General features: G+C 41.6%; 9 protein-coding genes across 18 annotated transcripts in view; 5 read left to right on the forward strand and 4 right to left on the reverse strand.

The window, feature by feature from the left end:
* The window catches only part of LOC310995068 (putative global transcription activator SNF2L2), a gene marked incomplete at both ends in the record, with an annotated part of 8,714 nt that extends 8,335 nt beyond the window's left edge, over positions 1-379 (reverse strand). The window contains one exon of the mRNA XM_083983997.1: positions 284-379. Coding sequence (XP_083840123.1) covers positions 284-379 — 96 coding nt within the window. The remainder of the gene's footprint in view (positions 1-283) is intronic.
* Positions 380-3,985: 3,606 nt separating this feature from the next.
* On the reverse strand, positions 3,986-16,821 carry LOC310994419 (KN motif and ankyrin repeat domain-containing protein 1-like). Its single transcript, XM_083983116.1, has 12 exons — positions 16,674-16,821; positions 14,486-14,592; positions 11,202-13,688; positions 10,740-10,898; positions 10,111-10,207; positions 9,835-10,014; positions 9,619-9,706; positions 8,740-8,959; positions 6,321-6,463; positions 5,536-5,736; positions 5,241-5,339; positions 3,986-4,530 (listed from the first exon to the last, which is right to left on the reverse strand). The coding sequence occupies exons 2-12, from the start codon at positions 14,520-14,522 to the stop codon at positions 4,468-4,470; spliced, it is 3,774 nt and encodes a 1,257-aa protein (XP_083839242.1). The 5' UTR covers positions 14,523-14,592; positions 16,674-16,821; the 3' UTR covers positions 3,986-4,467.
* A 1,698-nt stretch (positions 16,822-18,519) lies between these two features.
* On the forward strand, positions 18,520-21,336 carry LOC310995212 (fructose-1,6-bisphosphatase 1-like). Its single transcript, XM_083984192.1, has 8 exons — positions 18,520-18,783; positions 19,295-19,457; positions 19,892-19,984; positions 20,116-20,256; positions 20,349-20,486; positions 20,600-20,719; positions 20,808-20,997; positions 21,098-21,336. Exons 1-7 carry the CDS (start codon positions 18,614-18,616, stop codon positions 20,994-20,996), a joined length of 1,014 nt encoding a protein of 337 aa, XP_083840318.1. The 5' UTR covers positions 18,520-18,613; the 3' UTR covers position 20,997; positions 21,098-21,336.
* A 12,723-nt stretch (positions 21,337-34,059) lies between these two features.
* Positions 34,060-36,184, forward strand: gas1b (growth arrest-specific 1b). The gene has a single exon (XM_083983319.1). It carries the CDS (start codon positions 34,521-34,523, stop codon positions 35,301-35,303), a length of 783 nt encoding a protein of 260 aa, XP_083839445.1. The 5' UTR covers positions 34,060-34,520; the 3' UTR covers positions 35,304-36,184.
* Positions 36,185-41,149: 4,965 nt separating this feature from the next.
* On the reverse strand, positions 41,150-47,590 carry c9 (complement component 9). Its single transcript, XM_083984288.1, has 13 exons — positions 47,578-47,590; positions 47,290-47,330; positions 47,020-47,136; positions 46,821-46,911; positions 45,854-46,007; positions 45,618-45,759; positions 45,308-45,446; positions 44,385-44,624; positions 44,040-44,280; positions 43,815-43,931; positions 43,326-43,501; positions 42,256-42,490; positions 41,150-41,623 (listed from the first exon to the last, which is right to left on the reverse strand). The coding sequence occupies exons 2-13, from the start codon at positions 47,298-47,300 to the stop codon at positions 41,457-41,459; spliced, it is 1,830 nt and encodes a 609-aa protein (XP_083840414.1). The 5' UTR covers positions 47,301-47,330; positions 47,578-47,590; the 3' UTR covers positions 41,150-41,456.
* A 5,341-nt stretch (positions 47,591-52,931) lies between these two features.
* dab2 (DAB adaptor protein 2) lies at positions 52,932-64,299 on the forward strand. Of its 5 annotated transcripts, none has more exons than XM_083983586.1 (15): positions 52,932-53,259; positions 55,886-56,154; positions 57,070-57,209; positions 57,516-57,614; positions 57,701-57,832; positions 57,924-58,007; positions 59,441-59,467; positions 59,553-59,603; positions 59,715-59,777; positions 60,544-61,185; positions 61,776-61,899; positions 62,781-63,422; positions 63,520-63,704; positions 63,799-63,888; positions 63,972-64,299. In XM_083983586.1, the coding sequence occupies exons 2-14, from the start codon at positions 56,025-56,027 to the stop codon at positions 63,868-63,870; spliced, it is 2,391 nt and encodes a 796-aa protein (XP_083839712.1). In that variant the 5' UTR covers positions 52,932-53,259; positions 55,886-56,024; the 3' UTR covers positions 63,871-63,888; positions 63,972-64,299. The 5 variants fall into 5 exon arrangements, with proteins under 5 accessions (XP_083839712.1, XP_083839713.1, XP_083839714.1 ...); XM_083983587.1 differs by having other exon boundaries at positions 63,520-63,695; positions 63,796-63,888; XM_083983588.1 differs by having other exon boundaries at positions 63,520-63,695.
* Positions 64,300-67,463: 3,164 nt separating this feature from the next.
* On the forward strand, positions 67,464-83,668 carry LOC310994629 (uncharacterized protein). 6 transcript variants are annotated; one of them, XM_083983374.1, is made up of 31 exons: positions 67,464-67,558; positions 69,493-69,704; positions 69,796-70,432; positions 70,574-70,677; positions 70,800-70,865; positions 70,997-71,170; positions 71,362-71,495; positions 71,594-71,688; positions 71,786-71,840; positions 71,937-72,071; positions 72,164-72,379; positions 72,692-72,755; positions 72,855-73,056; positions 73,142-73,254; positions 73,413-73,788; positions 73,952-74,086; positions 74,243-74,279; positions 74,371-74,484; positions 74,584-78,403; positions 78,515-78,669; positions 78,767-79,020; positions 79,332-79,386; positions 79,488-79,641; positions 79,746-79,830; positions 79,934-79,967; positions 80,065-80,169; positions 80,274-80,378; positions 80,481-80,585; positions 80,672-80,957; positions 81,897-82,185; positions 82,426-83,668. In XM_083983374.1, the coding sequence occupies exons 2-31, from the start codon at positions 69,499-69,501 to the stop codon at positions 82,528-82,530; spliced, it is 8,415 nt and encodes a 2,804-aa protein (XP_083839500.1). In that variant the 5' UTR covers positions 67,464-67,558; positions 69,493-69,498; the 3' UTR covers positions 82,531-83,668. The 6 variants fall into 6 exon arrangements, with proteins under 6 accessions (XP_083839500.1, XP_083839502.1, XP_083839501.1 ...); XM_083983376.1 differs by having other exon boundaries at positions 79,749-79,830; XM_083983375.1 differs by having other exon boundaries at positions 74,374-74,484.
* A 2,673-nt stretch (positions 83,669-86,341) lies between these two features.
* On the forward strand, positions 86,342-96,977 carry LOC310995069 (rhotekin-like; the record flags this gene model as incomplete). Its single annotated transcript, XM_083983998.1, has 10 exons — positions 86,342-86,538; positions 86,722-86,768; positions 86,855-86,908; positions 87,054-87,171; positions 87,726-87,983; positions 88,528-88,622; positions 89,347-89,453; positions 89,548-89,676; positions 91,530-91,695; positions 96,856-96,977. Exons 1-10 carry the CDS (start codon positions 86,378-86,380, stop codon positions 96,975-96,977), a joined length of 1,257 nt encoding a protein of 418 aa, XP_083840124.1. The 5' UTR covers positions 86,342-86,377.
* A 32,707-nt stretch (positions 96,978-129,684) lies between these two features.
* On the reverse strand, positions 129,685-139,183 carry LOC310995070 (aquaporin-3-like; the record flags this gene model as incomplete). The annotated part of the gene is made up of 6 exons (XM_083983999.1): positions 129,685-129,874; positions 131,148-131,365; positions 133,810-133,928; positions 135,532-135,669; positions 137,440-137,566; positions 139,076-139,183. 6 exons carry the CDS (start codon positions 139,181-139,183, stop codon positions 129,685-129,687), a joined length of 900 nt encoding a protein of 299 aa, XP_083840125.1.
* Between the last annotated feature and the right edge of the window lie 4,405 nt (positions 139,184-143,588).

Genomic DNA, 143,588 nt, shown 5'->3' on the forward strand with positions numbered 1-143,588 from the left:
GACACACACACACACTCCCTTCTCTGCCCCCCCTTCTTGCTCTCACTCACACACACACGCACACATAGACACGGATAAACTCGCAGCAGACACTCGCTCTCTTTCCCTGGCGTGCGCGCAAACACACACACACAGTCTCTCTCTCTCCCTCTCTCCCGCACACACACACACACATCTCTCTCACGCGCACATTTTATCCATCTCTTCCTCTCTTCCCATGCGATGTAGCCTGGCTGAATCCTGAGCCCCGAGAAGAAAGACATGGAGAGAGAAGGGTATTTACCTGACTGCAATCTGCAGGCTGGCTATCAGGATCGGCTGCAGCTGTGGGGGAGAGAATTAGCAAGCCAGCATAGCGGCGAGCTGCTAGTCTCTTCATCAGCTGATCACTCAGAAGCAGAGCCCAGAAGGGGGGAGAATAAAAGCGCTATGTTTTCATATACAAATCAATGGGCTGGGGGAAAATATAAATGCCATACCCATCTCCTGTCTGCAGCTCTCCGACGTCTTTTTCCTAACTCTGGAAGGCCCCGAGCTTGTCTCCCTCTGCATGTTTTTAATATCGACTGTTGCCAGACGATCTTTTTTTTTCTCTCTCCTCCACTCTCTCTTCCTACCCTGCTGTTAAAGTTATCGGCTCCATTTTTATTTTATATTTATATATATATTTCCCGTTTTTTTCCCCTTTTCTTTTCTTAGAAAAATCTGCAATGCATTGCAGATGGAGTGTGTCATTTTAGTGTCAACAACTACAAACACATGCAGTGATCTTCAGACACAAACATGCACCGCAGCCTGCAGCAGCAACAACAACACGGATATTCATGGTTCATGGTGAGGAGGAGCATGTTTCCATGTGCATAAAAAAAAAAAAAAAAAATCCCAACTTGGTGATTAATGCATATACTGATCAGGTTACAATTCCTCTCTGCTGCTGCACCAACAACTGCAGTAAAAACAGTGGAGTTTTTGCAGAATGAAGTGATATTCACACACACATCTGGTTTCTGTCAGTCAATTAGAGAGTTGTTTTTTCTTCAACCAGCATGTTGTGCAAAAATACTGCTGGAGAACAGCTCACACAAGTTTGCAGCTCACTCACACCACAGGAAATTACAGATACAACAGAAAATAGGATTGAGGTGAAAGATCCAGTTGCATGTTCTGCAAATAAGGTCAAACTCATAATGTGAGTGAGGCTGAGAGAGACTGGGAGTGAGAGTGAGAGCGCAGTCCTTTTGTTACATGGAGAAAACTTGGCCTGGGCTGCTTCAGTGGAAACACAGAGAAAACCCAGACACATGTTTTTAAGCAGGAAATCCACAGCAGTGGAGTGGATTTCTCACACTATTGGGCAAGCCAACATACTGGCTTTTCAAAATAAAAGCCACTGAAAGTCTCTCTGTTACATTAAACATTATTATGCGTTTAAACTTGTGGTAAAATCCTCCTTCATAAAAAGTAAAAGAAAAAAAGAGAGAAAACCGTCAGAGTGCCTTCTATTGTGTGGGTGTGGTTTGATTTTTGTGCCACTTGAGGGCAGCGGAAACAAGTTGTGAACACAACACTTAACATTATCAGCTTTTATCATCACCTTGGTGAACTTGTTACCAAACAGCAGCCTGTTTACACATCTAGCCGACACAGAGCGACCTCAGCCTTCATGCGGTGATGCATTCATGGCCACCTGATGCATGTAAAGTTCACTGTTTACCCTCTCCCCCTCAGAGCTGGAAGAAGCTGTAAAAGCTCTGCAGGTCCACGTGGAGCTGCAAAAAATATTGTTTACAGCCACTTTAAGTGAAATTTTCCCTGTTATTTTAACACAACTAAAGGTTTTAAATGTTTTTTAGAAATGGGAGGACCTCTCATGTTACTGGAGTTGAATGAGTTCATTCTGAAGCCTCGTCCACACCGAGCCAAAACTTACACTCACAAAAACGTCTTTCCAGGAGGTCAAAACCTCATTAAGCAGCCAACAAACCATAAATCATCCATAGCGCTCATTTTTCTAATCATTTTTTCATTAGTGTCTGTAATACTGTAATGAATTCTTCTATTAATACGTAATGTTTTGCAGCAGTGTTACAGTATCCTGGACTTTTTTACTCTGACGCCTTTTTTAAAAATACATTTAGAAAATGTCAGTGCGTGTGCAATCAGGTGGAGGGGAGTGCAACTTTTTAAACTGCAGGACTCCTCATATTTAAATATAATAGTATATGAAGAAAAAGCTGCATCAGTCTTGACATCATAAATCATTATGGCAGCAAATTAATCATTGGCCAGTAGATGTCATGAACATGCAACACACTGGAGTGCAGCCAGACAACACATTATTTGTTGATGGTGTGTGTTGGCTGGCTGATTAATCCACTGCATGATGTTATTGCTGCTCTTTTTTTCCCTTGCATGTGAGCTACATGTGATATTCATTACAGTTTTTAAGAGATGAGAAACAAATGGGAGCGCTGCCTTCTCCTCTCGCTCCGTAGGTGCATCGGTCTCCACTGAAATAATAATAATAATAACACTAGAAATAATAATAGCAGACTAAAGCGAGGCGACTGTATTAGCAGTGAAACGGAGATCATTTTCGGCATTTATGTTTTCGAGAACCACTTCCTTAAAAAAAAAAAGAAAAGAAAAAAAAAACGCCGTTACCATGGCAACAGCAAATTTTGATGGTGGACCTTGTATATCATTGTGTTTTATTGCTGTTGCTGGGAAATGACTCAGAAAGCTCTCAGCCACGCATGCACAAGCTCGCAGTAATGGGACACAGGGATACGTCGGGAAGGGAGGGAGGGAAGGAGGGAGGGAGGCGACGGGATGGGTGAGGAGGGGGGGGGGGGGTATGTGGGAGTGGGGGGGCACCGTAAAGGATGACAACATAATTTTATAAACCTACTCTGTCTTTTTATGGAAGCTTTCCATCTTTCTCTCTCTACACCCAAGTGTCATTTTAAAAAAGAAAGCTTTGTGAGCAGACAACAGTGTAAATCATTGTAGGTGCAGAAAATAAACTGTAAAAAAAATATATATATTTATTATATAATTTACATCTTATTAGATATTCCTTCATCATCAGTGTCTGTATGTAATATTAAACAGTGACAGTGCCTCAGTTGCAGGGACTGATGCAGAGCTGAGTGATTACACCACGAAGTCTGAGCCGCAGCTGCAGCAGCAGTCGGGTTATTCTGGTATTTCGAGTTGATAAGACGATTTGTAGCTTATTTAGTTTTAATGTGTGATGGCGCAAACAAGAAACAGAGCCAAGACTCTGTCGACAAGTTAAGGCATCTTGCATCTCGCTATCCTCATGAAGGAGTCAGTGATAGTTCACGTGGAGGTGGGAGGGGGTGAGTCATTTCTGTCTGGGGGTGCCTGGTAAAAATGGAGGAAAGTTTTTTTTTTTCGCAACTGGTGAGTTACTTAATAATAAGAGAAATGTCAGAAAACATTCATCCATGAAATACGGTGGAACAAAAAACATGCAGACCCTGGAAAAGAGTTACACATTTATCAAAAATACTTTTTTGAAGGTTTTTTTTCCACTTCATTTGATTTGTGGCCAAAAGCAGAGAGGCACATTATGCACAAAAACAAAAAAAGACCTTCAGTCAGTTATAAAAAGACAAGCTGGTTCTTTTCACACATTTAATTAATTTACCCACAATGAACAGCTTTATCAAATGTGTGTAAATTGTGCATCACTCTATCAAATAGATACTGGAAATGTACAAGACATTTACTGCTGTGTTGGATAAACAATTATATATTGTTTCATATTCAGCATTAAGAAATGTTGAAGTTTAAAAGCACTAAAGCCAGTGGCTGGTTACAGTAGTTTAGCTTAGCTTAGCATAGAGCTGTACCCAAAGTGCTGAGATATTATTTCACATATAATCAACAACATAGTATCTAATAAAGTTTGTTTAGTTTTCTATTTGGAAAAATAACAAAATTACAAACAAAAGGCATCGACTTATAAATAAAAATACATTTTCTTGTTTACATTATAATAAAAATATGGAAATCTTGAACTTATTTTTCTTCCACTTGTAGCTATTTATTATCTTTTTTTAAAATGTAATGTAACTTATATCTTTAATATTTTTATGTTGCTGTACTGTTTCTTTGTTTGCAATTATAAATATTATTTACAAAAAGAGGAATAAAAACCATTGAAGAGGCTTTGAAGTAATACAATTGATTACATCAACTGTCAACTTTTATGAATACAAACTAGAAATATATTCCGCCATGCATATGTTTTACGTGCTGAGATATAATGTTTTATGCACAATACAGGTCATTAACTAGTATCCTGTCAACTGCTGAGTTATGATATTGAAGGATCTGTCTCTCTCTGTAACTGTAACTGTGACTCCGCCTCTTTTCTCACGGGGGCTTTGATACCGAATCACCTCATAAATAAGATCCATGAAGAATCCGTTGTCATCATTCAAAAATGTTTCTAGCATCCGAGGAGGAGAGAGACCTGCCAGCGTGACGAGCAGCGGCCTGTTGAGACACAGCGACAGTAAGTTGGTTAGAAACAGCTACCTGACTCCACACACCTGGATTAAAGGGATAGTTCAACATTTTGGCAAATTGGCCCATTGCCATAGTTTTAGCAGTAGGTTTGTTACCTTTAAGTGTCGGTGCAAGCTATTTTTAGAACGGCGGAGCAGAGCCGCGAGCTGCTCCGAGTGACGTTACGGAGGCTAATGGGATTTCCCTCATCAAACTCACCAAATACACAATCCAACAACTCCAAAACGCTCCGGTGGACAAGTTGTGACCTGCACATTCACCACGCTATGAGATAATAACGGAACGATATGAGATGATGTTTTTGAGGTAAATTAATGCAAAATCACTGATGCATGTTCCCGTCGTGGGCAGTTTTTGTCAGTCTCTGCATTTGCCTCTAAAACGTCTCCGTCTCGCAACGTTCTGCTATCATCTCATAGCGTGGTGAATGTGCAGGTCACAACTTGTCCACCAGATCGTTTTGGAGTTTGATGAGGGAAACCAAGAAATCCCATTAGCCTCCGTAGCGTAGATCTGAGCAGCTTGCGGCTCTGCTCTGCCGTTCTAAAAATAGCTTGCACCGACAATTAAAGGTAACAAACCTACTGCTATGACTATAGGGCAATTATGGCAATGGGCCAATTTGCCAAAATGTTGAACTATCCCTTTAACATCTGTAACCATGCAAATTCACACACCGCTGTCTGTCCTCTGGAGAAGTTGGCATGAGCATAAAGCAGCACGGCGATGTCATTGTGTCCCGCCTCCAGTGCGATGGACAGGGCCGTGCTTTCATCCTGTTAACACACATTATGACAGTAGATATTTAATTACACAGAACTTGTAGCCCCTTTGTTTCCCTGACATTTTAATGGAGTGTCTTTTTTTTAAAAATGCTTTCTTCTGTCATGATTCAATATGTGCAACAGCTCCTCAAGCTCGAAGCCCAGGCAGAACAAAAGCTGCACAGAACGGCAGCAAGGAGTCACATACACTGTCAGCGAGGGTGGCATCGCAGTCCGTCTGCGCCAGCAGCACTTTGACGATGTCAGCGTGGCCGTGCTCGCTTGCACACATCAGCGCTGTGGAGCCCTCATCATCCTGGAGATTGACCTCCGCCCCCTGGGCCAGCAGAGCCTGCACCATGTCCATCCGGCCGTGGCTCACAGCCAGCATCAGAGCGGTCTGACCGGCCTGCACGGCAGACGGCAAGGGGTCAAACACAGGAAATGGGGTTAATGATGCTGAGTTTTAAATATCTCCAGTTACTTTTAATGCATGACCTGAGTGGTGAGTGCAACATGTAAAAATGTGAAATTCCTTGATATAAAACATACAACTCAACATAATATGGGGAACATTTCAAATAATTAATAATTACTGAATGAATGAGCATTTAAATTGGTTTCTCTGTGTAAATCTGTTCTCCATTTAGTAACAAATTACAAGGAATTCTGAGGAAAGTATTAGGTAATTATGGATACATGAAATAAAATCTCACCAATAATCCAAACAGGACAGATACCATATCTATTAATTCCATAACAACTGCATGTTTTTTGTTCAAGGTTTATATCTGAGTCCTTCTGTAACATCCACACCCGGACTGAGTCTGAGAGTTACAGCAAAGCAGATTTGAATCTTTGCACAAGTGTGAGGATGATGATTACTAACTGCGGCTCCTGATCCGATGATATGAACTACACATACAGTGATTTAAATGATAACAACATAGAGAGACATTGATAGGCTATTACCTGAAAAACAGCCTGACTCACCTGACTGGCCGTTGCATTGACGTCTCCTTTTGTGAAGAGCTTCTCCACAACCCTCATGTCCTCTGGAGTTTCCACAGCTGCCAGCGCGGCCAACATGATGGGGGTGTAACCTGCTTTGTTCTGCTGATTCACGTTACACACCTCTGTGTGTGGTGGTCAGTCGGGTCCGGGGAGAACAAAAGATGCAAAGAAGAAGAAGAAAAAGTGTGTGTTATTATTATTTACTGGTTGTACTTGTAAAGTGTGCTACAAGTTTAATGCTGAAATATTAATTGACCTTACATTTAAGGTCTGCCAGAAAACGCGGTGCAGACTCAGACACAGTAAACACATCAATAGTTTCGAAATCTGTCCTTCAATTTGCTCGGCAGCGATGATGCAAACACATTTTAGATTTGCTCAGTGTTTTCAAATACCTGTGGTTTCCTTGGTGCTGTGCAATTAACAGTCCTCAAAGCCTGTGTATTTTGAGAGCTGCTAAAACACTCACTCACTCACTCACTTCATTACATGAAGCAGCAAACTACCCTGACACACTTTCCAACGGAGCCCATTTTCCTCTCATTCTTCGAATCAGAATAAATTGAAGTTGCAGATGAGAAAGGGCGAAAAAAATTTGCACTGTCGCTGATTATATGTTTCTGTTCACTTGACCTTAGACAAACCAGAGAGAGGCAGAAGAAGGCCCTGACTATCTACTGAAAACTTTTGCAAGGCTTTTACATAAAAGTAAAAGCACAAGCCTCTATCACTATGCTGCTTATTCAGTGTTTGCCTGCTCTGTTTACATCGATTCAACCCTCTGAATTAACTGGGGCTGAATTATATCTGTGAACTTTCTGTTCCTTTTTTAAACGGGACGAGGTTGGAGCGGTTTCGAGTCGATTTCTAAACTAAATGTTCATTTAACTCATTGAGTGCCGCGCTCCTTTCCAAAGTTTTAGTCAAGTGTACCGGCAATTTAGACCATTTTTGACTTTTTATGTAGAGCCACAGTGTATTCTATATTATTGCCACCAACACATACTGTGGCTCAATTGAAAGGTTTACCTTAATGCTTCAAGTGGCCACAAACCGTTTGTTTCTACGTGCCTCTGTTCCTGAGAAAAGTCAAGCTAAACATGGCTGGGTTTCACCAAAATCCCTCCTTTTTTTCTAGAAAAGGAGATAGAGCGTCTTTTATGAAAGGTGCTCTGTTTGTGTCTGTCGCTCTTCTGACACTCGCATTTCTGGATCAAAGGGCTCGTATAAGATAAATATATACAACAGTTGTTGTTCTATTCACAAAACCACCATCGGGGGCGGGGGGGGCGCCACTAAACAACAATAACACAGACGCACCGTGCCGTGTCTCAGCTTCTCCCCGCGGAGCGTGAGGGTCTGTCGGCCACCGCGGCTCGGGAAGACCGGTCCCGCCGGTGGTCGCGGTCCTTCTGTGGTTCGGGTCGGTGATGCCGGTCTGCTTTGGCCCAGAGACCATCAGATTTTACCGCGGGAGGACTTTGGGGAGGACACGGTGTTGCTCCAGATGAAGACCGGGCGGACTGTCGGCTGAGAGCTTCCTGGTTCAGCTCCGAGCAGCTCGAGCAGCTGGAGCAGCAGCGCGGGTGAGAGCAGAGCAGCTGCTGCATCTGCATGCAGAACTCGTTTGCAGAAGCCGAGTTATGATAAAAACTTCCAGATCATGAGCTGTCATGTGACTTTGATCGTCATCTATTTCAGTTCTCCTCGTCGTAGAGTCCCCAAATTTACATATAATGTGTATTAAAGTGTCTATTTTCATAATTTAAAAAAAAAGCAAAAAACGTAAAATTACGTTTTCGGCACTCAACGCATGGGAACGAAAAACGAGAAATTACGTGGTTGGCACTCAATGAGTTAAAAAATGTAAATAGTGGAGAAACAAGACGAGGACGATCCAGACAGTAATGTGGTCCAATTTCATTTTAGCAATATCTTTTAATTTTCTACTTTACTGTATATCATGAGTTTAAACTGTGCAGTGACGTCGGATAATGATTTCTATTCAATTACTGCTCATCTCATGTCCTTAAAAAGCGGTTGACAATCAAAGCTCTTGTCAGGCCACAGCATTATTATAATAATGATAATTTAAAAGTGGAAAATGTACTGTTCATTTTGGATATAATAGATCCACAGCAAACCACACTCTTTGTTTGCCAATTTGCCCCCTAGTGGTTATGACAGTGACAGTGAACAACACAGTTTTCCTTATTGTTTTCCAGAGAAAAGCACATCATCACTATTGTTTCTTTCTAATAGTTTCCTTGTTGTGCTCTAAGTGCAAAAAGAAATAAACTCTCACAGCGAGGCAGGGACAGGAAAGACAAAACTAAAGTAAGTGGGACACGTTTGTTGTGAGAATAAACCTCCAGTTGCCTTGCGGGTGTAAGTGTACCTGCATCCAGCAATTTCTTGACGATGCCAAAGTTGGAGTGAGACACGCTGTAGTGCAGAGCTGTGTTTCCGTTGCCGTCGGCCATATTAACGGCGTGCTGCAACACCGAGGGTGAGACGAGCCGGAACGATGACAGGTAGTCGCCCACCGTGTCGGCAGCAGCCGACTTGTGGCTGGACACGGAGAACCACTCGTGCTGCAGCGTCTGTAGACAGTCATGCTGCAGGAGATTAAAGAATGTATCAGTAAGGTATGTATGTGTGTGTCATAAATATAAACTGTTTATGCATCCTCATGAATGCTTTTTAAAAAAGTTTCCATAATTCACAGTGAACAGAACAATAGAAAGACTCTGAATGGATAGGAACGTCCTGTAATTACAGAGTAACTGAGGGAACACAGACAAAGAGCATAATAAAGCAACAACTCACTAGAAAAAATGTCCAAAACAACATCATAAAAGAAGAGACTCTGTCTTCATGCCATCACAAACAGCTTTGTAAGTATTTCAAGTGCCATTACAGGATCTACATGCTTTTCCTTTTAAAATAAATTATACTTCTTCTATTCATCTCCCTCTCTCTCTCTGATTAACAAATTGTTTTGAATGTGAGGAGTCTCTCTCTCACTAAGAAATGTCATTATTTTTAAAGTCAAGAAAAATACTACAGCCGAAAATTACAGAGTCGACACACACGCACACACCCCTTCACTTTTTGTTTCAAATGCCAAAGTGATTTCTCTCTAAAACACACCCTGCTCTGGCATCTCACCATGTTCATTCACTAACTAACATACATGCACACACACACACACACACACACACACACACACACACACACACACACACACACAAGACACACAAACACACACACGTACCAATTCCCTGCTGGAAATAGTTGTGTCACCACTCAGATGCATCTTCAAGACTTGACAAGCAGAGATAATCTTTGCACTCAACTTAGACCTGGAAGAAAACAGGAAATAAATGACAGATTAAGGATCAGACTGCTGTAAAATTATTATTATTAAAAAAAAAAAAAAAAGCATAAATCCTCTTCAAATTGATATTATCTGGCTTCGACTCCATCATACCTCTGGTGTGTGTGTGATTTCGCCGACCCTTTCGCAGTCTTGCCGGAGCCACCTTTGCCCTTCCTCGCTTGGTTTCCATCTTGAGCGGTTTCCCTTGACTTTTTGTTTCCTCTCTTCTCTGCTTCCTCAGAATGAACCTTGTCGCTGACAGAGGGCTCATACGACGGCATAGGGTCCAGTCTGAGGAGAAAAAAAAATAAAATCAACAAACGAACTACTCTGATGTATCATATCCCAGTGTTTAAGCTGTAAATGACTGAGACATCAGATGCTCACCCTGTGGTTACCCTCATAAACTTCATGCTCTTCCTGTTGCTGCTGCAGCTTTGGTCACCGTTCTGTTTCTTCATCACCGACCGCAGCGCTGATCTGTCTAGAAACAATAATGGGGCAACACCTCTGAGTCTTTACATAGACAACACTTGGCTTCTACATCTTATTTCTTTTATCAAATGCAACACGTATAAAATAACACGACGTAAACCCACTAGATTGATCTTGGCAGGACATAGCTGGGGGATAAAGTCATGATTTTTATATATACATATACTGTATATTCATACAAATCTGAAGAGCTCATTTTTAAAAAAAGGAGAAAGTATTCTGACACCAGCTCCTCCTACGGAGCGATTCAATTTTAGACTCTCAGCCACAAACTGCTATGTGGTGCGAGATGCTTTCCAAAACCAGATATCATTCCAAACATTGCAAGTGTATCCCTCAGAAAGTCAAGCTTTGCCAAGCGAGAGGCAGCCACTTCCTCTAAGCCTAAAACAAGTTTAAACTGGGCCTCCGGAGTCGTCTGGAAAAGGAATATTTTTAACCTGAATTACTTTTGCATAGACAGTATCTCCTCCCTTTATTGTTTTAAAGGGTCATAAACACATCAACACACACACGGTTACCTTGCAGAGCTGAGGAAGACGCCTGTTGTTCTAACATTTGTATCATTCTCTTCACCTCAGATTCATTATTACCCCCCTGTTGGCACATTCCTGGGTTTGCTTGGTCACATTTAGAGGAGTTGACTGAAAGTTGAGATGGAGACTGAATCTCTCTGACAGCTGTGGCAAAAACAAAGGACATGAGTGAACTAATTTTTTTAATAGAACCAGCAGGATGTTACAGATATTACATAATAACACTGAATCATTTAAAAAGAAAAGGGTTCATAGTTTGGCTGTTGGTCACTAGAAAAGTTGAAGATAAGTGTGTTTTCATTTTGTTTGCAAGCATACAGATGATCTGATGATACGTATCTCTGCTTGCAAACAAAGGGAAAAACCCAACAGTCAATGGGTTTCCAAGTGTGATTCAAAAGAATCCATAAAGCACCTTTGTATCCAACTAAATCTGTGCAGTTTTACCGTGTTGCTGAGAATCTAAGCGATGGACATCAGCTCCTCCTTGTGCTGCAGCTTTGTTACTGTGGGGCATCTTGGAGCTGTCATGTCCCTGACCGCTGCGGTGTTCGGCGCAGTCAGCTGTAAGCAGGTCCCCGTGCTCCCCGAGGAGCTTCTGCATCTTCTCTATGTAATGGTTGAGCTCGGGGTCCCACTGGGACTGTGTAGAGTGGTGCGACAACCTCTGGCCAGATGTGCTGCTGGAGGAAGCAGAGAAGTCCCGTATCCTCCCCTCGCCTACGCCGACGCTTCTCGTCTTGATGGGGTCCGGTAGGTGGGACGGTCCGGACGCCATGTTGCGAGTTTTCAGTCCCACCAGGAAATTCTCGTTAATGTTTGTGAAGCCAACACCGGTGTCTCTGGTTACTTTGGCGACTGTCCATTGTGTTGGATTTACGGCATTTCCAACCAGGTTTGTCGTTCCTACGCCGACTGTCCGGGTCTCTGGGGCGCCTCTGACCCTGTTCCCCACAGACACAGTCCTAGTGACGGTCTGAGCGGTGTTGGTGTGCTTGTCTTGGGTACTGAGCAGCGTATTAGTGCTGGAGTCTGTGTTGAAGGCATGCCTGGTGTTGGTAAAGCGAGACACTGAGCTGGACACGGTGTTGGTACGCTGTGAAGCCGTTTGGGGCGACGCCATGATTCCCAGATCGACCCCTCGGACCGGATCTGTGGTCGTACCTTGAGAGACCAGTTCCCTTGGGTCACAGATGATCACGTCGATGGAACAGTCCCCACAGGCCACCGAGCGATACCTGGGTCCTTTCTTAGGCCACAGGTTCTCCACCGGTACCTCTGTGTTGGTTTCTGCATCACACGACTTTATCTCTGTCCCGACTCCTTGTGTTTTTGTAAAAACCTGGATCCCCACGCCTTTTTCCCTGGTCTCAACTCGTGCTCTGACCTCCCACTGGTTCATGGGTACATCAAGTCCTGCGTAAACATCCTTCACCTCAGGCCCATGACAAGATACTCCCACAGACTTCACCTCTGTAGACTCCCCTGTGCTGGCATCCCGGACCTCTGTGTGATTGCCCACGCCCTGGCTTGTGGTGTGAGGCCTCGCTTCAACGCCTGCGCTCACGGAGGACGGTCGGGCCATAGATGCTTTGTCCGCTCGGTTCCTCGCTCCAGCGGCCTGAAGCTCCAGTTTGAGACGACTCATCTCTGTCTGGAGGGCCGATTCCTTCAACTCTGCTTCCAAGTGTGAGATTCTCTCCTTCAGGGCACCGATGATCAGTTGTTGTGCGTCGAGCTCTGCTTCCCGTTCCGTGTAAATGCCAAGATTAACTTCCGACACCTCTGTTGCAATGGACCTCGTCTCTACCTGATCGGTGTGCACGTACTTGTTTTTTCTTGAAGGTTTAGACAAGGTGATATCCAGCAGAGGATTATGGCCTTTCCCATGCCATGCTTGCAGTTTCCCACCCTTGATGGTTCTTTCCAAAGCCTGCATCTCCTCGGTTAGTTTCCTGAATTCCTTGAGGTCGGCGGGGTCACTCTGCACGATGCTCATATCAGACCTTTCCATGCTATCAGCCCTCCAACGGATCACGTCACTCATCACGTCCTCGCTGTCGCTGTGGGTCTTGAACTGAGTGACGAGTTGCCTCTTTTCCTCCTGAAGGACTGAGATCTTCACCTGGAGGATGGGAATGATCTTCACCTGCTCCTCCAGCTCCTTCAGCCTCTGCAAGGCGACTACCATCTGATCACGGACGTGCAGCAGGTGCACGGGACCTTGAACTGGAGTGCTTCGACCAGAGCTCATTGGGCTCGACCTTAGACACCCTGTGCTGCCTCTAGTGCCCAGGGACGAGCTAAGGTGAGCATGCATATCAACCCCGGTGCCAGCAGGCTTGTTCCCATTGTTATTCTGATTGTATGCACCCAGACCAGTGAAAGGGGACAGAGACCCGGGGGAGCTTACTCCTCCAAAACTGGCCAGCCGTCGACGAGGTTGGGGCTGAGGTGGAGGCTGACTGGCCACCTCCTGCTCCGGGTGTTTGTGGGTCTCCACGATGTTCTTTTCCACCAAAGGGCTTTGTCTCGGTAAAACAAGAGTTCTTGCAGCAGGCTGAGGCTTTGACTCTGTAATTATTTGAGCCACCGCTGCTGGCCCCTCATTCCTTGACAGTTTGTTATCCGAGGACGATCCATGCGGCGGAGGAAGTGGCGGTCGACCCCTGGTTGTAGACGACATGCCCAGCAGCCTCGTATCATCGGTGCTGGATGATGACAGCGACTCTTCGGAGTACCACTGGCTGGATGAAACACCTCTCTGTGTTTTTTCCGCATTGTTGACGGCCACCCTGGGCCTCCTCTTGAAGCTTAACCGCTTAATGGTGCTGCTGTTTTGGAAATTGTCCACAGACTCGAGGTAGTCCAAGTCTGACTGATAGCTGCAGTCGATCCCGAGGTAGTTGGGGACAAACACTTTAGCGCTTTGACCTAGTGGAGCAGCAGTGGAATAAAAATGACAATAACAATTACTCAAAGACAACCATGTGGTGAAAAGTGGAAAATCTATAATACATACAAAGTACAAATCTCTCTAAATCACCCTCAGACTGCACGTGATAAACAAACATAAGGTGATTAAGATAATACTACAAGAAAAATGCTTAATCTGCTTTAAGATATAGACCATAGAGCTTTTAAGGCTATTATATAGAGCCTTACATTATTCTCTTTCTACCTTTAGTCTCTTACCTCAGTGTTATTCGCACATCGGCGACCACTTCTATTCAAATCTTCTTTTCGTCTGTCACCTCAAAATGTTTTTGACTATAATCTCAGTCTGTCTGAGCCTGTCCCACAAGAAGAGGAGGGACAGAGGAGGATTTACCAATCCTGTAGAGTGTTTTCAGCAGTCACTTCTCTCCAAATGGTATGTCTCTCTACATAGACTGAACCCACTCTATAATTACTCTGCAACTCTCCCTCTGAATGTCCAACCATACTCTTGGCAGGTTTTCCCAACCTCAGACCATCCTCCAAGTATTTTAGCCAGTGAGTAAACAAAAGAAACAGAAATATTTGACATTTATCAAATACTTCACACAATAGAAACTGTAATTCATTTAACATTTACATTGTCAAACAGTGCAAGTTGGTGGAGACTTTTTTTTTTTAAACATTCATTATAACAAAGATACAGAATACTTTTAGTGAATTACATGAATAAATGTAAAAACTACACAAACATTTAAGACTTAAGTTATAAACATAATGATAGTAATGGTTACCTGACATATTTCCAGAGATGAAGCTGCCTTGAGCCATGAATATGTTTAAAAAGCAATCAATAATGGAGTAATCTCTTTACTTCCAGTGCGCATAAATATGAATAAAGCTGGAAATAAAAGAAAAATTGTTCAAGGTTAAAGATGCTTCACATCCTTTTATTATTAGCTCTTACATGTAAGGTCCTCCTGCTGCATTAACCACACTCTCGTACCTGCCCTCTGGTCCAGCAAGTCTACAATAACTAACCCCTACAATGCTTACATAAAGGAAATGCTATACCGATCCATGACATATTATAGTTAATTCTGCAAAGTGCACAACAGTGACTCACCGCATTGCACTGCCGTATCACTTTCTCATCAGTAAGCATCTTCTGCTCTCAGCATGTGGACGTTTTGTGGAGACTGTTGTTGCCAATATTGCACACAGGCCCATCGGGCCCATTCAACTGAGTGTCTTATTTAGCAATTACAAAGAATCTCCTTGCATAGAATTAGTCACATGGTGTTGAAAAAATAAATGCATGAGCTGAACTTGAAATCAAACAAAACATACAAATAAAATGATCTCCAAAAGGCATAAAGTAAACATGAAACACTCTTTTTTTTCAGTGTTAAGTTTTCTACAATTTTAGAGAGAAGAAGGGAAACAAAGCAACACCCTGCAAAAGAATAGTTTCCTATTCTTTTACTAGGTACTAAATATGCAGGGTGCCCATACCTTTACTGTGGGCCCATTTCCTTTCTGTCATTTTGAAAATGTTAAAGATGAAAAAAAAGAAAGACAGAAAGATACTGTTTAAAATGTAAAGGGAATGTGTCATCTGTAACGTTATGCCTTTAGGAATTCATTTAATGTTCCACAGAAATTTTGACCAGGGGTGCCCAAAACTTTTGCATGCCGCGGTATATCAATAAAAGAGAGAGCAAGAGAGTGCAAACCAGCATCATCTATGGACTTTGTAACATTTAGTTCAGGTTTTACAAGTGTATCTGCAAAGAAGTAAACGCATCACCCCACCTAAAGGCACACACTGACATACAAGTGACACTGAGCCTCTGGCAATAAATCTAATAAGTTTAGCAAGTTGTCGTCAGAGTCACCCACAGTGACCCAAAGTACTATGTCTGCTGCTCTTAAGATAAATGTTACGATGACATATCATGGGAGAGAAGGGTGAAGCTTGCAATTAAGAGACAGAAGGAATGCATGAGTTGCATAATATGGAAATAGCGGTGGAAGCCTGAATGAGTTAAGACAACAAAGACAAGGATTTTAAAGAAATAAACACCAGATTTAAAATCATGCATGGTCTCTAGATCCAAATAGTACAGGAAAACATGAACCTGCTTCAAAACACAGCATTATTTAAATGTATTTTAGAGTATCTTATGATCACAAAGCACAACATCGACTCATTCGACACCTCTCTTTGTGTAACTTGCACAGGTGTGACAGTAGAGCGACCCTGCATGTGTTCTACCTAATGAATGCCCATGTTAGTTTGGCACAAATACCCAGCTGACACTTTCTGTTCCTTGATAATGAGCCCGATACCACTGCTGACTTCGGTGATAGAAACAGGCAGCGGTAGGCTACTGAATCCATGGGGTTCCTATTTCCCTCAAAAAAGAAATGGACTTCATTATGCATCTGTGCTATTCATTTCAAAAGGTGTACTTTTTTTTTTTTTACAGCACAGATTGCAGGGTCATTGCCTGTTCAAACAGCCTGGCAAACACAAGTTTTAACATCCTATTTAATGGGAGTTACACAAGCCTGGTTGTTATATCATTACCCATAGTGGAGAAATGAGAAATGAGAAAACTTGAAACTTCAGCTTTCACCGCAGGGGCTAATAAACTTTGCTGGAGGGCTGAATGTGACCCCCCAGGCTGCTTTTACCGAGGCCTCTGAGACGCAATTATTCAAAGAGTTAGCTCATCATCAGCATTAGCTACTAGGTGACATGAGTGCATCATAAACATGAGCCTGCAGCAGCTCAGGCTGGATGCTGCCTCAGCCTGACGCCCAGTGGCCAAACACTGAGACACATCTCAACTAAAACTATTACATGACACTGTCTATATATAACATATAATACTGTTTCATACAACAAACTTGACTATTTAAGGTTTTTCTCCTTAAAAGCTGAGCTGACGCTAGTCCACTCTGCCGTTAGCTCACCTGATGTGAAGTCACCTGTACAGGAGGAGGAGTGGACACAACAACATGTTTGGTGATGCACAGGTGAAAAATAAAGTCTCACAGTCGCTTCACCTGTCAGTAAAAGTCGAACAGCAACTTGTCCATATTAAAATATTTGTCTTTCTCAATTTTAAATGCGTTCACGACCGCGAGACGCGACTTATTTTTTAACACAAGCACAAGTTTTGCCCCTCCAGGTGCGGGGCGCTCACTGCGCATGCGCCGCAGCCTGTCAACATGCGGCCTGCAGCAGGTGCTGCTGGGAGTCAGTCAGGTGATGAATGGTCCTCAGTGAAATATTGATGAAGTCTCTTCTTCTGCTAAATCGATCACACAGCATCAAGAATACATTTATTTTTTGTATTGTCTGTTTCATACTATTATCTACAGGTCAAAGGATCAGTCTAGCCTGCAATATTGTGAATATTATGACCTTTATAGAACATATTAGCCTAAATGCAGTTTTCACGCCACTTAAACATATGACATCTTCCATCAATGTTCTCTAAATTCACATTTACCTTCAGAAATAGTCTCTGTGAGGGGCTTCCTCTTATCTAAAGCCAAATAAAACCACTGTTTTCATATTCTTATTCTCCATTTGCAAAAAGCTCCTGAGCCAGCAGAGCTGCTTTGATGCTCCTCATATGTTAAGAGCAGAGCAAAGTGGCTGCATTGTTCCAGTGACAGCCTCCACAGCAGCATCAGCAGCAGGGAGTGACACGCTCCTCAGGGTTGAATCTTAGCCCAGACTTCATTTCATATTCAACAGCTTGTCAGCTGCACAGTGACACCATGTGGACACGGTGGAGAAATACATGTCCACACCAGTCCATCAGAGATGTCGTAGTATCATTCTCAGGGGGGAATCAAAGTTCATGCTAGTGTTTTGACGTGTATTTGGGTCCATTCAGCCAAAATTTGATATGTTATTCTAGCAGCTCAGCAAAAAATCTCACTTTACTTAAAAAAGGCCATGATTAGTATGTGGGTAACCAGCACGCATTACCTCATCATAGCAGAGTGGCTATTATCATGTCTGGTATCTTGTTGAGTTCAAAGGTCAACTTCATGTAATCTAATGAACCATGTGATCTCTCTCTCTCTTTTCATGTTTGTGTGACATAAAGTTATAAAGTAACACAGACAACATTCAGCACTGCTCCCTCTGAACTGTATGTGCCTGTTTATTAACTACTTTATCAGCACATGTAAAATTAAAGGTGTTATATAAGATGAACAAGCAGGGTAGACAAGGACAATGAGTCCCATGGCGTGAACTTTACACTCCTTGAATCATGCAGGGAAAGCATGTTACAGCTTTTGTACTGCACTGGGAGAAAATGCTGAGACCAGTAAAAAGCTGTGCACCAATTTAGCAACAAAAAAAAAGTTTGGCACAACTGAATTTTGCTCAGCAGTCTAAAAACAACAAGCTTTCAACAGCTACTTGTAAATGCATGTAGTATTGTTGGATTTGCTATAAATACAATAGTCTACAAGCTTTAAAAAGTTCTGTTTCCACTGTATCATCACACTATTTTGATGAATAAAGTTATTTTGTTCATCCAGAGCTTTGCATGCATCCTTTATCTAAAACAACGACTGAGAAAATACAATCAGCGAGCAGGGATTGATTCAGGTTGAAGCTGTTGTGACGTTAACACGAAAAATGCGCACTATCTTTGAACTTTGGTCTTTTAAACCTGGAAGTTACAGAAGCGCTTAAATCATTCCCTGACTGACAGAAAACACAGCTGTGATTGGTCGAGAGAGCTGCACACCCCTGTCCCGTCCCCTATCTCAGCTCTGAGGGCTACTTTTTAACTTTGGGGCAAAGCTGTGTCCTGTTTCACTTAAGGCATTAGGTTCCCGGTCCCAGTCCTGGTCCCAGTCCCGGTCCCACACCTGACGGCAACATGTCTGACAGAGGAACCTTCGACACCAACGTGCAGACCCTCACCAGGTTTGTTCTGGAGGAGGGCAGGAGGGCCCAGGGCACAGGTGAGCTGACCAACCTGCTCAACTCCATCTGCACCGCCGTCAAAGCCATTTCCACGGCCGTCAGGAAGGCTGGGATCGCCAACCTGTGAGTAACACTTAACCTCTCATTTCCTCTGCTCCGGGGTGGGAATAATAACATATTCATGAATCTTAAAGTGGGAGAGAACAAGATTAAAGACAGGGTTGGACTCCTGTACGCACCATATTAAAGATTTACAAATGAATCGAGGTCACTCTCTTTGTTTTAACATAATCTTTCTTTTATTTAAATGTGTGCAAAATAGGGAATTATATCTGAGTTTAGTGTTAGTTCTAGTTGTAGTAAGACATGAGAATCAATAAGCAGTTTAACTCAGCCCCCTGGGCAAAGGTAAAGTCTGCACATGTTGTGCACAACCCCTGGGGTCAGAGGTCAAGAAGATAATGGGCTTTCAGACCTTTCTCTGAATGTGGAAAAGAAAACAACTGAAGAGGCGCTTTGTGTGCTCTTCCCAAAACAAATATATTTGCATTTTCATTGTGTTTCCTCTAGAATTGCATAGAAACATATCACTTTTATTCACTTTTCTTTTGCTCATCTTTCCTTTTCTTGGAAGCTATGGCATCGCTGGAAGCACCAACGTGACCGGGGACCAGGTGAAGAAGCTGGATGTCCTCTCCAACGACCTGGTCATCAACATGCTCAAGTCGTCCTTCTCCGCCTGCGTCCTTGTGTCAGAGGAGGACGAGAAGGCGCTCATTGTGGAGCCAGACAAGAGCGTATGTGCATCTCTGTGTGAATACATTGAACATTTTTGATTGTTTTTTACACTTTTGATTATCATTCTGCCCTGCCCTGAAAATATGAAATTATGCACCACACTTTCCAGTTTTAAAATACTTTTCTCGTTATGATATGGAGGATTAAGTTTATTGATCATGCACTGTTAAGTTTGGATTGTGCACTGTGCGCTATTTTTTATTTAGTTATGATGAGAAATGGAAGTTTATAGATACGATTAATTTCTCATTTTTGTGCTTAATCCTTTTTGTATTTTGTTTTGTGATGAGTATCCGTTTGTAAAGTAAAAGGGGCCAGGTGTACGTAGCTTCTACCTACACCCTTTCAGCCACATAGCCTATACTGTATGTACTGACAAACTCATTCATTCATTCATTCATCAATCAAATTGTTTGTTTTTTTCATCTTACAGGGAAAATACATTGTGTGCTTTGATCCTCTGGATGGTTCCTCAAACATCGACTGTCTTGTCTCCATTGGAACAATCTTTGCTATCTACAAAAAGGTTAGTAAATGATGATCCTGCACAGTGAATCCACACACAGAAAAAAATGTATTATTACACCATTGCATTAACAAGTGTGAAAGTGTTTTTTTTTCCCTGTTGTGATATTTCTAAATATAAATTCTCCATAGACCACAAATGACGAGCCATGTGAGAAGGATGCTCTGCAGCCCGGGAGGAAAATTGTTGCTGCTGGTTACGCTCTGTATGGAAGTGCCACCATGATGGTGCTGTCCACCGGTCAGGGAGTCAACTGCTTCATGCTGGACCCTGTAAGTTGGCATCACTATCACCAATATCACCGATATATCATTGTGTATTTGAATGCACCACGATGATCTCATAATCTGACGTTTCTTTGCAGTCGATCGGCGAGTTCATCTTGGTGGACCGAGACGTGAAGATCAAGAAAAAGGGAAAGATCTACAGTTTGAACGAGGGATACGCACAGCAGTTTTATCCAGATGTGACAGAGTACCTCCAGAAGAAGAAATTCCCAGAGGTAAAACATGGTTACGTTGCAGAGGCCAGATGTGCAGCTGGCTACATGACCTGACCACATATTTTTCTGAATACAGTGGAAATGAAAGACAAAACAACAATTTGTTTTTGTAGGACGGTTCTGCTCCATATGGAAGTCGATATGTTGGATCAATGGTGGCTGATGTTCACCGTACTTTGGTGTACGGAGGAATCTTTTTATACCCGGCCAACATCAAGAGTCCTAAGGGCAAGGTGAGTTTCTATAGGTCTTATATTATACATTTCTGTGTTAAACTGCTCACTCAATCACTCTCTCATCTTCCTGCTCCTTGCCTCTCAGCTGAGGCTGCTGTACGAGTGCAACCCCATGTCCTACATCATTGAGCAGGCAGGAGGCATGGCCACCACAGGAGCCATGAATGTCCTGGACATCCAGCCCACCTCAATCCACGAGCGAGTCCCTGTGGTCCTGGGATCCCCCGATGATGTAAAAGAATATATCGCCATCTTCAAGAAGCACCACAAATGAGGTACTAAGGATTGTAGACAATCTCAAATCATGATCAATTGACTAATTCTGTGGTGGAATGGATAAGGAATTGTGTTTTTTTTCCATCTCTTTTCCCACAGCCGGTCAACTCTGGTGTTTAACACAACTATTCATCATCAAAAAGAGACTCAATCTTGACATCGCTTTCTACTCGCTTTCCCACGGCTGCACTGATGAAGGGACCAGGAGCTTCACTGGACCGTTGAACTCCACCTCACACTGTGCCAGTTCCAGCTCGTTGCTGGGTGTGTGTATGTGTGTGTGTGTGTTATTAAATGGACTGTAGCCTGTATTTTTTAAATAAAGACAAGTGAAAAGATGCTCATTATCTTCACTGAGTTGCCAAAGTCTGGTGTGCATGTGTGTGGGTTGAGAATTGCAGTGTGTGTCTCTGGATACTTTTTTTTTTTTTTTTTGCCTTTGGTGTCAAAAGAAGTCAAATTGCAAACTGGGCAGAAAAATAAACCAAAGAATCCCACACACGGTTGGTTAGCACCCTAACAATCACTAATTAGCAACAACAAAGGACTGTCACTGTGCAAGATCCTTTGATAACATGAAGATCATTACTGCAGATTGGATCAAAGTTTTGTTTTGGATTAATAACACATGTTAATTTTATTTCCCTGCAATTCCTGTTGTGACATTGACACATCCACCATATAGGCCAAATCTATTTTTGCCTCATTTGGAAATTGAAAAATGTCAGTTTCATTTACCTTTAGTTCAAAAACGTTGGGCTGACATAGCAAATAACAGGATGTTCACACATATTATAGGCTACATTCACTCCTGGAAGATGCTGTAATGACAGGTCTTATTGGTTTATCTACTCATTTACATTCTTCCAATCAACCGTTTCATATTCTTGCTTTGAAAGCTGAAACCAGTTCATTTTTACTGCATTTTAATTGGACATAATGGGATTTTAGTTAAGCTAGTCCCTTATATCTTGGAAGTGGGAATAGTCATACATTCTGAATTGGTTAACATCAATCAGATTAGTTCTGTTGTTATGACAAACCAATGCAAATATAATAATTTTCTCTAAAATCAAAATGTTTTTGGTGTGTTTTTTATGTGGCTAGTTAGTTAGCTTAATGTAGCTTAAGAGCTAGCCAAGCTCTGTCTGAAAAAAACAACAACAACCCTCTCTAATAACCATTTTATTTCTGGTTTCTTTACAAAAAAGAAAAGAAAGAAGTCTGGTCCAAACCAAAATCACTGTCTGGCCACAGAAGAAATAGTTCCACCACAAAATTCCTGTAAAAGCTCTAAAGTGGCTTTTTTTTGTTTTTGTATTCCTCAGTTTTTGTAAGGATTAAACAAGCAAGATGTAACATGTTAAATTAATGAGCTTGAATGGTGCTGGCTGGTGAATAGGGTGAGGCGAGGCTAACTCTTTGCCACTGCTAAAATAACCAGGTTCAAGCTTCATAATTAATGGACAAGTATGAGAGTGCTATCAGGCTTTTCAGCTAAACAGCTTTTTGTCTGTGTCCGTCATCAATTTTAATTCCTTTCAGTCTCTGTTTCCTTGTTAGCCTCTGATGATGATGATGATGATGATGCCTGGCATCGACCACCGTAGCACCAGAAACGTTTCAGCTTTGCCACGGCACTAATGAGCCATAAAGACTCACTGAGGAGAAAACAAGAAGATCCAACAGTACGCTATACCACAACAGCCTCATTCAATCAATCATGTTTATTTAGGAAAGCAGTCATTATGGTCCGTAGAACAACAATGTCTCCTAAATCAGCCTTCCTTTCTACAGTAGTGAGGCAGCCTTGAGCAAAAAAAGGGGGGGGGGGGTTGACTGAGGGTCTGATTTGAAACTTAATGAGATTTTAATAACGTTAAAACACAATAATAACACAGTTGTGTGGATGGCTGACTGCTGATGTCACTTGGAAACTTGGCAGTGAAGCGCATAAGCTTGTCTGAGAACATAATGGAATTTTTATTGCCTTTATGTCTTGGCAATTTTAAATATATGTGAGTCACATGTAGGTTGAGTTATGTGAACTGAAAGCAGATGTTTGATCAGAGATGGGAGGCTGAGCATTTTCGAAACAGCTCCATTTGTATATATATATATAGAGAGAGAGATGGAAAATAATTGGTTGGATTCTGCATTGTCTGGTGTTTGTTCACTGGAGAAAAAAAAGAAAGAACCAACCACTTCCTTTTTTTATGTGTGTTCGTCAGTGTCAGCATTCAAGGGTCCCCTGCCGCCCCGTGAGACACACAAACACTACACATTACAGGCACACATGTTTATTTCAATTCTGTTCAGACTGTGTATGATTATAGGTTACTGAGTCAATATTTAGATTTTGCAGGGAAAGCAAAAACCCAGCCTGTTTATTTTCCCCTTGCTACTGTGTGTGGTGAGTTTGTGTGTGTGTGTATGTGTGTGTGTGTGTGTGCTCTGTGGACAAGACGACATGATATAGCTCAATTTGAATAATTGTCATACTATTGGAATAAGTATTCAGAATAAATGGAAAACTTTTTGCGGGTAATTGCTGAATGTGTTTGGCTGCATTTCTCTCTGTCTGTCTCTCTCTCGCTCTCTTTGTTACCCAAATGGACTTTTTCTTTTATTATTACATCTCTCTGCATCACTGTCTGACTATTAGATTTCCTCAGGCACACACAGAACAATGTCAGATGGATATTATATAACAGCAGCGGTAGGTTACATATCAGAATAATTTTTCCTGTGCTCTAATTATGAAATTTTAAATTAGTACATGATAGAATAGATCAGATTTTTGACTCTTAAACATTTAAGTTTTTTATTTATTTATGCATAACACTGCTTTTGCATCCTTTTCTATCCTCCTAACAGTCTGCACTGACACCCACCCCGTGTCCAGACAGGCTCTGTTTACTTTACACTCTGATGAAAAGTGTTATAGCGAAGCGTCTGTGGTGTGTCTTTGCACTTGACAGCTTACTAAATCAACAACCCTCCTCCTCCTCCTCCTCCTCCTCCCCCTCCTCATCTCTGCAGCACATCTCGTCGTCAGATTGAAAGAAAGATCACACAACAACAACAGATCCTCCTTTTCGTGTTCATTCAGAAATTGAGTAAATAAAGGAAAATGTTGTAAAATAAAATGACAAGCATGGTTATGGATCGATGGCTGGCAGAGTCAAGTGGACCATTAGTCTGAAATATCTCAACAATTGGATGAATTATCGTGAAAGTCACGGTTCTTCAGCTTTGACATTTGTGACTTTTAGTGAAATATTTCATCAACTATTGGAGGGAAACACAAATAATCATGTTCCTCCATCAGATAAAAATGTTTAAAGTATTAAATATTTTTAAGATCAACTACCAGAAGAAACTAACGACATTCCCACTAGACTTGACCACACTTTGTATTTAGGGGATTTACGCTAACATGCTCAACCATGGTTGCTATTGCTAAAGATAAGCAAATTTGAGCAATGCTAATGTTTGCATTAACTTGATGCATTGCAGAGCTTCAAGCATGGCTCTAGTTTTTTGCAGTTTTCAGGGACACCTTTTCCTCTTTATTGGATGACAGATAGTAAAACCTAATGTGCACCAGTGTCATATTCTCTGGTGGTCTTTCATCACCCTGTACCAAGAGAAGGAGGACATAAACTCCTGACCCAGAGGAGCTGGCTGGCACGCCATATTTGGTCAGGTTACTCACATGTTCTCTCTGAAATGACAATGATCTTATCTTCTGTCATGTTTTTGTAGCGGGGAAGAGTAAGGAATACGTTAATCATCGACATATAGGACCGATTCTGTGACCGTAGTGGTGAAAACACGATCTACAAATCTTCCCCACTTCGACGATAATGAACATCATTTTCTTTGCCAACCTTTGCTTCTGTAATCAGAGCTCATATCCAGTCTACCATGTCACCCCCTTGTTTAAGTGATCAGCATGGTTTTTCTCAGCACAGTGACAGTGCGCAGACCCGGAGAGCCTATGTTTAAATTAAACATAAACTCTGTATCCCAGACCACCCTGATTGGAGCTAACTGCTAATCCAAATACTGCCTCAGCCTTCTTCCAGAGAGGACCCATATTTGTAGCTGATACGCGCTTCCAACCCCATCCACTCCACTCCACTCCACACCATGACCCGTCAAATACTCGAGTCAAAACATCCAAAGGTTTCTCCGACAACTAGCTGCAAATGAATCAGCACATGAGGACAATATAATTCTTGATTTCCTGAATGTGCCATAAGTTTCATCTCCTTTCTTCTGGCATCTCTCTCTTTCTCTCCACTCAGATTATTTTGATTTATGCTACAGTGTCATGGCTCTGGAAGGTCGGACCAGACCACCACTGGTGCTACACCTTACAAAGGGCGGTGTGTTTGGATTAAAAACATGCGTGTGGTTACTGTCACTGACAACAGTCTCATCTGAGCTCTGACCACCGGGCTAGTGTCAGTATTTCTTCCGCTTGTAGGATGTGTGTATATTAAAGTTGAAGCACAATAACTTAGCGCAGACGGAGGGAATCTAACCACCATGAGGATCAGGGCCGTTGCTAGGAATTCTGGGGCCCCTGAGGAAAATACTGAAGTGGGCCCTGACTCATCGCTACTTTTTTTCATAGACTATATAATTTTTTATTTATTTCAACCAGTGCAACGCTGACGGTGAGTGACAGGAACAGACCCGTCCACTCATGAAACTTTTGGTTTTCTTGTTTCTAATGTCATACCAGGCATGTGGAAATGTAGTGCAGCATTACAGTAGGCTGAGCATCCTGTATTGATTTAGTAAGGGAAGCCCAGCCTGTAGCCTACAGCTAGCTAGCTATCTTAAAGGAGAATTCCGGCCATTTTTGACCCCTAAATCGTTTTCCTGATGGTCACCCAGTGTTGGGGGGCAGCAAAAAACGTTACTAAAATTGATGCAGGCAAATCAGAGTTATGGTCCCCGGCGCTCGGGATAGCGACAACGGTAACCTATGGGGGCAATACCACAAGAAATCATCAGAACAAGGAAAAAGTGTTTGTTTCTGTGGCGGGGAGAGCAGGCGCTCTGCGATCGGATAGTAATGTCTTTCCAGGATGTTTCAGAGTTCAGCTGTCTGAGGTGAGTGACTACATGCAAAAACACAAAGTTTATACTGTTTATACTGTACACCAGGGGTTCTCAACTAGTCTCACTCTGGGACCCACATTTTCCCATGGTCATTAAGTCGCGACCCACTTTTATAGAATTCAAACCAATATTATTTTTTTTTAAGCCTTTAAAAACTCATTTTGCTCTTTATTGAGCAAAGTGTATTTCAGAGCACATGAATGAAACTGAGGAGCACGATGACAACTGCATGTACGGAAGTGAATAAAAAAATATCAAACTGCACAAAATGGAGACCAATAAAACGATATATTTGACTTCTAATGCATCTCTGCATTCAGAGCATGTTCACAAAAGTGAATAAATATCAAATTGCACAAAATAAAGACCCATAAAACAAAACAAGATTCACTGCATTCAGGCCACATTAATAAGAAACTGATATCTTTGCATTCAGAGCAAATAATAAGAAACTGAGGAGGAGCATTACAACTGCATGTGTGCCTTTCAATATAAGTTATTTTTCAAAATAAAAGACATGTCCAACATCAGATGTGCATTAAATATTATTTACTTTTTTGACCAGCTGTCCGCGACCCATCCAGAACGGGTCCGCGACCCACTTTTGGGTCCCGACCCACCAGTTGAGAACCACTGCTGTACACTATATGAGTTCAGCGGTGTCTCGTAAGGATTCGAGTCATGTACCATAGATATTTCATTGTTTTTTGAGTGTTTGTTGTGGTTGAAAGAATTGCCCCCATAGGTTAGCGTTGTCGCTATCCCGAGCACCGTCTAGCCATGGTGTAACTCCGGTTTGCCTGCATCAATTTTAGTCATGTTTTTTGTTCCCCCCAACACTGGGTGACCATCAGGAAAACGATATAGGGGTCAAAAATGGCTGGAATTCTCCTTTAATGTTGCTCACCACTCATTTCTGGTAACCAGATTTAGTCTAATCCTCTGTACTATGGTAGCAGTAACTGGACTGTCTCAAGAGTTTGCTTCAGCATGGGGTTATTGCTTGGAAAATATAAAGTTTTGTGGCTTTCTTTTGATGCTGATGCAGCATTTGTGTGAGTATAAGCCAGGGTTTTATGTAGAAGAATTTAGTCATAGAAAAATCCTCTCCTGGGGGGTTTTGTGGGCCCCACTGGGCTGTGGACCCTGGCTCTGTTGAGGATGCTCTTAGATGTGCCTCCGTTTGTATATATATAAGGGATGAAGTTCTCCAGTTATTGGGCCTCATGCAGACCTGGTCATCATTCTTAAGTGGCATGTGCGAGCAATTTAAGAGAGTTTGCAGCAGTAGATACTTAGAGTTTTCTCCCGGGTTAGAACCAAATATACCTTTATCACCGGGGGGGAGCATCTGCAACTGTTGACTTGACACTCACACAAAAATGTCACAAATCAGCCCACATAGATTTCCTGTGTCTTGTCTGAAGGTCTATAAGAAAACTCCCGAGGCTGCCAGGCAGACAGCTCTGCTCAAACATTGTGATTACCTCGGCAAATGTCAGGGTCACGTCTCATTTTCTGTCTCCTGAAATGGCAGCTATATACGCTTTAAAGACCAAGCTCAAGCTGTGCCCCACGTCGGCAGGATGCCAGACAGACCGAGTTATAGAATATACCGTGGAAATGTGAAAACTTGGCAGAGCTGTGTCACGTTTCTTCAACTGCACAGTGGGACTATAGCTTCTATATATTGCATTCAGTGTATTAATCCCCATGCCTGGCTGTTTCTAAGTATCTCATATATCCCTTAAGAAATAATAACCTCTCTCTGGGGGCTTATAGAAGCAGTTTTGGGAAATCCATTCACTTCACTTTTGGAGCGTTAGATGAGAAGATACCTCTCTTGTTCATTATATTCAAGGCTACAGCCAGCAGCCAGTTAGCCTGACTATATATACTGTACATATAAAAAAAACTGGGATAGAGTTTGCTTGGCTCTCAAAACTTTACCTAATTTGATGAATCTTAAGTGAAAAGTTCTCCATCTTGTCTCCTTTGATGTTTTTATGTGGGTGCTGGCAAGTCGGTTTCCTTCTGTCAAGGTGTCTTGTTGAAGCTTTGATCTGGTGGACAATGACTTCCCTGTGCTGAGATTGTGGTGGGATGTCTGTCCCCGAGCAGCCACTTCCTCTCAGAGAGATACACCATCACAATTTGGAGAGGAGAGGTCACATTTCCAACTAAAACTAAAACTCCCATCTGCCCCTGGAGTTTCTTTTTTTTCTTTCTTCTGTAATAGCTGCAGACCTATAGCTCTTCAGACACAGCTAATCTCAGCGGTATTACCTCTGGGGAAAAACGTATGGCTTTATTATCCTCCCCTCTTTGTGCTGTAGAGAAATGGCTCCGTTGTCTTATCATTACCTGACCAGCATCACAGAGTTCCTCTTGGCCCTGAGAGGTTTCCATTGCTCCTTATTACCCTTATAACCCAGGTTTTTTTTTTTTTTTTTTTTTACTGCAGGTGTAATTGATCTACTTCAGTACCCACAATCAATTACCCTCCTTTGTGATGGAAAAAACACTGTCGACTGTCTCTCTGTCTGGATTTGAACTCTCTGTTCCAATCTTTTTAACAGGCCCATCTGCTTTCCTCCAAAAACCCTTGTGTGAAACAATAACCACCAGAACACGGATCTTTTTGTAACGTTATCCATCTTTCCTCCCTGTCCTGGTGTTAATCTGTTCCATGAAGCGAGCCAGAGGAATCTAAAAAGTCTCGCTGATGGGGGAACCAAGTACAACAAAACAATTGTCTATCTGTTCAACCTCACAACCTCATACCATGTGCCAAACGTTTGGCTTTGACGATTAAAAACTTTCTGAGTACTCTTGGCTTAATTTACAGCCTGGGCGACCCATGTTTGAACTTGTTCAAAGTCAAGTCCGTTTCCTGCAGTGGATTATACGTGGGTTTTACCCCCAGAAGAATAAACCTATGGTCTCCGAACATGTGGTACCATCCTTAACCATCTCTGGTGTGATAGAGGCGTGAGGTCTGGACAGCACAGGGATGAAAAATGATGCTGGACAGAACAGAGACAACATCCAGAGGCTGCAGACATGCTAGCAGCTGTGAGGATTTAGTTAGACCCTCTGGTACTTAAAAAAAAAAAACATAACATGCTCATAAAGACAATGCGAATGTGCCAATGTCTAATAGGTGTACACTATATTCACTGTCTTGGTGAATAAGTCATAAGTGAACTAAGCATCCACTGAGCTGAATGTGTTGATCATTGACTCCTCTGTCTCTCCACACTCACTCACACAAACACACACAGACAGGTTGACAGCTCCTTCATGTCAGTGGTCAGAAAAAGTGAGCTGTGTCACTCCTGAATTCAAGGTCATGGGTTCAATTCCCATGTTGACAGAGCTCATACCTTGGCATTTATGACCCCAGTGGCACTCTCAAAATGTCTGTATGGAAATTTGTCTACTTTGTAATGCAGTCTTAAAGGGATAGTTCAACATTTTGGCAAATTGGCCCATTGCCATAATCCCTAGTTTTAGCCGTAGGTCTGTTACCTTTAATTGTTGGTGCAAGCTGTTTTTAGAACGGTGGAGCAGAGCCACGAGCTGCTCAGAGCTACACTATGGAGTTGTTTTCGGGACAAATGCAGAGACTGCTGGCCAAAAAACTGCCCCTGACAGGAACGTGCATCAGCTGTTTTGCATGAATTTCCCTCTGAAACAACAACGTTCTGTTATTATCTCATAGCGTGGTGAATGTGCAGGTCACAACTTGTCCATGAGAGCGTTTTGGAGTTGTTGGATTGTGTGTTTGATGAGTTTGATGAGGGAAACCAAGAAATCCCATTAGCCTCCGTAGCGTAGCTCTGAGCAGCTCGCGGCTCTGCTCCGCCGTTCTAAAAATAGCTTGCATCGACAATTAAAGGTAACAAACCTACTCCTAAAACTATAGGGAATATGGCAACAGACCAATTTGCTGTTGAACTATCCCTTTAAATAAGGCTAATCGGCATACTAATGTGCTCGTAGTCAATGCCAAGTGTTGATGTCTGTCAGGTAGCCTATTTATATTCACTAACAGCAATATGGTACATCCTCTGGGGATCACAACCATGGGTAAAAATTTTTGTTGAATTAACATTCCTCTCCTAGCATGATTAAAAAGCACTTTGAAACTGCTGATTTCATCCCTGCTGTCTAATCCTTCAGGTGCACACCAGAAAATCAAATTACTCCCATGCTGTGTTGTTAACTTGATGATGCAGAACAGCAGCATACTGCATATTTATGCTGTGGCTAAACCATCAAACGGTTTTGTTCTTGATTTTTTTTGTTTTTTGTTTAAAGGCATATGGATTATTCTCTTTCATGGGAAAAGAATGAAGAAAAAGAAGAAAAAAAGCATCTATCTGTGACAGACATCTGAGGAGTTTCCATGAGCAACAGGAAAAATGAAAACTGTAGGCAGAAAAACACTTGGCAGCTTTTTAATATTGACTCCTTTTCCTCCCTTCCCCCTTTTCCTCCCTCTCTCTCTCTCTTTCTGTCTCTGAGCTTGGAAGCACTTGAATACAAAGTTCAGTGAATTGTTCTGGCAGTGCAGCTTGTGTGTAATGACTTATGACAGCAGTGGAGACAAACTGAAGAGCATGTCTGTCTCTGCATGAGTATTTACAAATCTACTCCCGGGAACCGCATTCCAATTCTGGAAACCCTATTATATGCAAGTCGCCATGAACGACCGCATGTACAGGACGCATATCTGGAGGTGGTATAACGTTGGTTGAAATAAACAGAGGACAACGCTGTAAAGCACCACTGGCCTTATAGTATTTACTCACGGTACAATCTGAGGAGTTTGGAAAGCTGTAAAAGTAAAGTGGAGTGTAAGTGATGTATTAGAGCAGTTTAAGAGGTACGGCTCGGGGGGGAAGAGGGGGAGCAGCTGCCTGCTCCATCATAAGAGCCGCTGGCTTCACTGAATCTGGCCGTTGTTCTTATCTGGCAGCCGTCCAGCGCTGATGGGATTTTGGTTCTGCGATGCATTATGGAGTCCCTCTTAAAAGTGAAATCGAAGTGCAGCCGGGGTGTGTTCTTTAGTTTGTTCTCAGTGGTTGAAGAAAAAAAAAAAACTCTGCACAGCACAGGCCTTGGCTGTGATACCCAGATACAAAAAAAAAGTATAGCTAACACATGTAGACTGGTATTGTCCTCTCTGCAGGGACACAACACAAGCAGCCGTATTTATCTCCGTTAAAACGCCCCGTCTCTGGACTTGGTGGTTCTGGGCTGATGTCAGGCTCTTTGTAGTTAATGGAGACCCTTGACCAGTTCACCATTTGGGCTTTCTCTAACCTCCACTTTGATGTTGCTCTAAATTGAGTCTGCAGTCAGCCTGTTGCTCTGGTATGCCAGCTGGATGAGATGGAGAGGAGGAGAAGGGAAGGGGGGAGGGGGCTGTTTGGGTTGTTTGGCTAAAAGAAACTCCTCTTGCACTTGTCTTGACTCCTCTCTAATCTCTCTAATTGGAATCAGGGGTGCGAGGGACCCCGGAGAGCTGCCAGATCTTTGTGGTCATACGGTGCGGTGATGTGACGGGGTCACAAGAGCCGACTGGTTTTCTCTCTTATACTTTGTTGTGTTGCCCCCTCCGACCCCCCACCAACCAAGGCCCCGAAGCCCCCAACTCATCCACTCTGTCGTCATTCCTGCGGTGGCTTCACGCTTCATGTTTGTTTACATTGTGTGACTACAGTTGTTATCCCACTTCACGCTTTGTTTCTCTTCTCTGGTGTTATTGTAAGGAAATAGGAAATACCCTTCACCAAAAGGTAAAGTGCTGCAGGCTGCAGCTCACACCTCAACAAAATGGGTAATAACAACAAAAACAAACGACAAAGGTGTTTTCTTTTTCTTTTCTTTTTGGTGTGAAGTCATCTGGTGTTTTCCAGCTCCATATGTAGAAATCACAGCTCTTAAACCTTTAAGCTGTCATGTCTTCATCATACGCTCTCAGGGTTTGTTATGTTTCATTGGGGGGGAAAGTGTAAGACAGGAGCTCTGCATGTGTTATAACAGCTGTGGTTTCTCGCTGCAGGGAGACCACGACAAACCAGGAGACTTCCTAAGAAACTGTGTGAACCAGTTTCATCACATGTCTGACCACAGCAGTTTAAACCACACATCCACATTTTGCATTGCAATAATCTATAGACACCATAACTATGTCATATTACCAAGAACAACATGGGATAAAAGGAAAACAGCATGAAGCTATAGTCTTATTGCAATAATTTAAACATCTTTAGACCAATCACATGTGTGCAATGCTGCTGCCAGAACTATATAGGACACCTAGAGGAGCTCATGTGACACCAGTTCAACATTAAACACTTTAGATCAGAGATCTACTGCAGGGTCTGTGGACTGTCCTGGCCTCAGTCCAGACTCAGGTAGCAGCTCCCAGACTTTGTGAACTTGTGAACTATGTGAACTATGTGAACTATCTAAGATCTGTGAACTCTATGGAAATATTCAAAAATCAGTTTAAGAGCAATATATTTTATAAAACTGCCTTTGTCGTTCGATAATGGCGTTACTAGAGCCATATCAGCCAACATTGCCTTGATTTTGCTCATTTACAGTCCCCTAAGTTGATTTGAAACAATAACAAATGTTGATTTTTTTGAAGGGTCATAACTGTTGTGATGTCTGCTATATTATTTTGTTAAGTCAGAGGCAGAGTTACATTCATCTTTACTCACTGTTGGGGAGAAATTCTGAGTTCATGCCAAAAAAGGAGAAGTACCAGAGTCCTGCATGTCTTATACTGAAGAAGTTTATTAGCCTCGATCGAGGAGAACAGAGGAGTCGTCAACACAACATAAGTGCGTGATGCCACCTCAATTCTAAGGGCCTCACAGCAAAGTTCAGATTCTTAGACTAGAAAGGTGGACAGAGCCTGGCTGCAACTAACATCATCTTGGCTATTGGGCATAAAACATCAAGATAAAGATTTACACCAGCTATAGGAGATAGGAGAGCAACAATGGTGTCTCTCTCCCCACACAAAGTGTTATCTAGTGACGGTGACGGTTATCATCTATCATCTAGCTCTACAGCTGTGTCTGCAACCAGCAGAGAGTGAGATTTAAGAGACAAAAGGAGGAACCATAGCCTTGGCAAGTTCCTGGGGAAGAATCCGGGGCAGATAACTGTCTCTAGCAGTATATATTTCTGAAAAGGGCATCTAGTTCTTAGTTCTCAAGTATAGACACAGAAGGATTGACCTTTAACCGCACAATCAGCCTTTCTTAACCTCAGGTGTTTATATCTGTTATCGGTTATTGTTATCGGCATCATTTATGAGATGCAGATAGTTATTGATTATCGGTATCAGTGGAAGAAAACAGTTACTTGCACCCCTAGCCTTTGTACCATGTTCTACTTGACTATGTTTTACATTACTTATAGGCTATGTTTTATGCTTTTTGCCTGCAGTAACTTTGTGAAGTTTTACTTACTTTTAGCTTGTTGTTCCTAATATTTTCTCTATCAAGTCAAAAAGTATCATCAGACTGGTCTCTTTTTAATGCTTTATATTGTTTCCTTCTCATTTAAAACAACTTTTCTGAACTTTTTTTCAGACAGAAAATCTCTGAATTTGAACTTTATTGTTCAATCTGCTCACTCTTTGTGCAATGAAAAACAGTTAAAATCTCTATAGTCTACATGTAGAATAGTTACTAAATGAGCTCATGTAACACAAAGAGTTTGAGGCTGCTTTCAGAACAAAGTGATTGCAAAGTGAAGTTTCCTTTTTGCCTCCGTTTGAAAACAGTCGCTTGCGTCACTGCCCGCGTGTGACGAGAGAATCACAACAGCTGAGGGAACCAATGGGAGGAGGCTGCTGCAGAAACCTAATCAGCCCATCACTACTCTGCCCTCATTACTAAGCGGCTGCACAGACTTGAGGCTGGATGCGATGCGGGCTGGGACTCACAGCGGATGACTGACTCTGGGAACAAGGAGACAAGATACTTTCTTTTTCCTTTTTCTTTTTTTTAATTCCCGGGGGAAGTTTGAGCCATGAGTGTTTCCGTCTCTTTCTGGAATTTGAGTTAAAGTTTGTGGGAAAAACTTTTCCTGTAAATGAGAGATATAGAGGCGCACGTGACGTGAAGCCCTGCTGCGCGAACGGACCGGGACTGGCCGAAACTTGTCAGATCTTGACATGGGTGGCTGTTTACTGCCGTCCCCGATGAGCTGCTGCTTATTTTGTGGCGCCTCAGTGACTCTGTGACATGAACCCGTCCGGGAGTTTCGCAGTTTTCGCGCTACCTGATGGAGTTACCACCACACAAGCCCGCATGAAGTTCGGCGTTTTCAACATCCATTCTTCCTGGAAATGGCAAGTCGTGCCATATTGATGGAGCGGACCGCGGTGCTGATGTGCAGTGTTTTCATCCTGATCATCGGTCTCTGCGTCGGATCCCCGAACCACCACGGCCGCCGGCTGATCTGCTGGAGAGCCATCCTCAAGTGCCATGGAGAGCCGGATTGCCATTACGCGTACGATCAGTACCTTTATGCCTGCGCGTCTGTCATCAGCGGGGAGCGGAAGAAGTGTCCCAGCCACTGCATCTCCTCTCTGATCCAGCTCAACCTAACCCAGAGCGGCCCGGCTCTGGAGGACTGCGACTGTGCCCAGGACTCGATCTGCAGGAGCACCAAGCAAGCCATCGAGCCGTGCCTCCCGCGGACCAGCACCATGGGCTGCACGGAGGCCCGGGCGCAGTGCGAGAAGGACCCGTCGTGCAGCTCTGCCATGAGGGATTATTTATTTCACTGCCGGAGACTTTTCGGGGGGGAGAGGTGCTCGGACGGGTGCCGCAGGGTGATCGCCAAAATGCGCTCCATACCGAAAGCGCAGCAGCTGGACACTTGCGTGTGCGACGGCACGGAGAGGAACATATGCGAGTACATTAAAGTCAGCATGAAAACTTTCTGCAGCGACTCCGGCGACAGGTTCGCGGGGAGCGGCTTTTCAGACTCGGAGGAGGATTCAGAGGACGATTACATCGACCAGGAGGACGATCCGCCCGTGGAAAACTCCCGCTGTGACTCCACGCCCTCTCAGACTGCGCTCAATGTTGTGACCACCATTTTGGTTTTAACCAAATTTCTGTGAAAAGCTGCTGCCATCCAGGGCGGCTCAAGTCAGTGTGGACCACCACACACTCACACACACTCACACACACCAGCTCCCACCTCTTTCACTCTATCTGCTTTAGTTTTAACCAGACTTCTCTGCCTTTAAACTAACTCAACTACTTTGGTTTGTCAAACTGCAACTAAACATCCCGCACAAGTTCATTTATTTCAGGGCATTTGCTTTTTTGTTAAAGGATCATCATGCAAGTAGGCTGACAGCTGACTGTGGATCAGATCAAGTAGAGGTTATAGAATAAGTAGCCTATTCATCTATATAAGAGTAAATTGTACAGTATATTTCTATGTTATGAGTGATAATAAGAGATTTGCACTGTAGACCATAATGGCTGAGTCTCACTACTGCATCGTGACCACAGAGGGAGGGAAAATGTTTGGTGTAAAAGTGCCTAAAAGTCTTGATGTTGGTTTTAGTCACCATTATGTGACCATATCAGAGGCAGGCTGTGAAAGCAGACTGGTATTTTTTTGTCTTTTTGTTTTTTTAAACACCAGATGTAGCCTACAGAGGCTTTGGCCACAACCCCTTCATTTAAAAAACCAAAGTTGATGTAAGCCACTAAAAAACCCGGATCAGCTCATGCATCTGAAAGAGTGACACACTTTGACCTTTAAAAACACGGCTGTTTGTATAAGGTATAGTATACAAGTGTTGTAAACAGAAGGAGGAGGAGGGGGAAGGAAGAAGAGCTCCTCTCTCTCCTCCTCAGCTTCTTTATCTTCATTTAACGTGTTTGTTATAGAAGTCGTCACAAAGACACACAAAGAAAAATAAGATGCAGTATGAACACACTCCTCTGAATGTACATGCACATGAAATAAATGAGAGTTTAAACATGATTTCTTTGCCTTTTGGACCTCGGTCTGTGTTCCTGTGTGTTTCTGTCCACTCGTTGAGGTCAATCCATCATTGATGATATGTCGCTGGCAGCCACAGTAACATCTGAAGTTTTTATTTTGCCTGTAAAACATAAAGAGTCTTTAGGCCATAGTATATTGTCAGTAAGCCTTTAGATTGAGGCCTGTGCTGTTTATAATAAATGCCTGTTTCTTATTTCTAACTAGCAGTGATTCCTCAGGACACAAGCTTGTGTCTATTTACATGTTATGAGTCAGTCAGCCTCTCTACCAGCCCAGTGTCCCCTCATTCACTTGTGATAATGGGCCTTGAAAAACCATTGATGGCAGCCATGTTGCTTTTCAAGCCAAAGAGATGGGCCCTCCAGCCCATTGATTGGAGGAGAAGTCGAGTGGCACCTTCTATTATGGAGATGCAAAATACACAATGGTGCGGCGGCACAATGTGGGGGCACTTCATTCACACTGTTCCTCTATCACCCTTTTCAGTGAAGGTGGGGTGAGGTTGGAGGGGTGGGGAGGGTGGGATGGGGGCACGAGGAGGAGACAGCTATCCCAGAGGCGACACGCAGGAGTTATGTGAGAAAGTTCAGGTTTATGGCGTGATTTTTTTTTTCTTGACCACAGTTTCCAGCATTTAGTTCTCATACTAAACTGAACTGAATGTTTAGTTTTCTTCGCTATCGTCGCTACTTTATTATTAATGACTTCTGGAAAACATAAGCCATCATTTAGGTTAAAAAAGAATGACCCAAAATGATCAATCCTACAATGTCAGCGATTGTAAAAAACAAAACAAAACAAAGTGATGTGGTGAAAGTTTTTTCTGGGGCTTTTGTTCCGAGACGCCCAAAGCCTGTCGCTGTCTCTTTAAGAGAGCAGGCCTCTGCTCAAGCCATTAATAATTGTAATGCCTTTTTATTATTGTTGAGGATAATGAAGGGATGAGAGTCATACAGGGGCCCCCAGACCATACTTTGCCCTGAAATGTTTTCAATTAACTTTTGGCACTGGAGGAAAAATGGGAATGTTGTGTTTTTTTCCCATGTCGGAGCAGAAAAGAGTCAACTGGGGGCTTTTTGGTGCAGGGACCAGAACCTCATTAAAATTGCCTCATCATAACTCAAACTGTTGCCTGGTCACCTCCTAAACCCCCCCCCCCCACACGCCCCGCCCTGAATAAAAAAAGTCCTTTAGGTTATAGCTGCACTAAGGAAAGGCAAACAGGAAGCACGGTGATAACATCAGAGAGGAGATGGACTCATATAATATTGTTCTTTCAGCCAAAATACTGAACAACCATCTAAATTCACACACACATTTCACAAAAGTGAAAATATGCTGTTTCTTGGCGTCGCTGGCATCAATAGTAATGAAATGACTCCCTTCCTTCCTGTTCAAGTCCCACTGGGACTTTTCCAAACATTTTTAAAACAGCTCAGCCAGCGTTGACTTTTTCCTGTTGAGCCTCTTAAAAACCTGCGACTCCTGGAAAAACTGTCTAAACCTGAATCTTAATTCTGCAGGAATGCAGTGAACATCTCATTAAAACATATTGGGTAGTCGCAAAACTACTAGTAGTGACAAAGTTCCTTAGCTGCACTCTTTTCAAACGATAACAGTAGTTGTTCAAGATGAGTGCATCAATGAATTGGTTAATTAACAAATTATTTGTTTGTGTGATTTATGAATCAAAATGATCAGACATTGTTTTTTATAAATTTAGTTTCTTGGTGGTGGACTGCTAGATCTAACTTGTGATGAACATTTTCACTTTTTCTCAGACCTTTCTCAATTAAATTACCAATACAGTGATCTAAGGGTTAATATTACATATCAATAGGCTAATACAACAAGACTGAAGTGCAGCTTTTTCCCAGAGGATGCTAATGCATAAAGTTTACTTTGCTGCCTGGTTTAATCTTTATTATGTGTCTATTTCTATATATTCTTTTACATTATTTTGATTATTTATTATTAGCGGTCTGGTTTTTAAATGTTATTTAACCTTGATGTTTTTAACATGTTGAATGACGATAAACTAAATTGAACTAAAGTGAACTTGTAATGGAGAGTGAAATGTAGAAATGCAATGTGATGTATTTGGTTGTAGAAATGGCATATTCAGAATAATATTGAATTTTCATTTGAGTAAATTGCTGATTGTTTTATATCACAAAGTCATCAAAACAACATCAGCATAAGGTTAGCATTGGCCTAAAAGCTGCTGGTCACATCAGAGCAGTAGAGGCAGCTGCAGTAAAAACATCTGGGTGTTTTTCAGTTTATCTTATTCATTACTCATATATTCATCTTCTATGTTGAGGAATGTGTCTTTTACTTTTTCAGAAGTTATGTTTTGACTTTAGACATAACACAGTGCTGGATTTGGTTCAGCTCAGGTCTGACCCCAAAACATAAACAACATTAAGCGCAAAAGCAAAAGTGAAGTGAATAAAAGCAGAGCGTCACAGTAAAGTGGAGGTCGGTCTGGGGGGGGGCTTAAGTGAGGTGGGAAAGGTGGAGGAGGGGTTGATTTATGATTGAGGGTTAATGGGGGGAAGGGTCTGTTTCAGGGAGAAGGGCTGAATGTCAGGGATTTCAAGCCTCTCCCTTGAATAGTGATGCAAAGAGAGAGGGAATATTTAATCGGCCAATCACAGCCAGGTTTCCTCTAGCGGCCGTGGCAGGATGGGAACGGACCTCTGGGTGCCTCCTCCTCCTCCTCCTCCTCCTCCTCCTCCTCCTCCTCCTCCTCCTCCGTCCAGCCAAAGAGCAGCGGTGCAAAGTTTTTAAGGAGTGAGAGAAGAGGAGGAGGAGGAGGTGGGCCGGGGCAGGCAGGGTGGATGGGGCACATAACATAGCTGACAAGGGGCATAACTTCATTTCCACGGTGCTGGGACAGCTGTGTGGAGTAATCTGCCGTAGCAGCCCCTCTAAAACTTCAATGCCTTTAGTGACCCAGGGAAGAGGGGAGGGGGCAACTCCAACTGTGACCAGGCGTTTAAAGGGTGGGGGGGGGGGGGGGGGGGGGGGGGGGGGGGGCTCCTTTCACACCCTCGCAAGGGCTTTTGTTGACAAAAAAAAAACCTTTCCTTACCTCTTCCTCACTGAAAGCCACAGGGACTATATGTTTATGAGATGAGGCAACAATAGGCTGCATTTTGAAAGCTATAGCGTAGAGTTTATTTCCTCTATAGCCTGTGGGAACCAGGTTTTAAAAGTGCATAATTTTCTTTTATGAAGTCCAAAGAACTATATATTGCAACACATTTTCCTTAAACATGTTTCATTAAAGTGCCAAGAATATGTTTCTTAATAATCTTAAAGTGGAAATATGAATGTAACTTATACTTAGATGAGTTTCTATATTTTTCAATTGCACAGTGTAGAACAAAAGTACACTTCCCCACTAATTCATAAAATTAAGAAAAGGAGACATACACATAGAAAGACTAAATAAATAAATGTAAAGGGAGTACAAAACAAAGTATAAAAGACATCATGAGCATTGAAAGTGGTAAATGTGGCTTGTGACTATATTGGAGGGCTAAAACTGAAAAGTTTTTGAAAATCCTAAACTAATCTTCGAAAATGTTGTCTCTCTTGCTTCTTTTAGTTTTTTAGTGTGAGCAAATATTTGTAAAAAGACAATAGTGCAGTCTATCCATGAAGAGGGGTTCATTATTTTGTGCTAACTGTTGAACCGCTGAAGGCCGAAGAGAGAACAAAACATTTTAGCCTAAGATAATGGCCCGAGGCTGGGTCGCTGTCCGGGCTGAATGGGGGTCTCCCTGGAGCTCAATAAGGTCCCAAAGTTTTACTCCATTATGCTGACATCCCTAAAGGCCAGGGGCCACCACCCCCAGTGGTTCCTCCGCAAGTGTGCATTCATCAACCCCCTCCCTCCTCCAACTACACACTGACACACACACACACATACACACATACACACACTTTACTCTTTATAAGGTGATGACAGGAGGTGATATTCCCAGGAAAGTTGTCAAAAGATGAAGAAGTGATAAAAAATAATATCCGATCAGGACCAAAACACAAGTTATTATTGGGCTTTGTATCCCTTTTAGTCTTTAATGAAGATCTGTAAATGTTTTTTTATATATAATTAATCCCAAATAATTCAGTCTCCTTCTACAGGTCTGTGCACATTCCCAGAGCGCTCGCTGCTGTGTCACTCGCTGCTGTTTGTTTAACGAGGCCTTCGCTGGCACGAGGATCTCCAGTCATGCCTGCAGAGCTGGCGCTTAAATGACTGAGCCTAAACCCAACAGCAAACATGAAAAATCAAAGGCTGTTAAAGCTAAGCAAATAACGACAGCCGGCCTCTCTCTTTCTCTCTTTCCCTCTTTCCCTCTTGCCCATTGTGAGAGCAAATCCTCCGGCATTAAAGCATAAATAAACCCCACGCGGTAATGATTTTAACACTGATGATAAGAGGAGCTTGAACTGTCTCGCATAACAAAAGGAGGAGAAGCTTTCTATAATGTTTCCCTTTATGTTGCATTCGAGTCCACCACCTTAATCCCTGCTGTCAGTTCTCTCTCCATCCAGTCGCTTTCTGCTCATCTGGTTCCCATTTGCGCAGCACAGCCAGATGGAATGTGACCATGCTTTTAAAATATGAGTTATTAGCCCATTAATACAGACTCCAGCCAACACTATAGTTCAAGCTGCAGAAAAAACACACACTGTTGTTTGCAGTCAAAGTTCTTTTGGATCACAGGGATGATTAATGATTGAACCGACGGGACACGCACTTTTTTTTTGTTTTCTGTCCAGGTTTTTGAGTTCCATTTATTTTAATCTGATTATTTTTCCATTTCATGTTGCTACAGAGACTGAAATTAAAAAGGCATAAAGGGGGCGAAGCCTAGGCACTAGAATTGGGTTAATGCAAACTTTGACAGTAAAGAATACAGTCGACGGTTGCAGCACTACATCTTTATTAAGAATAATAACATGCTTTGCAGCTGTGTACACCACATTATGTTATTATTGCACATTCACCACCATTTAAATCACAAAAAATGTCCCTAAAACACGGGTTTATAAAAATCAAGAGATTGGATTTATGAGCTGCATTGTCTGGTACCGACCTCAAGATGACACTGTTCTCTTGTGAACAAGTGAACAAAACAGTTCTGATGCCTTTATACCTTTGCAGGTTTTGGCATTAGTACAGATGTGTGTATATGTGTGTGTGTTTGTAAGTGAGACACTCTGTTCGTTGTCCTCAGTCGCAGTACTCGTCATTGAGGGTCTCGCCTCTGCAAACAGCACCTGCGACGTCACCTGTGTCGCAGTGGCGCGACCTGGTGCGTTTCCCTCCGCTACAGCTGGCCCACAAGGACCAGCAAGACCAGTTACCTTCCTGCTGAACCGTCGGCCTTGCACCTGCACCTGCAAAACATTGTGCACATTAACACAGGGAAGGGAAAGTGACACAACTGACTCACAATATCTATCTATCTATCTATCTATCTATCTATCTATCTATCTATCTATCTATCTATCTATCTATCTATCTATCTATCTATCTATCTATCTATCTATCTATCTATCTATCTATCTATCTATCTATCTACAGTGGTGGACACAGTAACTGAGTAAAGCAGCACATCAGTGCAGCTGGTTTCAAAGAGTTAATTCTCAGAAACAAGAGTTAAAGGGTCCTTAAATTCATTTAGAAAAAAATATAGTAATTCATTGATGTGAAAAATAAGAAATTTACTCTTACTCGTACTTTTACTTACGTAAAGTACATTTACAGTAAAAGCATGTACTTCTGGATACTTAAGTACCTTTAAAAGCAAGTACTTTTTTTACTCTTACTCGAGTAACATGTCGACTGAGCTACTTTTACTTGTAACAGAGTAAATTTTGACCAGTAGTATTTGTACTCTTACTCAAGTACTGGGGTTGAGTGCTCTGTCCATCTCTATCTATCTATGCACATCCATCACCCCCTCCTTATAACTATATGGGATACTGAGTATATTAATTTTATTTCCCACTTAGCTTTTCATTCTTACCTGGATATCTGGATTTATCGGCCTTGTAATTCTGGCAGGCCAAACCCTCGTACAGGAGAGGGCACAGACAGATGCACTTCCCCTCCACTTGGGCAACAGTGCCTCCGTTCTGACAAGGCTTACACTTGCACACATTATACTGTGCTATGTAATCTTCTGTGGCCCTCTTCAGGTTAGCTATCCTGCGGTTAGCATCAGGCATGGTCAGTGGAACTAGCCTATAGATGGGCTCCGGCTGCAAAGGAAAAAGTTAGTTTGCAGGTTACTGGAATGTTCTTTTACTTTTCATTCATAAAAAAAAGAAAAAAACGTAATGCCACTGTTTCCACATGGAGCAGCCAAAACTACAATTAGCCTGTCATGTAGGTTCAGCCCAGATAGCATATCCACCTTTTTCCGAATGTCAAAAACGTAAGCCTGTTTTGCCGGTTTTGCTTTTCCGGTGGAATTTTATGTTTATGTTTCCATGGTTTCGGTAGTCGCAGTAAATGCATGGATTTTAAATACATTTTTTCAATGAAAATCTGTAAAATGCATGGATCATCACTAGCTTTTAACAGTGGATATCACACAAATTGACATCCGTGTTAAAAGCCAGCGTTGATAGATCCATGCGTTTACCGCAACTATGACAACTGACTGAAAACCATGGAAACGTAAACGTACAATTCCACCAAACCGGCAAAACCGGCTTCCGGTTTTGACCATAGATGACATTCAGAAACTTGTGGATAGGCTACAATAGGTAGGCCTATCAGAGGGCTGCTGGTATTATGTCATTATGATGCCACTATCAACTATCATACTCTGTAGGCTACTACGACACAACTTTAAATTAAATGCTAATGTGTTTTTGCAAACCATTTTGACTATGTTCACATGTGTGCTAGCATGCATAGCGATATTTGATTATTATGATCATTAGCAGTAAAGGCTCATGGGAATGTCGTCATAGCAACAGGAATCTAATTGCTAATTGCCACCCCCAGTCACCATCTCTCTCTAAAAAAAAAAAAAACATTGTCCCCATTGGCGCAACAGCTGGGATGATGATGAGGATGATTTTGTACCTCGCTGCTGAGCAGCCCAGGGACGAGTGAGATGGTTTGTGCCCAGTTCTGATACGTCTGCACATCCATCACCCCCTCCGTCTTCAACGCAACCTTCATAGCAGCGGCGGCTCGTACAGTACCCCCGTTAATTGTTGTCACCACGTCATCCACCACCGCTTTTCCATCCGCCTCGCCTGTGTTCAGATGGTAGACCAACTTTCAATGACTTAACGTAATTGATACATAGATGTAAACTTAACTTGTCTGTCAACAATATCCTCACATCACATTATTGCATTTTCAGCTTTTGTCCTGTTGACTCAAAGTTAGAGATCTAGACACGCACTAATTCTTACAAGTTTTTTGAGCTACAAAAGTAGCTATAGGCTAATGACCTGGAAAATAAAAGCAGGCGGAATGATTATGTGTAATGCACTGTATAAAGTAAGACTATACTTTAAATATTGACATTGTAGGGTTGTAATAAGAGAAATAGGAAGAACAGACCTTCTGTTTTCGTTGTCACAGGTTTACAATATTCTGGTTTAATGTGTCCGGATACGCCTCCATAACTTCCATCAATGCCTAGTTTGATGCAGTCTTGGACTTTTCTCTCCGTCAGATCTGCAAACAGGTGTAGAGAGAGCATGATTGGAGAAGTCTCACGAGAGAAAATGTAATTAAAAAATTTTTTTTAGGGGTGGTGGGGTGGGGTCAGGGTTCACGACATACTTTTTTTCTGGATGGCTTCGTGGTTGAGAACGTAGACGAGCTGATATTCGCCACCGGTCTTCCCATTTCTGGTGTAGTGGGTTCCGTAGTCCTCCAGGAAGGCAAAGTAAATCCCTTTCTCATAGTCCAGAGGCAAGGTGAGGATATGCTCCAGGAATTCATCGGCCACTCTGAGGTCGTGAGAGCGCATCCTGTAGGTGCTCAGCTGCATTTTGCCCTTCACCCGCATGTACTGCTTTTTCTGTGTGATGGAGAGCAGGGGAATCACAAATTACAGATTCTAGTTTGGTGGTGCATGTTGTAACCCGTGCTGTGGATTGCTTACTGTCGCTGGCTGAAAGTTACCTGGATTTCGGTTTTCGTCGTTAAATGTCTGATCATTTCTGATCTATCGTATCCTATATTAGCATTAATCGACGCTTCATCTCCTTCAGCAGCACCAAACTTTGACATGGTCTTCTCGCTTGGTTTGAATTTGACGGAAAGTCCGGCATCAATTTTAAAAGTCATCTCGTCAATCAGTTCCCTCACAAGGCTGTCTTTGTGTTCATAGATCTCTTTGGAGACAGTCTCCTCTACAAGAGTCTGGAAGACAGAGATCCAAGGTGTTAAATGTGTCGAAGGAGAATCATCCGGTCATTTTCTAAGTAACGCTTTACAGCTCTAGGTCCCCGAGTGCGACCATAAGAAAAAATCCAAGAAAAATATGTGCAGACCGGACCTAGCTCTCCTCCTGCTAGCTGCGCTACGCTGCAGTTAAACAGTGCAGTAATGGGGGCAGTTCTTCTAACCGCGAAAAATGATTTTGGATGGGAAAAAAAGCAGTTATTATTATTCATATTGATGCTTTTTTCCCCTCCTAAATCTATGTTTTCCTCACATTTTTGTCTTTGTTGATGGAAACAGTCCCGAGCTCGACAGTCGACTATTGAGGTCTACCCTGGAAGCTACGCTCTCTCTGTGTTGTGTGGTAAGGAACTGGTGAATGTTGCAAAGCATTTGTAGTGATATTTTGAGCGTAATAGAGGCCAAAGACGCGGTTAGAAGAACTGCCCCCATTACTTTGCTGTTTAACTGCAGCGTAGCGTAGCTAGAAGGAGGATAGCTAGGTCCGGGCTGCACATATTTTTCTCAGATTTTTTCCTATGGTCGCACTCGGGGACCTAGAGCTGTAGAGCGTTACTTAGAAAATGGCCGGAATTCTCCTTTAAATCACACACATGTTGTGAATTTTATTCCCTGGAAAGAAAAAAAAGCGTGTGGCTAACCTGATATCTGAACACACCGATATTCCAGGGAATCCTGTCGTACTGCGTAGTGTCTGGATTCAACACTCTCTCGCACCGTCCATTGAAGTAGTCATTGTTGAAGGGGTTCATTCGAGGTTCTGCACCCAAGACGTTGATTCTAGTGCATAGACACAATGGTCTCTTTCAGACTGTATACAGTATAATGCCTACAGAATATCTTTAAAAATAAAAAACACTCAAATAAAATTAGCATGTTCATGATCAGGGTCAGTGCTCTGTCCTGATGTGAGGAGCACTGTCCACTGCTGCTGAAGCTTTGAATTATTACCCAAATCCTGCTGTCCTGCTTTGTTCATTATTGTTCAGTACCAGCGTACCACATGGTGGACGCTGAGGCGCACACTCTTCGTCTGATGCATCTTCGCAGTCCAAGTCTGAATTGCACTGTAATCTGATCGGAATGCAAGTACCTGTGCAAAGATCAGGGGTGGGGGTGAGGATTAATTTATGGGGCCAAAAACAATCAAGACAAAGGTATTTCTGACTTTAAAAACTCTGAATTACCTGTTTTGCAGGTGAACTCTGTTTCTGAGCAATTTGGAAGTTGTGTCTTATTACATGTCGTAGTAGTTGGGACACAGGCCTCCGCATCCCCTATACTATCTCGGCAGGGTTGGCCTCCGAACTGACCGAACAGGTCGATATCTCGGGACCGCCTCTGAAAATCACAGATAACATCCAATGTCAAGCGTGTACACTGCTGTTCATACAGGTTTAACTTTATTATTCATGATTATTACAGACATTGCACGAGAGCACAAACAAAACACAATGTATTCTCGTTTGCTGATTTTAGATTTCTTGTACCTATACCAAAATTTGATGACTTGAATATGAAATGACATATGTCTCACGAGTGATGGTGCTATTTTTATCACTGATAATAGGTCATGTACAATACTGTATGCTATCATTGCATATATCCTGTATTATTTGGATATATGAAGATATATGAGCACAATTTGTGTATGTACAGCTCTGGAAAAGATTTAGAGACCACTTCAAAATGATCAGTTTCTCTGGTTTTACTATTATGTGTTTGAGTAAAATTAACATTTTTGTTTTATTCCATTAACTACTGACAACATTCCTCCCAAAATTGAAATAAAAAATATCGTCAATTAGAGCATTTACTTGCAGAAAATGACAACTGGTCAAAATAATGCAAAGCAAACATGTTCTTTCTTCCTAAACAACACAACATGAATATTTTAAGATATTTTAATAAATACTTTTTAGAGTTTATAAATCAATTTTGGTGGGATAACGTCAATGTTTAATCCCAGCAGTGGATTTTATAATCTTCCTATAAAATCAGGTGTGTTTCAGGTTATCACCTAATCAGAGGAATGGAATGAGTGCCTTACATGTAATGCTTTTAAAGAAACATTTGTGAAAGTGGTCTCTCAATTTCTTTCCAGAGTCATATGTATATCAAAACTTTCTTTATAAGAAGATTTCATTGTCTCACTCTGGTCTTTGAGCAAGGATCACAAGAACTCCAAGCAGTCCAGCGGGTCCATGCGCAGTCCACTGCTGCTGGATCAGGAATTTGCTGTGCCCTGAAATTCACACATATTACACAAAGACCTGTGATAAACTGATACAGGCCCCATAGTCAGCCAATCTTTACTATGACTAAGCCTGAAGGAAGCAGTAAATACACCTACTTGACCTCCCCGAGAAGGGCCAGCGTGAGGCACAAGCCACAGAGGCCCAGCTGTACAGTGATCTTCATGATGCCCCTTTGGTAAGACACACAACGCTGCTCCGCTGTCCCTGATGAACTTTATAGGCAACATCTCTGTCAATGATTATCCAGTTGCAAAGATGCAATTTTGTTGCTAAAGAAAGTCAATAGATGGGGATTGTAGGTGTTTGATAATGACTCAGTATCCAGACCAAAGTTTGCTTGTTTTACGAAGACACATACCACTCACCCACTTTGCATTTTCTTCTTCTTCACAGTGTGAAACAAAGCCTTTTCAAAAACAGAAAAAATGTTTAGAGGAAGTTATTCATTTTCTTGATTATTTTGATTCAAAGATATTACTGATATAACTGGCAGATCAACCCTGAGATTAAAGGTTGACCACAAACACAAATGAATACATGGGTGCAGCTTCCTCCATCTCAAGAAATGAATATCATGCAACATTTGGCAGTACATGTAACATGTGTATTATTAGAAGTATAGATTTTGTTTTGTGTTTTTATGAAAGTCAAACCTCCTGAGTTTCAAGGAAAGCTGCAAACCATCCCAGCATGCACTGGGTGAGAGACCCTTCGCTCACAAGTACCAAAAACACACTATTACTATTATTATTTTTTCAACAGTGCTTCTATTGAGCACAAACATTTTGTTCTGTGGCAAACCCCGTATGATGCAATCATCCAGGCAGGTTTACAGGAAGGCAGGGTAAATATTGAAAGAAGCTGTTTTTTGTTTTTTTTACCGACATGAACTGACAGAGTTGCATTTAGGGTCATAATTCAAGAGTCAGATTCAGATTTAGATTGATTTTACTGTCCCACAGGTGGAAATGAGTTTTGCAGCAGAAATAATATAGCCAAATAACAATAACAAACAATAGAATCAACCATTAAATTAACCAAAAGCTCATACTGAATGGAAAATTACTATTGAGTGTAGGTGACTCCAGGTAAAATTCAAAATTAACGACAAAAATAAAAGATAGAAAAATCTCCATTTCGACAGAAACCGTTGAAAGACAAGCAAAGGAATACACTCAGGGTTTGTGTGCAAGGGTTTTAGAGACTGTTGGCAACTCTTTGTCCACTAGATGGCGACATCGAACAGAAACTATTGAGTTCTGCATGTCCAACTCTTTGGAGTCTTACACTGTCACAGTAATGGCAACACAACACAGTGATACAGAAACTACAATAACAACATAAACTTTATACATTTGCACTAATGTGGTTCTCCATCACACCAAAACACTGTTTTTCCTTTGTTACATAGATCAAAACCGGCCTTGCACAATGTCCAGGAAGTTTTAAACAGTTGCACCTAATGATCTGTCATGTGATCTGAGAGACTTTTGCTGAGTCTGCATTACTTTGTTCTTCAAAAGGAGGGAGGGCAGTGTGTATAAATTACCAAAGGAGAGAGAGAGAGAGAAGAAACTACCACTCAGTGTGTGGAGATAAAAGCTGTGCTAAATTTGAATTTCAGGATTTATTTAGATCTATCACCACGTTGCCTAATCATTCACGATCAGGTGAATCATTATTCATGAATATGCCGAGAGGCCGACTGATGTCTTATCCATCCGACGGACTTAAACTGACACCAACTTCCAGAATATTCAGCATTTTGACAAGTATTTTCCTGCTGACTTAAATAAACAGAGTCAAGACTATTCCCTGTGGTGTCTCCAGAGTCAATCTGGGGGCTGCCCTGTCCCTGTTCTTTTCCCTCTATCTGCGAGCAGAGCCGGGGGTAGACGGTGGTCATGCACCACTTGAGAGGCACAAATATGTGCTGAAGTCACTGCTTTTATGAAGTTCGGCAGTTTCCTCCCTGCTTTCTCAGGAAACCAGAGGGTAGGTAAGGTGCTTGGCCAATATTTTTCTCCTGACTAGAAAGTCTTCCTGTTTTTTTTGGAAGGGGGGGCTCTGTGTGGAGCAGTGCATGCATGGGCTCGGTTCTTTTACTGTAATTCACACACAATACATCCCATAGAAGCTTGTTGTTGAATGATGACGTTTGTGTCTTTTTTTTTACGTTGTATTTTTAGACAGACTTTCGAATGGACAGGAGCTGTGATGGCAGCTGAGAGTTAAAAGAGCAGGGTAGGATAAAAATCTAAGACTCCCTCAATTATGGACTGGAGATAAGTGGCTATCTTAGGTTCTGGCTGCGGCGGCAGCTGGTTCCAGGATTCACGCCCTAAAATGCTTGATGTTTGGATTGCGGCCTTCCTGTCATAAACCGAGGAGAGGACACTTCCCATTAGATTGTCTTTGTCAGCATTCATCATAAAATATGTGTTAACGTCTAGATGCTGACCGGTGCCATCTCTATGGTGTTTCTTCAGAAAAAGTAGATTGCAACGATTCCTCCCCCCCCTTCTCCTAAGTGACGATGAATCAAGGAGCCGTCATCAGAGTGAAGTGAAGCTGAGCACATCACTGGAAAAAAAAAGAGATGATTTCCACATGAATAAACAATCTCAGATCTTTGCACTATCTATTATTTCTTCTGCACGTGCAAAGAAATGTGATGACGCCGAATATTTAATATAAGGTTATGAAAAAGATGACTCCCTTTGGTTGGTTGGTTGGTGAGTTGGTGAGTTGAAGGGGAAACCAGACTCTCATCCAGTGAATTATCTGGTTTTTCTGAGGGGGCTCATCTCCAAAAAAAAAAAAAAAAAACAGCCTCTGTCAGCAGAACACAAGATACAAAGCCAGGAAGGACGTCCTTCCTCTGTCCTGCTTCTCTGTCATTTCTCAACATACTGTACAAACCTTTAACACTTCTGTTCACCGATCTTTTTATACTTGTTTTGGTTCATGCAAGACTTTCATTAGTATAGGATCTTCTGGGTTGTGTTGTGTTACGTCTGGCTGGTCTTATGTGGTGGTTGGCCAAAGGTGGCGGAGTTTCCAAGCCGTGAAATTCAGCAAATCGTGCTCACGTCACCACAGTCTGGATGAAAACGTCACTTTCAATGCATGTGTTTGTCAGTAAATAAATCAGAAATCCATGACATAAGATCTGTGGCTACGAGGAGAAGGAGGATTTACTCGCTTTGATTATATCTGCATGTAAGGATTAACACACACATGTCACCAGTCGTGTTAACACTGTTTTCACCAGACAGACTGAGCTCCCCCCAAGCATCAGCTGTTAGTAGTTTATCTTGAGGGAGGGTGGGGGGGTTAAAGGGATAGTTCAACATTTTGGCAAATTGGCCCCTTGCCATAAATGCCATAGTCATAGCAGTAGGTTCGTTACCTTTAATTGTCGGTGCAAGCTATTTTTACAACGGCGGAGCAGAGCCGCAAGCTGCTCAGAGCTACGCTACGGAGGCTCATGGGATTTCTTGGTTTCCCTCACTCATCAAATACACAATCCAACAACTCCAAAACGCTCTGGAGGACAAGTTGTGACCTGCACATTCACCACGCTATGAGATAATAACAGAACGTTACGAGACAGAGTTGTTTTAGAGGTAAATTCATGCAAGACCGCAGATGCATGTTGCCTTCAGGGCCAGTTTTTCATCAAGCAGTCTCTGCATTTACCTCTAAAACAACTCTGTCTGGTAACGTTCTGTTATTATCTCATAGCGTGGTGAATGTGCAGGTCACAACTTGTCCACCAGAGCGTTTTGGAGTTGTTGGATTGTGTATTTGATGAGTTTGATGAGGGAAACCAAGAAATCCCATTAGCCTCTATAGCGTAGCTCTGAGCAGCTCACGGCTCTGCTCCGCCGTTTTAAAAATAGCTTGCACCGACAATTAAAGGTAACAAACCTACTCCTAAAACTATAGGGATCAAGGCAATGGGTCAATTTGCCAAAATGTTGAACTATCCCTTTAAGTTACCACCAGACATTTAAAAAGTTGTAACGTGTACTTTCGCTGACTGCGAGGCGATGGCTCACCAGAGAAATAAAAACAGACAAATTTACAGAAGTGGAACCGATCAGCTCACAGGGAAAAGCCGCACTGACATCACTACTCATGTTGCTGCAGATCTCACTGTTTATTTTTGTTTAACTCCAGTTTCAGGGTCTTCACACACACACACACGGACGACTCTTCTTCTTCTTTTTCTTCTCTTCCCCATTTTTGTTTATTTGTGTTTTTTTTGCATTTAAGGTTTAATTGCGGCTTCCCCTCCACCTCCTCTGTTTTAGTTTCTTCTCTTAATTATCCCGAGCAAACATCCAGTGATGCTTCTGCAAACACCACACAAAACACTTCCTGTGTGTGTGTGTGTGTGGCATGATTGTGATTTCGTTCCTGGGAACAGCGTTTAACTGACTCTCAAGTGTTTCGAACAGCAAATAGAAAAACTGTCATTACGTGTCTGCATCACTACAACGGGCCTCAAGAAGCAAAACAGACATTTACTGAGGAAGTTGATGACCCACTTTCAAGCACATCAGTTTACTGTAATTGCAGTAAGACTAGTGGAGAGGAAGTGTAGTGCCAGCTTTTCTAAAGAAAAAAGAAAAAAAAAGTGCTGCGTCAGCATCGGTGGAGTTTTCTTTTTCTCCTCCCCCCCCCTCACTCGGGTTATGCTCGTCTTCTTTCCCGTCAATCCATCCACATTTCAAGCTCCAATGCTCATTGTGTTTACTTGTTGCTCTGGTATGAATTAGCTGTTTAGTTCCCTCATGCTTTTTCAGCCAATGAGCCAAAGAATAAAAGGCCAAAAAACAAAAAATCATGTTTCCAATCACATTTACTGCTTCATTTAAAACAGACTTTAAACTGTTTTTACTGGAAGATGTGCTCTTTTGAATAACAATAACAACTTTTTATTCATTTATTTATACTGTCATTATGGGAACAAATGGACATGGAGACATTAAAGCTGCAGCAGATGAAGTTTTGCCCACTTAGGTGCAGCATAAACAAGCTGTAAACACAACACGTGCAAGTTTATTTACAAATCTAAACAGGAGCAACATGAACACTGATGTAATATCAACTCTCCTTTTTGCTCTGTTTTTGGTCTCCACCTCCTCCTGAGAGAAATATTCTGCTTTTTAGCTGCATGTCTGCTGTTCAATCGCAAATAAATTCAAACAGAAGCTGAATATGATGCTATGAGAAGAGTTAAAGCAGTCATTTAGAGCTACAGGCCCCTAATACCAAAACCAAAAATGTTAAAGACAGTATAAAGATTAATAAACATGACAGGAACTTCAGAATTAAGTGATAATTCAACAACTCTTTTACTTATTGATTATAGTAAAAGGACTCAAATCTCTTTAAAACATCTGCTGATGGACTTAAGTCAAGTGAGAAAGTGAGGTGCCGTCATTGTTGTGTAAAAAAATAATTAAAAGCCCATTTCCATCAGTAAAATAAAATATCAATCTCATCATTTTGACTTTTTATCTCACAATTTTGACTTTTGATGTCATTAATTTGACTTTTTTTTGTCATAATTTTGACTTTTTATCTCTCAATTTTGACTTTTTATATCATGTTGATTTTTTGGTCATATTCTGACTTCTTGTCTCGTCGTTTTCACTTTTTGTCATCATTCTGACTTTTTATCACTTAATTTTGACTTTTTTATATCATGTTGATGTTTTTCTTGGTCATATTCTGACTTTTTGTCTCGTCGTTTTCACTTTTTTGTCATAATTCCGACTTTCTATCTTGTAATTTTGACTTTTTCTGTCATCATTTTTTGCCTTTTTATGTCACAATTTTGTCATTTTATGTCATGAGTATGACTTACCCAGTGGATATTTATTTTCTGTCACCGGCAGACACGGCCTTCCATACATGTCATCTGATGTGGATGCAACACTTTTCCTGACCCACTTTAACATGGTGATTTTCTTCTTCCACGTGAAGAGCCCGCCCCTCTCCCGGTTCAAATGTGCAGCGAGCCGCCTGAGTCCGTCAGTGAAGGGTTAACCTGGGAGTCCGCAGCAGCAGCAGCAGCAGCAGCAGCAGCTCTCCTCTCTCTCTGTCTGTCTGTCCGCCGCTCTGAGCGGAAAACATCTGACTCCTGCTCGTTTTCCGAAGCCGTGTTTGACTTTTTCTCCTTTTTTTTTTTTACACACCGGAGCCGCGGAGGCATCACGGGAACGACAACTAGAAAAAAGAGAGAGAGAAACGACAAGACAAGAGAGGAGAGGAGCAGTCAGCGTTTCATCAGCAGGACTTCACCACACGCTTTCACACAGGTAAGACTGACTGTATTTTCCATCTGTGCATTAATTAAAGCTCCAGCAAACAGCTACAGAAGCTGGCGTTTTACTAAGTTTGAGTTTTGAAAAGAGGAGAGGCGGAAACGCAGGATGAAAACAAGTCGGTTTGTAAAAGTAAAAGTAAAAGTAGGGGTTTGAGTCTCAAACAAACAAACAAACAAACTTCATCGATGGCTCATCATTCAGGCAGGGAGGTAAAACTCCATCCAGAGTTTGGATTCATGTCTGACTCACTTTTTTTTCTTTTTTTCTTTTTCTTGCCTCTACTGTTGGAAAAATAGAAAAACAAAGAAAGGTTTTACTTGGTCTTTGTTGGTTTTCTTCTTCACAGATCTGACTCCTGTAGCTTCAACACATTAACTCTTGAGATAATTATGCCTTATAATTAAGTTTTTCATCCACATCCTAGTTGTTTTTTGTTGTTGTTGTTGAGAGTGAAGCAGTTTTCCCTGTGTATGAAAGTGTTTGCATGCTCTCTGTTCACAGTGGGCCTGTGGTATTTCACCATCTCATTCACTTGCAGACTGAGTCATTCCCTGATTTCCTCCAGATGTGCACTAGTTTACGTTTCCTGACGGCCCAGGATTGTGACATTTCTGCCTTCGCGCTGCAGTTATTCTGCTGACCAATATGATTTTTTTTTTTTTACACTTGTGTGCTTTGTGTGTTGTGACACTGGTGGTGGATCCTGTAAAAAAAAAAAAAAAAAAAGGTAGGCAATGCCTTTGGTGTTGGCTGTTAAAATGTAATCCTTTAACTGAAATGTGCAGTGAGCAGCTGACATTTTGCCCTTTTTTATTAGCCTCTCCTCCAGCCAGTGGGACTCTGACACCGCTGCAGTTACTTGTCAAGTGCAATCATGTGTCATCAACAACAGTTTAGCCTCCTTGTTTTTCTACGCTTCCTTGCACAGCAGCAGAAAGTTTAAATGTCACCATGGAGAAACCAAACACACACACACAGAGTCACAGACACACACACACAAGGGCTTATGTGTTGCCTTGATTTGAAAGCTGTAACTGACAGATACCGTAAAGTGAAGTTTTTATTGTTTTACAGCTGTACAGTAGCTCTTATGAAAGCAATGAAAAGATTATTTCTTAAATAAGAATAAGACTTTTTCTTTCTTTCTTTTTTTTTTTTTTTAAGTCTCTGTCAACTTGTCAGATGTAACTGTTGCCACTAAGGAGGAGCGGACTCGGTGACCTGAAAGTTTACCACTGGTTATCTCACCCTGAATAGCTCTCATTTCCTTTATGAATCAAACTAATTGCCCGTCTGGTTTGTTTCATCATAAACAAACTAACTCTGGGCTCGACTGTGCTCGTCTTGTGTGTGTGTTTGTGTGTCTCTCCCTCCCTCTTTACATGAAAATAACTCAAATTTGCATGAGCACACAGGTGTCCTTGAACACCACATCACCGTCAAATATAATGACAGCTTTTTATAGGCAGCTTCAGAGCATCATGGGTAAATGATCGTCCCAAAGGCTCCAATTTCCGTTTATAGTTGCTTAGCTGGGCATCACGAGATCTTTTGCTACGCTAGCGTAAGATTAACTTGAGGTAATTGCTCAACCTTTGCCCACGTTCAACCTTTGGTCCGTCCTACGGTGCTCACAGCCTCCTACACTGTTAGTATAGCCAGTCAAGTGCAGCCTTTGGACGTGCTCCCCAAAAGGTATGTAATGTCCCACACAGAGTTGTGTGTGTGTGTGTATGAGCTTGTTTTATTCTGCTGGTTGTGCACACACAGCTGTAGTTGTTTATGTCTGGCTGAATGCATTTCATTGTTATCATGTTTGATGGTTTGATTGATTTTAGTGATGTAGAGTCAATTGTTAAGACAGCTGAAGAGGAGATGTGGGTGAAAATGAGCCGCTGTGACGTGACAGAGCTTTGCATTTCCTGGACAGAGGTGTCACTTTTTAAAAAATTGATGCTGTCATTGTTGTTGATTTGCAGATACACAGGACCATTAGGCTGCTGTGTCTGATCCCACAGCTTGTTCTGCTCACTAGGTTTTTTACTGCGGTAACAAATCACATGATGTGACAGCACATTTACAAAACCTGTTTTTCTTTGTCCATCCACACATTTGCACTGAGACTCAGTTATTCCATCCTGAGTAAATAAAAAGTGCATGTTTAAGAGGTGACTGTTGGCACTGCTTTACTTTATCTCTATCTTTAGGAGAAGTTGCCTGAACTGACACAGCCTGTGTGTAATACTGGGTTAAAGTGTCCATATGAGTAGGCCATGACGTTTTATGGGTCATATGTCTTGTTCCTTCTTTTCTCCTTCTCTTCTCTTCTGACGGGTGTTTTTTTGCGGCTGTAAACGTTTAACTGTGGATTGTTAAAAGAAGAAGATTGTTTACGATGTGCAAAAGATCCTTTCAGCAGCTACTTATAAAAACCTCTGCAGTATTTTAATTGTCACCGTTCACCGTCCAATATCTTGTCTGCAGCTTCTTCTTCAGGAATGAGAGTATTAACTGCTCATCTTCCCTCTTTTTTTTTCTCCTTCTTCTCCCTCCCTCCTCTCACCACACACACACACACACACACACACACACACACTGCAACACTTCACTTCTCCAGGCAAATAAAAAGAGAAGCATGTGTGGGTGTTGAGAGTCATCTGCTCGTTTGACCTCGCTGCCCCCGAACACGGAGCTGCACGTCTGCCTTTACCCCCCTCCCCGACTGTCCGCTCGTCCAGTGAGGCTCCCTCCGCACCATGTCTGCCGAGGTGGAGAACAGCGTGGCCGTCCCCGCTGACCCCAGCCTCTCCTCCACCTCCAACAGCCCTCCCGCCTCCCCGGCAACAGCCACATCCAAGGTCCCGTTTAAAAAAGAGAAGAAGAAAGGTGAACAATATGCCCATGCACTGCAAAAATATTTATCTTATTTCTTGTCAAAATGTCTAATTTCTAGTCAAAACGGATCTCTTTCCATTTAAAATGAGACTCATCACCTAAAAATTAACTTGTTTTTAGATCATTTTCACTTGTTTCAAACTAATTTTTACTTAAAGGGACAACGAGGAGTTTCTATTTGGTTATAAAAACGTCTCACGTTAATGTGGATGAATCTACGCTACCCACACTTGTTAATGGCTCCATTTTCGATAAATATATCGTTTTGTCTCTAACGTTATTTTGTTATTATTAGTGGTGGTGGAAATGCTGGTCGAGCCGACCAGCGTTTCCTTACTTTCGGTTTCGCGGACGCTCATGAGAATAACGCCGCCGAATCGCTGTTTATGGTCAGGACTACGACGGTAACTGAACCTCTTTGAACCTCTGACTTTAATTCTTGATGAATGAAAACATGAGTCCGTCTTGCGCCGGTCGAAGAATTCTACGGTGCGTGCGGAGGCTCATACATGTAGTGTGAGAACACTTCGCTTTTCCAAAACTCCTCGTTGTCCCTTTAAAATAAGTACAAGAATCTGCCAGTGAAAGCAAGTTTTTTGTGCTTGTAATAAGAAAGAAAAACTTGCCCCACTATCAGCTTTTTCTACTTATTTCAAGTGAAAATATGCTTGAAAGAAGTTAAAAAGTGTCTAAAAACAAGCTACTTTTTAATGTGATGAGTCTTATTTTAAGTATAATGAGATTCATCTTGACTAGAAATGACATTTTGACTAGAAATAAGACAAATATTCTTGGTAAGATTTTGAGTTTTTGCAGTGTGATTGTGCCATAATTAAGATGATTAATGAACTTATAAGATATTCTTGGCACAAATCATAGTTTTTAAAAAATATATATATGTTACAGTTGCAGAGAAGACAGACGAGTACCTGCTGGGCAGGTTTCAAGGTGATGGTGTGAGATACAAGGCCAAGCTGATCGGCATCGACGATGTCCCAGAGGCCCGAGGAGACAAGATGTGCCAGGACTCCATGATGAAACTCAAGGTGCAGCATGAGACCGGAGATATCGACGTGCTAGCTCTGTGATTCATAAAACGGCTTTAGGAGAACGACACGTTAAAGTTGCTATCTGTAATGTAAATCAGTTGTTTTTAATCAATAATTTATGTGCTATCAAGGCAGTTGAGAAATGTGTGTTAATGCTCGTCAGGCCCTGTGATTCACCTCAGCTGCCTTCTGCCTGCAGTGGATGTGTCCTGACTGCAGAGGGCGACACTGTGCATATAAGCTTTAAATCTGTCATGTTTTGTTTATTTGTACAAGTGAAAAATGCTCTTTGGTCACGGTTAGGGCATGGCAGTAGCTGCACGGTCTCAAGGCAAACACAAACAGAGGATCTGGGTCAACATCTCCATGTCGGGCATCAAGATCATCGATGAGAGATCTGGAGTGAGTTCAGCCGTTTCCCTCCATTACTGTCAGATCAGATCTCCCCATGGAACTGATTAAAAAAACCCTTTGTTCTCGTCACTCAGGTGATCGAACACGAGCACGTGGTGAATAAGATCTCCTTCATCGCTAGGGACGTGACAGACAACAGGGCCTTTGGATATGTGTGCGGAGCAGAAGGACAGCATCAGTTCTTCGCCATCAAGACTGCACAACAGGTAAACACTGGTGTTCATAGTTACCACCAACTGCACCAATATAACCTGCACAGCAATGAAAGTAATGTTGTCCTTTTACACCCCCATAAAGGCAGAGCCCCTGGTCGTCGACCTGAAAGATCTATTCCAGGTCATTTTCAACTTGAGGAAAAAAGAAGCAGAGGCCTCGCAGAAGGTAAGTGGCTGGGACGCTTTTGACTTCACACTGGAAAAAGTTTCACAGTGAGAACATTTTTTTTTTTATGAAAGAAAAGCATTGGGTCATCTGGGACGTCTGACAGGGAACACAGTGGGTCTCATTCATGAAACATGAGTAAATATGTGTGTAGATTTGCACATAAAAGCTCACTCTACTAAAACTCTACTCCGGATTCATGAACGGTGCGGGAAACTCAGATTTGATCGTAAACACCTGTGTAAGATGATGAATGCCAACCCATCGTAAACTAACAACACGCCCCCGGTGATCAGCAATCAGCATAGATCTCCATACATGAATAGCCATATAAGGAGATCCTGACCACCATATTAGGAGGTAGGTGCATCCCGCTCACCTGCGGCCATGACGCAAACGAGGAAAGAGGGAGAGAGAGAAAAAAAAAGAGAGATCACGGATCAAAGTCATTTTGGGTGAAGTGGAGTCCAGAAAAAATATTTAATTCTTTTCTGTTAGTAGTGGTGTGACTGGGACAGGTCAAAGGCTGGAGGGAAGAAACAGATTTAGTGAATTAAGTAGGCCTATCCTTGGTTGATTAAAGAACCGTTTAAGAAGTAAAGCCAGAATAGTTCGATATTAAACATGAAAAAAAATAAATAACACACACAACTCCAGAGCTACAGCAGCGACGGGAGGAGGAGGCTCTTCACAGCCTCAGCTGTGGAGGAGCATGGTTGTATCAACACATGAAGTTATATAGGCAGGTTATATTCTTAGAAGCACCAGCTGTCGCTCACAGCTCCATCCAAACCGGTGCCGACTGCGCTGCTGCGCAGGGTGAAGTGTGCGCCCACCGTCCACCGAGTGTGTAGCAACCATAGACTGTGGTAGCAACACAAAAAAGTTTTTTCCGGTTTTATATCAGATTATTATCATCATAAGATGGAGCCTTGACGTGTTTGTGCGTGTCCGATCCCTAAAAAGTCTCTCTCTCCAAATATTTCTAATTGTTTGTCATGTTTAAATTACGTGTTTCAAAGGCGTCGGCGTATTTTGAACATGAGAGAGAGTAATACTGATTAAAATTGTAATTTTCAACAGTAACAAGCAGTATTTATTTGCATTCCTACATTTACACAAGCGCTACACACAGTCCGGAGCAGGTGTAGATTTTGTGAGTAGCTACGAAAAATTCAGCACTACTAAAAGATTGATGAATGCGGAAATCCACGTAAATTTGCGCTGCTCAGGGTTTACACACAAATCCGTGCTGCTCACGTTTCATGAATGAGACCCAGTGTGTGTGCACCTCCTGAACGTCAACACTGCCTCTCTGTGCTCCGTCAAGGAATCACATCTCGAGACATTCCTTTGGAATGATGTGAAATGACACATGCCTCGGGAAATGAAGAAAATAAGTGTAATCATTAACAGTCTTCCTGTGTTTACAGGCTGAAAATGGCACCGCGGTGGTTGAGGTAAGCTCTTGGAAAGCACTTGTTTTCTTCAAACACTTTCTCCCTCTCTTTTCTTCAACCTCCTGTGTTTTTTTTCTATTCTCAGAATGGAAACGCTGCCTTGCTAAACATGGACGGTGAAGTGAAAACTGCCCAAGTAAGAACCCCCTGCCCTGTTTGGAAACTAACGTAGAATATAATATCTCTGTTATAGTGGTTATAGTAGCTGGATAAATACAGTATGTTTCTGTTTCTTCTTGACATCCAGCCAGTGGAACAGCTTGACCTTTTTGGAGACATGTCGACCCCCCCAGACATCCAGTCTCCAAATGTAAGTGTGGTGCCACAGTGTCAAATGTTCCCTTTATCTGGACCACGTGGTGGAATTATACTGGGTCGAACAAGTATAACTGGGTATTTTCACTATTATACCACAATTTTATAGGTTTTTATAATTACAAAAGGCGTTTTATTAGTCCATTTGGCATATCATATCAGCAAATAAGCACTAATATATGATGCAGTAAGTGCAATAATAGTAATCCGGCTTTCTACATGTTCCCTCTTGCAAAAATATTCTTCTAAGATCTGATTTTGATCCATTTCAATAACACCTACACCTCTCAGATCATTGTTTCATGTGTGAACTCAATTCTAAAAAGATTCTTAGAAGTTTTGTGTGTTTTTATTATCTCTTTTATAAATTGCAAATTCCAGGTTCAAAAGAATCTTTTGAGAATTGAGTTTTTGCTTCATGTTGACCAATCACATTGTTGTTCATCAAACCTTTAAAGCTGTGGCAAAGTAGACTGATTTATTGGCTTTGATGACCCCTGGAGGTCAGTACTGGTAATGTTTTTACAACCCACCAGCTTAAGTAACTGGTGCTGACTAAAGCATATTTATACTACCCTGCTGTTGTTGAAGATTCACATCATTCGGCTTCATAGTCTACAGCTCGCAGCTTTAAACATGTCATGTCTTTTCACACCATGTGATTCATTTTTCATTTTGTTAACACTTGTGTTTATCTCCTGTTGCAGAAATGATTCATAAATCTCTTCTTCTCTCCCACTGTCCCTCTCATTGTTAACCAGGACTCTAATGATATTCTCTTGCTGGACTTTTCTGCTGAAGTAGACAGCAATCAGAATTGCATAAAGGGAAACTCCTTTCTAACTTCCTGTGCCCCTGACCGAAGGGCATCTCCCCAAACAGAGAACCCCTTTGCCTCGACATTTGGCTACTTTCCAACACCAGACAGTGACCCTTTCAGAGATGACCCCCTTTCTAAATCGCCCACTTGCTCTGCACCCGATAATTCACAGATCTTCCTCCCCACCACCACCAATCATCACCTAAACAGCGCTGCTGACGGCACTAGTAAGACAATTATTAATGGTGGTTTGAACGGAAATGCTGAACACCTCAGTCAGCAGATGAATGGGTTAAACAGTAAGACCATGATACTTGCTCTCAGTAACGGACAGTGGCCACTAGGGGGCAAAATATCTCAAGGCAGCACAACTACCCTGATGGACGGAAATGATTCTGGACAAGGTCTCTCCACCAAAAACCCATTTTTTGACTCATCTGTGACAACGTCCCCCGTCACTTCCCCCGTCTCTAACGGCATAAGTCATCAACCGCAACCCCCTGTGACTCATAGCAAGGACTCAGTTGTCATAAACCCGCCTCCACAAAGTTCTAAGGCCGGACGAGGTCGAAGGAGTGCAAAGGTGAAATTCCAAAGACAGATAAATCACAGTAGAGTTGCATGTGGGATGCTTTTTTTTCCTTTTTTTTTTTTTTTTTTTTAAAGTGGAGTTTCTGCACATTTTCCAGAGTATAACTAGTCCCTAACATCTTCCTCTATCAGCATTTGGGTTATGCATTGGTGTCTGGCAGGATATAGTAGAGGATGCATTGGGGGTTTACATAAGATACAAGGCCTTTAATGGTGACATATGGGTAAGGGCTTGGTGTTTGGATCTGTTCTGTCCTTTTGTGCATGCTCATGCTTCTCTAACTGGCTTTGGTAAACGACGCTCAGACTGTGCTGCAGAACAATCAGCCTCACCCTTTGTCATCTGTGCTCATTATCAATTTTCTAACATTCATGCTACAGTGATAACAGCATTGGTAAGTGGAGAAGCATGCGTATATATACAGTATATATGTTCATCTGTGCTCACATTGATAGTGTTTGTTTCAGACATGGATAAGTACTTCAGTAATTTGTAGCTGTAGTTTATAATTAAAAATGTATGACAAAAAGGTCAGTGTTTGCAATGTTACTTCATGCTTTTGTCCTATTTTCTGTGACTAGTCGACATCAAGTGATCTGTTTGGAGCTGAGCTGTTTGCTGCTGCTGGTCAAACCGAGGCATCATCTGCAGCACTTTTCAACAGCACACCTGCCAGCTCTGCTCCCACCTCCTTAGCTGCTCTGGGTAATTTTATTTTAATATAATAATAATAATTGTATTTATTTTATTTATTTAAAGGTTTAGAGATCAGGGACATAATAAAAACATTTAAACAAATGTAAACGTGCCAGAATTAGCCAAAAGGCTATTTTACATCTGTTGTCCCTGGCCTGGACTGATGTTAAAAGTCACCCTAAGAGAAAATAAAATGATTTGATTATCAACATACAAATAATACATTCAATGATTAAAAAGCTAAATCTGAATAGTGGACAAAAGACGGAGAGCTCAGCGAAGGTCCATGCATACACACACAAACTAACATAAACTCAACGCAAACAGCAGCCGCTACAGACAAAACAGAAGCAACATTAAAGGGACAACGAGGAGTTTTGGAAAAGCGAAGCGTTTTCACACTACATTTATGAGCCTCCGTGCGCACCGTGAAATTCTTTGACCGGCGCAAGACAGACTCATGTTTTCATTCATCAAGAATTAAAGTCAGAGGTTCAAAGACGATCACATACCGTCGTAGTTCCGACCATAAACGGCGATTCGGCTGCGTTATTCTCATGACTCACCACGAATACGAAAGTAAGGAAACGCTGGTCGGCTCGACCAGCATTTCCACCACTACTAATAATAACAAAATAACGATAGAGACAAAACGATATATTTATCGAAAATGGGCCCATTAACAAGTGGTAACGTAGATTCATCCACATTAACGTGAGACTTTTTTATAACCAAATAGAAACTCCTCGTTGTCCCTTTAAGCAGCAACACCAACATCAACAGAAAAAAACAACAACAGGGGATTTGTTGTCTCTGATGCTTAACAAGCTTTGTGTTTCATTCCCTTTAAACTTACAATTTTTTTTTTTTAAATATGTTTTTATATTTAGGGAATCTACAGTTAGGTCCTCCAGCTACCACGGGTATCCCCGCTGCAGGCATGTGGGGAGCCTCCACCGCTGCACCAGGAATGTTCCCAGTGCCGGGAATGACGGCTCCAGGCCCGAGGCCCAGCTATCCACAGCCCTCTGCTTTCGGTGGTGTACCGATACCTCCCACAGTCTGGGGCCAACAGATGCCACCTCAGTATGGCGTCCCACCCAACGCTTGGGGCCAACCAGGACCAGCCGCACCAGTCGTCGCTCCAGGTTGGGGTCAACCGGCGATGACCAATCCTTTCCATGCGGCAGGTGCATTCCCTGCGATGGGCGACCAGCATGGCCCGGCACGCCCCCCACCGAGGCCGCCCGCTAAAGAGGCTCCTCCAAAGGTAGAAAACAGTGCCTTCACAGCTTTGGACCCTCTTGGAGATAAGGAGAAGAAGATGGGAAAGGACATGTTCAAGGATTTCCAGATGGCCAAGCCTCCAGCCATCCCAGCGAGGAAAGGCGAGGTCGTGTCCAACTCCACTCCAGCCTCCAACAGCGGTGAAGCAGGGGCCTTCGATCAGTACTTTTCCAATAAAGTTGGCCTGGCCCAGGATGTTGCAGATCATGATGACTTTGATATCAATCAAATGCCAGCAGTTAATGGTAAACCAGCTGCACAGTGCATGGAGGCATTGGCATTGCAAATCTATGTGTTTTTGACCCTGAGATTTGTCACTAACTTTGTCCTCTGGCTGTTTAGATGTTGGCAAACCAGCTCCTGCTCCAGCTGCAGCTCCAAGCTTTAACTCTGGCCTCCTCGATGCTGCTTTCGCTCCTGTCACAAACAACTCAGCACCAGCCCAAGGGTTTCAGCAGGACATGTTTGATGAAGCGTTTGGAGCCCCAGATGCCAGTCCGTTTGGAGTCCCACCACCTGTAACTATGGTATACAGATTCGCACACTGATAAATTGCATCATATCCTTGCAGATATAATTTGTAATGTTGGTCTTTTAAAAAAAAAAAAAATCTTGCAGCAGGCCGCAACTGTTGGTCAGACCTCTGGTTCAGCTGGTGGTTTTGGGGATCCTTTTGGAAATCCCTTTGCTTGACCACAACTTTGTCCATAAGTAAGTGTTTTGTTGGTTTATTTCTCAACATAGTTCATCTGCTCTGGTTCAATTTTCACAGTTTTTTTCTTGTTTCCTTGCAGTGGAAATAGAGTCAATGGCGCAAATGGAGATCTTCACATCAAGTACCATCTTTGGGACAATCTGCTACATGTGCAAGACAATCCAAAATCCTCAAAGTCCTCTAAACTCTTGTCCCTGATCCACCCGTCTTTTACACTTCCATCTGTGATGTTTTTTTTTTTTTCTGTCCAATCAGTAGTTCCCTTATTTCCGAAGACCACTGATCTAAGAAGTAAATGTTGTGTCGTGATCTGCTGAAGAAGGAAAACATGGTGCGTGTGAGAAAAGACATGTCTGACGAGGTTCACTGCTGATGCTGTGTGTATTAAAGAAATAAAAAGTATTCAATCATAACGCTGTGTTGACATTTCATTGGCCTTCTTTAGACAGTGTTTGGGAAGCAGCAATTTGCAGTCCAATTGAAGTTGGGCAGATACAAGAAACAAGCTTCATACTTAAATTGATTGACCTTTTTTGATTAGCTTACTTCTTGGTGACATTAACAAGAAAAATAATGTAGAGGTAGCTAATGCAGAAACCCAACTGAACCCCTGAGGTAAAGTAACAAGTCATCATATCATATTTTATGTACAGTTGAAACATACAAAATAGGCTAAATGTACCTGTTAATTGGGATTTGAAGGTCAGGCAAGTGTAGCATTTGCCTCAAAAATGTAAGTAATTAAATTATGAATGAGAGAAAAATGTGTGGCACAGAATTGCAGCACTTAAACAGAAGGTACCTGATATGTAGGTTTCAAAAGAAAATGAAATGACAATGGGTTTTGCATTAATGCATTGATGATATAAAAGAAAACAAAAAAAGTGAAATAAGTCACCAGCAGTAAGTCAACTATTTGAAAATTATTATTTGTCTATTCTAATGTACTAATACAGTCTTAGGGAATGCATATTGGACTATTTCCCTCCACTTTATATTTCTATGGCATTGTATTCCAAAGAGTAACATTGTATTTTTCACTTCCACAGTATGACCTGTGCATATACCCAATCAAAATTCATTTGACAACAGTAGAGTTATATATCAAATCAAATCAGGGCTTAGATAACTATCAACCCTCCAGCAATTTGATATTTTAAAGCAGTACTAAAGAACTTTCAGTTTTGGTTGAGTTTGGCAGCGCCTGTGGACCAAAGCGGTAGTGTTTTGCCTGAAGGAAGACTCCATTTCCCATGAACACTAGCGTGAAGCCCTGTAAATATCCTGCATTAAAATTAACAAAAGACATCAAAACTAAGTTTCTGTTTCCAGTGGATCATTTCAAAGTGAAAACACAAACATAATCCATTGCTAAATAGTCCAGTCATTTTATGAGAAAAGGTTAAACAAATTGCAACAGAAGCAAACTCAACTGATTTTGTATCCTCAGCATGTCCTGAGTGAGGGAAAAAAAGCCCCGAAGAATCCCATTAGGGGAAAGTTTCGAAAAACACCCAAACATATCCCATTTATACGCATATAAAAAATTTTTTTCACGTGTATAGGGTAAAATTTTTAACCTTTAGATATCTCCATGAAAATTACTGAGTTGATTACTTACATTAAGACAAACAAAAAATGTATTACAAGTTTTTTGAAATTCTTTGTTAACATGAGCAAATTTGCATAAATGTGTATACATTTGCATAAATTCCACCGTTTTGACGGCACATGTGTATATGAAGTTGCTGTGGTGGTACCGGCATGAAAATTGGAATGAGTTGACTCCATCGGTCAACCGACAAGTTGACCACTTTAAATTTCAAGATGACTGCAATTTTTCAAGACAGCCACATCCTTAGTAGAGCAGGTATGACATGAGCCAACAGTGCATAATCCAATTACGTATGGCTAATTTGCATACATACAACACCTGATCTAAACATTGAGTAGAGCAGGTGAAAATGTCTTGTTCAATCTTGTTAACATATAATATGTTAACAAGATTGAACAAGACATTTTTTAACTGTAATATGATATTACAGTTAAAAAAGGAATGGAACAAATTTAGGCTACCCATGAGCATTAATAGAGACAGAGCATGTCATATCTGCTCTACTAAGGATGTTGCAGTCATCTTGAAATTTAAAGTGGTCAACTTGTCGGTTGACCGATGGAGTCAACTCATTCCAATTTTCATGCCGGTACCACCACAGCAACTTCATATATACATGTGCCGTCAAAACGGTGGAATTTATGCAAATGTATACACATTTATGCAAATTTGCTCATGTTAACAAAGAATTTCAAAAAACTTGTAATACATTTTTTGTTTGTCTTAATGTAAGTAATCAACTCAGTAATTTTCATGGAGATATCTAAAGGTTAAAAATTTTACCCTATACACGTGAATAAATTTTTTTATATGCGTATAAATGGGATATGTTTGGGTGTTTTTCGAAACTTTCCCCTAATGGGATTCTTCTGGGCTTTTTTTCCCTCACTCAGGACATGTTGAGGATACAAAATCAGTTGAGTTTGCTTCTGTTGCAATTTGTTTAACGTTGACCCCTTTTTTGGCCTAAAATTACTGGACTAAAAGTGCTGTTTTGCCTGTTCCCTCCTTGTTGTGACTCGCAAAAGTGAAAGTGAAGGAAGACTCCATTTCCCATGAACACTAGCGTGAGAGCAGGGTTCCTACCATGCTCCTCAAAGCTGCTTAGTGCCAGAGAAAGAGATACAGACCCCCTCAGGCCATGACAGAGGTGTCATTCAACTTGTTGTAAGTCGATGTATCATCACAAAAGTTATGAAAATATTTTATGAAGGTTGAAAAGTTCCTTAGTGTTGGTTTAAAGGTGTACAGAAATGGCCGTTTGTCCTGTTTGTCGCGCCGAGTTGTCACGAGCTGCAACACGAGTTTACCCGAGTGAGGAAAACGAATTTGATTGGTCGTTATCGAGCGGGCGGGATATTCAAAGCTTGGGGCGAGCCCGAGCTCCGTGTGTGTGTGCGTGTCTCAGACGTTTGAATGACGGATGACGGATCCAATATCTGTGGCTGGTGAATCGTGTACAGGCTGACGTATAATCCGTGCGCCTGCATTATCCAATGCGGAAAAAAAAATACACACTTTAATCCCGGATTTACTCAAAAATAGAATTTTGCACAAAGTTTGGCCTACAACGTCTGAAAGATGAGTTATCACATTAATTTTATGACCAAAAGTGGGCTCAAATTCAATTTTCTTTTCTGTACACCTTTAACTAAATCTTGCTGCTAGAACTTCTGTAGGCTACTTCTACAAAAGTAAAATTAATACAGGAATTAGTATTTCACATTATTAAATTATAATAAAATAAAATATATCACTACTTCTCCCACCACTGACATTTATTTGAAAGCTTTCATCCAATATAATGCTCAGGTTCCTTGAGAGTCTTGCCCTTTGACAGTGTGATCTTGCCTCATCTACAGTATCTGCTCGCGGCCACCTGACTACATTTCCCAGAAGCCCTTTCGTTCTCGCGGAGATAACGCGTCACTTAAAAAAAAAAAAAAAAAAGAAACATGGCGGAGTAATAAGTGCATGCAGTCCGCTATTTACCACCCTTCGTCGACAAATGGAAGCTCTTTTCTCCCTGCAAACCGCATATTCTTGAACAGGTACGTTGTCGCAAAACAAAACAACACACGTAGACGCAATATACCGACACATGTAGCTGTCGTAGCTATAGCTTCTCAATGCTAACAACTCTGGGAGACTCACACACACACACGAAGTCGTGTCATGCTAGTTTTCTGATAAACTCTTTGTACTTTTTTCGACTTCTTTTTTTTTTACCGCGTATTTCTTTATTTTATGAATGGGTTACAGGGTTAGCTATTTTAATCTTCCGGTGACATTTACTTTGAGGGTTTATTTCTCTCTTTTCACGCTCGGACGTAACGGCAGCTCGTCTGTCATCGGTCCTGTCAATCACACCACTAAAGTTAGCTGAGCTGTGCACAAGAGCATGCTGCACAAATCCACTTATTTCTGCTCATGCTGCAGCGACAGTAACGTAGTAGTAACATACAGAGTGAGACTTGTTATTTTACGCTTTATATCTTAGGGCTTTTCCTGACCCTTATCCAACAATAACAACATGGTTAAGACTATAGGGTCACCTCTCCATGGGTTTGTCTTAATGATCCCTTATACCTGGGTAAGAATAGGAAATTGCAGGACTGTGCTTGATAATTATAGGTCCAAGATTCATTCTGCATCATGCCCAAACGACTCCAAACATAACACAGGGTGGAGTCCCACTGCAACAGATGGTCTGGTCCCCACAGAGCCTTGCACTCATCATCATGGGGTCAGTCAGGGATTATTACACTAAAGAGACACCAAGACTGCCTAAATCCATAGAATAACTCAGGCTTGGACTGATTTTCCTTTACAAACTGCACACAGGAAGTGTACTATTGAGAAATCGTCCTTGACTAACTCTTATTGACTACATCTTTTGCACAGTACCACAACATAACTTTGCCAAACTGTAATTATGACTGCATGTTATTTTCTATAGATTGTGCAAATAGCAACCAAACAATGTATAAGTGAGTATTAAAAATGATGAGAATGAATAAGCACTTTGGAAAATGTTCACTCTATTTATGCTGTAATACTGTGAGTATGAGTATATTGTTGTTAAGAGTCTGACATTACACTACTACTACTACTACATTTGTCTGCAAAATTGTGTCTGCACATTATGCCAGTTCTCTGCCTCAAAAAGACACCAAATCTTGTATGTCACATTAAAGCAGATATCAGCTTCACGGCCGTTTCGGCTAATGCTGCGTTCAAGGCAGGCTTTTGAAACCGTAAGTTACAGCTTCAAGTCACAACTACGACTTGGTAGCGTTCCAGGTAACCCGTAGCTCGTGTTTTTACCATCCTGTTGTCTGTGAAAGTTCCCTATAACGGCCACTCGTAACTTCCGACCCGTGAACTCGTACCAGATCGAACTGGTATGACTTCACAGGAAGGAAAAACACAAAGTACGAGTTTCTTTGAACGCACCATGAGTTAGCAGCCCCCGCCCTTGTCAGGCATCAATTAGTCCTCGTGCTACGTCACCACATTCACGCGCATCCCTTGGCTGCACACACAGCCCTTCATGCCGTTCTCTCTCCTCATTGGATAACACTTGTATCCCACAAGGAAAATTTTCTCCTCGGGTTACAGCAGAGCAGAGTGACGGAGAGACTCGTGTTTAGGCTGAAATACTTCATGTAAGTGATTGCTGACGGAAAATAGGACTATTTAGGACTTATATTAACAAAAACATTCCACTGATATCTGCTTTAACCACTTGTTAGTTTACTCATGGAGATATGACAGCATTTTGCGTTTAAATGTGAAAATACATTTAGTTAGTTCAGATTGCTGCATTTGAAAGAGTTTTGTCCACTAAAATCAACTTAAAAGCCTCTAAGTATTGAAGATATATGATGAAGTCACCAATAGGGCAAAGTCCACACCACACATGTATTATGTGTTGTTTCAGTCAGTAATGTCAGTAAAGCTTTGACTTCCTGTGCATTTTCAGGGCAAAATGTTTCGCCGGTCAAGATTTAGCGTTCGGCCCAATGTCGGTACGGCAGGGAGAACAGCGGCAGCGGCGGCGCCTCAGGAAGCCTCTTCAACAAATCAAGAGGCCAGTGAGACCCCCAAGGACGTCAGTGAGAGCAGCACTCCTACTACTGCTGTGACAGAAACTAAGACTGCTGCGACTCCATCAGAAAAACCTCCAGCCTCTGGGTGAGTATAGCAAACATGAAATGGCATCGAAACTACTACTTGTGTTATGGATAATGTAAACATTAACAACTGCTCTTACTGCTGTTTTTAGGGATGGCAATGACCAGAATGGGGAGGGTACCAGCTCCACAGCTGCAGTCCAGAGAAGGAAGCGGTTTTCTGTCAAGCCCAAAGTGGCCCCGGGCCGCCCCTCTGCCGCTGCTCGGACGCCAAAGTCCCCCGTCAAGGCAGTTTCTGAAACTCCCGTTGAAGCTCCTGGATCAGACCTTGAGAAGACAGCAACATCCAGCCAAACTGGGACGGCAGCCGCCCCCCAGGGTCTCCAGTCCCCAAAGCGACGAAGGGCGTCAGGAGAGAGCAAACAGCCCCCCACCGCCGCCGTTTCTTCAGACTCTCCAGGACTCTTTGCCCCTGTAGAAGAGGATTTGCCAGAACCAACCGACCTGCCAACAACAGACAGCGGCAAACAGTTGGAAAGCAAAGCAGGCAAGCAAGTGAAGGATGTTCCCCCCAGACCACCCGATAAAGTACCCCCCTCTCTACCAGACAAAGAAGCTGTTGCGCTGTCAGAGAAGGCCAAGACTCTGGTGTCAACGAAGAGTGCACTTTCTCTGACACCGTCGGCGTTCTCCTTAAGTAGACTCCTGAATGACCCGTCTGACCTACAGAGGCTGGCGAAGGCCCAGAAGCTCAGGGAGCTGCTCAGAAAGGAAAGAGACAAAGAAAGGGTGAGTTCAGTTTTTTCCATAATCCCACCTTTAATCCTCACTTTCACTGCTTTCTAGGTTTAGTAACAAATTGATTAGATGTAGATTTCATACACAATTTGATTCGTTATATTAAAGAAGTGGTGTAATTTGTTGTTGCAGAGACTCAAGCAAGCTAAAGCACCACCAAGGGAGTTTACTTTAGATCCCACCAAAATGACCATGAGGGACCTTATCCGTTATCTGCCACAGTCTAACCCCATGTCGTAAGTGTCTCCTCAGCTGTTTTGTCAAATTGTGTAATACCTCCACAGATAATGTTTTCTATTGATTATACTGGGTTTTTCTTGACAGGAATGTAATTTGCCTTTTTTTTTTTTTTTTTTAGATCTAGTTTAGATCAATCAGTTCAGGAGGATGAAACTGTGGTTCCACCTTCGCCAGAAAGAGAAAAGTATGTTTATTCTATCATTATTTTAAAATCTATCTTATTTGAAGTTCTATTGATTGTGTAACAAAATGCAGTATTCGTTTATACACTTAACCTTTTCTCTCTGCCTGGTGTTTTTAATGCAATCCCTGCAGGTCTCCAGAGAGAGCGCAGGAACCTGAAGCCCCCCCTAAAGTGATGAGCCCGAGGGAGAGAGAGGAAGAGGAGGGGGAGGAGGGGGAAGAGGAGGGGGAGGAGGATGAAGACTCACTAATGGTTCCCCAGGTCAAAGTAGCAGAGGATGGCACGCTGATCATCGATGAAGAGAGGTCAGTAGACTTTTAGAGGTCAAAAAATGAATTATTTTTGAAAATGTAATATATATACTGTATATATCTCCCATACATGCATCTCAATGATTTCCAGCGATACTGTAAGATGTCTTTTTAGAAAATATAAACATTTCAAGGTAATCGTTGGAGATGATCGGGAATTTGATTATATTTTTCTTGTGTGTCAGCTTGACGGTGGAAGTCCAACGAGCCAATAAATCAAACCCAGCTCATGATCGAGACCCCATTTTTGAGCGTGGGTCCACTACAACCTACTCAAGCTTCAGGAAAGGGACCCATTCGAAACCCTGGTCCAGCGAAGGTGAGCTGATATAGACACTGAATTAAAATCTATTTAAATTATAACACACATTTGTGCTATCTCTTTTAATTTGTTGGTTGTGTGTTTGTTTTCTTCAGAGACTGACATGTTCTTCCTGGCAATTAGTATGGTGGGGACGGACTTTTCCATGATTTGTCAACTGTTTCCTCACAGAGCTCGATCAGAGATAAAGGTCAGTGGTGATGATGATGGCTGCACAGATATTAATGATAATGAAGAATCACTTGTATAAAAAAATGTTTGTTTATTTCAATGATTTGAACTTCCAGAACAAATTCAAAAAAGAAGAACGAGGGAATTCCTGGAGGATCGATAAGGCTTTTAGTAAGTACCGGTATTTGCTTGGACTTTATTTTGCAGGAATGAGCATTACATTGTGAGCCATGTATTTTAATGTAACATCTACTCATTGTTTTGTAGGAGAGAGGCGCAAACTGGACATAGAGTATTTTTCTAAATTGTTAGAAAAAGTTCTGGAGGTTCAGAAAAACAGGAAGACACTGAAGAAACTCACTAAGAAGAACGCTTCCACGAAGAGCAAGAAAAAATCAAAGGGTAACTTCCTTCACATGTTTCTATCGTGTACAATGAGTCGTGCATTTCTTCTCCATGACTTACTGTTCTCGTTCATTCCACTGGTAAAAAAGCTGCCAAGAAACTGAGCGACGGTGAGGAGGAAGATGACGATGATGAGCACGAATTGCCTGACTTGGAGGGAGAGAAAGAGAATGAAGATCTCTGTAACGAAGGAGCATCCCCTGTTTCTAAGCCCAAGAGACAACGCAAAAGAAAGACGAAAAAAGATGCAGTGAAGGAGCCAAAGGAGAAGAAAAAGAAAAATGACAAAAGGAGCAGTGAAGAAGGTACAGGCACGTGCAGTTATTTCATCAAAATGTTCTTCATTCTTGGTAGATTTAGCAAATATAAATGGGTAGATCCATGGGAGCTACTTTTTTTTTGCCAAATGGGTTTAACAAGATTTCTAGGAAAGTATCAGACAAGGCCTGGGGACAAGCAACATTAAAAATTCTAAATTTGATTAAAAAAGGGCAAAAGGTCCCCAGAAAGTGCTTTTGATCAAAAATGATTCCTGTTTCTAGGCGAACGCGCGCATGTGCATGTGTGTCTTGTTGATTGCTGCTTGTGGCTTATTTTTGTTATGCCTTTATGCTCAGGTGAAGCCTGCACACCCGAGGACGCAGAGGCAGCGCTTCCTGAGGATCATACAAGTTCAGACATGTAATGAAACTCTCAAAGTGCTGTTTTGGATTAATATAATGTTTTTTTTTATTTGTCGTACGTTAGAATTAAAATTCTGTGTTTTTGCCCGATAATCAGGACTGAAAAAACGGAGAATGTGAAAACCTCCAAGGACACTGCAATCAAGCCAGCTAAACTCTCACGTGGCCGAGCACCAAAGCCCCTGCTGCCTTTAGGCAGGAAGTGGGGTAAAAAGGCTGCACCAGCTTCCACACAGGCCAAAGATGCTGAGGCAGATGAAGAGGATGAGAGTGCAAGTGTCGAGGCCTCGAAGGAGCAGGTTATTATTTCATTTTAAGTTCAGGGTCATAATATCGTTCTACGTATTGTTACTGAAACTTATTAAAAGTTATTCTTACATTTAGGAGAGTACAGAGTCATCACCTTCAAGTAAAGCGAACAAGAACAAGTCAGATGATGATACTGAAAATTCCTCAGATGAAGAGGATACCTCCGTCCAACCTCCAAAACCTACCAGGTATTAAATATTTCATGTCTTCATTGAAATGCTCATATTCTTTTAACCAGAAGCATTCCTATTCCCAATTCCCAAATAGTCCGCATCATGATATATGTCGTGGATACAATGTAACTGGCTATACATGGTTCATTATCAGTGTGTGATGTGTTTTGTAGGTATGGGAGAGTGCCCAAACGCACCAACCTCTTGAATTACCCTGGCAAAGAAGATGCACACGCCTCTGCAACTGAGTCCACTCCCACCTCACCAGCGGGATCCACTGCTTCTGCTGCCAGGCCGAAACCCAGATGCTCGGGCAAGAGAGGAAGATCATCGGAGGAAAAATCACCCAATGAGTCGAAAAAGCCCAAACTTGTGACCCTCAGGGCCTCTCAGTCAGAGTCCAGTGATGGGGACGATGGCAAACAGTGGGAAGATGAAGAGCAACCTGCATGTAGCTCCAGTAAGGACAGCAATGCCCCTGTGTTTGTGCCTATCTGCCTGCGCTCCCCACAGCCAGTGCTTTCAGAAGTGGAAGAGTCGATGGAGGAGGTATTTTTCATCACATTTTGCCCAGAAAGACAACACCCATCAGTTTCATTTGTGTTTGTTTGTTTTTTAACATAATTTATATGCATTAATTTTTCTTTGTGCATGGTTTTGCATCCCATAATTCACACCCTCCATTCTGACTCCCTCCATCCCACCGGTATAGCTTGATATCTTGGCCAATATGCCTGATGTGTTGGGCATCTCTCAAGATTCAGTGTGCCCTGATGCCTCTTGTGAGCGTGTACAAAATGAGACAGGCACACCTGAACCATGTGAACACCAATTGGACCTGCTAGTTGTAAGTGTAAGATGTAGCTCCAGTGAAATTCACTTTAGATCCTTTAATTGCACATGTGATCTCTGAAATGTACGAATACGAATTACTTTATTAATCCCCAAAGTGAAATTCATGGGGATCATCTAATGTAACTTATGATGTCTGTCTCCTTTGCAGGACGTTATAGACTTCCTTTCTTCAGAACACACAGGAGGTATGTTGAAGAGGCTGTCTGAGAAGCTGCTAATGGATTACTCATACTTTGAGATAGTTTCATTTCATTTAAGTATGCTTTTCTTTTTCAGTAGCAGAGGATGAGAGCTATAACGAGGCTGCTCAAACCCTGTTGACCATCGGCAACCTGACTAATCTCTCTCAGTCAGGACAGAGTCAAACAACCACAGAAGATCACACAACAGGTACGAGACAGAATCAGTGTTTCTCATCATAACTGGTTTACGTTTGTTTTATGTGAAATTACAGTGAAGGTTAAAATGTGCCATTATGTTTAATTGCAGGGACAACGGAAAGTGTGACAGAAACCACACAACACCTGAAGGAAGGACCTGCACCAAAGCCTGCTGAACAAGAGGAAAACACTGATACTCTCACGTCTGGTCATGAAATCAAAGAAACTACTGCGACTGATGCTACTGTGGAGTCGCAAAGCAGCACAACAGACAGTGGTGATGTTTCTACTATCAAAACCAGTGATCAGATGTGTAGTGAGCAAAAGAGCATTACTCATACGGATCCAAGCCCTCAAGTACAGTCAGGTCCTGATAGCACAAAGAACAGTTCTCCACAGACCAGGAGAGGACGCTCATCCACAGTGAAACCTAAACCTAACCTCAGTCGAGCCTCAAGATCTGCAAAAACAAAATCCTCAGTACCAGTACGGACAGTTGAAGAGACCAACACAGAAGCTCACAACCTTGAAGTTACAGAATCTCCATCAGTTCCTGAAGACACATCCTCTAAGACACATGAATATTCTCCATCATTGTTGATAGATGATACTGTCAGTCAGGAGAAGTCGGGCACAGCCACTTCGGATCAGACTCACAGCTTTTCTGATTCCCAGTCTGAACCCAGTGGAGAAAAAACCAACAGAGACATGAGGTCAGCATCTGAGACTTCAGATGAAAAAAAAAAGAAAGAAAAAGTGATGTCTGCTACCGAAACAACTACAAGTTCTAATAATTCAACAAGGTCTACAACATCAATTGCAGAACAAGAGGTTAGTCAACATAGTGAAGTTGCATCTACGTGCCAGTCTAGGAGGAGTCGACTGCAAAAAGTCAAACCTAAACCAAACATACCACAGACATCAAGAACTGCTCGGTCGACACCTAATACCACAAAAGATTCTGCAGAGAAAGGCTCCAGCTCAACTCCAGTCTCCAAAGTCCAGGTTGAACAAGAAGGACCTTGTGGCACTTCTCCCCAAAAACCAAGTCAAAATGTTGGTGCTGCTTCATCGTCACTGGATGTTGGCTCTACTCTTTCACCAACAAGGGAACAATCAACAACTGAGGAGAATAGAACAGATGTTGGACTTGTTGGCCAGGTGTGCCCTGTTGCAGCAACATCAATTCAGAGTGCTTCAGAAAACAAGAGCTCTTCTGAAGGCCTTTCTGAACAAAGTAGCAGAGACATAGGGTCAACATTGGAGTCCACGGATGCAAAAGGGACAACTCATGGTGAGGCAAGTGAGATCTGTAGTAATCTGGTGACATCCGACTCACCTGTCACAGAATCCCAGGTTGGACAGGACATAGCCCCAGTTCAAGAGAGCAGTGACCAACCTGCTGCATGTGTTATACCTGGAGAAGATTTATCTGACACTCAGAAAGCAGAGAGTGAAGTTGCATCTACTTGCCAATCCAGAGGGACTCGATTGCAAAAAGTCAAACCTAAACCAAACATACCACAGACATCAAGAACTGCTCGGTCGAGACCTAATACCACAAAAGATACTGCAGAGAAAGGCTCCAGCCCAACTCCAATCTCCAAAGTCCAGGTTGAACAAGAAGGACCTTGTGGCACTTCTCCCCAAAAACCAAGTCAAAATGTTGGTGCTGCTTCATCGTCACCAGATGTATCACAGGTTGGACAGGACATAGCCCCAGTCGAAGAGAGCCGTGACCAACCTGCTACATGTGTTACACCTGGAGAAGATTTACCTGACACTCAGAAAGCAGAGAGTGAAGTTGCATCTACTTGCCAATCCAGAAGGAGTCGATTGCAAAAAGTCAAACCGAAACCAAACCTACTAAGGACTTCGAGGACCGCCCGGTCAGCACCTCAAACCACGAAAGACTCCAGCCCAACTCCAACCTCCAAAGTCCTCGAAACACCAATTGTGGAAGTCCAAACGGAAGCAACCAGTGGTTCCTCCAGTGAAAAACTAAGTCCAAGTGCTGGGCCTGTTTCAGCTTTGATACCATCAATAAATGTAGACTCTGCAACTGAGGAGAATAGGGCAGATGTTGCACTTGCTGGTCAGATGCACGCCGTTGCAGCAGCATCAGATCAGAGTGCCTCAGAAAACCACAGCCTTTCTCAAGACCTTTTTGAACATAGTATCAGAGATGCAGTGTCAGCAGGGGCAACTGCCTCAGCTGTCACAGCATCACAGGTTGGACAGGACATAGCCCCAGTAGAAGAGAGCCGTGACCAACCTGCTACATGTGTTACACCTGGAGAGGATTTACCTGACACTCAGAAAGCAGAGAGTGAAGTTGCATCTACTTGCCAATCCAGAAGGAATCGACTGCAAAAAGTCAAACCGAAACCAAACCTACTAAGGACTTCGAGGACCGCCCGGTCAGCACCTCAAACCGCGAAAGACTCCAGCCCAACTCCAACCTCCAAAGTCCTTGAAACACCAATAGTGGAGGTCCAAACTGAAGCAACCAGTGGTTCCTCCAGTGAAAAACCAAGTCAAAGCCCTGGGCCTGTTTCAGCTTTGATACCATCAATAAATGTAGACTCTGCAACTGAGGAGAATAGGGCAGATGTTGCACTTGCTGGTCAGATGCACGCCGTTGCAGCAGCATCAGATCAGAGTGCCTCAGAAAACCAGAGCCTTTCTCAAGACCTTTTTGAACATAGTATCAGAGATGCAGTGTCAGCAGGGACAACTGCCTCAGCTGTCACAGCATCACAGGTTGGACAGGACATGGCACCCGTCCCAGAGAGCAGTGACCAACCTGCTACACCTGTAGAAGATTTGCCTGACACTCAGAAAGTAGAGACTGAAGTGATGTCTACTGCCCCAACTAGGATAGTGCGATCACAAAAAGTCAAACCTAAACCAAACCTAGCACAAACAACAAGAACTGCACGGTCTAAAGCTCAAACTACAAAAGACCCCATTGAGCAGCTTGTGGAGGGATCTGCAGGCCCAACTTCAAAGTCTGGATCCACTGACAATACACAAGCAGAGGTAGAAGCCAAGCCAGTTAGCAGTGTCGTCCTTCCTGTAAAACCATGTGAAAGCACTGGAACTGCTTCAGTTTCAGTACCATCACTGGAATCATGCACATCTCATAAACCTGCTGAAGAATCATCTTCAACTCCAACCGTACCTCAAAGAAGACGACAGACTCTCAAGGTCAAACCCAATTTAGGATCACCCATCAGAGCGTCACAGATTAAAGTGCAGCCAAAGAATATCAATAAACCCTCTGAGGAACAACAAATGGACACCTCTTTGCATGAAATCTCAGAACAAGCATCAGCGGACAATTCACAAACGGAACTGAAACTTGCAGAGAAAGACCACAAGCACTTGACAGAAACACAAAGTCCATCAAATTCAGGAGCCAGCTCAACAAAAACTGTAACTACAGAGTCAGAAAAGACAGTAGCTGGCACAGACCAGGGTACATCCTCTGATGATGTTGTTGTTGCAACATCTATGGTTGCTGAAAATCAGTCAGTTTTGACGGACTCGGCTCCTGAAAATAAAAGCAGTGAAAAGTCCACATTTGAGAGGGACTCCACAGAGGACAAAATGTCACAGAATGACTGGGTGGAGGCTGGACCTTCTTCACAAAGGAATTGGGAGATGGATATAGCCCCCAGAGTTACAGTAGAGTCAAATACACAGCCACTGTGTGTTCCAGATGTTCAGTCTTCAAAAGACAGCTCCGCCGATTCAAAAATAATGCCTGCACTGTCTACTGATGCCTGCCTTATAGCAGATCCTGAAGAAAGCAGTCGTCAGCCATGTTCACAGAGTGACTCGGAGGTAAAAAGTCAAGATGCAGCCCAGCAGTGTTCAGAAACCAGGGAAACGACTCAAACATCAAATGACAAGTCTCAGTCTAGGTAAGGCATGCCTAATATTTTCTTGATTTTATCTTAAACAATTTCAAGACAAACTTTTTTTAGAGTCATATGTATTAACATAGTGATTTAAAAAAATGTCCCCTCGTAAAGCACTGATGAGACAGAGCTGACCGACTCCGCCACGTCTTCAAAAAAAGGCTCTCCAACCCGAAGAGGCAGGCTGATCAAACCCAAACCCAACCTGGGACGCAGCAGTCGACCTCCACAGCCTCAACAAGTCCAGAGCACGCCACAAGCAGAAGCAGGTTTGACAACCTAAAATTAAACTTACCTTGTCTCCATGGATGCAGATCTATTTATATTTTTACAGGGTCACGGTTACTAATTGTTGCTCCTTTCCAGATTCTTGTGCTCCATCAGAAGATGTAGATGCCTCAGTATCCTTCAACCCTGTGCCTGAGCTGCAGTGTGACGTACAGGAACCAGTAGAGGGAGCTGTTGAGCCACATAGCAGCCAAGACACCTCTGCAAACGACCAGTCCCTGCTGGGATGTTTGACTGAAATTATTGAACAAATGAGTCAAAGCGAGTCTCGTAACAATGATCCTGCATCCTCTCTGGGTTGTGTGACACAAGCACAGGACAATTCTTCCCAGGTAAGACACCTGTAGCCCACTATAATGTTAAAATACAACTGTAAAAGCATTGCTGCAGGCAAACAGCATCCACTTTGATATAAGAGCATTTGAAACATTTGCAAGTAGTTTGCAAAGGGTCAGGACACTTGAGTTGATGATGACAGGGCTGCAGAGCTCAACTGCTCTACAGTGAAGTACCAGCAAAGCACTGCACAAAGTCATTGTACTGATTAACAGAACTTTTAACAAGCACAGAGTGTGACCCAGGTCAAGAAGCCCTCATTACATTCAAGGATTAATCCTCAAATGTTTTGCTCGATTCATCCCAGAACACGTCGACACTAAGTATGGAAGGAAGTCAGCCAAGTCTACTGTTTCCAGACAGTAAGTCAAACACACATCACTATTCCTCTTGAATATGAGATAATATGAGATAATTTGCACTATGGATCAAACTAATTAATAGCTCCTGTCCTCCCTCTCAGTACTGTCAGAGCAGGTGACTTCAGATCCAGATGAACCATTTTTCATCCTCTCACTGACCGAGATCCCGGTCTGCTCGTCGGGGCAGGAGGTTGACAGCCCAGCAGAGCCCCTCCCTTATCTTCCTCTAGCAGATGCATCGATACAGCAACACAGGTTTGCATCTGCCTTTTATCAGCGAGACATCCAGGTGAGCATGGAGATTATTTTGTTTGGTATCTGACTCTGCAATCTTCTTCTTTTTCTTCTTCACCCCTCAGCAGTGTTCCTGGAGAGAGCTTGGCCACGGTGGGAGAGGAGGGGTCTCTCTCTACTGTCCCTGTGTCAGACATAACTGCATATATAGTGAGTGAAGTTGTGTGGAACCACTTGTATCTGCAGTGTAATAAAAAAAGAAGATTTTTTTGTGACACATTTTCTTTTCTAATTTTTTGTTTATCCACACCAGGAATCAATCACGGAGAATCCAGTGGATCTGCATGGTAGAGTGATTATATTATTTGTCATCTTTGAAAACCATTGGTTCATGTTGTGTTTCTCATAGTTACAGATGTTATTTTTTATTTTTTTATTTAACAGAGAGTGCCACCACAGTCCAAACACCCACATCATCAGAGACTGTCAAGAAAACTGAGGAGACTGAAATTCCCTCAAAGCAGAAACCAACAAGTTCTGGAAGAGGAGGTATGCGGAGGATATATTATTTGTCACCTTTGAAAACCATTGGTTCATGTTGTGTTTCTCATAGTTACAGATGTGATTTTTTTTTTTTTTGGTTTATTTTAAAGAGAGTGCCACCACAGTCCAACCTCCCACATCATCAGAGACAGTTGAGAAAACTGAGGAGACTGAAATTCCCTCAAAGAAGAAACCAACAAGTTCTGGAAGAGGAGGTATGCGGAGGATATATTATTTGTCATCTTTGAAAACCATTGGTACATGTTGTGTTTCTCACAGTTACAGATGTTAAGCTTTTTTTCGGGTTTATTTTAAAGAGAGTGCCACCACAGTCCAAACACCTACATCATCAGAGACTGTCGAGAAAACTGAGGAGACTGAAATTCCCTCAAAGCAGAAACCAACAAGTTCTGGAAGAAGAGGTATGCAGAGGATAAACACATTCATCTCAAGCACTATTAGCAAACTGGACAAACGTATTTCATCATTTCATCTCTCTTTGAACCAGCCAAACAGCAGGTCAAACCCAGTACTACAAGGAGGAAACAGCCCAGCAGAAGCCGAGCTACAAAAACAAACCAGGACTCTGAACTTCCTGGGGTTTCAGCGGAGCCCGAAGCCTCTGATGAAACGACGAAAGGAGATGATGAGGTCGTTACGGAGCTGCAGAAGAGAAGTGGTGATGATGTAAATATTGAAAAGGAGAGTCCGGCAGGTGGGAAGGACCTTGAAGAACCCAGCTCAGGAACACAAACTCGGACAAGAAGGACCAGGGCCTGTAGCGCTGGGAAAAGGTGAGGAAGACAATTAGAAATAATTAAAAAGCCGGCTCTTTCATCAACAGTATTTTGTATTTACTATGTTTTACCTGCACTAATTCCAACCTGTGAAGCACTCTCACTAACGATCTTAATTTAGTGATTGAGTGTGGAAACATTTGCTAATGAGTGCAAGTGTTGAGAACAAAATAAAATGTGTGACCTCATGGTGGTGCTAAACAAGAATCAACCAATTAAAAGGGATATTTCAACATTTTGACAAATTCGCAGATTGCCATAATCCCTATAGTTTTAGGAGTAGGTTCATTACCTTTAATTGTCGGAAACAAGCTGTTTTTAGATTGGCGGGGCAACAGAGGTTCATGTTATTTCTTTGTCTCCCTTATCAAACTCATCAAATACACAATCCAACGACTCCAAAACGCTCTCGTGGACAAGTTGTGACCTGCACATTCACCACGTTATGAAATGATAACGTATAATTGTGTAACATTACGACACATGAAGCAAATACATGGAACTACTTTCGCTTTTGAAGTGACTCTGCTGAGCAGCCGTGTCAGGAATGTAGTTCCGGTAACGTATTTACCTCGAAAACAACTCTGTCTTGCAACGTTTAATTATTATCTCATAGCGTGGTGAATGTGCAGGTCCCAACTTGTCCATGAGAGCATTTTGGAGTAGTTGGATTGTGTATTTGATGAGTTTGATGAGTTTGATGAAGGAAAGCCCAGAAATACAGCACGCCGTGCAGAGCTCACATCTCTGCCCCGCCGATCTAAAAACAGCTTGCACTGACAATTAAAGGTAATGAACCTACCCCTAAGACTACAGGGATTATGGCAATAGGTGAATTTGCCAAAATATTGAAATATCCCTTTAATAACAAAGCATGACTTGAAAAAGTAGAAGAATAAGTAAAAGTTTCCCCTCTCTCCACTCTGACATCGACAGCTCTGGCCCTTCGACCGAGCCGCCACCTAGCAAAGCAGCGGCCAGAGACTCGAAGGGCAAAGCTCCTCGCACGACGAGAAAACGCTCCGCTGCAACGACACCCGTCGCTTCAACGTCACACAATGTCACCTCCCCTCCCTGTTGGACTCAGCCGCTGGAGGACGAACCCACAACAGCAGCTCCCACCGCTTCATTAGCGCTACTGGAGGTGGATGACCTGACAACCGAACAGCACCTCCAGTTGTTCTCAGAGTCAAGCTCCGGCTCTTCCCAGTGCCCGACGACGGAGGTAAGGAGGACGTTCAGGACACACAGATGGACGCCGAGTTGTTTTTACACACACACACACACACACACACACACACACACACACACACACACACACACACACACACACACACACACACACACACACACACACACACACACACACACACACACACACACACACACACACACACACACACACACACACACACACACACAAGGAGTTGATTGCAGCTGACCATCTGCTCTTCTTTTGTTGTAGGTTTCACTTTGCCAGCAAAGTGAGTGTGTGGAGGAGGAGGTGGAGGAGCCCACCAGCGTGTCTCAGTACTTCTTAAGTGACATTTTCACAGAACCACTTCTATGAAAATGTCACTTAGGAAACAAAAAAAAAACGAAGAAAAAAAAAAAAGCCATAATGCGGTGGACTGAGCGGAGGAACCTGTCAGTGGCTTAACTTTTCTTTTCTTTTTTTTCCTTTTTTTTTTATAAAGTTCTGTTGTGAAGCTATTTCTGTAAAGATTAATTTATAACAAAATGACTATTTGTTTGTTTTGGCTGTAAAAAGTGAAGAACCTCCATTTCCCGTTCAGACAAAACACATTTTCATTTTCACTCATGCTTGTCAATGTGAAAATGTGTTTTGCACATCAATAACAAGCACTGGTCACTGATCACTAGTTCAACTGACTGAAGGAGGTGGCAGCTTTTTTTCCCCTAGTACCGTAGTCCATTTCTATTCAAGCCACAGATTTTTTTTTAAAAATCGGTTTATTAACCAGCTGTGACGATGTAAATATTGTATAAATCTAACTGGTTGTTGATTTTCTGCCATATTTGTTCCACTTAAACACATCAGGGGTATCAGGAAGAACAACATCAACAACACACTTGTTGACAACATGTACAAATGTACATTATCTTTGTAATGCCTCTGCTGTGAAATTCTGTGCTAATTTTATAATCATTTATTCCAATTTTATTTGTACCTGGATTGTCTTAATAACTGCTCTTCATTTATAAACAAAAGGTATCAAACAGTGAATTTAATTTGGTCAAATTGTATGAATATATTATGTAAATTCACCCAGTTCAAAGCAGAGGTAGCTTAAACATGCATGAAAAAAATAACTAGTTTATAAGACACTTTGTTAAATTGTACATAATTTGGATCAGTTGGGCGTCCTTGCGCAGATTCACTACGTTCAGATCATCATGCTCGATACTTGAAACAAAAACACATTGTATGTCCTTAAATGTTTCATTGACTCACTGAAGGCAAAACATTGAATTGTGAATAATAATTAAAAAAAACAGTTTTGCTCCACCACCACCACCACCACCACAGGATTCAGTCTTTGTCACCATGGTGACACCACACGAACCACTTCTCCACAACTCATGACCTCAGAAAATAAGTGTAACTGCACCTCTGCAACTCTGACTCAGTCGCTAAAAATGGTACATGACTGTTGTACTGTATGTAAAAGTTATTTTTTTGAAGCACTCTGTACTTTTTATTTAATAAATTGTAGAAACTGAAATACGACATGTTTTTTGTGTGAGTCATTATGTATGTTATTTACGCATTCACAAGAGGTTGCCAGAATATATAGTGTATATAAAGAAAAAGACTACAAGGGTTTTTGTTGAGACCCCTGTAATCCCTCATGCTGCAACCTCTTGTAGTGAGGCTTAAGACTGTTTTGATCTCTGTTGAGTAACTAACTGCTCTGTCTGCAGGTCCACTATAACACTGTTGTAGTCAGCGGGAAGGATTAGTCGGCTCGGCCCGCTCGCTGCACTGCACCTGCTGACTACACAGAGTCCTGGAGCAGACCTGTGAGACGCTGCAGAGAATCAACATGGATGATAACACACAGGTTAGTGACAACAGATTGTTTTTCTTTTCTTTTTTTGTATTGTCTGTACTTCCTGTGTATGTAAATATGTTGATTTAGTATAGATGTGAACGGTAATAGTGTTTTGTTTTGACTCTGATATACAGCATGAACTTTTAAAGTTTATAATGTAACTCATTTTTCATGTCCAGAATGAGGATTTAAATATTTAACGATACTCATGGTTCATTTATTGAATCCATTTAAATTCATACTCTTTAATCTTAGAAATAATGGAATATATTAAATAACAAATAACCAGGAGTTCATCTTCATCGCTGTTTCGTTTTACCCTAAGAAAAATATAGAACCAATTAAGTTTGTTTTCTTTTTTTTAACGAATTAACTTTTGTAAAAGGATGGTGTTTAGAAACTGTACATTACAAAACCAGAACATACCAACAAGGCTTAGGGCTGTGAATCCATGAATTATGTAACAACCTGATCTCCAAAGCTATACTTCTTATAACACCTACAGTAATGTCCGGCTTAATGCATGGTAACACTGTTTACAGAAGTCTAAAAATGTTCCTGTTGAGGCTGCATTCATCAAAGTGTAACATTAATAGCTACAATATAAACCACAGTGTACTCAAATGAACATCTGTTAATGAATGTTTCAGCTCTTTACATCATACATTTTCTTTTCTTTTCTTTTGACCCTTCCTTGGGGTATAAGCGACAAAAATAGAAGGGACAACAAATCAGAGCAGACAGCGGCCAGTGGACAACAACAACAACATAAAATGAGCCAGAGTTAATGTACAAACATAAAGCTCATTTCGCACTCCAGAGAAAGTACTGAATATTTTCTTTAAGAGTTTAAACAAGTTCAATGAAATCTTTGTTTTAAAAGATGTCATAAGCTTTTTATATTACTATAAAACAGTAAAGTAATAAATGAGACAGCACTCTCACTATAGACTATTATAAAGCTCATAAGGAAACATGGCACTAAGTGGATAATCAATAAAGACAATAAATTCTAATCACTGCTCATGCACTTTGGAATAGTTTTCTGCATATACGTATATATATATATACAGTATTTCTCTCATGTAGCCTATTTAAGAATGATAAATTCTGTAATTCAAAAGGAAACATTGACCACATCTCTCTGCTTTGTGGTCTCACTAAAACACCTGACATCAGTTCAGTCTTTGTATCCAAGGGTTAATATGACAGACAGAGTGATAAAACACTGGGTTGAGTTCTGGTGTTGGTTCTTATGTAACAGGCCTGGCTCTATGTGTGTGTGTGTGTGTGTGTGTGTGTGTGTGTATGAGTGTGTGAGAAGCTGAAACAGCAGAGTGGTTATTTTTCTTTACAAGGCTAATAATAGTGACTGCCACCATGTCATGGGGTAGTCATGTTTATCACTGCATCAGCAGCAGCAGCAACTGGGAATTAGAATTACTAATCACACTCCCTCACATTATGACACACACACATTACTTCTAGGCTCAGTGCTACTATGGACTTCAGTGATGCTGTTGAAGAGGTTGATGTGTTAGCCTGTTAGCATGCTAATTTGTACTAATTGAGCAGATGCTGATGATTCCTGAAGTGGGTGTGTGAATATATTCATTTATTAATTGGGACAGCATTTCCAAAAAAAATAAAAGAAAGAAAAAGTCAACCTGATTTCAGATGAGACCTGGATGGAAATATGCGAGACACAAGCAAATCGTTGAGAGAGTTTGGCTGGAAGAATGTAGTGAGATTTTTTTTATCACTCAGCTCTGCAAACAGGCACACAGAGCCATATCTTCTGGGCCTGTCCGAAAATCCAGTCATACAGGAGGGAGGTGGCCACCGAGATAATAACAGATAGAGTTAGATTACTCTTTTGTTACTTTATATCTTGGTAAAATACCTAAAACAATCCCACACAAGGATAAATACTTATTGAAGATACTTTTAGCAAGTTGTAGGAAAGCTAAATCCCGAAAATGGTTGCAAGTTGATGCTGCAACACTGGACCAGTGGCGTGGGATCGTGAAAGAAATTATAAAATTGAGAGACTTACCTCTGTTTTAAGACTTGAGTTGGAGAGATGCACTGAACGCTGGGAAAAATGGGTTATGTTCACATTGTCTATGAATGGTGCCATGATGTATGTGAAAAATATATTGTGATTACACCCATGATAATGGTTTTTGTTTGATCTTTGTTTGTTCATTTTATGTAAATAATAATTTATAAAGTAGCCTACAATAGTTTGGGTTAAAATAATGTTCTTTTCTTTTTTTCCCCCTACTTCTCCTTGTCCAGGACAAAGAGGTGCTGAAGCAGATTGAGAGGGAGGTGCGGATGCGGGAGGGGGCCAGTAAGCTCCTGGCAGCCTGTTCCCAGAGAGACCAGGCCCTGGAGGCCTCCAAGAGCCTGCAGACCTGCAATGCCCGCATTCTGGCCCTGCTCAGCCAGCTCCAGAGGATGAGGAAAGCTCAAATCCTGCAGAGAGTTGGACGCAGGTCAGATGGAGTGAGTGGGTAAACAGATAATAGATAATAGCCGGGGAAGTGGATAGAAAGTTAGAGAGCAGGGAGTAATTGCAAGTCGAGTGTTTGTACGTACAGAATTTATTATGTTATATATTGTGTATGTGCATATGGTTGACAAATGATCTGCTGACGTTTTTTTTTTTTAAACTGCAGGCCGTCTGAAGATATTGTGCCATGCACGGGAAAAGTGGCTCTTTCAGGTGAGTGGGAAAAAAACAAAACACAAAAAACACAAAACAAAAAAGAATGAATAAAACACGACCACATTGCAATTTGCTCTCTGCAGACCTGCGAATCCCGTTAATGTGGAAAGACTCAGAGTACTTCAAAAACAAAGGAGGTAAGTTCACGAAGAGGATGTAACCCAAAGGAACTGATGCACGTGAACATCTCAATAAAGATCATAGCCTGTTGATTGAATGAAAAAAAAAAAAAATCAGTGAAAGTTTCATTACAGGAAGAAAATGACCTGTTTGTACTTTCAGAGCTGCATCGCTGTGCTGTGTTCTGCCTGCTCCAGTGTGGCACGCAGATCTACGACACTGACCTGGTGATGGTGGACAGGACTTTGACTGACATCTGTTTTGAAGACACTATTGTCTTGTATGTCCATCCTCTTTTGTGCTCTATTGTTAACAGTTACAGCTTTAAAGGATAACGATCGTTTTTTACAATCTGGACCTTATTTCTAGCATAAAATACGATCATTTACTCACCCAGATAACTTTGGTGTCATTGCAAGCCGTTCCAGCCGAGAGCCGCGTATATACATATAATACGAGTACACGGGGGAGCGGTCAGAGGTTAGTAGGTCAACCTACAAACCCTGGATGTTGATAACAGCTAACCCTGGACTCAGAGGGGAATAGCACTAGCGTATCATAACAAAATATTGGTGAAATGAACGAGTTTTGCGACGGATAATGTGTTACTTAGAGGCTGCATTCTGCTGCCTTGTAGACTCACATTATACACGGATCTCGGCTGGATCTAATTTCATCGAAACGACTTGTAATCACACCAAAGTTATCTGGGTGAGTAAACAATCGTATTTTGTGCTAGAAATAAGGTCCAGATTGTAAAAGAAAAACGGTAATTATCCTTTAAAGATCATTTTATATGACATTGTGTAACTCTGTGTGTGTGTGTGTGAGCAGCAGTGAGGTGGGTCCTGGCTTCCAGCTCCGTGTTGAGCTCTACAGCAGTTGTGTGGTGGAGGATTTCTCCCTGGGGGCTCTAGGACCCAGGAGAGCGAGCCTCCTGCTCGGGGCCCCTCTGGGATGCTCCTCCGGGAAGAGGCTCCGCGCCGTCTTTGAGTCTGCAGCTGTGTGTGGCTCCGGAGGAAGAGGAAAAGGAGGAGGAAGAGGAGGAGGAGGAAACACATCGCCACCTTCACAGCCTGATGTGTCAACACTGTGAGGACGACGGTTCTTCAACATTTGGTTTTATCAATCAATCAATCAATTTGTTTATTTTGGGCATGTCAATTTAAATCATCATCATCACACTTCATCTTAGTTCAAGTAATACAATACACATGGCCGAAAGGGAAAGCGGGAGAAGCAAAAGCTTATCTAGTCCCGCCCCCATTACCCACAGAATAAAAATCTTTATCATAATCTTTTCTTTTGCTTTTTTACAGTTTGACATAACATTCTTTTACATTTTGACATAACATGTTACAGCAGTAGGTAGTATACAGAGCTGAAGTCTAGCTCTAGACGGTACATACAGATTACGTGTGTGTCTGCACATGTGTCCATATTTATCCGTCATGAGTGAACAACAGTCTCATCTTGTAGCTTGGCATGTCACAAAGTCACAGAATGGTCCAATCGACAGAGAGCAAAAGTCCAGTGTACTTATTATTTGTTGGGATGGTGTGAGAGCCCTTTTATGCCAGTTTCAGTTAGAGAAGTCACATTTTAGCTGATGTTACTGGATGTTTTGTGTGTGAAGGGGCCCGAAGTTTCAGCTGCTGGCTCACACCACGCTGACCATCCAGCACGTGCAGGAAGGTTTCAAGACTCACGATCTGCTGCTGTCGGCTGCAGGTGAGTTACAGATCCACCTCCTCCTCTCTACTCCTCGCTCCTCCCTTCATTTGGTTCATTTTGTCTTCTATTCTCACCTCTTGTCTCCCATTCTCCTCTAATCTTGTTATCCCTTACCTTCTCATTACTTCTCTTTTCTTTTCTCCTCTCCTCTCCTCTCCTCTGGTCTCCTCTCACTCTTCCTCTCCTCTCCTCTCCTCTCCTCTCCTCTCCTCTCCTCTCCTCTCCTCTCCTCTCCTCTCCTCTCCTCTCCTCTCCTCTCCTCTCCTCTCCTCTCCTCTCCTCTCCTCCCACTCTTCCTCTCTCCTCTCCTACCACTCTTCCTCTCCTCTCTTCTGGTCTCATCTCACTCTTCCTCTCCTCTCCTCTCCTCCAACTCTTCCTCTCTCCTCTCCTCTCCTCCTCTCTCCTCTCCTCTCCTCTCTTCTGGTCTCCTCTCCTCTCATCTCCTCTCCTCTCTTCCTCTCCTTCAACTCTTCCTCTCCTCTCCTCCAACTCTTCCTCTCCTCTCCTCTCCTCTCCTCTCCTCTCCTCTCCTCCAACTCTTCCTCTCCTCTCCTCTCCTCTCCTCTCCTCTCCTCTCCTCTCCTCTCCTCCAACTCTTCCTTTCCTCCATCTCTTCCTCTCCTCCTCTCCTATCTTCTCCTCTCCTCTCCTCTCCTCTCCTCTCCTCTCCTCTCCTCTCCTCTCCTCTCCTCTCCTCTCCTCTCCTCTCCTCCTCCAGAGGACAGTCCATTCTGGTTGCCTCTGTTTGGCAACATGTGCTGCCGCCTGGTCGCTCAGCCTCAGTGTATGACTCAACCGGCCATAACTGGTCAACTCAAGGTTAAGGTGAGAAGATGTTCATGTATTTTCCCTATTTCATAATAATATTTTTCATCACATTATCATTCACAGTATTGCTTTACTCTCTGCTGTCTCTCAGCTCGGAGAGGACCTTAATTGCCCGAGAAATGTCTTCGGCGTCCTCAGGGGGCAAAGTCTCCTCTGCTATCAGAGTCAAGAGGACCTGGAGTCTGAGGACGAGCCGTTACTTGTAGTCTCCATCAGAAAGGTTTGTGCTAAAAAGCCTCATGAATAAAGAGATGGATTCATTTGCCGTTTTTGTCCACGTTGATTACAATAACTTGTCCGAGGCCACCGGGGTGCACAGGTAAATTAATGAAAGATTTCCCAGGAGAGGAATCCTCCGTCGTAGCCGCGAACATCTGCAGATTGCAATTGCAATTTATTTTTTCCATGCACTTTAAGTCTGATTCATTCATTTTCCCACTCTGTTACATGTATTATATTGGTGTTTAAAGAGGTAATTTTACCACAAACTAAATTACACCCTGTGGATCTCAGGGCTACTTCGACCATAGTAGTAAATAATGAAGACTTAAAGGGATACTTCACCCAAAATCGATAATTCACCAATTTTCTACTCACCGTCATGCCAAGGAAGGGGTCGGAGAACTTTTGGAGTTATCAAAACGCTTTTGGAGTTCCAGGGGGGGTCCGGCTGGCAACGGATTTTCATATAATGGCGATAGATAGAGTTCACTTTTGAATCGTCCAAAACACACACTGAAACATCCAGATACCTCCATACTGCTCGTCTGTACTGACCCAAGTGTCCTGAAGCCGCCACAACGGAAAAAAAATCATTTGATCTCTGTTTTTAGCCTTGTTGCGAGATGTTCTTCCATGTTTACATCATACATCCAATGGTTTACAATGACGAACGAACATCTCGTAGCAAATCTCGCACATGTGCACAAACATCAACAGAGCCACTGGGAGCTACTGCTACAACAAGGATAAAAACAGAGATCAAATTCATTTTTTCTGAACAACTTTTTCATGTCGCGGCTTCAGGACACTTGGGTCAGCACTGTCACCAAGTGCACTGGCTCTGTTACTGTGTTTAATGCCCCATATTTTTATATACATATTCATATTTGCGGTTTTTACTTACTTAAAAAACATGTCTGTGTGTGATTCTACTTCTCTGTGGAGCTCAAATGATCAAATCCAGGTCATCTTTTCTCTTATCCTCTCCTTCTATCCTCCCCCCTTGATCAATTCATTTAAACATTGAGATCATGATGCCATGCAGAAGAACAAGCAGGAAAATTCACACATACAAAATTAGACTTTGGTTTCACTGTGACAAAACTAATTAAGTAAAAGTATGTAAAGCATTTGGATTGAACTATCTAACCACATCAAATTGACTGTAATTATGATAATTAATTTTCATGAACACACCCAGTTAACATCAATAGTGCTAGTGGGGAAAAAAAAGAAAAAGGAATTGAACCCTGAGACTTGATTTCATAACTACTGTAGTCAAACCTATTTGAGCGACTTAAACCTTGAACAGGAGCTGCCAGTAGCTGCCGATCAGCTCAACGTTCAGGAGGAATTTGGTGTTGTTGTTATTCTTAGACGCTGCTTAACTTTGGATGATGTCATTGGTCCAGGCCGGGGCTCACATGCTTTCCAAAGCAACGCTGTGAAAGTTCGATTGTGTGTATGTGTCTATTTCTATATATTTTTAGTCATTTATCATTATTATTATAGGGTCTATTTTGTTTGAATGTTATTATCATGTACACTCTAGGACCTGGGTAACATATTTCATTCCATTATGTTCATAAATGACAATAAACTTAACTGAGAAATGAGGAAATATATTCAACTTCCTTCAGTTGTTTAATATGGTGAATAAATTAGTTATGAATGTAAAAAAAAAAAGACCAGGGTCATTATCATGAATCAAGGATGTTTTTATTAGCAACTGATAAGAGGTTAATATCTCATTATGCATTAATGTGCTGGTGTTGTGTTATCAGGACAATATTCACTGACTTTGATACTTTGCATAATGTGTGTGTATGTGTGTGTGTTTCTTCCTCCAAGGATACCCTTGTGTGTGCCTTTGAGAGGGATCCTGTCCACTCCCTGAGTATCTACATCAGCACACACGGTCAAGAGCAGGAGGGAACGTCGTGCACGCTCACCACGCATCTACCGGAGGAGACGCAGCGCTGGAGCCAGGCCCTGTGGCAGCACATCTTTAACATGAGTGAGTCCCGGAAAACAGAACAGCGTGTTCTCTGTCTGAAAACAACAGAGGCCTCCTATAGATCCCTTCATCTCTGCTGCATGATTCGTGGGAACCTGCTTTGGGGCCGTGGGGCCGGTTTGAAGTGATTACGTGGTGGTTTTAATCAGCCTGTGTGTGTGTGTGTGTGTGTGTGGGCTGAGCAGGAAGTGATGGCATTTATCAGCACAATGTTTTGGGAAACTGATCTAAGAAATAGTAAAAGGTGTGTATAAACAACAATGACACCTTTAAGAAGCACTCGTACTACTAGAATAGAATAGATAGATAATAGAAGAAAGCTTCATCGTCATTGCTTTAAGAAACAATGAAACATTGTTTAGCAGCTATCAGTGCGGCAGAACAGAGGTGCAGACTGCAGTGCAGGAAATATAAAAGAAACATGATTAATAGACATAAACTACAGTAGAAAACAAAACCAAAAAAGAGGCAGGGGAGGTGGAGTTGCAAATCTAACAGTTTGCACATAGAAGCTGTTCATATTTCACTAATTAAGTAATTGTAACACACAGCAACATCTGCATTTACAAACACAAATGTATCAAACTTTCTTCAACCCTTATCCTCCACCTTCATCCTCTACTCCACTTGCGGAACATCTGTGACTTCTACGAAATGTACTTAATACAAGACAAACTGGTCCGGCTCGGAAAAAGTCACATATAGTACAGTTGGTGGAGACAAACGGTTGTTTACCCCACATTACCTGATTTACAGCTGCAGAGCAATAGCAGGACTGACAAGGTGCCTCAGTTACACCCAAAGAAATATTTGAAACATGGGAACATCTATACCTGAAAGCTCACTTGAATTAAATTGTTTGAGCAGGTGTTTGAGATGGAGACTCTTAGAAACGGCCTGTGCTGATTCTATAGATCAATAAATAATAAATAAATAAAATTAGAAATAATGATTAGTTTGTTTGTTGATCTGTGACAAGAACCAGGCAGTCCAAGCCTGGCTGGTGTTATCAGAAGTGTAGTTTTAAATTCTCAACTTTTGTCCCTATTGTGCCAAATTATAATTCTTATTATTGTATTTGACACAGACAATGCATACCAATAACATCTCCAAAAGCATCTATATATTCCATATATATAATATATATGTATATATACTGTATATAAGCCATTCTTGAAATTAGAGGTTTAAGAAAATATCAATACACTGAAATATCGTGATTCCTCACTCCAGTGGACCAATGAGATCTCCTGAGAGTTATAGTTTGTGGCTCATTGCATGTTCAAGCGTTGGCTAACTTAGTACAGTCAGAAAAAGAAGAAGAAAAAAGTTGCAATACATCGTCTTGCTTATAGTATCACAGTGTATTGTGTCGTTGCCCCTGTTTTGTGATACGTATATGTATCGCCTGATTCTTGCCAATACACACCCCTACTATAGAGCCACAGCAGTCGCCTTATACAAAGTCAGATTGTGTGAGTGTGTACATCTTCAATTAAGTCTGAGTGTGTCAGTCACTGCACCAAGTCTCGATACCCGTTTATCAGGCTTTGTTAATGCATTTTGAAATGTAGGTAATAATGTATGTAATACAATACCAGTGAGACGGCATTCTGTAATGACAAGTTTATGTTTTTTAAAAATATATATATCAACCTAGCTATTGGACAAAATGCAATTATCTCATCAGCAGATTCCAAATCAAAGGCTTCACATAAAACTGCTTTATACTTTCCGCGGTGTTGAATTGAAATTGCCCCTTGGGGACAAATAAAGTGTTTGATTGATTGATTGATTGATTCAAGCGATTGATCGTGTCACGCAGAATATCTGTTATTATGAATGTGACACCTAGATGGGCTCACTAACAACTCATAACATATGACATGCTGTGACATCGAGGGAACAGACTGTTCTACCTGGGATAAGTTACAACTGAACAGGAATGTCGTTTCAAACATTCATCGTAAATATGATATGTTCTACAGTAGGAGTCTTTGCACAGTGTGATAGTTAGTTTTTGTTATTTTATTTGTATTCAAGTTTTTAAGAGCATTAATACAAACATATACACTGTTGCCTATAAAGTTGGAATAATTTTGATATTTACACTTTATCTTTCTAACTTTATGGGCAACAGTTTGTAAAGAACAAGAAAAAAAATGAAACAAAACAAAGAACACGTGCAAAAATCAAAATAAAAACCATTCAGAAATCCAGAGTATCATTTGTAGTCCTCCAACAGGATACTGAGCAATCTCTCACATCAAGCTGAAAAACAAACTTTAAAAAGTAGGAAAACAGAAACAAAAAGCCCCTCCAACCCACCTGGTAATGTTTGACCCCTATGAAAAACACAAACTGATCCCAAACAAGCCAGAGTTATGTAATTTAGCTTTCAATAACTCAAAGGATGCAATGATAATGCCATTAACTCAACCCACACTATTTTCAGGTCTATATTGGCTTTTCCAGTTTCAAAGTACAACTCTAGCAGCTGAAATAAAAGTGTGGTAAAATTTGTTGAAAAAGACTCAATCCAGATTTTGCATTAATTAAAAGTTGTGTTGAATGGTTAATTCATATACATATTGGGGTTTAATTATGCATGCACCGGTAGTCAATACAGTATCTGGCTTTTCCAGTGTTGCCTGTTGTGTGTCAGGAATGGGGTTAGCGTTTTCCAACCTGCATCCAAGTGGAAAGTCGGTAATCTGTCAAACCTAACTCTAACCTTGAGGAATACACCGGCCAAATCGGGACTTGTCAGGCAGTAACGGTTCAATTTGACATGCCAAACGTCTTCGCTCTCTGTTTATCCTGCACAGTTTTTATTGGTGCTGTGCTTCCTGCAAAACCTGATGATGCTCTCTCTCTCTCTCTACCTCCCGTGTTCATCCGCTTGTCACTCAAACTCCTTTTTATTGTTGAGCGTGCTTCAGAGACTGTGATTAAAACTTGAATCAAGGTGCGGAGATATTAATCATGTTACTGTTGCATGTTTTGTAGCTGGCGCCGTTATCACCAACCCTCATACCATCAACACTATTATACGTAGTTGATACTAACCATTAATTATCCATCTGGCTGATGGCCTTACACTGAAAACAGCAAGTTTGTATGCATAGCTTTAGTTTCTTTTCTCACTGTGTGATTATATTCTCAACTACCCACTGCAGAGCAACAATAATTAGTCTCCAAACTTTTATACACAAAACAATAAGTTCAGAAAATTGTCAACCTGAATGGACATGAAGGAACTTCCTATTCCAGCTTGGTATCGAATAATAATAATTAAAAAAAAAACACTAATAATTCTCAGAGGGAGCAGGTGGAGGCTGTCAGTGCTGCAGAATGATTTATGTATAACAAATATAAATGTACACAACAGGCCAAAACATCAAGTTTCTGTTCACGATGTTGTCCTATGGATTTTTGGATGTTTTTACTGCATGATCAGATTTTATCATTCCTGAATAAATGTTAACATATGAAAAGAGGATTGAGAAGATTTGCAAGAGTCACAACTTAAAGCAGATATCAGTGGAATGTTTTTGTTAATATAAGTCCTAAATAGTCCTATTTTCCGTCAGCAATCACTTACATGAAGTATTTCAGCCTAAACACGAGTCTCTCCGTCACTCTGCTCTGCTGTAACCCGAGGAGAAAATTTTCCTTGTGGGATACAAGTGTTATCCAATGAGGAGAGAGAACGGCATGAAGGGCTGTGTGTGCAGCCAAGGGATGCGCGTGAATGTGGTGACGTAGCACGAGGACCAATTGATGCCTGACAAGGGCGGGGGCTGCTAACTCATGGTGCGTTCAAAGAAACTCGTACTTTGTGTTTTTCCTTCCTGTGAAGTCATACCAGTTCGATCTGGTACGAGTTCACGGGTCGGAAGTTACGAGTGGCCGTTATAGGGAACTTTCACAGACAACAGGATGGTAAAAACACGAGCTACGGGTTACCTGGAACGCTACCAAGTCGTAGTTGTGACTTGAAGCTGTAACTTACGGTTTCAAAAGCCTGCCTTGAACGCAGCATTAGCCGAAACGGCCGTGAAGCTGATATCTGCTTTAAGTAAATAACAAATCACAGTTTTCACTTTAGCTCTTTGGCTTTGCAAACAAAATCCCCAATAAATCTCAACTGTGTTCATGTCTCTGACAAACCACCACAGAAATGAAACGAGTAAAGAAACAAGAGTACAGATTTGTAAACTGAGGAAAGGAGGATACACTGAAATTGCAACACATACCTTAAAAATCTTGTCTCGTATACATGCCAAGCAGTTGTTATAGCCAGAGGAGGTTACTTTAAAGAAAGCAAAGTAAAACATGTATTCTGATTAGTGACTCTGGACTAATCTAATAATCACGTTTATTTTGTTGCAAACTATGAAACTATATGATGTTTGTTTTGTACAAATTTGATGTTGCTTCAGCCTGTAGTGTATATTCCCTGTAGTTTTTCCAGTTGTTTTCTTGATACCACTTTTAAAGTTGATTTTATTCATGGTGGAAATTATTTCATTATTATTATTTATGATTAATTCATTAATTATCTGGCCTCCTAGCTCTGCTTTTGACAAAAGACCGAGCCAGAGAGAGAGAGAGAGTAGATAGTTTGCTTTTTTTTCATTCATTTCTTCCTCATCGTTTGAGTCCCCGGAACAAAGGTGTGTCTCTTTAGTCTGCAAATGCTTATAAAATTATATAAAGTGGGAGTTCACACTTGACATTTTAACTGTTGTCATGCTCCTGCAAAGAGCCTTTATCTTGCACTATACTGAATACATCACTCATCACAGTGCTCTTTAATTTGAATTGGTTTTTAATTAAAGGTGTCTTGTATGCAGCTCTCATTCAAGCTCTGTTTTTTTCCTCGAGAAGTTGACACGGCAGTTCAAGGCGCAGACAGATGTATGTGCCGCGGGGCTCCCACATTGATAACTCCCTCATTCAGAGTGGAGATATAATGTACAGTACAGTATGTGGTTTATCAGGTACTGTCAGATAATTTCTAGAAAGCTACTTCACCTCCTTGTTGAAAGAGAAGCCGAAGCTGAGAGCAAATGAGTAGCTGACAAACCTATTATTGCAATTTTCAGGCTTTTACGTAAATCACTAAATCTCTGTTTCTGCTGTTCTTCGCTGCAGGCCAGTGGAGGCAGTGCTGCGATCAGCTCATGAAGATTGAGGCGCCGAGCTCGAGGAAATCCGCCGCGGTGAAGCAGGGCTCGCTTTACCATGAAATAGGTAGTGCAGCACAAGCAGAGTGACACCTGCTGCATGCACACACGCACACAGAGTCCATTACTACTATTTGTGTTTATGTTTTCATATTAAATTAGGCTCGTTCTGCACAATTGCTAAATTAAAGCTGCAGTATCTGATTTTTAACCACTTTGCTACATCGGTTACACAACACGCTGTTACTGTTTAAGAAAAAGTGGTGAACTTTTTTGCAAACGTTTCACTTACACACCCTCCTCCAGCAGCAGCAGCTGGCATCCTGCACCTCTGTTGTCTGCTGTGGTGGTTACATTAATTAACAGATCAAACAAACTTAATTGTCTCTTAGGGGAAATATGTCTTGGGCTAGAAAGTGCCAGACGCAGCCACAGTCAAGATGATACACAGATAACACAGATACAACAATAAGTTAGGACAAACTCGATTTGAAGCTGACAGCTTTAAATTGCTCAGTGCTAAAATTAGTAACTAGAGATAAAATTGATGGAATAAATAAAGTAAATTCTTAAAATAGATAATTAAAATAACGTATTGCACAGAATAAAATGCACAAAATAAAATAAAATTGCCCTTATCGCAACACATTGAATAAAAACAGCAGGTCACTTTACAGTTTGATGTAACTCTGGGTCATAATGAGCCGAGGGCTCTGGGCGAGGACGACTGCCTGGTCCAAGGTCTAGTTTGAAGAGCATAGGATGCTGGGTCTTTGCCCTCAGGGCCCGTATCATCTTATCTCACTTCTTCAGACACATTCACTATTAAAAAAAAAAGATATTGTTGGATATGTTTTCAATGTTTTTTTTTTTACATTTTACTTGTTGAGTTCTTCGAATTTTTCTAATAGTTGATTCACTGAATGCTTTACAGAAATGAATTATCCTGGGATTGGAAAGGAGCAGGGTGAAGAGGAGTAATAATACCTTCTCCTTTATTAAAACAAACAAACAAAAAAAATGCTTACATCAGATGAAATTCCATTATAATGAAACGTTTTACAGCCAGCAATATACAATTCAAAGATCCATAACTAATCTTTTCCATTACAACATAATTGTACATAACTGCCCTATTTTTTCCTTATACATCTACTTAAACTGAGAGATATTTGTACAGCTCTTTTTCTTGGACTGTTAAGGAACCTAATCCTTGCAATTTGTGTTTGGAATTAAATTTTCTTCTATGATTGTCGTCCTGTGAAACTGATACAAATAACTTCTGCAAATTTGCAGGCAGTAGTTCACTTTTTGTTCTGAACAAAAACCAACTCGGCCAACTCTTTGCGCTTCAGCAGCCCTGACTACAAACAACCTATTTGTGTGTTCCCTGAAATCAGTATTGTACATTATTCTACATTGTTCATATTAGTAAAACATGTTCCACTTCACCTTATACTATGTATTACCCCTGTATTTTTTTCCTTTTATTTTTCCTTTTTTCCTCTAAAAACAGTTTAAAGCGACTGTCAGAGCAGTGAAAGTGAGTCCCAACAGCACACACCACTTGGAGGGAACTCACTTATCAGTGAAGACATCAGGTGGCCATGTCTGTCACCTGTGCTCAATGTGTCAATCTGACAATACGATGAAACGAAACGTAACGGCTCATTTGTACAGACTTTGTCTTCGTCTGTCAAAAAAAAGAAGAAAAAGAATGATGTCTGGTCTGAAAGTGGACAGACAGGTTTGAACAAATTGCAGGATGTGAAAGAGACACTGCCCAAACCAACAACAACAGCAGCGTCTGAAGAGTCGGACACCAAGCCAGGCACTGATACTGTATATAGCCTACAAAAAAAACCCCATCTCAATCAAAGTGATCAGGAAATACACAGCTCTATCTATCTCTATGGTAGGAAATGAGAAGAACAAATACAGTATGTCAACATTTAAGATGCGGGTTGCATAGTTTAAATTTCACGTGTCTCTTTCAAGCATTCCTGACATGATTATAAGACACTGAAGGAAATAAGTCTCCAAATTCCCCTTGGCAAAAAAAAAAGAATCCCCGGTATGAAGGAAGATGCTGGAACTATGTGATCTTGACTTTGATTTGTTTTTACAGTAACTTTGAATCTTCTTCTTATTTTTCTTTTTTTTCCTCCTCCCTCTCTTTTAAGTAACTCCCTCGTCTCCCTGGGAGGGCCTCGTGGTTCCAGACTTATCGGCCGAGATCCGCACCTTGCTCTCCTCCTACTACAAGGAAAGGTGAGCTTCCTCTCACCTACGTCTTCTTTTCTTTCTTTTTTTTTAATAGATGGATAAAATATTCCTTTGTTCTGGTGCATCAAATACGTAATCGCCAAACAACGTAATTTTCATAATGGCACGGATAATCACTAGTGCTTCGGTGACACGCTACAGACCCATTGGTATGAAAATGACACCCTTGTGCATTGTCGACTGGACTCACCCTCATGCACAACAAAGTGATGAGCGAGGAACCAAAGTCCCACCCACATACTCTATATAGGGCCTGAAGTTAACTTTTGGCCACCGGCCACACTGGTTTTTTACCAGCCTAATTTTTTGTACCTAAAGTAAAAGGTGAATGACACAGAAAAGTATGGTGCCGATTACAAATGGATTTGACTTCGCTTTTTCTGAGCCAATACACGTACGACAACCTGCTGCACTCACACACACAGTCCACTGAAGAATTTACCACCAGTTTAGCTGCTCTACTACTATTTGTGTTTATGTTTTCATATCAATCTAGGCTCGTTCTGCACAATTGGTAAATTAAAGCTGCAATATCTGATTTCTTTTTCTGAGCCAATATAGTACGTACGACAGTCACAACAGCACATTTCTCCTGTAACATCATAAACCAGATGAATGAATAAATGATTGTTTTATTTCGTATGAATGACAGACATATGGTAACACTTTACAATAAGGGTGTAACCCTTAATTAACGTTAGTTAATACATTATTAAGCATTCATTAACTGTTTACAGATATATTAACAATAATTATTATGTATTACTTAAGATTAGGAAACACATTAATTAATGTAGCCTATTAGTAAGCAGTTAATTCATGTTTACTACTCAAAGTTAGTTAATAAATTACTAAGTAATAATAAAAGTTGAATAATCATTATCTATGCATTACACAGCATTAAAGCAGAAGTAAGTGATATATTTGTGTTAATATAAGTCTTAAATAGTTCTATCTTCCGACAGCAATCACTTACATAGAGTGTTTGGACCGAAACACGGGTCTCTCAGTCACTCTGCTCTGCTCTGAGCCGAAGAGAAAACATTTATCGTATCCTACAGTTTTTATCCAATGAGGAGAGAGAACGGCATAAAGGGCTGTGTGTGCAGCCAAGGGACGCCGTGAATGTGGCGACGTAGGGACGAGGACTGTTATGGTGCGTTCAAGGCAGCCCGTAACTCGTGTTTTTCCGACCTGTGAAGTTGTACCAGTTCGATCTGGTACGAGTTCACCGGTCGGAAGTTACGAGTGGCCGTTATAGTGACTTTCACGGGTAAAACAGGTGGGAAAAACACGAGTGGCTTGCCTGGAACGCTACAAAGTCGTAAGTTGTGACTTGAAGCTGTAATTCACGGTTTCAAAAGCCTGCCCGGAACGCAGCATTAGCCAAAACGACCGGATCGCTTACTTCTGCTTTAATTAACACATTAGTTTATATATTAATGCTTAATAATGTACTAACTAACGTTAATTAAGGGACCCTTATTGTAAAGTGTTACCCAGACATACATATGGATAGGTAAGAAGCCAAGGCTTATGAGGAACCTACCTCTTGCAACTGTTACATTTACAATCAGTCATGGTGTTAGAGACAAGATCAGTCACCAGTGTTGACATCTGTGCTAATATGTGTTCTTTTGCTTTTCTTTGAATCATCCTTGTCATCCTTTTGTTGGTCCGTTGTTACAACTGGCGTCTCTTCGCCCCAGAAATATGCCGCTAGATTTTGGGATTAAAATTCAAGACAGTGTCGGACTTACTTGAGTTACTCTCGTAAATTAAAATAACAACACACGTAGCTGACAGGTCAACAACACAACAGTTGCTCAGAGCTCATGATCACCTGCCAACAAGGCAGGGAGACTGACAATTGACAGTTTCACCTGCAAACCGCAAAATTGACCTGCAATTGTAATGTAATGTATAATTATTGGTGTAACTGCTCAGTAGCATTGTGTCACAATTACAGTGGAATTCCTCATAAAATTATAGAGGTAATTTTCATATTGTGCAGCGCTGCAGTGAGTCAAGCGTTATTATCGAGGTGTAATGATTTATTAGGGATGAAAATCCTGTTGGGTCGGTTTGGTCGTCGTCATCATGGAAACAGTAATTGATCATGACGCTAACTTTTCTTTAATACACCCAGTGAAGGAGGATTATTTATCTAAAGGATATTGTTTTCAGCCACATAATGGTCCTCTTCTACAGTGTGAGCGATGTCATCACACACACACACACACACACACACACACAGATGATTACACACTTCACTGGGATGGCAAACACCCAAAGTTACAAGTTTCAGTGTGTTCACAAAGCAACCCTGTGTGTGAAACGCTGCAGATATTGTTCAGTGATGAGTGTGATGGTTTGTGTACAGAGGTGGGTCCAGAGAAGGATGACCCGCCTGCACGGAGAACAGGTTGGGCTGGAGACTTTAAAAAGAGTTGATATATGTGAAGTAACAAACTGGGTCCAGCTTAGACAATGCTGCCTTTGTGTGAATGTGTCAATGCTGTTTACTATTAATAAATCATCCTCCTCTATACTGTATGCATAACTGCTGTAGGTGGCATATCATTAGTAATATTGATAGCAGAGCAATACTAAAACAAAGTGGCATTCTGTGTGGTCAGTTCTGCTGTTAAAAGACTAGTTGTGGGAAAAAAGGAAAGAAAAACACTGCTTCATTTTCCAAACTTATTAAATCTAATGTTTTCTATCATAATAAAATAAAATAAAATAAAACAATACAGGGCGAGCTTATTCAAAACGGTGCTGCACTCATGTCTGGTAAAATGAGAACACAGGCTGTAAAGAGACAGACTTTTCTAAGATATTTGGCAGTAAAACTGAAACTTGGAGGCTCGTGTGAAGTTGTAGGTATTTGAGGAGTCAAGTCCAAGTTTTTTAAGAGCAGAACGTCAGACATCAGAATGAGAAATATTTACCACAGAATGTGGGAATCCACATTCTATTTTCTAATTAAAAATAGAAACAAAAAGGGCATTACATTACCTGGATGAGACAAGAGTGACGATCTGTTTACCACATCTTAATTCTACTTCTTGTCGTCTTGTTTTTCTGTAGCTCACAAGTAGGCCCAGTCTTCTTTGTATCTTTCTTTATTGACATTTTATCTGGTTTATTCATTCTTTTTTTTCTTCTGCCTTTTGTTGACATGTGTAGCTGATATACAGTAGCACCCTCATGTGTAGGTCCTGTTGATTTTTGTTATGTGTGTGTGTTAGATTGTCTAATAAGTTACTGTTATTTACAGTATATATTTTGTATCTTATCTGATCTTATCTGTTTGTTCAATGTTTGTTTAAATGTTGTTTGTTTGAACCGAGATAGTGCGTCTTGCTTTGGCAGCTACAAGCCAATCAACAATAATAATGAAAAAAAAGAGTTCCTGGATCGTTCATGTTTGACAGTAACATAAATCTTAAAATTCATCTCCCTCTTGCGGTTTTATCAAGATTTATGATGTGACGCCATCGGTATTTTGATCTGCTGATCATCTGAGTTAAGTGATTTTCCACTGGTGCTGCAGCAGCATAGCCAGGGATGAGCAGGCTGGGGGGTTTAAGTAGCCTGCCCTATTTGGATGAGGAGTGCATGTGACTGATCACTGATCAGCTGATCAGGATAGGCGAAACTTGAGTTGTCAGCCTGAACTAGCTCCGCAGGCTTCGCATCATTACAGTGTTATTTTGCTATAGATATTAACCACCTCAATCAAAACATTGTTTTGCTTAGCCTTAAGCGACTGGAACCAACAGATGAAAGGGAAAGTGTTCACATTAAAGCAGAAGTAAGCGATCCGGTCGTTTTGGCTAATGCTGCGTTCCAGGCAGGCTTTTGAAACCGTAAATTACAGCTTCAAGTCACGACTTACGACTTTGTAGCGTTCCAGGCAACCCGCAACTCGCGTTTCTCCGACCTGTTTTACCTGTGAAAGTGCACTATAACGGCCACTCGTAACTTCCGACCTGTGAACTCGTACCAGATCGAACTGGTACGACTTCACAGGTCGGAAAAACACGAGTTACGGGCTGCCCTGAACGCACCATAACTTCTTGTCAGCCGACGGAGTTAGCAGCCCCCGCCCTCGTCATGGATCTATTGGTCCTCGTCCCTACGTCACCACATTCACGCGCATCCCTTGGCTGCGCACACAGCCCTTCATGCTGTTCTCTCTCCTCATTGGATAAAAATTGTAGGATACAAGAAAAGTTTTCTCCTTGGCTCAGAGCAGAGCAACCTGCGACCTCGGTTGTCGAGATCGTCTATGTGTTCCCGCATGTCATGCACCTGCTTCTCAAGATGTTCTAACTTTGCCTCCGCTACCTCCACATAAGCAATTTGTTTCTCCGTGAGATTTGCTCTTTAATTACATTTACCATAATTAAACAGCTTGAGAGTAATTGTGATGGTTAAATAAATGACTTCTAACTTGTTAGAGGGAGAATGGAGGCTCTCTGCCTTCCACCTAGCGTCTCTTGGCTGAAAACCAACCTTGTAAGCTCAGCACCACCGATCGGTGTCCCAACATAAACAAAACACTCGCCCCATAACCCGTAATCTCTTGTTTATGACAGATAAGACTACACAAATATAGGCTACACATCGTATATGATAAATACAGTAATGTTATCCACCGCTCCATGGATTGATTTCTTGCTGGCTTCATTGAAAACAAATGCACATGGCTGGGAGGAGGGTTAGCAACACAGAGCAAAAGTGACAGAACTTGCATAGTTCCCCGTCCTGTACGCAAACTGCAATGGGTGGAGAAAGTCTTTATTAATGATGTCAGGGCTATGGGCGTAAAGTCATTTAACGATTTAGGGTGTTTTCGACTTGGTAGCAGGAACTAGAGTCAGAGCTAAACTTCTAATTGTCACTGATTTACATCCACAGTTCAACATAATCTCGACGAAAAATGCTCTGCTATTAGTGATAAACTTATGCTGAGATAACGTAATTAGTTAAATTGGGTAATGCTCTGCTAATAACGCCATGATAATAGAGCTTAAATTTAAAAAAAAGAGCATGAACTCTACAACCACACACACACACACACATTTTATCAAACAGGTGAAGTGGACAACGTGTCCCTCTCATCCTTGTCACAGAGATCAGGTGCCTACGTCCACATCCTCATACCAGCCGGGGCTCTGATAAGAAATTGGCAGCCTCACAGCACAGGTTGTTTAAGTAAAGAGGGTGTGACGTGTTGTCGTTGTTGTTGTTTTTACCAACTGGCATCTTTTAGATAACTCATAATCACAGCTCAGTAGAAGCCACAATAAAAACAGATGCCAGCTGATAAAGCCGAGCTCATATGACGCTCTTTAAGAGCACTTATCGATATTTAGGAATCACTTCCTGTTACATTTCTCTGTTCTTATCTTTAAATCTCTCCACAGTTAATGATGACCCTGACACTGTTGGGATGGAGATGTGACAGGCTTCTCTTCTGTGTGCCGGGTCAAGGAAACGTTGGACCGTTGGACCTGACGAATGGTGCTATTTTTGGAAAATCTGCAGACGGATAAGTCTGAACTTCCTGGAACATCAGTTTGTTTGTTTTTTTGTTTTTTTTATCCCTTTACTTCTTCTCCATGAATCTTAAAATTGTGTTTACCCAGCTGGTTAATATTAGTAGTCAGGGTGAATCTGTCCATCCTATCTCTTGTTGACTGTAACTAAATGCACCACTGCATGTTCGTTCACACTCACACTCTTACCGTGTCATTATAAGATTATGGGGGCAGCTGTAGGTCACACTCAGACATCGCCGATCTACATCATTAGATATCACCAACACGTCTGATAAAAGATTTTGTGACTTCACCGGACTGTTGCATCGCCATCATGGTAACAAAAAGCTGACGCACACACACACACCATACACTCACAGAGGGAATCATCCTGCTTTCACTCAGGTTAATTCGCAGGTCAGGGACTGATGCCAGATGACATTTGTATTCACTGCTTTATTCAAATTACTAATTTATATATAGGACTATAGATTTGCATATTTCATTCTGTACATTCAAATTACTAATATGTGTATATCTAGATTTGCATATTGCATTCTGTACATTCAAATTACTAACATGTGTAGATACAGATTTGTATATTTCATTCTGATCAGTGCCGATGACAACCAGACTTTCTCGCTTTGAGGATTTCCTCACGCTTGTGGTTCACCTGGCACACACTGTACATCCTACCTGCCTGCAAGCTAACACAGGGCGCAGCAAGCAAGTAAAGGTTATTCAGTGACTTTTAATTAATTGTCTGGGTTTACTTAGTATTTAATCGTAGACCTGAAGTGCCAAAAAAAAATAGAAGCAAATAGATGAAAACTGTCTTAATGTGCTACAGTTTGACTTTTTAACAGATACGTCTGGAGAAGTTGAAGGGATTCACACATATTCAAAAATACTCTGTCTTGTTTGTCGTCTATATTTAAAATGACTGATAACTTTATAAAAGCATACAGTGCTGTCTGCTTCAGATTTCATAATATAATTTTCATATTCGAGCCAATAAAGTGCGTCACATTTAACCATATTTCCTCGCAAAGGTGAAATATGCAAATGTTTAATAGATTACCCTTTTGCATATTTCACCATTGCGAGGAAATATGCAAATATTTCATAATATTGTGTAATGTCTGTGGCCTTATTAAATACTGTTGTGCAACTCAGTACAGTACCGTTTCCCCCTGGTCGATAACCAGATATAGCTCCAGGAATTAGAAAACCTGACAACCCACACTGAACGGCACACTGAGTTGTGCAACAACCTGCTGCCATATAACAGGAAAAGTCTTGTTTAAACATGTTTAAACTGGATTTCTCAAATCTGTATCACTATCCATCCTCTTTTTTTTTCTCCCCGGGAGCTTTTTTATTCCTCAGTGATATAAAGAGGCGGTAAAAGAAAGCTGAGACAAACAAAAACAAATTGCAAAGGTGGAACCTTGGGATCACTTAGTAAGCTGCTGGATTAGTCAGTATTATCCCTTTGTTACCGGTTTTAAAAAGCATATGACATATTTTTAGATGCATAAAAGATATCGCTGTTTTGTGATGACAGAAATTTTCATGCAATACGTAATAATGACTGTCAGTTACAGTAAAGGGCGCGTCGCTTTCTATTTCTGTGTTGTTGTCACAATGAAACATTCCACATGTGTGAATCTGTCTTGAGCGCAGCGCTCATTAAAAAAAACAGTAACGACAACATTATAGTAGTCTGCTTATGTAAGCTCCAGGTGTAACAATCACAAAAAATCACGGAAGCACAACAACAAAAACTGACTTCTTTGTGCAGTAAAGTCCCCAAAGATAAAAGCCAGAAACAACAAACTGACGTATATAAACATATCTGTGCTCATTAAAGACAAACAACACTCACTTTCCTCATCAGCACAGAGTATTAACCACTGAGTTACTGCAGGAAGCTCCATGTGATTTTTACTGTAATTAACAAGTGTGGAAAGGAACCTGTGCAACTTGAATGACAGTTGTGAACAGGCCAATAAAAAAGAAAAGAAATGGAAGAATTGAGGTGTCATAAAATCATGATGCTATTCTTTAAGTGGACCACACCTCTGTCTGAATAGAGCTTCAGGCCATTATCTCATCTAAAGGCATGAAATGACTGCAATGACTGAGACACGTTTAGTCAGTTAGTTAAAGGGATAGTTGCTATAGGGATTATGGCAATGGGCCAATTTGCCAAAAAGTTGAACTATCCCTTTAAGAATGGAGTCATGTAGAAAAAAAACAAACACATAAGTGTGAAGTAAAGTGACAACAGGATGTGAAATGGTTCCATCTTTATGAATTTATTTGAATTTACATTATAATTAGCATCAAATGTAAAAAGTAAAATACACATTTACACATGTAATGAGGATATCAATGTACAAAACAATAAAAAAAATATATGACGAAAGCCAATAGCTGAAACGCATCCGTTTTGACACTTCTCTGCGTCAATAAAAGACTGAATTAATTGTGATTTTGTGATTTTTGGGTCGGCATCCGGTGTATTTTCAGACTGTGAGTTGAGCACGGCAGTTTCTTTTGTTTAATAAAAAATATATACAATAAAAAAAAAGGTCAGCTGCCCATTAAAATCAAGCTCAACTTTATGCTGAATGATGAATTAAATAATCAGAGGAGCTTTAATGTGGTGTTGGGGGGTTAAATCTTCAATCTGATCCCTCACGACGACGAGCTGGAGATCATTTTCTTCAGCTTCATCACCTCCTCGGTGGTGAGCTGCAGCACGGGGCTGCTGCTGGAGTTCAACATGGACATGGACGAGTGCCCGGCCGCCAACCGCTCCCTCCCAACCCTGGGTGCGTCGTCGCCGTATGACTTGCTGGTGGTGGCGGTGGGTGTAAAGTCCTGCTGGAGCACAACGGGACTGGGGGAGGTTTTCACGCGGGGCTCTTTGTCGTAGGCGTTCCAGTAGCTTCTGTAACCTTTACTCAGGTCGTCAGGGTAGGCGTCCGGGCTGAACGATCTCTTCAGGCTGCTGCTACTTGAAGGCGAAAGCTTGATGCTGCTGCTGCTGCTGATGCTGCTGTTGCTGAAATGGTTTGGGCTCGTGTTGTGGTGGATGCTGCTGGTCTGCTGGGGGGTCGCTGTCGCCGTCGGTATCCGGGGGCTGGGCGGGTTCCTCTGCCTCAGCTGCAGCTCCTCGGCCGCCGGGCTCCAGTGGTGGCGACGGTGCGTGGGAAACGTCCTGCCCGTTGGCTCGTAGCCGTTCCCCTGTCCGGACGGCGGCTCCGGCTCCCGCTCTGGCTCCTCCTCCTCCTCGGTCTTGGGGGTCTGCAGCTGCTTGGCTACCGTGGCCGTGGATCCGTACACCCTGAGCCAGTTGTGCAGCACGGACAGCGGTATCTGGATTTCCATCTTGCCTCCGTTGACCTGAGGGAGGCCGGGCAGAAGGTGGCCGCCCCCGAGGCCGAGCCCCCTCCCCTCTGGACTGCCCTCCCTCTCTTGTCTTGGCCAGGTTGTAAAGTCTGTTTTTGGAGAGCTGCTGGGCTTTTGTGCCGTTGCCGCGGTGCCTTCATCTGACCTCAGCGTCGTCGTAGTAGAGCCGTGCATGGGGCTGCTGGACGACGCTGTGGATTTGACATCCATGACGAACGCCTCGCTCGATTTGGCCGGATATGAATACGGCGAAACTCCTTCGTCCGCATCTATAGCGTCTTCTGCCTCGCATCCGTCGCTAATCACCCCCTCTGGGCGACGAGCGGTGTACAGAGGGGAGGGTTTGTTCAAAAACTTCGGGGTCTTGCTGGACGAAGGTGGGGCGAATGAAGAGACGGGGGTTCTGTTGGTCTCCTGACTCGACGCTTTAACGCTCAGATTCAGTGGCTCCATCAGACCGGACGAGGTCTTGTACTGCTCCGCCAGGTGGCGAAGGTGCTCCAGCGGCTCCTTTACTCTTTCCGTCGAGCTCAGATGAGGTTGATGGAAGGAGAAATTGGACTCCGGGGCGGGAATCTGGGGCGAGGGCATCCGCGGGGAGGGCAGTTGGGTGGATGTCAGCAACGGAGGGGAGGAGATGGCGACGTACTGGGGCAGAACTTTGTGGTTCGAGGGGTAGAAGTGAGGGTAGTGAAGCGATGGACCGAAGAGGCTTCCATGGCGATCGGGCTGGAGGTCGTTGGGACTCTGTTGGAAAGAAAAGCGCTCCGTCAGAGGCCGAAGGAACAATGTGACATTTGGGAAATCTTCTTTGGGAAAATTTGGACCAACCTGTTGCATCTGGATCGACAACAGTTTGCGTTTGGCCGGTCTCAGGTCGTCGCAGTCGTCTCTGGTGTAGCTGGCGTAGAGGAAGTGCTTCTGCTGCTGCAGAGGCATCGTGTTCATTGAAATGCCTTTCAGATGACACTCATATGGCAGCAGCAGCCTGAAAAAAACATGACAAAAAAACAACATCACATGTCATGAAACCACTTATTAAAAACACACCGCCCAGTCTCGCCCTGACCAACTAAAGCACACTTCTGGAAGGACTCACTTCTCGTAGTGTCTGCGAGTGCAGGTGGCGGCGCTGGTGCTGCGAGGGTTTCCTCCCAGCCGGTTGTAAACCTGCTTCCACAGCTGCTGAGAAGTCACCTGGACGAGTGCAGAGGATGATTAATTATAAATTATGTATTAATTAGACATTCATTTGTTTATTTTTATGTTTGTTTAAATAGGGAATCACTTTGTATTCCTTGGACCAGTGCCACCAGATCAGAGCTCACAATGCAATGTGTTATACAAACAAGATTTAACATTATCAAGATAAGACAAGTTCACCTTAACAACTCAAAACAATGGCTTTTACATAACTAAAAAAAACATTTAAAAAATCATTAGCATCAGTGTTGTGCTTTGACAGGTTGGTAACTGCTACAATGTGCAATAATGGTAAAACTTGAAGTGTTTAATTACCTTGTGGTATCCACCGAGGTCGCCGACAGTCTTGTACATCAAAAATAAATCAACTGAAAAATGAAAAATAAAGATAATCAAACACATTTCATTTTCAGCAGTAGAAGTTTAAAATGTGCTGCTCAGTCAGTTGTTATATGAAATACCAGGATTGCCTTTAGCAGCTGAAAATGATTCATTTTACTCTAATATATAACTTTAACTTTTTTTTTTTTACATTTTATATCAACGAACTAATGAACAGTTTGAGTTTAAATAAGTTCGATCCAGTAAAACAAGTTAAACACTAGGTGAAAGCTTTTGTTTTTCAAAATGAAATGTGATATGGGTTTATAATATTCCGTGTAAGTACTTTGTTTGAAGCCCAGGTGTGGGATCCTCTCTATCGGCGTGTCTCTCTTCCTCATGAACAGGTAGAGACCTTTCAGGAACTGGTCCTCCATCACCTCCTCCATCTGCTCGTCCTCGTCCACGGCGACCTCGTACGTCATGTCCATCTTTACCTGAGAACATGCAACAAGAGGAACCATTTCTCACCGGGTCGTCCTGACAAATGATTCATATTTTACTTCTTTCAGAACAATCATGTCCCTGTTGTGTGTTGGTCTAAGTGGGTCACATCATCATCATCGTCACATACACACAGTGAACCTAACACACTGGTAACAAAGCCTCACTGTTCTGAGGTCCCATCGTCTTGACTGATGATCATCAAACATGTCCACAGGTTTCATCTATATATCAAAAGTTTCCACACATAACACAGTCCTGTCAGTGTCAGTGCAGTCAGTGTATACATCACTCTACAACACTGCTGTGATTTATACTAACATGTCAACATACACAAACATTCACTTAGGATAAAGATTTATATCAAAATATAAATATATCAATCAGAATTTCATCCAGATTACAGCATTTTATCTTTTTACTGTCATCATAGTAACACATGTATATGGCAAGCGGTTTTGACATGTAAAAGCCAGACTGGATATGTGTTGCAGATATCTGTAATTCAGTTTTGCCTAGTCAAAAAGAACATTTCAGATATCCGCAACTACATTCTTCCTATCCATAATAGTCATTTTAGATATCCAACTACATTCTTCCTATCCATAATAGTCATTTTAGATATCCAACTACATTCTTCCTATCCACAATTGTTATTTCAGATCCACAACTACGTTCTTCCTAGGACAAATGACGTCACTTTTGCCATTCATGTGTATGGGGTTTGTCATTACAAATATCTATAATTCAGTTGCAGATATCCGCTATGTGAATTACGGATATCTGGAACTGAATTACGACTAGTACTTATTCCAGTTTGAGATATCTACAATTTGATTCTGACTGGTCATAATTCCAGTTCATGTCCCTTTTCAGATATCTTGAATTAAGTTTTGACTAGGCGAAATGAAGTTGTAGATATCTGTAAATGGAATTAGGAATTAGTACTAGTCGTAATTCAGTTACAGATATCCGTAATTCACATAGCGGATATCTGCAACTGAATTGTAGATATCTGTAATGACAAACCCCATACACATGAACTGCAAAAGTGACGTCATTTGTCCTAGGAAGAACGTAATTGTGGATATCTGAAATGACTATTGTGGATAGGAAGAATGTAGTTGCGGATATCTGAAATGTTCTTCTTGACAAGAGGCAAAACTGAATTAAAGATATCTTGAATGAAAAATCCAACTATTCAAAATGTAGTTATGACAAGTCAAGACATAATAGGATATAGGAGAGTGCTACAGGTCTAGTCCAAATGTGACTAAATAAGCTTTTTTTTTTTTATTCTAGTCTATAAAAATGTCACCAAGTTCCGGATAACATGTGTTATGTTGTTCCTCACCTGTGTTTCCATTGAGAGAATCAGGATGGGTCGTACTATCTCATCCCTAGCGATCAGAGAACAAGCTTGTAACACTGCGTACGTGTCCGTTCCCTCCAGTGCAGTAAAAGTGAGTAGAAATCACTGCTGCAAGTCATCAGCTTTTTGTCAGTCACACACCTGCTGGGGTGGTGGTGGTGGTGGTGGTGGTGTTGACTCTTAACGTCCTCCTGCTGAGATTCATCAGACCTGTTCGACCTGCTCCGGAGCATGTTGCCTTAACTCGATGCCTCGACAAGGTCTGAATGATATTGGCAAAATTACAAGGAAACTGGAAGAAATATGTGTGAAGTATCGGGAAGTAGTGCTGGTTAAACATTCCAACTTGTAAACAATCTCTAAAAGGACAATTTAGGCTCTGTATAATAATTATAATAATAATAATAGTGTCTGCCTCATTCATAAATAGATAAATATCAAATATGAATAACTAAATTTTACACCAGAAACATAACAGCAGGGGGAAATCTTACTGTTAATGACAAGTTAAAGCTATTTGTGATAGTATGGAGACAGTGTGAATGTGGCTGGGACACATTATACACAGTTTTTGGGTTCAATAGGTGCTTTGTTTTCAGTTGTATATTTGGGGAGTGAACAGTCTCACCGTTGTAATGAGCTGAAAAGTAAATTGTTGTGTTTTTAGTCGTCACTTATCAGCAACTACGTGTTGGGTCAAGCCAACTGAGCCAGTTAATCTCAGTCATTCTTACCTGTTGACAAGTGCATCTCATGAATGCGAGATTCGGATCGCTATCCAGTTGTGCAGAAAAGCAGCTAGGACACTGAGTGATAAGGACGGCATTTCAGAGTTCATTTGTTCAGTTTGAATCAATGCGACATTTACAACAACAATAATGTGTGTGAAGTAAAATAAGAAAACAAACAAATAGCAAACAAACATAACAAGAACCAGGGGTGGGGCAAAGAGAATCAAATCAATACCAGACAGGAACTGCTGAATTATTACTGAATGGTGATGATTGTGATAGCAAACAATAAAGGCAAGCAGTGGTGTGCTTTTATAATACGCGACACCTGTTTGCATTGAGGCCTGAAGTCGGGCCTTCTCTCACAGTCTGCATTGTTGAGCAGGTCTGCAGCTCCCTGGGTGTGGCACATGCCTTATAACAACACGCAGCATGATGCACTGCGTGTGCCCTGTGGACGACCCACTCCAGTACAAATATAGAAACTCATAGTAGCAGTTTGAAGACAAAAGATGTGTTGGAGAGAGTTTGATTAATGTGTTTATTTTAGGGCATTTTATGTTTTTCTGTGATGGGACACACTGAAGAAAGAGAGAGCATGGAGAGAGAGTGGGGGTATAGCACCAGTGGTGGACAGTAACGGAGTAAATTTACTTGAGTACTGTACTTAAGTAGCCTACATATCCAGAGGATTTGTACTGTACTTGAGTATTAGATTTCTTTGATACTTATTTCTCTTACTTGAATACATTTCCAAGACAAATATTTTTACTTTTACTCAAGTTAATTTCTAGGAAGGCTAAAAAGTATAAGTAATTTTTCTAAAATACTATTGGACACAAGCTGTGTTTGTCAAAGAAGGAAACCTATCACAGTGCACGCTCTCCACTGGAATCTACGTAAAAGTGGAAATACGTCATCCCTCCCCATCAGGATACCGCCAAAGTAGCCACACTCTCGACTGCGTTTGTCAACTCAAAACTATGCCGCGACATTACAGCATTGAATTGTGGACAAAGTCATGTGGGGGGGGGGGGGGGGGTAAAAAATGCCTTGCCTGATGTGTGTGGGGGGGCTGGGGGTTGTAAAATGTGAAAATGACAATTGCTGTCCTCTTATGATCCCATTCATTTTATTTGTTTTTATAGGTGTTTCTGCAGCTTTATATAACATTGTGGTTCTAAAAGCAGCACATCAGTGCAGGTGGTTTTAAAGAGTTAATTCTCCTTAAATTCATTAAGAAAAAATTATAGTAATTCGTTGATGTGAAAAATAAGAAATTTACTCTTACTCTTACTTTTACTTAAAGTAAATTTAAAAGCATGTACTTTTGTGTACTTAAGTACCTTTAAAAGCATGTACTTTTTTACTCTTACTCAAGTAACATGTCGACTGAGCTACTTTTACTTGTAACGGAGTAAATTTTGACCAGTAGTATTTGTACTCTTACTCAAGTACTGGGGTCGAGTACTCTGTCCATCTCTGTATAGCACACAGGAAACGAACCGTCGATCACTGCTTTGGCCTATGGCAGCGTGGGACGGTGCGCTCTAACTACTTGAACATCGATCACACATGTACATACATATTTCTGTCATTCAATACTGAAAAAATCCCCCTATATTGATAAATGATGTTCTCAGATTAGCTAATCATGCTGAAACCACACATTATATTACATATAAACACACATGAAGTAATAATAATAATAATACCTACAATAAATTATAATACAGTGTGTATAAAATCAGGTTGAGGCTTTAGGGTTTTGATTTCTGCTGCTGTCATTGTAGACACCTGTCTATGGATCAATAAATATGACATACGCATCATCAGATACCAGGTTGATGCGGGCACCTGAATCCAACTGTGAATAACTCGTGACTCCTTGTACTTTGTGAAGCTACGTGTGTACGATTTGTTCTGAACTGTCAGTCAACACATCATTGTGTCGTTTGTTAAGCCTGGGCCCTATAGCGCTGTATATGGGACGACATTCATTAAAACCTGTAGGGTCTCATTATAATCGTACAACTCAAGTATCAAGGCCACACCTCGAAACCGCACTGTATTATTAGAGATGCCAGCACCCTCACCACCGCCCCCTGAACTTTAGATACGTGCGTTGGTATTAGATGACTTTAGGCGCGTTTCCACTGCAGGATATGCGAAGCTTTAAAGGGATAGTTCAACGTTTTTGCAAATTGGCCCATTGCCATAATCCCTATAGTTTTAGGAGTAGGTTTGTTACCTTTAAATGTCGGTGCAAGCTATTTTTAGAACGGCGGAGCAGAGTCGCGAGCTGCTGAGAGCTACGCTACGGAGGCTAATGGGATTTCTTGGTTTCCCTCATCAAACTCATCAAATACACAATCCAACAACTCCAAAACGCTCTGGTGGACAAGTTGTGACCTGCACATTCACCACGCTATGAGATAATAACAGAACGTTACCAGACAGAGTTGTTTTGGAGGTAAATTCATGCAAAACCGCTGATGCGCGTGTCCGTCAGGTAAGTAAGCAGTCTCTGCCTCGAAAACTACTCTGTCTCGTAACGTTTCGTTAGGGTTATAGGGGCTATAGGGATTATGGCAATGGGCCAATTTGCCAAAATGTTGAACTATCCCCTTTAAGGCTATGTGGTGGCCCACATAAATATATGATAAATATTCATGTTTAACTTCATTTTTTTCAAGCTGTACTTGAAAAAAATTCTGCTGAAGTGCAACTTGTTGGACCAGTGTTTTTTTTTCTTCTCTTTCCTCACTCAGTTGTCAAATAAAAGCATCAATCCTTGTGTTGTTGCACATGTGTGAACAGATACCCTCTGTAACCTGTGGCCCCAACCAGGTTCAAAACTAAAAAAAAAACACTATAGCAGCTCCTACTGTATGTGGACGGACCTCAGTCAAGTATTCATTCAGATGGTATGAGGAGCATACTGAGCACATTGTGTCATGGCGGTAGATATCTCATATGTGTGTGTGGTATTTTTGAGTTACGTGTGTTGGTTTTTTTGTTGTTGTTGTTTAGTTGCTCTTTTTCCTCGTTCTCTATCTCCTGGTCCCATCAAAATCTGATGCACTTACAGTACGAGGAATCCAAGCCATTTCACTCTTCAGATCTTAACCACTAACAGCAAATAAAAAAGTGAAATTAATAATATGAATAATGTGAAAATTTATATTAAACTATTATATATAATGTAAAGATCAATTAAAAAATAGCTGTCAGTCTCAGAGTTCACAATAACAGGGCTTTAACATCAAGTAACTGCAGTCATTATCACATATCAAATCCACACGAGCGATGAGGAAACATTTCTTGTCTAACAAATATTCATGACACACTTGGAATGTGTGTCGTGTGCACATGTACATTGATAATTGCTCACCTATATGTGCATGCATGTGGTATGCATGTAACCACAGGTGTATAAAAATATGTTGTTCTGCAGGCACATGACCTTTCAATCAAAGCAAAGCAGTGACTGACTGATTGATTAACTAATCCAGGTTATGCAAATCTCCTGTGAGAATATCATGCCATGCCACAGCAGGAAGAGCTCATTTATGATGCCGATTTACATATTTATTTTTTTCACCTTTTGTGAACACGTGTCTGCAGTGGAAACCAACAACTCTCATATCGCCACCCACTTACATGGGATTATGGATGGTGCACTACAAAAATGACTAATGCCAGCCATAACTTTGTCTTTGTGATGTTTTTTTTGCATTTTGTCTGTTGTAATTTCAGCTCGGCAATAAAAGAAAACAAATCACGGAAGCATGACTCTGCAGGAGAGCAGAGAGAGAGATACCAAACACTGATAAATCAGACACACCCCTAACCCGGCCACACCCCAAACCAAACACCTGTAATCGTCTACAAAAAATGTCCAACCACTTAACAGTATTTAAACCACATGGCTTTTGGATTTTGACTATAGCAGATTTGTAATAAAAGCTCTGCAGGAATGAACTATATGAAAACATGGCCGCCATCAAGAGGTCTTAGCAGGAAACACTCACTATAAGTCTCCTATATATCACGATTGTCTCATCCTTTCTTTTGATTTCTCAAGACTAAATAATTTTTTTTTTCAAACCTCTGAAACAAATTTCCCTTATGGTAATTCACCGTGTTTTGTAATATTATGCAGATTCAAAATACAGGACAAACAAGTTACTATAACATGACATTTCCTCCAAAATACATACCAGACAAACTATTTGAGGTGTGTCGTTCCCATGGCAACTGTTTGTTGTTGACTGCTCTGTTCAGTTTGAACCATTTTCCCTCATATGATGTGTCAGAATAATCAAATGTTGACATTAACCCAAAGGTGCGGCCTCCTCCTGTTTTGCATACATCGACTACATCCTTGGCTCACGAGTTAAATTTAAGGCAACTGCTTCCTTCTGTTTGCAAAGTTTGCACTTGCCCTTGTGACTGTATTAATTTTATTCATTGTGTGGAAATATGAGACACCAAAATTCCCCTGCTGGCTCAAACACAAGAAGAGTCTCGTCTTAAAATGTAAATCAAGATTTTCTTAAAAATCATCCAACGAGACTTGATCGAGGCGAAACCTTTTTTTTTACACAGGGATCTCAAGGTTTCATTCAGCTTCACTGAAGGAGACAAAGTGCTCACATCTTAGGTTTGTACCACACGTCATCAAACTATGAAAAGATTTGCATCATTAACGCTTCATCAGGCAAGTAACCACATTGGGTGAATTATTTTTGACAAATAAAATAAAGTACATATAAGCCAAGTATTTAAATTTAGATTAAGTATTTTTACATTTTCTTTTACACATTTTTATGTATTAATAAACGTTATATAACCATATATGTTTTTTAAAAAACTCTTCTAATACCCTCCATAAGAGTGCCCTATAAAGGGTTAATGTCACTATAATGTCCAAGTCAGACATTGAACTTTATGATTGTACTTGTTTGACCAGGTTTGGAGTTATTCCTATTAGCTGCATGCAGAAAGGAATAGCAAAGACTGACCATTAGAAATAATTCAGCACATAAACAGTCTTTTGTTCGTTCTTTTGTCTGTTTGAGTACTGATGAAGGATCTAGTATATCTTCCGGTTTCTCCACAGTGGAAACATGTTGAACAAAAAAGGTTGTTCAGTGTTTGTTGGAAAAGGGCACATGATGATGATGACAAGGGATTTCTGTGGATAACAGTGATACTTCCTCCTGAAAAAGGTCACTATTTTTCCGAAATATTTTTTTTTTTTAAGTCATAGTTGTGATGTCAGAGGAGGCTGATTTGCATACACTGTTCAACATGTAAGGTAAATGGCTCTATGCCTTGTCCTGCAAGTTATTACTAATCCCAGATGTGTTCCTCTTTTCATTGCATCAGATCATATGATCATATTTATATAAATTGCCCCCTTGAAAGCCTTGACATCCTCCACCCTTTAGGTGCAGCCTCCTGTTTTGCATAATGCACAGAAAGTCCATGTCAAGCTCCAGTGACCAAGGAAAAAAGAGAGACGTCCCTGAGCAGACGTGGGGCTTGTTGTTTAATAATTATTCTGATGAGGTTTTGTGCTGTGATTGGGGAGGACATCTGTGAAAAGTAATTTTGGGGATTTGTCACATGAAGGGAAAGAGAAATTACATAATTATGTATCGGGACAGCTTTAATAATGTTCACATGCGTCTTAAAAGACTTCTGCTTTTAATATTTACAGTTGTGGGAATAGTTCCTTTTCATCTCTCCTCCACAAAACTGTCCTTCACCACAGCGACAGTGATGCTGAGAGAAAAAAAATTTGTTTTTTTATTATGATTTCAGGTTGCTAGGCTTTATATTTAATCCCTTTTTAGACTGAATGTGTTAAATCCAAAACATCATGAGAGTGACAATGAAAATATACCGTACTCTGCCTTTGAAAGTGTAGAGGGAAAGTGTAGTATCGACACATGGGGCCCTAGTTTGCTGGCGCAGCGCAGGTGGCGCAAGGTAGCGCAGCCGGTCTAATGCAAGTTTCGACCAGCGCAGCCTAGCGCAAAGTCAGATTGGAAGATTGGCAGATCGCGCTGCGCTGAGATAGGCGTGGCCGCGCAGCAGGGGGAGGCGTCACAGATTCAGCTTGGTGCAGTGGAAGTTTCGTCCGAAAATGTCCCGCCGAAGTTGCGCTGAAAGCTCGCCACCTCCAACCAGGTCTAGTCTCAGCGCAGCGCGGAGCGCAGCAGGTGCAGTGCAAGTTTGGCTGACTGACCTGCAGTGCACACACGTCACCAAGACCTCACAGGCAGATCTCCACAGTTCCAGACACATTTCAATGCAATAAATATCCACAATAACCACTATTTAATGCAACTAATGGAATCAACACGTGAATTTATATCTATATAGATTGTCCCGTCACATCTGACGTCAGATCAAAGCAGAGATCAAAGGCTGTGGCACGCGTAATGGAAACTCCACCTGAATTAACACAGCAGGGACGAACTGGCACTGAAAAGCAGCTGTGGATGTCCCAAAAGCAGGACTGAGGGTGAATGACTGCATGTCGCTGCCGTGTTGAGATACCACTCTGCCCTTGTGATGATCGCTTTATTTATTTATGTACTTATTAATTTATTAACGCCAGCGACCGCATCAGGCAGCCGTAATGAAAAACAAAACACAAATCTTCATCTCTCTTAGTCCACCACCACTGCCTCGGTATCAGATAGTCAGTATATAGCCTACTACAGTATACTCTCTATCACAGAAAAAAAGAGAAAAAAAGAGACGGACAGAGAGAGAGAGAGAGGGAGAGAGAGAGCGTCCTTTACGCGGATTTCATCCGTTACGCATGGTGTTTGTTTATCTTTGTCTCATCATCTTGCACAGGGTTTGAATAAATGTGAGTTTCTTTATTAGTTTATTAGTTGTTGTTTCTTATACTATTGGGCAGGGGTTCTCAGTGTATCAGATCAAACCTGATTAAGGATATTTGTATTATTATTAGTAAACTCATTGTTGGTCACTCTGAGCTCGGACCTCCGGGGAAACAGCTGTTTCCTCCGGGGAGAGGTTCGGCCTCTGGCGTCGCTGTTTCCTCCGTCCATGTCAAAGTATAAAATGACAAACTTGCAGCGCGCATCACCCGCCGCGCAGTTAAAGGTGAGGAGAGGAGCTCCTTTGATTGGTGAAGATCTGACTCGGCTGTGTCAAACCCACTCCACGCCTTTCTCTCCTCCTCCTGTCTCCCTTCCGCCCTCTCTCCTCCCTCTTTGCCGTTTGCGCCGGTGGGAGGGACGAGGGGAGGGATTGCGCTGGCGTAAGTCTGACTGCGCGGCCCACCAAACTTGCGAAATGGACCTGGGCCACACCCCGTTGGCGTGGCGAAGCTGCGCTGACGTTAGACTTCACCTGGTCGACGAAACTAGGGCCCATGGCATGTGCTATTTTAGCTTTCCCGTCCATTTTAACCAGCTAGTTTTTATTATTAACAGGTCACAGCAATGAAATGTGACTGAATCTATTACAATTTAATAAATACAAAATGTCTTAATGTTACTGTATCAATGGAAATCCATTAAGCTATGCTAAGCTAAGATAAACTACCTGTAGCAGGGGGTTTACTTTCTTCATCATCATTAGTAAATTTTGCAACTGCTCCTTTAGGTAATAAGAAACAAAGAGATTTTTTTTTTTTTTTTTTTTTACAGGTGACAAAAAAAACTGATTTTAAAAAATAATTTATAAAACTAACTAATATTCATAGTTAGCTAGCCCATAGCTATATCTATTGTGCTATCAAGGATATCAAAAACGGATAAGTGCACATGACAGATTGAGTTCAGACATCTGTTTATTTAACACTGCATGACTTTGTGCACTAGATAATATTAGTGGGCGAAGGTAGATTTATTCATCACAGGTGCACACTGTGGTTATAGTGACAAAGTTTACACATATAAAACACACACACAAAAGCATGATATTGAAGTCAGCAGTGATAAGGTATAATAACAGACACAGATGACTCATCCTAAAGTAGATGAACTATTAATGGGCCTGGGGTCAAATTTTGACTTTCCAAGTATTTTTTTATTGTTGCTCTTTCTCAGTTTCTGTTTCTCACTCTGAGTCCTATAGTGAGTAGGCTACTCATGAAGGATCTGTATCTTCCTGTGTCTCCTCTCGTCTCATCTCAAACAAATAAAAAGCTCGTTCAGTGTTTGTTGGAAAAGTGCACATGGCACTGAGTTTTGATGACAAGGACTTTCTGTTGATGACACTTATTTCTAGATTAGGGAGTGGAGGTGTAGCTCCAGAAAAGGTCACTTTTTTCCCTTGGTGTGATGTAGCCTATGACAAAGCTGATTTGCATATATTTTCTGCACATCTCCAGTTACATCTATCTATGCCACATCCTACGAGTCGTTTCTCAGCTCAGATGTGCTCCTGTATTCATTGCATCAGTTTACTAATCACACATTTGAGCTGCTGCCCCCCATGATGGAAGTGCTGACCTTTGGCGCAGCGTCCTGTTTTGCATTTATCTACAATGCACAGATACTACAGCTTCAGTGAAATGTGACTGATTCATTTACAGTTCAATCACAATCGGATGCATAAAAATTTTGTTACGTTACCATATCACAGGAAATCCATTAATGTCAGAAGCTGAGATGGTGGTTGCTGCCCTAAGATAAGCTAAACTAAGCTAAGTTACTTCTAGCGGTGGTTTAACCAGGTTTACTTTATTCATTATGAGTGAATGTTTGCAAACTGCCTCCTTTAGGCACAAGTAAAATTATCGAGGATATCTAAAACTCATAGGCCCTACATTATACAGACTGAGTTCAGACGTAGCCTATTTATTTGACAGTGCCTGAATTACATATCATTTATAAGGTAGTGTCAGGGGTTGTGTTCCTTTTTCATTGACAAAAGTTTACACTTCTAAAACACAATGCTGAAGTCACTAGTGATAAAAACATAATGATGATAATAATGATAATAAAAGACATAGACGTCTCATGGGATCCTAAAACAGATGAATGAATCACACTGGTCAAGTTGTTGTTGCATGACCTGTCAGTCAGAATATAAGCTAGTAGCGTGATCGCTGATTCTTCTCAGTTTCTGTTTCTCACTCTCATGGAGGATCTACTGTATATCTTCCTGTTTGCCCACATCTAAACAGGTTTAGGGGAAAAAAATGCTTGTTCAGTGTTTGTTGGAAAAGAATGCATGACATAGGGTTGGTGATGATGATAAGGGATTTCTGTTGATGACAGGAGTGGAGGCGTACAGTAGCTCCAGAAAAAGGTCACTATACCTTTCCTATAGGCTGATTTGCATGTTACATTTTCTGCACATTAAACTTATAATTGTCACATCCTACAAATCGTTTCTCACCTCAATTGTGTTCCTGTTTACTTATCATCATACATTTGAGCCTCTGCCCCCCAGCTTTGACATTCACCCAAAGGTGCAGCCTCCTGTTTTGCATATAGTATCTTGCACAGAAACTACATGTCAAGCTCCAGTGACCAAGGGTAAAAAAAGAGAGAGAGAGACAGTAACAACCTGAACCTTCAGGTTGTTTGGTTTTACATTTAAGCTCATTTTAGACTGAATGTGTTGCAGAGCAATAATGTAAATATACTCTGTTTTTGGTTGATCGTAACAAAACGAAGAGGGTAAGTTCTGTATCGACACGCAGCATGTGCTCTTTTAGTTTCTAACCATTTAACCCTTACATACTGTTTAAATTTGATACCTTCACAGTATGGTTCGGGTCAATTTTGACCCGGACCAAGAATTCCCTCATAGTAAGTGTCTGTATTGAATTTTAAACTACAGATCTATTTAGAATGTTTAAATAGCCTATGACACATATATTAATGTATGTATGATAATATTAATGTATTCGCTCGGTCTAAGAAACTAGGGCCCCTAAAGTCTAATAATGATCATTTGGGGCCCTAGTTTCTTAGACCGAGCGAAGTCTAACCTTAGCGCAGCTTCGCCACGCCAACGGGGCGTGGACCAGGTCCTTTTCGCAAGATTGGTGGGCCGCGCAGTCAGACTTAGACCAGCGTAAACCCTCCCCTCGTCCCTCCCACCGGCGCAAACGGCGAAGAGGGAGGAGACAGGGCGGGAGGGAGACAGGAGAAGGAGAGAAAGGCGTGGAGTGGGTTTGACACAGCCGAGTCAGATCTTCACCAATCAAATGAGCTCCTCTCCTCACCTTTAACTGCGCGGAGGGCGATGCGCGCTGCAAGTTTGTCATTTTATACTTGGACATGGACGGAGGAGACAGCGACGCCAGAGGCCGAACCTCTCCCCGGAGGAAACAGCTGTTTTGGTCCGGAGGTCCGAGCTCAGAGTGACCAATAATGAGTTTACTAATAATAATACAAATATCCTTAATCAGGTTTGATCTGATACACTGAGAACCCCTGCCCAATGTAAGAAACAACAACTAATAAACTAATAAAGAAACTCACATTTATTCAAACCCTGTGTAAGCAAGATGAGAGGTGTAATCACAACATAAACAAACACCATGCGTAACGGATGAAATCAGCGTAAAGGACGCTTTCTCTCTCTCTCTCTCTCTCTCTCTCTCTCTCTCTCTCTCTCTCTCTCTCTCTCTGTCCGTCTCTTTTTTTCTCTTTTTTTTCTGTGATAGAGAGTACTGTAGTAGGCTATATACTGACTATCTGATACTGAGGCTGTGGTGGACTAAGAGAGATGAAGATTTGTGTTTTGTTTTTCATTACGGCTGCGTGATGCGGTCGCTCGCTCTAATGAATTAATAAGTAAATAAATAAATAAAGCGATCATCACAAGGGCAGAGTGGTATCTCAACACGGCAGCGACATGCAGTCATCCACCCTGACAGTCCTGATCTTGGGACATCCACAGCTGCTTTTCAGTGCCAGTTCGTCCCTGCTGTGTTAATTCAGGTGGAGTTTCCTTTACGCTGCCGACAGCCTTTGATCTCTGCTTTGATCTGACGTCAGATGTGACGGGACAATCTATATAGATATAAATTCACGTGTTGATTCCATTAGTTGCATTAAATAGTGGTTATTGTGGATATTTATTGCATTGAAATGTGTCTGGAACTGTGGAGATCTGCCTGTGAGGTCTTGGTGACGTGTGTGCACTGCAGGTCAGTCAGTCAAACTTCCACTGCACCTGCTGCGCTTCGCCCTGCGCTGAGAGTAGACCTGGTTGGAGGTGGCGAGCTTTCAGCGCAACCTCGGCGAGACATTTTCGCACAAAACTTCCACTGCACCAAGCTGAATCTGTGACGCCTCCCCCTGCTGCGCGGCCACGCCTATCTCAGCGCAGCGCGATCTACAAATCTCCCAATCTGACTTTGCGCTAGGCTGCGCTGGTCGAAACTTGCATTAGACCGGCTGCGCTACCTTGCGCCACCTGCGCTGCGCCAGCAAACTAGGGCCCTTGGTCTTCAATGTTAATGTTTTAATATGCCTTTTTAATATTGATTAGGAATGAAGCTTTTTTTTAGGAAAAAAACTGCTGCAACAGTCAACAGTAGATGTATTACTTTATTTATATTCTGAAGAAATTTATAGTAAGAATGACTCAAATTGCTCTTTGTCAAATGTGCAAGTATAGATTCACACTTTTCTCCATTCACATTGTTACTATTGTGACTTGTTTGTTTGTGAATGGATTCATAACTTGAATAACCACAATTCCACAGATACTGGTGGTTTACAAGGGCCTCTGTCAAGGCCTTCATTGTGCTGATCTGTCTTGTTGACATACATAAATGACATGACAGGCTTGTATGCGAAGGTGGGGCTGAAGCCAGAACAATGCAGTGTCGCCAGGTTCAAACATGGACACAATGTTATCAGATACGAAAACTTAGTGTACCATATAATGCAGCAGCGTCTGGTATGTTATGTTGGTATTGGTATTGACCAGGGATTGAACGAAATAGTTGTGGAAACAGACACAATGGGTGGGGAGGATGCACCTGAAACACTTGTGGTATTCATGTCAGTGTCAACACGTCCAATATGGCGGCACGTCTATGCACTGCAGGGTCACAGGTGTGTGTGAAGTTCAATGCTGCACATATTCAACCTGAAGATCACCCAATTACATATACACTTGTAGTAACTGTAATATGTAAGAAAACCTTTGCAAAATAAATGAAACTTAATCAACAACGTGTTCAACCTGCAGAAACATGAACATGTTAAATGAGATATCTTGCTGTGATAACACGCACAGAGGTGCTGCTTCATCCCACTCACTGCAGGGAGTAATTAATGCATTCAGTATATCATATAATATCACATTTCCTTTGAAATAAAATACATTTATTGGGATCATAGTGTTATATGTCATAGACACATTACATAATAGACTGTTTTTGAATCGATTACAAATCTAGAGCAGTTTTTTTCAAACTAATACGGTATCCATATCTAAAAAAAAAAAAAAGTCAGCTGAACTGAACCGACAGCCTTCGCCTCAAAGCTTTACAGAATCAGATTATTGTAAAACTTGGCTTTGCAGAAGCAACAACCTGTTTCGGTGGTTTATGAAAACAAAGACTTTGTGTCTGATAATTGAAGAAAGATAATAATTTGTGTTGGCGCTGGCTGACTAGGGATGTCTGTGTGGACAGAGATGAGTCTCTGTACTGCTGCCAAATGCATTTTCAAATGGAAAAAATATGTTTTTTTCTCACAGTGCTGCCACAGTGAAGAGCATAATTAAATTATATAACAATTATATAACAATTTCTTTGTTTATTTTCAAACATGTCTTCAAGAACCTTTTTATCTTCTTTAAGGTTTTTCTTATACATTAAGATATTCAGATGTGAAAGAATATAGCTTTAGGCAACAGTAATACTGTCACAGTCTGGCTGTGGCTTTATGTGCATTTTTGGCATTTTTGTAAAATGAGAAAATGTCCTGTTTAACTCACAGCAGGTGATCATCAGGGTAAATACCCAGAGAGTGCATGCAACACATAGTTTCCTGGAGCATTTAATGTGTTTACTGCAGTACAGTGTCTCAGTGCGGGAACATGGCGGAGCAGCAGTGTAAGAAAGAGTCTTGTCACTGACTGTCTGTGCAACATGATAACCCTGCCTGCACTGAGACGGACGGAAGATGATGGTATTCAAAGCATTGAGCCGAAGACAATGAATCCTTTTTCTCAATTTTTTTTTATTACATGTCTGTGCTTCTTCCTGTGCAGACAGTTACTGGACGAACCTGTTGATCAGGATTCTGATATGATTAGCTCTAAGAATAAGTACCAGGGAAGCAGATATTTGTTTAAATAGTGATATATCTGATGCGGGTGTGCATAGCATCATCATTACTCATGACTGAACATGAATTAAACTGGAAGCCGGGCTTTACTCATTGCTGTTTACTGTGATACAGTTTGAGCAACACACAGGGTAAATCATGGTGAAGTACCTGTTAGATTTTATTGATCATTTTTACACTGAGTTAGTGCAAAAAAAGAAGAAGACATAAACAAACACACTCATTACGAGTTCATCCTTTCACCACACAGTGGAGCTGTGGCTCAAGCTTTCGCACTGCTCGCTCGGTGCTGCACCGTGTGACATGGCATTAAGATTAGAGCTGGATGTGGCATGCAGTAGTCCATATGTTTAATCTTAATTGAAAAACCTGCCACTGGTGCGTGGTGGACATGTTTTTATATTTCACAGTGCACTCTCGATATGTTGGTAGTTATCTCTGGTCAGCAATAAACAAATGTGTCAGCCACGGAGAGGCTTCTTATTACTCTGGCAGTTCATGTTGCCGATTTTATTTCCTAGTCATAGATAACATTCTGTATTTTTTTTACCCATGTTTTTCATGCCCCAGCTTTCATAGGAAATGAAGAGCATATCTGTTTTTTTACTACAGTAAGTACTAGTTATGGCTGTTTCAAATCAACACACCTTGTTATATCTGGGACTTTTTTCCCCCTCGTTTGAACCTCATTTTTTGTTTTTGCTGTGACATCTGTCAAAGCAAATCAAAACATTTGCTTCTGCTGCTGCCGCCTCATCTGCTCCTTCCATGGAAGTCAACAGGAAGGTATTATAATTTCAGAGACAAATGGTTAGATTGACGCTTAGATATGTGTGGTGAACCGCCGGAAAGGTCATGCCAAAGAGAGACTCCAAATGTCAAACACCCCGTCTCTGAAGTTTAAAGCCTTTGTAAGATCTGACGGATTGATATTCTTTTCCAGATTTGAAAAAAAAAAAAAAAGTTATTACTGATATTTTGATGCAGAATGTACTTTCGCTTCTCCGGCGATAACGCTAATTGTGCACCGATGGCCTTCTGAGGAAGACACTGGTTCGGTGATATGAGCCTCTGATGTGCTCGTGTGTGCGTTTTGGACTTTGTTGTGTAATTGTGGTGGGAGTGGGAGTCTCAGCAAACACCCATGACCTTTCTTTGCCCTTAGTGCCCTTTCAAACCAAGATCGAATTTCCAACAGCGATAACCACCCGAGGCACTAAAAACCAGAAGGGGCATATTAGGAGTTTGGAGGGTGTAATGTAGCAAATGTCATTATTTGCATTTTAGTGATTCTCTAATGGAAACTAACTCAAACCAGTCAGCGCTCATTCCTGAAGTTTCCCACCGGATGTTTATAGTAGCGATGTCTCTATAGGCATGTCTGATAGAAGGCAATACCGTCTTTGATTGATCTAGAGATGCAAATTTCGTCCCGAGTAAAAAAGGGGGTGTCAACTCTATTCATATATTGGGTTCAACAAGTGCAAGTGACATTTGTGTGCCAAAAGCATGCTGGGAAATAAAAAAGTTCATAGATTTTTTTTAAAGCCACTATCTGTGGAGAAGTGTTTCTGGAGGTAAAAAGACAAAAAGTCCCAGTATGTTGTTTTCATTCTGACAGCGGAGCAGATGTGATAAATACGAAGGTGGAGCGAGCAGATTGTTATCTTAGCATGACATTAAGACTTGAAACACAAGGAAATGCAGTCAGAGCTCTGCTCCGTCCTAAGACATTTGGACAGATTTGTTTAATCCTGGTTTAGTCTGGCAAACTCACGGTGGCATCAAGGAAGTCATTATGCTGCAAAAGAAAAACAACAACGACAGATAAACCAAAAACCTGTTTGGAAAATTAAGATAAAAAGAAAACACAACCTTTGTGCTCCTTGGTTTGCTGCCATAAACAAATGCGTTTTGGATGTGTTAACAAGCAGAGGCGTGCTGTCACCCTGCCTGGGGCCCACCCAGAGGAGAAGGGGGGCCACGCCCCTATGAACACATTTTGCAGTAGCACCCATAAATCTCATTAGACAGTGAATTGCTGTTGTGCCCAATTCTCCTCTAAGTGCTAACATCATGTGTGGCATTCAGGGGACATCTGGCCAAAAATCTCTTTGCTCTCAATGTTAAATTTGCAGTAATGATTTCCATGTTGTTAACTAAATTTGTGTTACTAAGGACTGTGCTTTTAGCCAGGAGGCCATTAGCATCTTCTTGGGGATTAAAAGAAGGACTCCTAATACTGAAATCTTATTTTTATTCTTTATGTTTTGTGGTATTATTCCCATTACAAAATAAGCATTCCTGCTATATTATATGCAAGCTTGAGAGGTTTTTGTATAAGGTGGATCGTTTCCCTGATGTTAGGCTAAGCTAACAGTCTCCAGCTTCATACCTAATGAACAGATATGAAAGAGGTATTGATCCTCTCCTCTAAGCCACGATCTGTTGTGTTTCCTTAATTGTTGAAACATCACTTTGTAATCTGAACTTGTTGTAGAGTTAAATTCTGCAGCAGGAGTTTAAGTTTGTTCAGTTGTAGATGTGTTAAAGAATAGTATACATACTGTCTTGGTCCAACCTATACATGGCACTAACTCTCTGTAGACTTGTGTAGGAATGTCTCTCTCTTTAAAAAGACTTCCTTTTTACTGTGTCATAAAAAATGCACAATTACTGCCAAAGCTCAGTGTATAAGTCACAGTATTAGACACGTCTGGAGACATAAATTATTTACAAACCGTTTTTTGATTAGGCAAACAACAGGCACAGGCTTTTAAACACGAGGAGCACGCGATGAGACGAGCTGTAACACAAACATCTGATCCTGTTACGGCCTCATTGCCAGCATTTTAAAAACACCGCTTTTATTGATTTATTACATGTGTCTGTATTTGGGGCGTGTGCGGGAGGAAAGTGTGCCGTCAGCTCAGGAATCCTGCCAAAGTGGCACACAAACACACTCACACACACACTCACACACTCACACACACACTTCTTCCAAATGGAAAGAGATTGGAGTGGATAAAAGTGAGTGTGAATGCCGTTTGATTTGATGGTGATTTGAAAGTTCCCTCCACCTTCAGACAGGAATAAACAAGGCCTCCTTTCAAACAGCTCTTCAACTTAAACTGCCTTTCTGCTTGGATTTTTTTTCTCTCTCTCTCTGTCTCTTACCTGATATTTGTTTGTCAGACATACAACATGAAAGAACAGTTTCAAGTTGTTTCAAGCAGAAATGAAAGAATTTACTGTGGAGTTAAGTGGAAATGAATTCAAAAGCAGGAGCCATCATTTCCTTTGACACTGTTCTTCGATGTGGTGCCATAAGAGATGTCGTGATGATCACTGATTGTTCGCATTGTTAATTAAAGGGATAGTTCAACATTTTGGCAAACTGGCCCATTGCCATAATCGCTATAGTCATAGCAGTAAGTTCGTTACCTTTATTTGTCGGTGCAAGCTATTTTTAGAACGGCGGAGCAGAGCCGCGAGCTGCTCAGAGCTACGCTACAGAGGCTAATGGGATTTCTTGGTTTCCCTCATCAAACTCATCAAATACACAATCCATCCAACAACTCCAAAACGCTCTGGTGGACAAGTTGTGATCTGCACATTCACCACGCTATGAGATAATAACAGAACGTTACGAGACAGAGTTGTTTTAGAGGCAAATTCATGCGTTCCCTTCGGGGGCAGTTTTTCAGCAAGCAGTCTCTGCATTTACCTCGAAAACAACTCTGTCTCGTAACGTTCTGTTATTATCTCATAGCGTGGTGAATGTGCAGGTCACAACTTGTCCACCAGAGCGTTTTGGAGTTGTTGGATTGTGTATTTGATGAGTTTGATGAGGGAAACCAAGAAATCCCATGAGCCTCTGTAGCGTAGCTCTGAGCAGCAGGTAACAAACCTACTGCTATGACTATAGGGATTATGGCAATGGGCCAATTTGCCAAAATGTTGAACTATCCCTTTAAAGAAATATTAAAAGAAAAAAAAACATCCCAAACATCAAATGATATACATAGCTGTCAGCCAGGAATAGTATGTAATCATTATAACGAAGAACACAAAAATAAGATGAGCTCATGGATCTTCATCGATTGACATGTTTGAAGGTTTGAACCTCTCCTCCTCTTCCTCCTCCACCTCCTTCTGCTTCTCTTGCACTTCTCCATCTAAATGGTGTCCAATCATTAGCTGGTAAATCAACACACCCACCACTGCGCCTAAGAAGGGGGCACATAAGGGCACGAGGAACCAGTAGGTGTTTGCACTGAAAGAGAAGAAATGAGCAAAGTCAAAAGCTGTTGATTTTGAATTTCTATTAAATTCAACGAAACTAAATAAAATGAGGCAACAGAAAGGCCAGAAAACACATGAGCCCTGTCAGAGGTGTGAAGGTCACAGTCTAATATGTTAACCGTAATTTGAATATCTTTAAAGAAGCATTTCGACACTAATTAGCCTTTAAAAACAGCTGTATAATGAGTTGTATTATGTTTTCTGAGCTTTTCCAAAGTTCACCCCCCCAAAACAACAACAACCCTGATGATCTCTCTCGACGCTTAAAAAAACTTTAACCAGAAATCCTGCGCTTGTGTGTGTGTGTATATGAAGTCTGAAGCTTGAATCTGGTATTGAAAGCAAGGTGGGCGGAAAGGTGTTATTGAGTGGCATCATGGGAAACGGCAGGATGTACTGTTTCTGGAGCTTGAACTCTGCGAGGGCACAAAAGTCAAGATAAAGCTGTCGATGGTTCAGTTTAGCCATTGATTGATTTAAAGTTTGCAACCAAACACTAAATCAAATCAGGAGCAACGCTTTCATGTCATGTTACATGTAATGTTTGTAGTTCAACTTGTTTAAAGCAGATATCAGCTTCACGGCCGTTTCGGCTAATGCTGCGTTCAAGGCAGGCTTTTGAAACCGTAAGTTACAGCTTCAAGTCACAACTACGACTTGGTAGCGTTCCAGGTAACCCGTAGCTCGTGTTTTTACCATCCTGTTGTCTGTGAAAGTTCCCTATAACGGCCACTCGTAACTTCCGACCCGTGAACTCGTACCAGATCGAACTGGTATGACTTCACAGGAAGGAAAAACACAAAGTACGAGTTTCTTTGAACGCACCATGAGTTAGCAGCCCCCGCCCTTGTCAGGCATCAATTGGTCCTCGTGCTACGTCACCACATTCACGCGCATCCCTTGGCTGCACACACAGCCCTTCATGCCGTTCTCTCTCCTCATTGGATAACACTTGTATCCCACAAGGAAAATTTTCTCCTCGGGTTACAGCAGAGCAGAGTGACGGAGAGACTTGTGTTTAGGCTGAAATACTTCATGTAAGTGATTGCTGACGGAAAATAGGACTATTTAGGACTTATATTAACAAAAACATTCCACTGATATCTGCTTTAACTCCTCCTCCATTTAGTTTCTTAGAAATAAGAAATCCGCTGCAGGGGCCTAAATGTGTAATCCTGTTTTATAATATATTGATATTCTCTTATAATTTGTGTGCTTGTGTCCTGAGGCTACTGTATACTCACGTGAAAACTTCTCCACCCCAGCCTGCAAGAGCCGTGAAGATGCGCGGCCCCAGGTCCCTGGCCGGGTTGATGGCGTACCCAGAGTTGAAGCCCATTGACAGGCCGATGACCAGCACCACCAGGCCGATAGTGAAGGCCTCCAGACCTCGGGGGATCGGGCTCTTGTGTGGATCAACTACGGCCAGGACGCACACGATCAGCGCAGCGGTCCCGATGATCTGAGATACACAACAGCAGGTACAGATACAGTTTATGATGTGTCAGGTTTTGCAAATGTATTTTGTTTGTGATTCCTTGGGTTAGAAATTTTGAAAATTGCCTGTGTGGTTGTTGGTAATTTTCTCCAAAATCACTGGTCCGATTTCAACCAAACCTTCTGCGTTGGACTCCTCTCGTCCCCCCAGATGATATATTCAAATTTGGAGAAATTTGAAGAAATTTGAATTTTGGTAAAAAAAAACTTTTTCGACAAATTTCGGTTTAGAAATTTTGAAAATCGCAAGTGCGGTTTTTGGTCATTTTCTCCAAAATGGCCTCCCCTCGGTCCCCCAGATGATATATTCGGAGTTTGGAGAATTTTGATCTTTGGTCAAAAAAACTTTTTCGACACCCCAGGCCAGGGCTTAGAAATTTTTAAAATCACCTATGTGGATTTTGGTCATTTTCTCCAAAATCACTGGCCCAATTTCAACCAAACCTTCTGTGTTGGACCCCCATCGACCTCCCCTCGGCCCCCCAGATGATATATTTGAGTTTGGAGAAATTTGAATTTTGGTCCAAAAAAAAATCGACACCCCTGCAGAAATATATTATTATATTTCCCCGCAGAAAGTGGTTTTATTCAGAGGGGGTTTGTTGAAACAGTTGACAGACTATATACTAAAACAACCACATTGAAATCTGTCAATCAACACTTTTCATCGTCGACTGGAGCAGCCCGACATCAGTGTGGAAGCACCTCCACCTCCAGGAGACGAGGAGAGCCTGGCTGAGGATGAGGATGGAGCGCTCTCTCCTCCGTTCACTGTTGCTGCATCACTACAAGTCTGGACTCAGCTGAGCATGGCATATGGATGGATACGGTATGGATGGATCACTGTACATGCTGCTACACGTCAGGATGTGTGAGTGCTGCGGCAGCCAGTAGCCACCTCAGCCAGCAGGGGCAGCACTGATAAATAATGGAACAGAGACCGGCACGAAGGAAGTCCTATTTCACTGACAACAGGGGTCTCGGAAAATTTCTTCAAAGATAAAGTGAAAAATAAAAACAGGCTGGCAGGGGGAGAAGAAGCTGATGAGTAAGTGAGTGGTTGAGCGGATTTGGACTGAAAGTTGAGATGAAACATGGCTGACATCTACCTGCTAATGGTTTGGCCTCTCAACTGTTGAATCAAGGACGTTGGTTAAAAATGACTCGTCTATTTTTTTTAGATGTTGATCCGATGCTGCTTTCAGGAAAAGATTGAGTCTCCTGAGAACAAACCCCACTGCTCTCACCCTCATGCTGTGATCACACCATGTTGAATGCCGACCTCTGCTGTTGCTGTTGACGGTAAGTGTGTGTGAGAGCGTGCAACATGTGAGAATATGGTCGAAAGCATGTTATTATGCCAGTGTTGGCAGGACTGTATGTGTTGTGTTGAACACACACTGCATCTTCAATTATTCAGAATTTGCACCTATTAGGATTATTTATAACATGCTAATTTATAATTTACACTATTATTCATTTGTTGTCAGTACGATAACATTGTGCGTTGACATAAACTTGACACTAACGTTGGTCTTTTCTCCATTCAACCACGATTTGTATGTCGCATGCACACAGTGCCTCCTCTACTCAGCCTGCGTTCCACCTGCTGCAGGTCCAGATTTCCCTCAGGTCCAGAGCTCGTATCAAATACATACATAGTATATTGCACAGACAGAAATGGCCCTACAGTATTTGTTTACACTGTGTTTGTGTCTGCTCAGACCACCTATCAAACTACTTTCTGCCTCGTGGGCTGAGACGCACACTGTGATCTCCCTAAAATGAAAATGTCACTCAAACCTTTTTTTTCTTCGTTTTTTTAGAAATATAAGTTCTATTTCAGATACATTCGGTGTCGCCAGCAGCAGCAGCAGCAGCAGCAGCAGCAGGATTTTGTGCATTATCGCCTGACACACCAGGATCTAATTGAACTTCCTCTTTGTTCCCTCTCGCGAGCTGCTGCTCCACTCAGATTCAGAGTTTGGACTGTGAGATCAGCGCTGACCTGCTCATTACACTCACTGCTGCTTTCAACAGGTTAAAGAGGATAAGAGGAGCTGAAGTGATGTGATTGGCTATTAGGCCATTACAGGATTGCCAGTTTTCCACAGAGCACTTCTGAGTAATAGGAAATCTGCTCTCCAGCAGCGGGCCGATGCAAAGTCCTCCACACACCACACTACAGTGTCCACTGCGGTTTGCAGAGGACGTGACTCCGCCACGTTCTTCATTCATCCACCTCCTGAGAGTTAAAACCTTTTATTCGAGTCAGTGCGAGAGTCTATTCGGCTCAAGCTGGGGTTTTTCTTTTGTTAATTTAAAATTCGGGTTTTGATATGAAAAGAAATCAGAGAGCTTTAGATGTGTGAAGAAGTTATTAGAGGTGAAAAAGTTAAACACTGTTACCTGATCAAAGACTCCATTTAGCAGGGTGAGGTGTTGAGAGGGATAAGTGGCAAAAATCCCAGCTGTGGCATTCGTCCCCACTACAATCAGCTCCCCGTGGCCAAAGTCCCATAATGCATCTGTTGAAACATCGTGCAGCTCAATTCAAAATGTATTTTTATATGGGCAAAGCTGAACTTTTGTGTGTAATTTAACAGCACAAGAGGTGAAGGCGACAATTTAATTCACATTACTGTTGCCGTTGAACTAAATTCTAACTTTCCTGACTGTCAAAACTAAATACTATCACACAAGTAACCTGCATGTCTTAGGTTAAACTGCTGGAGTGTGATGCATGTTTCAGGGACACAGTTCACTGCTACTGTTTCACTCTTCTCTTTCTTGCCTTTTGCCTGGTTACATAACTGCAGTCTGCACTGAATGAGAGCCGGGTGATGCTCAGACATATAGGGATATATCACTGTACAAGCAAGCTGCCAGCTCAAGCATAGAGAGAGGGCAAAGCAGCGTGTATAAACCGTGATACATAGGTTGTCACACAAATAACACAGCAGCACAGCACTGCACACTTACATGACACAATATGAACAGAAATTCATGAATTCATGTATGAACGCCCCGGCGCCCCACAGAGAGTCAAAGATGTGCTCCGCTTTGAGTTCAGGCTGTTTTGGTGACCATGTGATTCACAGTGTATGTTTTTACTATTTGTTGTTTAAACTCAATGCTCATCCAATGTTGTAAAATCTCATCAACCTTGTAAAGATGCAACCACAATAATTGGATACCTCTGTCATGAGGTCAGTCGCTCTGAGACTGAAATATCTCTATAACTATAACTAATAAGTATTGGATTAAATATAATAAACTGTTGCACTATTTGGGTTTCTCAAGGATGCAGCATTTATAAAGCCTGTCAATATCTACTGCCATTACTTACAGTGACAATGGGACAATGGGAGGAGATGTGTTTAAAATCAAGGGGAAATTAATGAAAGAAAAACACGTAAACAAACTATATATAAATTAAATACATATTTACATACATAACCTATATGTCTGCAACACAGTATACTAGATATAATCATCATTTTTCTGATTGATACATTTACATGCATTTCATTGGTGATATGTTGTAAACATACATGCTATTTCAAGGTCGAGGTGAGGTCATGTTAGAAGCCTTTTGGGTTTCAGACCTCACCTGCACATTTTTTTCGTATTCTCACTAGTAAGAGAGATAAGTAAATGTTTTTATTGTATTTTATATGTGCAAATAAATAAAGTCTTAAAAAAAAAGTCTACATACAGAAACTTAGACACTTGGTTTTTGCTTGCTCTTCTAATAGTGGGATGTTTTCCTTATTGTAACAGCTTGATGCATTTTTACCACACGTTAACTAATCACATGTGTAAGAGATTTAGCAGAAGGAATCGTCCAAATGTTTTAATCATTTAAGTGAAGACCTGCAGGAAAAACGTTGCAGGTGTAGATGGCTCCATGTTCACCGATGTGTTTGCTCAGAGAAAACAACTATTTGTCTTTGTTCAAAGTGTCAACAGGCAGGAGGAAATCTTTAAATGTCACCATAAAGCTACTCTAGGTTCAGGTCCCCGGTGTCCATCATTACAAAGTGTACCACTGGTGACAATTTAGATTTGAGGTGCACAGCCTGTTAGACATTTATATATTCATTAATGCGATGATCCTTAATCACATACCATAATACAGGCCGAATACGATGGCTGCGCCCAGGAAGGCCCCGAGGGTCTGGAAGAAGAAGAACAAGGGGAACTTGGTCCAGGGCTCTCTCCTGAGTAAACACAGCGTGAAGGTCACGGCCGGGTTCAGATGACCACCTACACATGAGGAAAATAACAAGAACACGGTGAGTTTTTCTACATGTGTCGCATCCGTTCTTATTCAGAGTGAGGAAACAAGACCAGATGGAGACGGCTGTTTTATCTCCACTGCATACAGTAGGGCTCCTCTTTCTTAGGTAGGTAGAGCTCTGAACATATAGTACCATACAGGCTTTCCAGTAATTGTGGCCTCTGTAAAGTCCTGTTAGGATGGAAGGTCTCCGTGACACAAATTAAATTGGAAAGATGAAAAGATTCGGAAAAGTATTCTCTTTTTTCTAACCTTGAAGGGGGGGAAGGAGCTGCTCTGATGGCACACTCATGTGGGTGTCTCGCTCGCATTCATACCTTAATCGTGTCAGGATAGGAGCTATCTAATTATAAGAGCTTATTTTCTCAGCTGCAATGTGTATTAGAGGGGGACAGCCTCATTATAAAGAAGTGAGCAGGAGCGAACTACAGAACCCTTTGTAGTGTGGCTGCTTTTTGACAGAAGATACCGGCATTGAGGACTGACTCGCTCACTTTCCTTTCAATTACAGACCACGTCGTCTTCAAGTTAAGGGGTGAGTGTCCCCTCCTTCGCTCTGCGTGTGTGAGTCTCTTATTCAACTTTGCATTCTTCTGGCCACTGCCTCTTCCTCTGCCCCCAACCCCCCCTCCCTCCGCCGTCGCCATCTCCAGCTGTAATCCGTCATGGCTAACACATCTGTGTGGTAAATACTGGACTTGCGAAAACTGCCGGTTGATGTTTAGCTATCGTTCATAATGACACCTTGTTCCTTGTTGTGCTAATGGAGGTAAAAAATAAAAAAAAAACAGCCAGAATGAGAGTGATGTAAATGGCTGCTATGTTATTGATTTATAATAAATCTTCCTCTCTTTAATTGAGATTATCCTCATGTTTTGTTGATATTGGGTGCCCCAAATTAGTATAAAATAGCCACACCTTTTTTTTTGTTTGTTTAAACCCCAGTAATTGGAATCCAAGTCAACTCACATGTGATTTGTGCAAAAGCTGCAGCTCCTCTAATGACCACTAGGTGGCTCCTATGTTAAAATGTCCACCTTTACAGCAGAACTAACATGTTAACAGCCAAGTACAAAAAACAATTTTGGTCTCTACAACTATTTTCCTCCTTTGTTAGATTTAAAGTTATGTGCAAAGGTGTGGCTTTGAGCAACAGGTGGGTGAATATGCTTTCTACAAAAACAGCACTTGTGCATTTTTTATAGTCAATTAATTAGTTTTGGTTTGTATTATTATTTTTTTTAATATGCCTGGACACATAGTGGCGAGCACGAAAAACAAAAAATATATATTGAAAAAAATGGAAAGCAAAACAATCAGACCAATAAATAATCCTAATGGTTTAGATAACAAAAACACAAATTAAAACACTTGATAACTTGCAATATATAAAAAGTGTAGGACAAAGAGGAAAAGAAAGAGTATTTAATCGCACTCCCTTTCCAGAACTATGTAACTGTTTCACACTTACTGTTTTACACGTTACTGTACCAGACTAATAAGACAGTCAGACACTGCCAAGATAGCTACACACCACGTCCATCTTTTTTTATGCATCTGTGGTGAAGCTGAGCAAAACGTACGGTGACATTTTCATGTTTATGTGCAATGTCATGAAGTATAAATGACACAAAACAGTGTTCGGCATGTTTTACAAGCTGTGAATGAAAACAGAATAGAAACAATGAGTTGTAGTAGTAGTAGTAGTAGTAGTAGTAGTAGTAGTACATCCTCACCTGAGACCTGTCCACTCATGAGGATGCCTAATGTTGCTGCAAATCCAAAAGCCAAGTTCACAGTGAGGAAGGTGCCGTGGGATCCCCGGCTTAGCACCAGCTGTGCTACTGCACCACAACCAAACATCTGGATGGAGGAGAGAAAACAATCAGGAGACATTTACTTGTGCTTCTTTTTTTTAAACATTTCCCAGCTACAGTACAGACTTTTGCTATGTTGAGAAGATCCAAAGAGTGAGAAAAACATGTTGTCAAGTGAAGAAACTACCTCGACGTGAAGTTATTTTTGTGGACACACGGTGGTAGAAAAACTTCAGAGAGAATAATAAAGCTCCACAGCGGCTGACCTGGAGTTCAGGTGTCCAGCTGGGTCTCGCTTTTTTGTCTTATCCAGGGTGTGCCTGCGTGACCTCAGAGGTCATGCGTATGTTATGGGTGGGCTTTGTGTGGGTCTATTGATGCAGACGGCAAACTCACTCCACCTGCGGCGCACCCCCTCCTCCACCACGGACCGCCGAGGAGGCCCCCCCCTCCCAACCACCAGCGGGGAAGAAGGTATCGTGGAATTAACAGATCAGTCAGACCTGGAGAGCTGAATAACAAAGCGCCCTCCCCTGATACTTTTGTTGTCCGCGGGGTCACCATGAGAAACAGAGGGATTCCAGGGTCTTTGGCACCGGTTGAAAAATATTTTGAAAGCAACCTCTGGCTTCCTAGTGTGTTGAAAAAACAGGATTACAGATGCTTTATGAAGTCTATTGATATCATATGGATATAAAACAATATTAGGGCTCTCTGTGTGTAATTTAAATACAAGGGAGAAAATGAACGCAGGAGATAATTGATAGAGGAGTCTTAAGAATAAAGCTAAAATTATTATTTCATGTGTGAGAGCAGGAATTTAATGGGAGGAGAGGAGCAGTTAAAGTGTCTTTACCTTTTAACATAATGTAAAAGCAGCTTTTGAACATCAAATCAGTCTTAAAGAGGAGCGAGTGCACCTTTTACAAAAAAAAAAGGAAAAACCTGAATAATTCCTGACTTATCATCGGTGTTGTGATAACATCCTCACCTCATCCTTACACAAACATGTTGGACACAAACGATGCATAAAATCCCTGGAGACATTTTCAAAAGATCTTTTACTCTTTGCTCATGTTGAACAAAAAAAAACAGCTTTAGAAGATGTGTTTGGAGGAGGAAACGACCTTCTGCCATTTATTGTGATGTGATGTGATTCAGGCATATTCAGCATTTACTTTACATTTCTATGCTGTATTGTAGGCTATTGTTGTGAGTTTCAATGATTGGCTAGGGAGCCAATCACAGCTCAGATTGTAGATCAGAATACGCCAGGTTTCTAAAATATACAAACCCACCTTTTAATGAACATTTCACGTGACAAGTTCATATTTAATTTCCTCCATTTACTAAATAAAACAGCAGTGCAGCACATATTCCCATCAGTCTCTGTCATTATTAAACAGTAGCAGGTGCTAATCCTTTACATTAAATCCTAAGCACTTTATTCTGAGCATAATAAACATTCAGTAATTTGGCCTTTTCTCTCTTTTACACGAACAAGCTGATCCCCCAAGCAGCCTGCAAGATTAATGCAAACACTGACTGTACTCACCACCAGAATGAGGCTTCCCAGGCATTCAGCCAGGGCCTGGCGGAGGAGCACACGTCGGATCTGAAAGGTCCTTGCCAGCTTCTCCAAAATGTCTTTTTGTTTCCTCATGATGCAGTAATATTAAGATTATCTTGAGCTATAGGCTCTGTGGTCTAATAACCAATGTGTGTCAGGGGCTGAGCATCAGCTTTTAGGGGTCTCCAGAGGATCCCTCCCTCAGTAAGAGAAAAACAAAAAACAAGGTGCCTGCCCCGTCTCCTCCTCACAGTTTTTATGGCTTCTCAACTTCTGATGTGACTTCTTTTCACCATTTATCTCTCTACACCGCTGCCAAACATCAAAAATAAAGATATATACTTTGCACATTTGCTCCAGAACAGCGGTTTGTCCACCTTTTTTCCACCTCATGGCCTTCTTCAAATTCTCAAAAATGTTGTCGGCACACATCCAACCTTGTAACAATAGGCTACGAAAGGCCAAACGATACCTTTTCAGAAAACATTGTATTTTTAAGTTAAAGTTTGAACATTCAGAGCTGGAAACAACTTTTCTTTGAATACATTTTTGACTCTCAAGTTTTTGCTATGATGTAGGCAGGGCTCTCAAGTCTCACGCATTTGGCGTGTGACACACGCATTCCCACCCGTTCACACGCCACACATTGTATTTCTCACGCATTTAAATTACCACGGTGACGTCCATCAAGTTGCACCGCTTTAACAGTGGAACAGACTTGAGGGCGCACTGATCACACGAGAGAGGTGAAGAGACAACAACACTGTTACCTGTTGTAGCCTACTGTCCTCAGCCGACACTGATCACTGCCTGAAGAGTTTGAAAGCAGCCTCTTAACTTCATGAACGCAGCTCAAACCGCACAGCGACCAAGCTTTGATAAACACACAGATCCGCGCCGATTTACAGTAGCCTAGGCTATACTCCCGTATTTGAGCCGGTCGCTACCGCAGCTTAATAAAAAAAAAAAAAAAAAAACGCTCGGAGCTGAGAATAGCGGAGTTTCCTGATCAGCTGACATGTGGTCAAGACGTCTACAGACCTGTCACAGCGCATCTCATCTCATTATTAGGACTTCACCCTCAGAGCTCTGTCTTCAGACTGTCCTGACCTGTCCCTGAACATCACACAGAGACAACATGGAGCTGTGAGTTTTATTAATGTTTACATCAGGCTGAGTTCAACAAATCAGTTTATGCTACTATCATCATAGTGTAGTGGCAGGAAAGACCATTTAATCTGTATGTATCAAATATTGTGTTGGTCAAGAACAAGTTCAACTTAAAGTCAGAGGAAAATAAGGGTGTTTTTACTGTTCCTAAATGTAAAAATGGGTCACATTGGACCCTCAACATTATTTAAAGGTTAAATAACATGTTACTTAAACATTTTTCATTGTGCTGTGCTCTAAAAATAAACTAACAAATACTAGTGTAGAGTCCTGTATAAGTGTCCAAAATAAGTGATTTGAGGGCATCCTCCAAAAAATTTTGTGCGCGCTGCGCACGCGATAGCACATCAACATTCACTGTGCCCCCTCCAATTTTTGGGTTGCATGGCGCCCCTGGTTAACTTATTCCAGTCATAAATCATATATTTTTGTTTGAATTAATTTATGCGTCATTTGTCAGACATTCATCCCCACTTCAACCAAATCCCCGCTGCCGCTGGTAAAATCTCACTCTGAACTCACTTCAAAACTTGAGAGCCCTGGATGTAGGCTATCTATTATCGTGTAAACAGACTGAGAGGTAAACAATGGAGACAACATAAAAGTATCTATCATTGCCTTATCACAGTTATTCATTTGTAATAATGATGAATAAAACGTATATTTATTTCATTAATTTTCTCTCTCTCCTGTAAACGGTGTGAATAAATTAATGATTAAATGCCTGATTAATATTCCGTTGTCATGGTGAAGCTAATGTGTGAGATAAATAAGAGATTAAAAATGCAGGAATAATTTCTATATGTGGCTTTAAGAAAAATATTTCATGGGTGTTAAGCGTTGTTAAAAATGTAATAAGTAATTCTGGTTATGTTTGAGAATGGATAATTGACACATCCGGTTGGCTCGTGCAACGGTGGTTACGGCGGAACGCAAGTAAAAGTTGCTTGGCAACCATCCGGAAACCTTACAAGAAGAGGAAGAAGACGGTGGTTACAAACTTCACCGAGTCAGAGCCATAGTGGTCAGAGCCAGTGTACAACTCTCAATATTAGAAATTCTCTGACCGCGTCCATCATGTTTTCCCCCTTTTTTGCTGAACGGTGAGCTGTCTTGACCGTTAATACGCTCATAAGTGAGTGTTTTGGGACTGTTTTCTGCAGAGTGTGCTGTGTTTACTTCGCTGCTAAGCGAGCTAACTCCGCTAGCCTAGCCTAGCCTAGCCGCCTCGTCGTCATGGGAGAGAGACGTCGCTCGCGCTGCTTTTCTGCATGGACGTCGGAGGAGGCCGATAACTTCAGGAGCTTCAACAGACTTCGTGGGAGCGTGACGGGTGCTGAGGACGGATTTTTACCTTCTTCTGGGTGTGCTGCTGCTCATTGCTGCTGTGCTGCTGCGTCCGACGGAGAAACACAGGAGGAGGGAGCTGCTTCCATCGCCCACGGGAGGAGGTAGGCTACTGTTGATAACCTTCATGAGCTCCAACCTTTAGGGCGCCAATGGAAAAATGCAAGCTTGCTAGAGACTGAAAGGGGTTTAAATTCTTGTGCTTTTGAGTATCTTTAATACATATTCAGAACTGTGTTTTGTGTTATTTAGTGTTTAATTTTGCACGATTTGTAGGTTTATAAAACCAAGTGTAGCTACTCCTGTCAGTCTCACTATTGTTATTCATGACATTGAGAGTCATACACTACCCTGACAGTTTATTTACACTGAAATGTCTCTTTCACCATGTGATAAATATGGAAGTAAATTTTTAATCCTAAAGGTGTATTATTATTATGGTGAAAGTGTTACAAATAATTTACATGGCATTTAAAAACGTATTACACATGCCCAAATCAATCTTTTTTTTCACCTTCTCACCAAATTTCTATAAGGGCCCACTTGCGATACCTTTGGGGCCCTGTAATCACTCACAGGTTGGAAGCCACTGCTCTGCTGCTTTAAACTGTCACCCACTCTGATATCTCTTCATTAACACTTTACACTCACCGCTGTGGAGGGCCCTCTACATGAAACGGGTCATATATACATAAACAGGTAAAACTGTGGCGTGCACACACAACACAGACTCTCCACCGTAATTGGAAAGAGTCAGTTGCCATGGATACTGATAGATACGGAGCTCATCCAACTGTCGGAGCCATTGTGTGGCGTTTTCACTCACGCTGGTTCTTCAGTGAAAGATTACGAGTCAGTGCGGCCTTGACGTTGTGTCAGTGGTCTGAAGGCAGCGTTGTGTGGCGTTGTGTGTCCTTGTGGTTAGAGTAGAGAGTAACACATCTGCAAAACATGGCTGAATGCAAGTAACTGGGATATTCAGAATTGGTTTTTGTTTTTTTTAAATCAGCAGATAGAGACAACTTTAATTGTAGTCGAGCGAGTGAGAGATGCTTATAACATTTAAGATCTAAATAACACTAGTAGGCTGTTTTTGTGGACCGGTATCTCTTGAAACTGTGCCAGATGTGATTACTGCTTCAACACTGATCACCAGTAATGATGATGAGAGAAAATCTGCAGTGCAGCTTCCAGGTTTTGACAAAGAAGAATACAAAGAACAAAAAAAAAGCAAAACGATAATATCTCTGCTGCTTCTTCTGCTGCTGCTGCCATGCATCAAGTTTGTGCACTGCTGCTAAGAAGCCTTTGATTACTCTAGTTTATGTTGAGCACATATTTTTTCCTAAATAAAAACTGTGCATAATCAAATTTCCACAGACTAACTGCTCCAGCTGTGCCGTATATGTCACTGTGATCCGTGCAGGAAACTGGTGATGAAGAGCAACAAACCTGTTTAAATCAACTTAAGTGTTGAACCTTCACTTACTAAAGCACCATGTCAGTGTTAATCTATGGAGGAAGCAGGAAGGAAACACACTGAGTTGTTTACTCTGGTGTGTATGTGCGTGTTTGTGAGTGTGTGTCTTTCCTTTACATTTGTGCAGTCCTTCTCCTAGCAGTCTGACGCAACTGTTATCGTTCCTCTCAGAGTAATTAAGACGCTCACATCTCCTGCTTTGTTCAGCGCATTAGAGCGATGGGAGTGGACAGAGGAGACGTCGGCGATGCTTTATCTCTCATATTTGTTAAAAATCAGTCAGACTTGCTGTTTCGGCACAATGCAGAAAACACCCCCATGATAACCCCAATTAACACAGTTATTCAAATAACAGCTTAATTTACTCAGCTAAGATATGTTTTTTGCCTCAACATTGTTTTCACAGTTTTCTCTCATGAGGCCGCTGCGTTTATTTTTTGCAGTTTTTGTATTTTCGTATTGTAGACTCACCTTGCTGAGGAGGCAAACAGATAAAAAAAA

Source organism: Trachurus trachurus (genome assembly GCF_905171665.1).
Source record: "Trachurus trachurus genome assembly, chromosome: 12".
Lineage (NCBI taxonomy): Eukaryota > Metazoa > Chordata > Actinopteri > Carangiformes > Carangidae > Trachurus > Trachurus trachurus.

Coding starts and splice junctions, on each gene's coding strand:
- LOC310994629 (XM_083983374.1), top strand. CDS start 69,499: ATGTTTCGCCGGTCAAGATTTAGCGTTCGGCCCAATGTCGGTACGGCA. Junction 74,280..74,370: donor TTCTTCAGAACACACAGGAG/GTATGTTGAAGA, acceptor TTTCTTTTTCAG/TAGCAGAGGATGAGAGCTAT. Junction 78,670..78,766: donor CACGCCACAAGCAGAAGCAG/GTTTGACAACCT, acceptor GCTCCTTTCCAG/ATTCTTGTGCTCCATCAGAA.
- gas1b (XM_083983319.1), top strand. CDS start 34,521: ATGGCAAGTCGTGCCATATTGATGGAGCGGACCGCGGTGCTGATGTGC.
- c9 (XM_083984288.1), bottom strand. Junction 45,447..45,617: donor AGCAGGACAGCAGGATTTGG/GTAATAATTCAA, acceptor TCTATGCACTAG/AATCAACGTCTTGGGTGCAG. Junction 43,502..43,814: donor TGTGACAACGAAAACAGAAG/GTCTGTTCTTCC, acceptor ATCTGAACACAG/GCGAGGCGGATGGAAAAGCG.
- LOC310995212 (XM_083984192.1), top strand. CDS start 18,614: ATGTCTGACAGAGGAACCTTCGACACCAACGTGCAGACCCTCACCAGG. Junction 19,985..20,115: donor TCTTTGCTATCTACAAAAAG/GTTAGTAAATGA, acceptor AATTCTCCATAG/ACCACAAATGACGAGCCATG. Junction 20,720..20,807: donor TCAAGAGTCCTAAGGGCAAG/GTGAGTTTCTAT, acceptor CTTGCCTCTCAG/CTGAGGCTGCTGTACGAGTG.
- LOC310994419 (XM_083983116.1), bottom strand. CDS start 14,522: ATGGCTCAAGGCAGCTTCATCTCTGGAAATATGTCAG. Junction 10,899..11,201: donor CTTAGATTCTCAGCAACACG/GTAAAACTGCAC, acceptor TTTTTGCCACAG/CTGTCAGAGAGATTCAGTCT. Junction 10,208..10,739: donor GTCTTCCTCAGCTCTGCAAG/GTAACCGTGTGT, acceptor TATTGTTTCTAG/ACAGATCAGCGCTGCGGTCG.
- dab2 (XM_083983585.1), top strand. CDS start 56,025: ATGTCTGCCGAGGTGGAGAACAGCGTGGCCGTCCCCGCTGACCCCAGC. Junction 59,604..59,714: donor GTGAAGTGAAAACTGCCCAA/GTAAGAACCCCC, acceptor CTTGACATCCAG/CCAGTGGAACAGCTTGACCT. Junction 61,900..62,780: donor CACCTCCTTAGCTGCTCTGG/GTAATTTTATTT, acceptor TTTTATATTTAG/GGAATCTACAGTTAGGTCCT.